Genomic DNA, 144179 nt, shown 5'->3' with positions numbered 1-144179 from the left:
GATAAAACAGAACAAACAGGAAAAGAGCCTAAATCAATAGAGACGTGGATGTGAAGTTATGAGAGAAAGATGCCAGAACAGAGCTGTAGCCTGAACACCCCTTCTGACCTGTTTCCAAATAATTATGCGTAGAAGAAAAAAAAAAATGAAGTCCCAGAGAACAAGAGCAATTTTCCCACTCTTGCTCACAAAAAGTAGGGCCAGCTGAGAGATGAGAGGGTTGGCCGCATTGTGTTGCCCTACTTAAATCTATCTTTCAATTCACTAAATGTGTTATTTGATTTGGCAACGAGACTCGTCTGTCCCACTGAGAAGCATGCAGTGTTGGCTGCCTTTGCCAAGTTTGCTGCACTTCGGTAAACTGCCTTTGCCTTGAAGAGTGACCTTAGGCTTAGTGGGTGGTTCTGCTCTGTGTGAAATGAGTGTGTAGGAGATGTAAAAATATATCTACATATATAAACTAAACAAATACAGAATGAGCACTATATCTAATAAGTGAAGTTCAGTCCTTTGTTTTAAAATTGACATTGTGCGCACTCACAATTCAAAGAAATTATATTAATAAAGATTCTGGATTTTTTCAAGTTGTTCCATAGCCAAGAGGTTTGGTCTTCATGACAAATATATATATTCAACATTTTAATTGCTTGTGAACTAGTATTTTAATATCTTAATATATAAAAGATGACTTTCTAGACAAAAAACACACACACATAAAAAAAACGGTTGCTCATCAAATTGCAGTTGATGATTACTTGCAATTTTCTACATGCAACCACCTCTTGTGGGTACAGAGAATAACTCTCTTATTGATTTCAAAGGTATGATGTTAGTGGATAAACTAGTATGAGAAGACAAACAAGGTAAAAGCCACTTAAAGAGCCACTTGTTTCAACCTGCAAAATAACACATAAAATCTTGAAGCAGACAGGTTAAAAACGTTGTAAAATCAGACAGAGGCTACAAGTCACACAGACTCACCTAAACTGAAAAGTAACAAATTGCAAAGTTCTATCTGGTTTTATGAGCCTCAATTTCAGCTACAGCATTCAGGATTTGGAGTCGGTAGGCCACTTGGTACCAAAAGAGCATTGCTTAAGTCACACAGTCTTCCTGGGTAATTTTGTTAACTATAACATTTCCTTTATCACCACGCTGCTGATGAGTAAATCCAGCACGGCATTGCACAGTTTTACGTTCAGATTATCCCAAACTAGCTTCTTGACAATGACAATGTGACTGTGCTTCAAAGGCCTTCCCAGTAACCAGATCTCAGATCAATACAGCACATTTGAGAAATGGCAAAATGGGAGATTTGTGTCATTGATGTGCAGTCGACATATTTTCTGCATGCATGATGTCATCATACCAAAATATACATTTTCAACACCTAGTTGAATGTATTCCAAAACAATATAAAGGCAGTTCTGACAGCAACGTGAGGTCGGACTAGGTACTCGGGAAGGCATCTAATAAAGAGGCTGGTGAGTGCATGTCTTTTTGTTTTCATCATTACTAATGGAAAATGAGACAGAGAAGAACAACTGTGCAGTATAAGCAGTGCTTTAAACTGTAAGACTGCTTATTGGTTTTCAGAGGAGTGGGAAAAGCCAATAAAACCTCTCACTGATTGGCCTAACACACAAAACCTATTATTTCACATTTCAGAGACAATAAATCAGCATTTATTATGGGGATGTGTTAACTGAAATGACTCGAAACTCATAAGCTATATAAGTTGGACACAGCTGATCCCTCATTTGGCTTTGGGATGCACAAATAATGAACTGCTTCAGCTTTACATTTTTTAAACATGCTCTAACTGAGCTTTGTTTTATACAGTGCAGCTTTACTCCAAACTGAAATGTCATCATAGCTTTCCCCTCAAAAGAAAGAAAAAAAAAAGGTGATCATGTGTTTCATTTACAGCAGAGTTCAGCATGAGGTCAGCAGTATCATAAGCTCCACAATTAAACTTGATGTTCTATGTTGATGGGGCTATTTGTGTGCAGGGTTTGCCAAGGATTCAGGCTGTTATATTTGAGAGGCCCAGACACAGGGGAGGACATCTCATGACAAACCCCCGAAAAGGAATCCACGGCTGCCAACATGATAAACCTGTAGGGAGGAGCCCAAGAAGTGCAGCTCCATGGAATTCATCCTCAGCAACCGGCCTTAACCTTGTGAACTTTTAGAAAACTTAAAAGACCGGGGTTCCTGGGATCCCACATTAAGAAAAAACTACTCAGAAAGAAATACAGCAAGATAAACAGGAAGAAAATGTTTTCTTACAGAGCATGCAAAGGGTTGTACCCTGAAGCTCAAACAACAGTCTTGACAAGATGCGTTTTGGTGTGTTAAACACCCCTTCCAAAGTCCATCAATCTGCTGAAAACCAGGTTTTCCCCTTTCGCACTGTTGTGATTCAGCAACTTCTATTCAATTTTTTTCCCCTTCAAGAGTATATTCCTCAGCTGACAAGGTCTGTAAACGTCCCTATAACTTGGAACAGTAATCATTACTTCCTGTGGTTATTTTTGTGGTTCTATCAAGATGATGTTACTATAAGAAGGGGATTGGTAATCAAGGAATCTAATGCTGCAGGCCCTCCCACTACAGGGAATGGATTTTCTATCCTCCATTCTGTGAGGATTCAGTCATTTTCTCCTTAAAAGGAAAACACAGACAAGGCATGAAAGGTCTATGATGTTGATCCAGACGATAAGCTGACAAAATGGCTTTATTTAACAAAAAGCTTTGGTCATATGTGTGTAATGTAAAGATGTCTGATCACTGTTTCCCATCCACATGGGTGTGGTTACTGATGTGGTTTATTTGCACTAACCCTGATAGCGTGGCATACTTACAGGCACTAGCTAAAACAAATATTTAAATCTGGGTGAGAGAGTCTCAGATGAGTACGTTTGACTGATGCCTGCCAAATTAAACTACATTATGTCCAGGCAGGACAGAAGAATGAAATATGTTGAAACTCCAGTTTGATGTGAGACATTGGGAAAAACTGAAGGCCAATCAGAAAGACAGGCTGAGACAGTAAGGAAAATCCCATCTGGAATAGCTTTCTGCCTCCCCTCCTGAAACCCAATAGCCGTATCAGATCTGAATACTGCACTGCAATAATAGATGAATATTCATTTTTAGTGCAAGCGGAAGACAAACATTCTCGTCCTTAATGACATCTCCAGGGAGGAAGTTCATTACACCGGGTTCTTACGCAACAAAACTCTCATTTTGTGAGGTCAGATGAGGTTCACGTTGCTAACATTAGTGCAACTAGGTCAGTGACACTTCTTGCATTAAGCAGGAACTCTAAAACAACTCTGACACAAGTAACATCAGTTCTCCAGGTAGACATGGTTCGGCTGCTCTGACCTATTTAGCAAAACAGAAGTAGTTTTTGTGCAGGTTCAAGCATAAAAACTTCATCTATAGATCAGAAATACAAACTAATTATGAAATCAGACACTATGTATTTACTACTATTACTGGGAGATTTCATCTGATAGGGGTACAATATATAAAAAAAAAAAAAAATAAAAATAACTTGACCCAAAAAATATGGATCTTTAGATTGTTAGACAGAATCAGTTTTTTGTACATTTCTCATTTTCTATCTTGCTTCATGTGTTACATATCAACTTACTGCTGCTTTACACTCATCAACCAAATGAACATTACACTGGCATACTGCTTTTAGTGATTTATTTGTTTTCTTTTAAGTGGAAATTAACATACAACAAACAAGCCTAACAACTGTGGAAACATAAAAACAAGAGTTTGCCGCACTAGTTTGCATTTCCTTCAAATTTGGTTTCAAATTTGCTCTTTCTACCAATCTGGACAGATCATCACTTTCATGTCTGCAGGCAGGTTAGAAAGCAGCAGCCAGACATCTTACTAAATCTACACACTTAAATTGACCCTGTTCTACACCGTCTTCTCGTTGACTCCCAAAAGATTTTAGAACTATATATAAAGTAATTGTTCTCACTTTTATTTTAAGGTTATCATCTGAAAGGCTCTAAATAGGCAGTCTACCAAATATTTATGTCAGGGTTTGGGTTTCCATCCCAAACCCAGAATCCGTGAGAACCAGTCTAAACACTAAGAGGGACAGGTCCTTGCAGTCTGTGGCTTCTTAACTAGTGAACCTTTTGCCCCTTCAACTTTGCTTTGATGATTTTGTTGACACTTTAAGAACCAAGTAGAAAAATTTACGTACAGTTACTTAACAAAATTGGGCAATTTTCTATTCATGTACCAATAAGACATGCATATATTTCTGCAATCAGATTCCAAGCTATATCTGTTGAAAATCAAAACCAGGGCTCTGGGAGTCTCAAGTGGATTGTTGCAAGGAAGCAAATAGACAGAAAATTCAGCTTTCCATCAAACGATCTCACAAAGTAACAGACAGGTGTACAGTAGGTATGTATTCCTGATGGAAAGTGGGCGTGTGTGTGTAGGGGTGTGTTCGTGTGTGTATCTGGGAAAACAGTACAGATGTAGTTACACACTGTTCTGTACATTGATTGATGGTTGCTGTCCACACAGGCCTACATTTCTGAGTGGATTGGAGTCACAGCACATCAGCAAACACAGACTGGAAGACTGTGGTACTCTACACTACAAAGAATAGCAAGACTCCATGCGCCACACACACACACCATGCAGAAACTCAGTCAAGTCATACACCACACCCACAGATCCACCTCCCCGCCTCCACTGCTTGAAGATTTACCTGCCAGCTGCTGCCAGTCGCAGCGAAAGATGGGCTTTGTTGGTTTTGTGAAGCCCACCGACAAGACCCCCCTGGAGACTTCAGGTCTCCAGCAGCACAAGCCTCAGCCTTATCCACTCTGCCGCACAGGCAATCTGTTTTCTATATTACCAGGCTGTATCACTGTACTATGCACTATAGAACAGCAATTGAGCAGGAAATTAAGTTAGGGGATCGGTATTTGGCGGAGGAGAACGAGCTGGTGTGGTCTACTCTCTCCACATACAAGGATCATTAAATATCACATGAGTTTTTTGATAAATTTCCTTTTCTCCTCTATCTGCTGTTCCCATCAACTCACTGCCCTCTTTCCTGCTCTCAGTTTTTCTTGGTCGGCCTCCTTCTCTTTTCCTCTTCAATTTTCCTATCGTCATCTGGTCGTTTCTCTCTTGTCTCGCCGTATTTCTGGGCTGATAGAACCAAAACATCCTAATGGATGTTTAAACAGCTTGAGATGCGTCTGCCTGGGAACTACCTCCCTGTGACACAAGATCTCTGGAAAGGAATTGAAACCATTACAGGCTTTGTCCTTCTCGATCTTTTCTTTACTGTCCTCCGCGATTTGCTTTCCTCTATGTGGGTTTGTTTTGTAATTCCTTTTGTCTTTTTTCATCTTACGTTTTTGGGTAAACACAACTCAATATTAAAAAAGAATTAGCAAGGGTGAATGTCAGACTTTCTTCCACCTCTCCAGCTGTCGCCTCCTCTTCCTTTTCTTTCTTCATTGATTAATTGTTTCCATTAAATGACTAAGAGAACATGAGTGCAACAAAGAGGGAAAATTGGCAGGGAGAACAAGATAGGTCAGGGTGATACAAGTGAAGCCTGGAACAGTCGACTTTTACAAGGGTGTACACACAAACACTTAAACCCACACATACCAGATCTGTACTCCTGTGTGAATCCCTAACTTATTAATCATAAACCTCATTACCAAACTAATAATTAACTTGCATTTCAGACTTTTAGGTTAATTTTGGGGATTTAAATGACCCAGATCTAGAATTAATAATGGAATGTCCTGTATATTCATAGAAAGAAACTGATATGTACAGCCTCGACAAAGTTTTTATAACTAAAATATAATATGCAGATCAAATGTTTCAGGCAATCTGATGGCTATATTAAAAGTTTTTGTTACAGTGTGCATTTGATCAGAAAAGACAAAGAATTCTTTAAAGTAATATTCCTTATACTAGTAACATTTAATTCAGAATTTATACTATTTATACTAGTATAAATATATTTTATACTATATAAGTATATATATAAGTATATATTTTATACTATAGTATAAAACTATTAGTTTCATACTTTATTAGTTTTTTATAGTATAAAACTAATAGTAGCTAATTTTTTCACATGTATTCTCCTGGATTTTTTGCTATAGAGTAACACAAAGTAATAAGTAAACATAAATGGCAAGGAAAAGCATACATGGTTTCCAAATTTCTTGCAAATACAAATCTGAGGTTTGCATACCTAATTGCTAAAAACAACAACAACAAAAAAAAGAGTTAAACTGTTTGTTGTTTAAAATACAGAAATGAGGCAGAGGGTCAACTTACATTGGACATGTGAGAATGGCTCAAAGTCTAGACCTAATTACAGCTGTTAATCTAGGATTTGAAATTTGCTTTTCACAGATGCTTCCATCTGTGAACGACTGAAAAGACTGATCTTGGGTCGTTTTGCTAAACTGATTGGGTGAAGACTTCTAGCTCTTCTTGCAGCAAAACTTTGCTCTATGAAGTATTAACTTTGTTTTTCCATGACAAAATGTGACAAAGTTCACGTCTGTAAAAGCACTTTTACAGAGCTGTATACTAAAATGTGACCGGTGACTGGTTTCCTCCTTTTTTTGGGTTACTCACACCAAAACCAAAGCTGAATGCTGGCGGTGACTTGCTTCCAAAAAGCCAGCAGCTTAAACAAAGGATTCAAAAGGACAACACGCTCCCATGTTCTGCAATCTGAGGTAAATAAGGAGCGCTGACAGCTAAATTAACAAGCACTACAAGTGCCATTAAACTGGGCCCCTGCTTTTTTGCTCCTTTTTTAAAATCATCAAATACACCAATGGATGCACTGAAAATCAGACTCATTAATATCTATAAATAACTGGATGAAAAGAAGAATATTACTTACTCAGGGTGTAAATTTACAGCAGGGCTGGTTGCATAGAACACACACATGGCACAAGAGCCCAGTGCATTGGTCAGGTTATAGTGAGACAGTCAGAGAGATAAGGCACCAAACAAGTCTAAATCCCCTCTGAAGCTAAGGTGATGGACAGACAGGCTACCATTAACAATGCTGAGGCTTGTGAGAGCAGCAGATGATGGAAAGATACCCTGGCATTTGCCGTGTTAAGAAGTGGCCCTTAAAGATTTCACACTTCCAATTTCTTTGAATTATCTGCCATCTCCAGCTTGTCACTCAGCCTGACAATATGTGATTCTTGCTCACTGAAGAACCATGGCTGAGTATTGACAAAGCAATCCACAACGATACAGCGTGGTCCGATAAAACATTAGTCAAACTACATCAGTGTATCCACAATCATTGTGTCCACAATCACTGCCCACAGCCGTGACTGGAGGCTGGAGCCTGCTTTTCCATGAAATGGGAGGAAACAACACCGCTATTTCAAAAGCAAAAAATTTTATTTATAAGAACCACACATGAGAGTGTGTCATTTCCAGTGCAAGAACAAAGTTTAAGGGAATAGTTGTACATTAGCAGTTAAAGCTGTAACCTGTAAAAGTGGCTCTGTTGGAGTAATCATTTAGTGTAAATCCTGATTAGTTAGGTCAAATGGCAAAAGCTAAATGATGGTACATGAGTGATTTCTAAAATCTTAATTACATACTGGCTTAGTGTGGTTCTTGTGTGGCTGATAAATCCATATCTATTTACACAAAAACCGATGATAGGAGGCGGTGTGTCACCTAATATCTTCCTACATGAAACATGACTGTGAAAGAAACATGGAAAGCATTCCACTCAAAGTAGCAAAGTAACACAAAAATAAATCAGAGTCAAGTTAATAAAATAATATTCCTGTAACAGAATATAACATTTCTACTTTTTAACAACACTACTCCCATATATTTATCTGTTACTGGAAAAGCTCTTAGTTGAGAAACAACCTCCTACCCATTTTTACCATCAACTTTTGTGAAAACATTCAAATGTAGAAGTCCTGATTCTTCAAAGATTTATGAAATAGCCTTCTGTATGACATTTTTGAAATCTGACTTCTTTAAAATAGTAAAAGTCCACTCTAGAGTCTGTTATGACTAGCTATTGGTCTGTTTTGCCATGGGTTCATGGGACACTAAATATTTTTGATAGATTTTTTTTTTTAACAATTATTTGAAGTCTCAGGTTTATTTATTTTAAAAAGCCAAAATAACAGAGCATAGATAAACATACTAACAGCTCTGTTTTCACAAATAAAAACAAGAGCTTGAGCAGATGGTCTTTCAACATTCAAGAGAAATAAAATTCACGTTGCACCATTCCACACTCAGATCTTCAACATAAGCAAAGCTGCTCCTACTTGATGTTTGTTTGTCTTTTTAAACATACGCTAAGTTTAAAACCGAAAAGCTTCAAGTGTCACTAAACCAGATACTGATTAAAGCGTGCATGTCTTTGCATAACATCGCATATCTGTGTTGTCTTGTGGTGTGGTGTGTATTGACATTTTCTCAATCTCCTCTCACAGTTTGCTCCAATGTGCTTCGCAGAGCGGAAAACATTTGTTCAGGTCCACTTACGGAGCAGCGACAACCACCAAATGTTGTTACGAGACAGAACAGACTCCTTATCAGATCTTTGGCTTGATTCTTTTTCTTGCTGCAGCAGACAGGCCATGATAGAAATATTATAACATCACCATTACCCTCAGTGTTCAGAGAACAGTGCACAGCCGGTGCTTTCCATGAATTATTAAAAGCAGACAGATTACGCTGCAAGGCTGCAGCACGCTACAGATGCTGCTGAGCAATACAATACAAGAAATGTGGGTATGTGTGTGGGTTTGTGTTTTTCCTCCTATTTTAGAGGAAGAGGTTTTATAAGAATCCTACATTTTAGCGAGGGTAATGGGAGACACAATTAGTTTAAAAGTACCAAGCTGGGTTTCGACATGAATAGAGGTCATTTTACCAGCAGGCACGTGAACACATGTCCATTTATGTGTGTCAGAGGATGATGGGGGTGAAGGGCATGGTGTCAGGGCTTGTCTGACATGTGGCCTGGTGGGTTGGCTGGCTGGTTGGTTCGTTTGCTGAGTCGATGACTGCTTGGGTGCAGCCCAGCTCCAACCTGGCAACTCTCTCCTCCTCTCCCTCTCCCTCTCAGTGTCTCTTTCTTTCCCTGGAGTGACGGGCTGAGACATTAAGACAGGCGTTTTAATTAACTGTGCCACTCTTCCACCTGCTGCCCTCAATATGTTCTGGCCCTGGCAAGCTGTCTCTCAAACCACTGACTCTCTTGCTCTCTTTTTGTTCTATATACCCCCTCTCTGTATCATTTTCCACTCATTCACTTCTTTATCTCACTTGCTTTCCAATTTGGAAATCTGACCCTTCATCACTTCCACTTTCGCTCCCTTAACCCCACCCCTCCTTTATCCGCTGTGTATCCTTCCACAGTTTGACCCTAATAAATGAACACTCATAGGACCAGATAAGGTAATTCCATCACGCTTAAATGACAGAATTAGCCAATTTTTCTTTTTGAACTCGGGAGGGGATCCACTCCTGTGTGTCCTGTTTCACTTGTTCCCTACCTTGCACTCATGCATATCCGCCAATTTGGTGCACACAAACTCCCACGCTCTTCAAATCTATCTTGTAATTCAGTTCTGCCCAGCACTCATCAGGCTGTTCATTAAAGCCTGATTGGAGATGGATATTTCTGTTCCCTCATGACAGAATGAAACCAGGGATCAAACTGAGGACATTACAGGATTTAGAGGAACTGCAGCAAACAGGAGAGAGCAGCGTGTCTCTGTAAACTTAGACATGTCTGCTAATAAATATGTGCACTAATTTGTATAAATGTATAGCCAAAGCATTAAGCATCTCCTACAGTTTAATCATTTAGATCATAAATTGAGAATTAGTTTAAACAGGACAGAGAAACTAATGATGGACTTTTAGCACTCTACTTAATTTGTATTACTCCTTTAATAGGGTTAATAATAGACGGCATTAGCGTTGCAGGAAAACGATCCCACAAAGTGTTGTATTAAAAGGATTAATGTTCTCCTTTTAGAATTAAAACCAGGCCTATGAGACACAGCTAAAACTAACAAATGGCCCGGTTCCGGCTCCGTGATGGGGCCTCAAGTCACAGGCACAGTACAGTAAGAAGACAGCAACCCAGGACAATATATCAACCCTGCAGACGGGGAGCATTCATCTGCCGTGTGAAGGAGGAGTGACTTTGAAGTCCTCTGCGGTGAGGTGAAAGAGCAGCCCTGGCCTCAACCTTCGTGTTTATGTAGCCGCTCTAGCCTTGGGAGAGCTCTTAATGAATGATGTGGATGGATGGAAACTGCAGATAAAAGGACACACTCACACATCTGTCTGAAGGCCAAAATACACAGCAAGGATTTAAACGTACTTTGTGATGGGGCCATGTAGGGTGTGTGTGGCGTTAGTGCAGGCATGAGCTAAATTCTGTGTCAATTAACATAAAAAAATGTCATTATTGTTTTAAAAACAACACATTACATTAACATGGAAAGTCCCAGCTAGTGAAGGTATTGTTCAGGATTTTTTTTTTTAAGTGAGGTTCTTCTAATAGGGTGAGGAGGAGTTAATGGAACGCAGACTGAATTTATGTAGCACACCTTTCCAGGAGGGGTTCACTGGTTGCAGTTTTCTGGCCAATGGCCGATTAACAATCTTTAAAAAGCCTGACTTACCAATGCTGATATTGGCCAACTGACTTAATGTCTGGAATGTTGCTAAATATATTGGAAGAAGCTGACTTGGCAAGCCTGTTAACTACAAATGTGCAGATATGATCTGGTGCACTGGTCTTTCAGTCAAACCTCTTTGACAGCAAAGCAAAACAGAACAGTGGCTGATTTTTAGACCTCAGTTTCCTTTGAAACGTTCATCACCATGTTTGCATTAGGCAGTGGTTTTGCATAAAATTCAACAATTGTTTAGACTGGGAAGAGAATTAGAAGGCAATGCAGAATATGTAACGCATTTCCAGTCAGAGCTACTGCCTAAAAAGTAAGGCACTGTAAAATCTGACAAAGTTAACATCACCTTAAACTACTTAACATTTTTTTTTTTTTTGTTTACTTTTTAGACTGCATTACTTTTATATCAGACAGTTACTCTAAACAAACCCACTATATGTTCTGTACTCAGATCACACCGAGTGGAGGCTCACTGGTGGTTCACCACCAACCTGCATTTTTCACTTTTTTGTGTAAACAAAGTTCCACTGCAAACATGAAAATGGTCTGGATGCACAGTGTTTGCATATACCAATGTGATGTTTTTGAGATTGGTGTAGTTGTAAGGTGGTAGAAGTCCCATTTAGATTTGGACTAGACATTAACTTTAGCCCTCAGGAACCACTAAACTGCATTTATACTAAATGAAGAGGGAGTTATGTATTGCAGCAACTTCACATAACCTTTTAATAGAGGTTTACATTGAAAATCCACAACTATCCATTTAAAATATGCTGATTACTACAAGCAAGTGACGAAGTGTCACCTTTGTTGCGCTCAAATAAAGCTGTCCCTTTCAAATCATTACTTATTGCCATATTGTAAGATAGACATTTTTAAACTATCTTACAAAAGCAGAAAATTAACATTCACAGTTCCAATTTTAATTTACATCTGAATATTTAAATTTAAAGGCATAACAGTGTTTCTATTTGATATGACAGTTTTTAAACCATGTAAAGTTCTCTCCTTTAATTACAAAGCACTAAAAAGACGTGATGCCCTGCAGCCTCTCTTCACTCTCATCCCTCTTGCAGCACATCTACATGAGCATGTTGTCCTTGTTGTGCTGCTGCTGCTGCTGCTTGCGCTGCTAGCGCCTCTGGAGATAAATTATGAATGCAATGCAAAAGCTGTAAAATTTGTTGTATCTTCTATTATCTTCATGTTAAAGGCCACAAAAGCTCTTCAGTGAAGTCAGCCATTAAGAAATGACAGGTATTGCTATCAGGCTTCTTTATAGGCTATTACCTGCGATGACAGCAGCTGCTGCTGCACCACTGTACGGCCTATCACATTATTTGCAGCTAAAGTCAGCTACTGTGTCATTTTGCCTCATTTTCTTGACAGTGCTATCATAAATCCATTGGGCTGCAGGGGAAACTGTCGACTACCTCGATTATCTTCATAGCCTGAATGAATTCTGAAATGTATGTAACAGGCAATGACTGTTATGGATCAGGAGGCAGGGCCATTCTCATGCTCTCTCTATTCCCTCTCTCTCTGTCTCTCCTTTCTTGTATCTCTCTCAGGTGATGTGCTGATCGGGTGCTCGAGGGCTCTGATATGAACATAAAACCGAGCAGGAGGAGGTGAACTTTGAAGCACACGGTGACAATTCATGGTCACTGACGTCACCTCCAGTTCTTGAAGTTATTCCCCAAAATGATTTCACTAAATTCGCATTTCAGTGAATTTGAATATAATCCAAAAAATAATAGTAATAATCTATTTTTGGAATTTCATCAAAGAATTACAAGTATATATTCGTACAGATTTAATACACAGAGTGATATATTTAAATTTTTGTGTTGACATTTAGGGGTTACAGATAATAAAAACTCGACATTCACGACATCTTTTGATTATGTAGGACCAATTAATGTATCACCGTGTTAACAAGAAAGTCACTGACACCTGCCATACAAAGTGGGGACATTCACAAAAAGTTTAGGCTAAAAAAAGTTAGCTGTGTCCAAGCATACTGAAAGTTAATGAAAAGTCCTTTTGTCAGTTTCCTTTTCTGGCTGACGACAAGAGGCATACAATTTCTCTCACTGGTTAAAAGTCCTCTTTTCAGATTGTAGCAAATTCTGCATTGTAAGCATGAATGAGAAGTGGAGTGGAATAAAATCCAACTATTTTAAGCTCCTTTTTGAGATGACAAACTCCAGATCCAACAGTCTAAACAAGCTGAAAGCCAATGTTGAAGTAACCTGCCCTTTCTTAAGAGCCCTGACCAAATGGTGAGTGAATATACAGTACATTACAATGACATATTTTTCAATAGACTGCCCTTCTGTATTAAAAATAATTTCTTATATTCTAAATAAATCAGAAACTGAATTTTGGTTTTTGTTAGCACTAAGCCATAATCAGTGTTAAAAGAAATAAACACATGAAATACACCACTGTTAGCAATTAATCCAAAAATATACCCATATAATTTCATTTAAAATCAAATATCTAAAATCAATTAACCTTTTCTTAATACTGCACATATTAAGTTGATAAAATGCAGGTGGATTGAGTATTCCAACAAACATCTTTTATAAAACACAATATTAAAGAAAAGAGAGATAATTGTTTCATTGCAGGAATTATTTCACTTTGCTGTTCCAGTACCTGTCAGTACTTGACTGTGGTTTGATCCACACATGACCTTTGCCTTGTGATTCAATCACTTCACAAAACAAGAGACTGCCACGTTTTTATTAGAACCACAGCCAATTTGTTCATAATTATTATGCCTACGGGGAAGAGAGCATAAACACATAATTAAAAACATAATTAATAACCTGCGGGCATCATCTTCCCACTCTTGTTGCATCTTAAACACTATGTGATACCAACTTAAAGCTTGAACACAGTGAACACATTTGCCTTTCTATAGGGTAAAAAAAGGAGAGAGATTAATGAAATTTATTGAAGTATTAATCTATACCTTGATCAGAAACACATGTTTCCTCCTATTTTTGGGAATCCTCTGCACAACAATAACGAGACAAGGCCCCATCAGAAGTGAAACACCTCCCTGACTAATTAGACTCTCAGGCTGCAGTTCTGGCAAAATAAGAAGAGAAAAGTGCTTGAAGAGAGACTTGCTCTCCCGCAATTTGCATCTGCCACTTTTGAATGCATCTGTTCCAAGTGCCATTCAACGTTCCCGTTCTCCTTTTGTCAGGGAGTGTTGGGGCCCAACTATTTAAGCTCACCTCCTACCTACCCGGAGCTTTGTTTCAGCTCCTCTGCAGACCAGTAATGAGCCAACCGCCACAAAACTGCGAGGAAATTAATGACTCATTACGAACGGGGGCCTGGGCCGCTCCTGCGGCCGCGCCTCCTCCTCTTTCCCTGCCCCACCCACATGCCTACATGTAATCCTCTCTCGCTCTCACCCCCTTTCTCTCACTTACCCTCATCCCGTCAGCCCATACAGAAAGACCTCAACACCTCCCTATCAATTAGAGCCTATTACAGGGCTCCCATGCTAGCCGGGCAAAGAAAGAGGGCCTTCACAGCTCAAGAGTGTGTGCAGCAGAGATTGCGAGAGCTGAATGAGGAGCCTTAAGGTGCTCCTTTCACACCCTTGCCCTTATCCATTATGCCAGTGTGTAAAGCCTCACAGGAGAAATGTGCGGCCCCAAAGAGACACGAGGATGAAAATAAGTCAAGGGAGGGATCTGTGGTCACACCTTTTCCCTTCTCCTCCTACTTTAGTGTCAAATTATATCATAACTAGGCCCTAAGCTGAGCAACATGGTCACTGTGCTCCTCGTTTACATGGGGTGGCAGAGCAGGGGAAAAAGATGTCAAGCTCTAAATGTCATGTATTGTTGTAAATGATGTGGTCTGAATTAACAGGGAGACAGGGGCCGATATGACCAAACAGTGAATGATTTATTGAGCAATTTTAAAGAGGAATGCAAATTAACTACTTTCACACAAAAAAAGTAAAAAACGTGGTTTGTATTTGTGTTGAACCCCTTTTAATCTACTACCCTTAAATAAAACTTGGGCACCCTTCAGAAATAATCTAACTAGCAATCAAATATCAGCAGTTAATAATCTTACATTTCCTATAAAAATTGAGGCCATTACGGATTTCTTATAGTCTAACTGCGTGTTACCCTTTATTTCTTTCCCGGTGGTAAAACCCCCTTATTTGCAGGCTTGTTGCTCTTTGTTCAGAGGGCTGAAAAATGCCGCGCTACATTGCCACAATTTTAGAATATCTTCTCTCTTTCTTTTTCCTGATATCAGCTTTCCATTCAAGCATTCCATGTTCATTGGCTTTTTGAAGCTATACGCCACATTTCATGGCAATCCCGCCGAGAGTGAATGGGTGAGATCACATGGGTTTGAGGTGGTTTAGAATAGCAAATCTTGCTGAAAGTGCCATTTCCAGTTGGAGGCATCAATTTGGTGTGTGAAACAGAGGGACACAGGAGACCCTGATAGCCTTAGAGATTCCTTACAAGAGCAAGAGGGTCTGGGGGATTGGCTCACATTCACGTTGGATAAAACAGAGAATTCCGTAAAGTGCTTCAAATTCATGAAGCAAAGTATAAAAGGAGCAGGAAAGGAGGAACGTAAAGTCGAGTGCACATACAACGTAAAGGAATAGGAACCCTAGCATATCATTACTAAGCTGAGCCTTTGTATTACTTGAAGTTATTAAATCATGAGATTTGTCTTGCTGAGATGACAAAATAGAAAGGAAAGCATTTTGTTTTGTTGTTTTATATTCACAGGTCTTGCAAAAGTACGGTATTCATGCTCATTAAACTTTTTCATGTTTTCAACATTACAGCCACAAACTTGAATGTATCCTACTGAAATTTTCCTAGATAGACCTTCTACTTCATAATTATAAACCGCTTTGTGTTTGTCTATCACATTGAATCACAATGAAATATACTGCTGCTTTTGTTTGTTTTATATATAATTGTGTATCAATACGTTATAAGACTCTCTACAGCAAATAAAAGACAAAGCAGCCAAAGCTTTGTGACAAGCTAACCGGGTTAGTGCAAAAACATAAAAACAAACAATTCATTTTTGACCTTCGACAGTAAAAGGCAGTCAAAGACCATAAATATGGTTAATAGGAATGCAATAAAACGCTGGCACCCACGAAGTAAAAATCTAAATTATTGGGACTTTTAATTTATTTATTTATTTTTTTTTTTGCCGAGCATTTTGGTAACTATAAAATCATACACGCAGGCAGCGGTATTAACTCAAATATAAAGCCTCAATTAGTTTCAGTAAGAGCAAAATGGCTGATAATTATTGCATCAGCTCATTAGACTTGTTTTGACACTAAGCCCACTTAAATCACCGTGCATGCATAAACACAAGCAGAGATGTAAATACATGCATGCAGATGGTTAGAGTTTATACCCACCATAATTAGGCAGATAAAGTACAGGTTTACTGTTAAAAGGGCTGAAAATCCAAGGTCTTATTTGAATGTCTGTCACTCTAAAGTTATATGTGAAGGAAAGGATTCCTAACCTTAGACAAAAATCACTCAAATTTAGACATTGTAGTACAAGTTAAAAAGTCAGATCTAGTTTGTTGATTCCATTAATTTCCATTAGAATATTAGCCAAGAGTGGAAAGAAAGACCGTCGTATTGCTTGCCCAACAACAGACTCATAATCAGATGCTGCCACTGAATAATATCTTTGGGGGTCGGCCATGAAACTTTGAGCTTCAACACATTAAAGCACAACGCGCTATAAAATAATAATGCATGCGGTAAAATTATGCTGCTAGTAATATTTTAAATTGCTGCTGTCTGTTAAAGAGACATATCTGTATTTATTTACAAGCAGGGGCGGGAGATGTGGGGGGAACTTTGTCTGAAGGCATGTTTATGAAAGTCGACTCCAGCTCTGAGGTAAGTGGCTATAAATCTGCGAGTGGATCTTTGCAAAGTTCCCATGGAGGACATAACTTCAGGCCTAACCATCTCCTTCTTTCACTTGACTTTTAAACATTTAGATATTGCCAGGCCAACTTTGTTTAATGCAGCTTCTAAATTATGCAGCTTCCACTTTGATTGCACAAGCGTCAGCTAATCAGAGTTGATAAAGCGTTGCAATAAATTCACATAGGTTCAGTGTGTTTGGCCTTGATCTGAAGTGTTTATCGTTTTAGAAATAATAAAATGGATCTTTGACAACAGGCTACAGCGCCTTCCAAAATTGTTCGTGCCCCGTGAACTTTTTCACAGTTTGTCATTTTGCAGGACAAACTTCACTGCATTTTATTGGGATGTTATGATGATAGATGAATGTAGAGTGAAGTATAATTGTGAAAAGAAAGGTGCAAATTAAAGTCTGAAAAGTGTGGCATCTATTTGTGTTCAATGCTTTTTAATACTTTGTCAAATCAAGTTAGCGGAAGACTGTGCGGAAGTACAGCACAAAGACTTTTGAGGGGGAGCGTCTCTACCACTTCTCAACATCTAGAAACTATCATCATGTCCAGACTATAAGCAACTACTTTTTTCCACACTCTTTGAAAACTTCAATGCAGCCAATATCCAGATTTTTACCAACTCAATTTAAGAGGCTATACCTTTGAAGTAAACTGTCCTACTACTGATTCCCAGGTCACGTCCTGCTGCTGTGATATCCATAGAAGTAGCATTTGTTTAATTTCTACACTTTTTGACATTTCTTGACATGATTTAACTAAAGTTTTCTCATATTTAGTTTAGCTTCATCACACAGTGACATTTTGCTTATAGAAAAAGCGTCAGACGGTAAATAGACAAAAGTAAACTAATCAATAACATTTTTGTTTAGGATGTGCGTGAGCCCAGCCTCCCAGATCCACACAGATGTACAAAACATTTTTACCAAAAAGACCATTTATAATTATTTTTCCAAACATTTTGTAAATCATATATGTAACCCAGGGTAAAAGATTGCCCCTAATCCCGCCTTTCCTGCTCCATTGGTTAGAGTGACAGTCAGTCACACAGTGCATTCAGCCAATCACTGCATTTTGAGTGGTTAATCAGGCCTGCTCCAGCTTTCCCTGTCAGGTGTGTGGGGGAGAGCTGGAGACAAAGGAGCTACAGGTTTGTTCTTCCAAACAATTAGGTTATCTCTTTGTTTATTATGCACTTTTAATACTCACAATATAAAAAATCATGTAGATCTGAACATCCAGTGAGCTTGGAGCCGTGAAGTTGTCATGCACTGAACTATATATGGAATTGGTGAGTAATGAACACAAATGTTGTTTGTTTGGTTGGCATGTTGGTGGTGGTAGCCAATGCTAATTGTTTGATCATCAATTTTAACTTCTTAAATTCAATATGTGTTTAAGATAATGAGGTAAATGCTAATATCTTTATTTTGTCTTAACGATTAGCTTGTGGATATAAATGCATTTATTTCTGTGTATAATATCTGAAAAAGTCTAGTTAACTAGCAGGCTGGTAATTTTCTGGTCCTGTTTATTTTAATACAGGCCAGGTGATCCCTTGGTAGGGTCAAAGGATGGCGAGCTTCTGACAACTGGCTGGAGCCAGGAGAACCTTAAAACTCACTCTATACTGCTCCATTGGTCTGGTAGGAGTCTGATGGTCCACAACATTTCCCCCTCCATCTCATTATAAAGACACACAATTCATCCCTTCTCTGGTGGAAACAAATTGCACTTGGACATTTTCATCTCAAACAATTGGACAATTAAATTATGGACTTTTAAATGTGTGTCAGTCAGACAATGTGCTGACTACTGGGGAAAGATAGGACTCTTTGTGCACATTTATATACAAGATTTACTGCAGTATTGTGTATGTATATATTTATTGTCTTTATTTTTTTGGTTTTTCATATATGTTTGTGTCTTGTGGTGTTCACTTATTTTTCCTTCTTTAAAATACATAATATTGAAAGCAGTTATTCTTTTGTATTGTTTTTATTGATTACTGACAACAGCTCCAGTAGATGAACCTAACCTTCTGGTACTATATGCCATCTAGTCCTTTACTGCATTAAATAACTGCTACATATAGGGAAAAGAAATTAAAGTCAAATACGTATAAGACATTTTTTTTTTTTAAATCAAAGGAAAAACTTAAGATACACACAATGTGGACACCTTCGGCTTATAGACAAGTACAACAAATACATGCATGTCTTCTTCTTTTCAAATTATACTGTTTGCATGATAGTATGCTGTCACATTGAATGAAGATATTTTGAAGTCTTGCGACAGATTCTCAGTTGGATCTAGACATGGGCTTTAACTGGGCCATTGTAACACCTGGGTTTGCTTTAATCTCAGCCACTCCATTATAGTGATGGTTGTATGTCAGGTGTTTTATCCTGTGTTTAGCTCTATCCATCTTCCCATTCATTTTGATCAGCCTCTCTATAACCCCACAGCACAATGCTGCCAACACCACACTTCCCAGTGAGATTGTGTGTGTGTTCAAGGCGAACACACACCTTGAAGGCACACACATTGCTAGATTCACATTACACAATCTGTTTTGCTTCTTCATGATTCACTGGTGTTCTCTAACAAACCTCTGAGATGTGCAGGAGAACATCAGTACTTACACTGAAATTAAATTGCACACCAATTCACCGATTCAATCTACAAATTCAGTGATTTTTGAAGGATGTTTTTTGCACTGGATTTTATTTAGGATGTCAGATTGAAGAGTGCTGAAGAAAAAGAGCTCTTCTGATTCCTGTTTGTTCACATCTTAAAAACCAAAACATTTCATATTGAAGTTTTGGCAAAATGTGAAACAGTTCAAAGTGTGTGAAATAATTTTGTGATGCGATTATGTTCCAGATATTAGCATGTTTGGTTTTTTTTTGTTTGGTTTTTTTTAAAGTGACCTTCATCTGTTAAGATCAGTATGTGCCCCTCAGATATACTTCCATTTGTAGCAGGTTGTTTAACTTTTCAGCCTGCTCTTTCAGTACTTGACCCTTATGGTAAAATGATGAAAAGTGTGAACTACATGAAGTTGAGAACGTGACTTGTGCTAATGAGAGAAGCCTTACTTCTATGATCAAAAAGATCTCCTATCATGTAGTTCATATCCCCTGTGGCTATTAAAACCAGATGGAAATGTTCTTTATAACCCCCACTGGATCAACATTTTGCAGATAACTCATTTACACCTTCTATTTTTTCTTATTTTTCCTCTTCCCCATATCCCTGGCGTGTTTATGTTTATATTTTGGATTCAGGTCCTGAGGTTCAGATCATGGCAGCGATGGTGTTGTAACAGCGCTGCACTTGGCTGACCCACAGATGATGGACGCAGAGGTCTGTTTCCTACGGCTAGGATGATTTAATAGGAGTGAGGATTAAGAGAACTGATTTCTTTCCCACTTGGGTTCAAAGGGCTTAATCAAAGTGTTTCACTGCTGAACTCTTGCCCCTCACTTTCAGTGCATAATTAACTGGCAGGTGGTGATTGAATCTTGTGAATAGACTATTTGAGTTAGTTTTTTTTTTTTTCTTGTGCAGCAGTGAACCTATCAACAGGTGATGTCACTGTGGACTAATTATTGGCTGAAAAGCTTCATTGATCCGACAGTTTAACTCTGGGAAAATTGTTTCTCCTTCAGCTAAACTGGGGGAAATTGACAACTGCCCGTTAAAGTCTGAGCACTCTGATTTCTTCTACTTTGCTCCCTTCCTCCTTTCTAATATTTGTACCTTTCTAGTCTCAGATAATCCTGGGGGCCTGAGCATTTATGCACAAGCTCAACCATTTCTGTCTGTCCATTGCATTGGTGATGTGAGCTGACACTAGCTATCAGTTCACACCTTGGGCACACAAGGAAAGGTGCTAAACAAGGACTTCAGGACATGTCAGTGTAGAGCGAACAGACAAGACAAGGCACAGAGGTAAGAACACGTTCACTCTTAAATGAACACTGAGGAAGATTTACTGTGCAAAAACAAGTATACGGTGTGTTGATCACAGTTGGTTGATTGCTACATAGTTTAACAAGCTTCAGCTCTGGGTCTGTTCTGTTTCAGCAAAATACAAGCTCTGTTAATTTGCTTATGATTCTGGGAATGCCCGAGCCCCCTGCCAGCGGCTCATATGGCGCCCGACCGTAAAGACCGTCTCCACATGTGGTGGGTCCATGCCTGACTTTGTAGGGCTAACCCCGGCAAAGCAACAGATGCCAAAACACGGGCGGATGTCTCCTATCTCGGCAAGGCTCGCCAAGATCTGCAGTCTTCGAATCGCATTTTAGTAAGTTAAGGTGGCTGGACACAACTGAGTGAGGGCGACCATCATCCCTGGGAACTCGGAGTACACACCTCTACTTTTCAACTTTGAAAGGAATCAGTTGAGGTCTTTTGGCCATCTGGATCCATCCTAGGTGATATACTTTTTTTTTTTTTGGTACATCTTCCTTTTGCCTGGCAAGTTGCTAAACAAATCCATAACTTGCCAACGGAGCATGTTTGGGAAATTGTATTATTATGCTAACAAGAAAAAAAAAAAAAAAGATTTAGTAAGAGGTGGAATTACTTTATAACCGATTCCACAATAGTCACCATGCATATTAAGCACAAAATTAGGATGTTACAGCATCACAGTTGGGCTTCACTGACGGTAAGAATCCAAATCATATGCCACTGTTTAATTCAACATCTTTTATCCTCATTTGACTTTTACTGTGAGACTGTCTGTTCAGTGTTATGCTGTGCAGTGTGTATATGTAATGTAATTAAATAACATTCAGAGCTTAATAGGTCTTAATGACCTGTTGAATGTTACCGCAGCGTGGCAAGGATGGAAAGCTGAATTAAACACGAAGGCTGAGTTGAACCAAGACTGATATAAATAAGAATAATAAACATCTAACTGTTTGTTTTTAAGACACTTACACATAGCCAAGCTGTCAAAAAATGTAATTAATTTCCCTTGAACTTTGCTTAAACTAAAAGCTAACTCCTGAGGAACTTACAGTAGTGATTTTCAATATTTATTTTCAAGATCTCACTGAACATAATGCTACATTCGCCAAGAGAGTTTCTGAGGTAATTTAAACAAAACTTGGAAAGAATGGCTACAAAACTCTTATTTAGAACATTTTAAACTTACAGTATTTGGATAAATCAACCATCTTCACTTGAAATGTAATTCTCTTTCTCCTCCTCTCACTTCCTGTTTTGTCACTAAAAATCATGTGGAACCTACATCACTTTATGTGAGTATTTACAATTTTGATCTGGCTGTTGTTTCCCAATGAGCTGATCTGCTTTCTCTCCCCCCTCCCCCCCTTTTTTTCTTTCTTTTTTTTTTTTTATTCATTTAGCTGTAAGGCAGAGTGCGATAAGACAGAACGAAGTCTTCCCTCATAACGAGGCACATGCCAAGTCTGACATAATCCAATCTGGTCCATTTTCATCAGCTTTTGTCTTGTGTTTTTTGCCTCTCTTTTGGACTTTCCTTTGGTTCCAGCGAAGGCTCAAAAACCTGAAATGACACAATTCGGTCGCACTTGTATGGCATAGAGGCTCCAATCCAAAATGGCTTTTTTTTTCTGCGGGGAAAAAAAAAAATCCTTACAGACCCACACACGTTTAAATCTGGCCCTGGGGGCAACAGGATCTAAACCATGGAGATAAAAAAACATCCAGGCCAAAAGCAGAAATATATATTTAAAGGAGAGGGCTTACCATAGCAAGGAAAAGGCATGTCAAACTTGTGGAAAAGAGGCATTCTGAGTGAGTGGTAAACACAGACCAGTGTGCCCGTAGGAAAGCCTCAGAAAAGCTCTCCACACATAAAAAGGGTCCCAGCCTCACACACACAAACAACTGAGAGAGAGACAATGGCGGTAATAACAAGCGCGGCGTCAGGGTGCGGAAAGACGGTTAAACGGTCATTTGTGACAGGGCCTAATAGAATCTCCAACGTGGAAGGAGGCTTGCACAAAAAAGGACAAATGGATGCCTAAACAGTGTTCTCTCCAACCAGAAAACATTCTGCTGGTATCTAATAGTTTAGAGACCTTTCATATTGTTTAAGGATCACTGATACAGAATCCGGCAAGATGGTCTGGGGTAGGAGAAAAAAATTATTACATCTGAAACTGACATCTACAGTGAGATAAAAAATAAAAAAGCAAGGCTAAATTAACAGAGGTAAAAGAAAAAGGATAAAAAGTAATATACCAGTTTGTTTCTAAAAAATAAAACCTTGCCATATCCTCTTTTTCAATTCACACTCGTGCCATGAATGCCTACATTTCAAGTGTAAACAAAATCCAGCACCACGCAGGAATGATGAAAAGCCACTGCTCTTATTATAGGAGCAAAATAACAAGCTCTTATGAAGAGATTGATTGTTTTCAAATTGTAGATCTTTGTAAGAGGAGTGTAAAGTAGAGCTAAGTCTCCATTATGGGATGCTGTTGCTACATTGCTTTTGATTTTCTGTCAACATCCCTCTTACCAACAAGGCAGTGTATTTACTGAATACATCAGGGCCAAGAAATGGATTGAAAACACAACGCTTGTCTTCTCCAATCCAAATCGTGTCACCAGCAGGAGGAATTGCAGGTTTTGCATCCCGCGTGTCTCACTCTGCCAGTAAATTTACCGATTCCATAGAACTCTTCTGAATAGTTGACAGCACAGTATGAAGGGAGTCCCTACATAAAAAAAAAAAAAAAAATGAACATAGATTAAGCAGGAGCCACAAGAGCGGCCAAGTTAGTCCTACAAAGCTTTCCTCCTCCGATTCAGGGATTATATACAGAGAAGTAAGTAGAGACTGTTCACCAGACGTGTTCTTACACAAATCTGTGAATGCTTAATAAAGGTGCGTTTTTTTGGGGGGGGGGGGTTTTATACCGATTTACTGGTTTTATGCCCAAAGTGTATTTTGTGGAGCTAATGAGTACTGAAATGTTTTAATCAATTCAGTACAAAAACTAACAAACAGGGTGCTGAAAAAAAATGTTCAAAACTTGAACAAAGTGGCATTGCGCTGTATGCCACGTCGCTGTAAACATTTATATGAGGTCTTTAAACATTAGCTTATCGAAATGTTGTAATTTAAATGAAATATATATGTTTTCAAAAGTGTTTTTCAAGCATAACTAATAATAACTATTTTGGAAACATGTTTCAAAAAATATTTCCATTAGGATATGACTGCACTTCAATTATCTGTTTTTTTGTTTAGGGGAGCCCAGCAGTGAACAGTAAGTGTTATATATACATATATTAAGAATGGTTATAAAATGTTTATAAAGTGTTAGGGAGTCAATGCCAATGCCTTTCAAATCCTAGGAATTGTTTACAGATATAAATTGTGAATATCCCACAGTTTATTAATATATTAAGAAGCATTTATGCATTTAAATAACATTTTATGCCTTAATGGGTTTAGTGACACCACTAACGCCAACATAAAACTTGCTATAAAGCTTTTCAAATAGAAATCATTAAAATGCCTTTGACTGTTCTCTGATCCAAGTTGAAACTGAGATTGAGAATTTTTCTTGTTCAGTCCTCTCACAATATACATCAAAAATCCTATGGATTTGAGTTTGCAAAGCAATCATTTGAGAAAAATAATTTAAAAAATTTTCTACTTTGCATTTTTTTTTTGTTATGTAGATCCAATTAAAATTTGTATTTAATTTAATTAATCTAGCTGTTAAATTTATAAAACCCAGCAGTAGTCATCAAAAACTACTAAATAGTACATATTCAAATTGTTTCAATTGATCGGTAAATTCTAAAAGTTGGTTTTACTCATATGAAGACATTCACACACAAGACTGTAATTACTATCCTAAATCACCGTACGATGAGCAGGTTTCCATGTCTCCCTGGCTTAAGTAGCATACTCCCAAATATAAACCGATATGAACATCTGTAAAGTAGACTTACCTGTCTCTAACCCACCATCACACTAAGTCCTGTCGCTATATGTGAACTCGTCACCCCTTTCCTCTCGTTCAGAGTCATGGCCTTTCTGTCCCCTCTAAGTACCCCAATAAATTCAAACGTAATGCTGCTAAATGAGATCACTTACATGTGCCATTTCTCTTCTACTATATTTATCATCTAACACTTTGGCCTTCATTAACAAATAGCACTCAAGACAGCGAGCGGTGAGTGATTTCCTCACCACTGTTGCTGGGGAAGAGAAAAGGACGCTTGTTGAACTCTGGTTAAGCTTGTGATGTAAGTCCAAGAACAGACACATCAGTGGGGTCAGCCAACTTTATTTACTGGTAAGTAAATAAAAAGTAAATACTGTAATCAATAGAAAGAATGATTCAAAAGCAAAATTTACATCTTATATTATGTTTCATCCGAAGCATTTGTTTGCACATTTTACAGATAATAACGAAACATTTGTGCAGCCACCAAGGATGCCGGGGATAAAGAGATGACTCATTCCTGCCGACTGAAAAAGCTGAAAGTCATAATTTCAACCTGAACACATTCTGTGTCACACTCTCTCAGGCACATGCGCACCAAGAGAATCGCTCCTTCACGCCACTATAACACAGTGTCCAATGAGCATCAACCAACTAGTATGGCTATTAACACCGATGGTTTTAATTGGCTGCCGTCTCCAGCATTGTGTACCACAGTGGGGCGCATTAGTACAGCACTACCTCTGTAAGATTACAGACTGTTCAGCACTAATTTATAGTGCAACTATTCTTTGTAACTCTGGCGCTGTCTCCTCATCTGCGCTGGCAAAGGAAACCTTCAGTTTGGCTATTAATTATTGTGACAGCGGAAAGATGCACAAAGCAAGGGTAACCCCCTTTTTATTTCCTTTAATAAACATTTGAAAACAGCTTCATTATAATAATGTATTTTGATTAACGATGTTTACCACGGTGTTGGTAGTGAAAATTGCTCTCCCATAAATTAAACCAATAAAAGTTAGCTGATGAATTATTGTCTGAACACAAAATGTTACAGTCAAATTCACTCACTGTAGCACCACTCTGTAAAGTATCAACAAAATCTACATATTCAAGGGATAATTAACATAATTAATTTAATTTTCAACAACTAAAACCATAATGGGTTTTTGTAGAAATGTATACGTGTGCTTTCTTGCTTTTTTTTTCTTTTTCACATTTTTATTAAGAAGAAATACAACTATGAGAGTCATAACTGTAACTCTAAAATCTAAAACAATATATTAAGGGAGAAAAAATATATTCTGAGGTACAATGCAGCATGACAAATTACCAAGTATCTGACGTTTCCATATATAGAGTCATATTTGCTAAATAAAAACATATGATTTGAAAATTCTCATTTGTCAGATTAAAAGTACCTTTTTAGAATAACAACCTTTAAGCAGGTATTAAACATACTTTTCATTAAGCGCACGTTTTTCCTTTTAAAAATAGTTTTAAATTGGTCTGGTGTGATATTCTGATTTCAAATGCTATGTTTATATTAGCTGTAAGTAAAACAATCTCAATAATTGACAAAAAATAGGCTTTCAAAAATACATTTGCTTATAACTAATCTACATAATGTGCTTCACTTAATAAAGTTCTTAAAGACAAATGTGTTCTTCAATAATATTCTTACTTATTGAATAGGAAATTCTCAAGCTTGTGTGAAAAGCCATTAACCTGTTGTATTACTTGTTTGATAACGACATAACAAAACACGGATGCATTTTTATCACATTCACTGTTTCAGTTCTTTGTCTGATAGCTGCATGTTCATGCTGATTTCAAACAGCGCTTCCTGGAGCCTCTTGTATTTAACAGTAAAAAAGCCTGTGTTAGCCTCCAGGTAAAATTTTGTATCTCTCTCAAAAAAAAAAAAAAAATACAAAAAAAAGAGGTGGGGAGCTTTTGAGGGGCAAGTCAAACAATTTTACCATGTCTGTGTTTCATCTAAATCACTGACAACAAAATAGCCTCTAGCGTGAGTCTCAAAGTTAACTATGACATCTGGCATGGGCTCTGAACACCATGACAACAGACACCACACAGCAGCACACAACTGCAGTACACAAGGCAGCAAGGAAGAGCGAGGGGGCTGAAACACAGCTTGTTATTGGGGGATGAATGCAATATAAAAAGATCTGTAATTATGGCTTTTTAAACAACACCTTATAACACGGGGATTATAACACAACCCTCGTTTGTTATGGTAAAGACAAGCGTTGTGGGGTACATGACAAAGTATTCCATTTTTATTTTTGGGAGTAGGCAAAAACTTACAGGAAAATAGATACATTTTGCCATGATGCACATGTAGCTAATTTACAGTGACCGTTTTTATGCATTATACATTTAAACAAAAAGGTTTCAGACGAAATGGTACATCAGCCCTCCTGGGGGCCCTGAGGCTATCGTCAGGGTTGGCATAATGGGAGGGGACTTTAGTGCAAATGTTGCCATCCAAGTGTCCTAACTCGGTATTTCCGAACAGAAATCCAGCAGCAATCACACAGTTCTGAAATTATGCAGCAATAAAATCGAGCACTGATCAACTGGGAGACCAGGATAATTGGGACAAGGAACACCTTGTCTTTGCATAAGTGACGGGAACCTATCCAGTTACTGTTGCTCGGTTTTCCAATTGATATTCACTTAGCTCAATTTAGTTCACTTCTTCTTGTTGACGATTAACACACAATTCTCATACAGATACATCTGAAATATTTAAATTGTTCATAAAAAAATAATGGGTGTTTGCAACACCGTAGAAGAGTTCAGCCAATTTTAAGTAACATCACAGACAGCTTTGTTTTTTAATTATTTTATATATACAATAGCAGTAGTAAAAAAAAAAAAAATGCAAGTACAATTCAGCCATTAGCTTTGCAGTATAGGTTTAAGTAAACAAATTTTATATATTTATAACACCTTGGGTCTTCTGAGTTTTTATTCTTTCCTGTAGGTTATGAATACCTGGGATGGATTGTCCAGCATCACCCTCTTGTGGAGCAAAAGCAAAATGCAAACCCTTTTTGCTCTCATCCTGCTGCAGTGCTCTTCACCCGTCTACATCTTCCTGCTCCAGAAGCATCGCCACTTCCTCTTTTCCCACTCTGACATTGTGTCTGTGAATTTTTTACTCTTTGCGCAGTCTCGCTGACCTCTTAGTCAAATATTTAGATGTTCGATTTAGCCTCTTTAAGGAACTGCCTCACAACCTCTCACCATGCGGAAATCAATGGGATGAGTTCACATGGCAGTGAAAATGTTCAAACATAAACAAGTTCATTGGGAGGCTACGTACGGGGAGGGGTATTGGCAGAGGTAGAGGTGCCGGTGGGAGAGACGGTGGGGTGGCGGCAAAGGGCGGGTGTGTGATACTAATGTATGCATAGCCATAGAGTTGCTATGCATATGCATATGGGTAGAGGGGGATTACACACAGGGATGAGAAGAGATGCAGAGAGGGTTTAAAAAGAGGGTGAACGCACAGGACACAATGAGGTAAGGAAGGGCATGCTGTGTATATTTACTGGGAGAGGAGAGAAGCAGAGAGAAGACGGGGAGATTTGGTACATCTTGGCAAAAATGGGCTTTGCCTTGTGCTAAACAGAGTGACCTCTAGTCAGGGCCTTGGGGGGGACTAGGTGCGGAGGGGGTAGAGTAGTTAGAGCAGCCGACTCTTGCTGTTCCCTTCAGGGAGCAACACTGCACCAAAAAGCATGGACAAACCAGGGCATTAATATCCTCACTCTAACCCCTTGACAATACCCCATTATGTATGTACGCCTCTGTGCATTACACACCTTGAACTAGAAACAATTGCGCCCTTTTTCTTTCGTTCCCTTCAGCGCTTGAACCAAAGCCAAGAAATGCAATGAGCGCATTTTATTATATATTTCTAAGGCGGAGACCCATCCGCACACAAACACACACACACACACCCAGCCGAACACCTTCGCTGTGTTCTTTTACATAATCAGTTACCTTGTGACACCTACCTTTGCTGCAAATGACTGTTTGCCTTTTATTCTGCTCAGTGTTTTCTCTCTATCTTTCCCTTCCAGCCATGTGTATCATCTCTAATTACCATTCGCACAGATTCCAGCCTGCCATGCTAAAATCAAGCCTAGTGTAAAATTTTAAAGAAAAAAAAAGGGAAGAAAAAAAACTGCTTGTACGGTGCAAAGGGGCACATGACAACCAAATAACACGGGAGGGAGGGGGAAATGGGAAAAAAAAAGTCTAAAACACAAGCTCTGGCTGTAGGGTAACAGCATCAGCACAGCATTATGATGTTTCTAAATGGGGAGTGTGTCTCCTGACACAAGTTCCTGTCCAGATATCGATTGCTCTTGCGGCCGCAACACTAACAGCAATGGAGAGCCATTGAACTTTAAAGCAAATAGTCCTTCTCCCCCGCTCAGCATCCTCTCGCAGACGATCAATACAGGTCGGCCAGGCACGGCTAACACCTCTATCTGGAATAATGGCCTTCCTTTCAAAGTTACAAGCCAGGAAGAAATACAGACAGACCGGGACAGGTTAGGGTGATGTGTGGGGAAGGGAGTGATGAAAGAAAAGTAAAACGCATAACATTACACAAGTCCTTAATTTTTTTGCTTACTTTTGTTGCATATTAAAATGTTAGTTTGGTGCAGAATGAAGCTGATTGTTCACTGTAAAAGGATGTTTTTAATGCATTCACAACATTGCAATCATTTAAATTTTAACCACGCTGTTAAATGTAAAATTTATTCACCAGTTTAATCCATTCACCGCTTTTGCAAAAAAAAATAATAATAATAAGTTGTTGGTTCAGTCATATGACTGGTTGGTGGAATTTTTTGTTCCAGCTCTAATGTTAATAAAACCTCCTGGCAACTTGGCAGTGGCTGTCAAAAAAGGTTTAACAATTTCTTGAGATATTTTGATCCACCCCAATATGTTTTATACAAATTGGACAATTTTTTGATGAGTAAAATATGAGCATTTTGATTTATCGATGTAAACTGGAATGGAGGCCACTGACTGAACGTTGAAGATTGAAAAAAGCAAGACCAATCTGACTAAATAACAAAATATCCAGATGTCGTAATGCAATGTTTAACAAGCACTGCCAAGACATCAGGAAAACTAGTGCTTGCACTCTCCCTTCCCCGTTGTCCTCTAGCAGTCAGCCATTTGTCTACATGCTTAATAGGTAGAAGTGGGCGTGGCGTCAGTTTGATCACCATTAAGCACTGTGACCCTAATGTTGCCCACTCCATTACACCGCTGCTGAGAATGGAGATGGAGATGATGACCCTGAGAAGAGAGGAAGGCTGAAGGGTTCAGCTTGGCTGGGCAGAGATCAAGTGTGAACGACGAGAAACGCCCATTAGGCATTCTTGATCACCCAGGAACCTCTGGGGACCGAGAAGAGATACACCCAGTATTCACACCAGTCTTGTCCAAAAAATACAATTATAAACATAATGCGGTCAGCTCAACACGTACAACACATGTCATTATAATAGATCTTGAACAGGTTTCAGACTTTTTCTCAATAAAAATACTTGAAATGTGCACATAAAGCAATCTGCTGAAAATCTGATTTAATGTCTTTTTGCCTCTTAGTAAAACAGTTAAAGTAAAGATCGTTGCCAGGTCACGCGGAGACAATGCCAATGTTTCTCAGAGATGATCTTATGGTTTAAAGGTATAAATTTCCAACAGCCAGCTGTATGGGAGCAGGGTTCAAAGCCATATGCAGAAAAGAAAGCAGTTTTTCCAGCACAAATCTCTAAGCCGTTCCATGCCTGAATCAGCTTCAGCTATGAGCCATCTATGAAATACAATAGAGAGATGCAAAAGAAAGAAAGAGAGCAAAAAAAGACAGGAAGCAAAAAGGCAGCATAGTGAAGCACGTTTTATGATAAAAGATGTCTGGATTAAGACGGTTCTTGGCATCAGGAGATGAATCATGTGGCCAAAGCAGAGGCCATCTGAACATGGAATGTCAGTGGAGGCTCAAAAATGGCAGCACTGCAACTCAAAATCTCTTGGCTTGCAAAATTCTGCAGCGAGCTACTGTGTAGCATAAGTGCTCACTGCTGACTGAAAGAATTTCCTTTCAGAGGATCAGAGAGATCCATGGTGACAAAATGTACCTCATGAAAGGCTCAAGCAGGCTGTGACTAAGATTACAGTAAACATGCTTGTTAACAAGTGTGCATTGTTATCATACCAGATGAAATTCGAAATGCCTATAAAGGGTTACGTTTACGATATTATTAAAATCCCATGAATATATGACAAACATTTCAACGTCCAAAATTGCAACTTTTTTTGTCCAACCATTCCAGATCTGAGCTGTATCAGATTTCTTCAAATACTACGTTAACTCAGCATTAATCATTGTGGGCCTGTGGGAGAGACAAGAGGATGGCCAAGAGAAGAGATGAAGGCTGGGATGTTCAGCATGGCTGGGCAGAGCTCAAGTGTGAACAAAGGAAACGCCTCTTTGCCCATTTTAAAAGTCCTAAATTCCCTTTGAGACCTAAGCACGAGTACGAGGATGCATTCCCACTCAGACACAGATGCATGCCTCACACAAAAAAAGATTAGTAGCTTTGAATAACTCGTGGTGTTGTGAATGTCAACCACATCACGCATGTGAACAATTAGGAAGACGAAAAGAAACAATTTTTATATACTTTTTTTTAAGTTAGGTGACTGTGAAGTTACGCTCTTCCCTTTGGTAGATAGATGTCTTAATTGGGTATGTTTTTAGGCAAGTGAAGAAATGTTGTAATTCATTTTAGCCGATTTTAGTCATTTAAAAAAAAAACACGCTTTTATTAGCGGGATACAGTCCTATATTAGTGGATACTAACTACACTTTCACAAGAGACCATTTTAAGTTTGTTCCAGCTTTCTCAGTCGAGCAACATCTGTTATTACACTAAGGTTTCACTGGCAAAGGCTGCCAGATATTTCAATCCGCCCAATCATTAGTAGATACATCTGCAGAAAAAACAGCCTGTTGAAAAATCCAGAAGTTTACTCCATTAATCTTTACTCTTGGTGGAGTTGATCTCATCTGATAAGATAGACTGATAAATTCAGATGCCACAGCAACAAAACTCTACACACTAATACTGACATTTGTCAGTATTAGTGTGTAATTGTTTCTGGAAACAATTATTTTCCAGAAAACTAATTGTTTCCTGGAAATTGTACATGGTTATTACCTGCTAATATAATACCCTACACACATATCTATCTATAGTTCCCATGTATTTTATTTGATTAAATTAGCTACAACAGGCTTTTCACTTTTTAACAAACTCACCAAGATATAAAATGTATTCACTAGAAGAAAGGGGCCCATTACTCATAATATCATTTCAATTTGAAATGTCACTCAACAAATATTCCAAAAGATAGACCTTACATCAGGGGCCTCAAACTCTAGTCCTTGAGGGCCGCTGTCCTGCAGTTTTAGATGTGCCACAGGTACAAAACACAGAAATGAAATGACTTAATTACCTCCTCCTTGAGTACATCAGTTCTCCAGAGTCTTGCTAATGACCTAATTATTCTATTCAGGTGTGGTGCAGCAGAGGCACATCTAAAAGTTGCAGGACAGCGGCCCTCGAGGACTGGAGTTTGAGACCCCTGCCTTACATTATTATTAAATCTTAAAGTTTGTGCACCACATTACTCTCTATCCTTTAGGCTCAGCTTTGCTGATTTCTTTCTCTCTCTTGCTTAATAACTCCAAAAGTTATTAGGTCCAATTGCACTAACTACAGCAAAGGCTGACTAATGGGCCTTTACAATAAGCTACTTTTGACAGCAGTGTGTTATGTGTGTGGGTGTGTGTGTGTGTGTGCCTAGATGTTCGAAACAAGTGGTACTGGCCTACTGTTGAACCCAAGAAACTATTCTTACACATGCCTCACCTTTCATCCCATGACCCCATTATTTCTCCTTCCATAGAAAACTCACCAAACAGAACATGTTTGATTGCCCCAGCCCTCCAATTGCTCTCCCTCTCATAATGTTGTCTTAAGAAATGTGGAAACAATTGAACCTCCATTTGATTTTGGCGCTCAAAATGACTACCACATTGGCGTCCTCCAACAACCGTGTATGTGTGTGCCCGAGTTACACTCTCTCCCAACCCCCTCCTGGGATTGTGCCGAGAGATTCCAGGGGCTGTGTGATCCAGCTCCTCTCATCATGGCAAATTGAGCATGTGCGCTTGACGACCAGCTGAGTAATCTCCCAACACGTCGGATTTAACACACCACTCTGCAATCACAGAAAGAAAAATAACTTTGGGGAAGAAAAGTCATAAATAATCTGGTGGAGAGGGACCCTCACTCTGTTGCCCTTTTAACCTGGTTGAGAAAACAGTCAATAATAGAGGATTCACATGATTTTCTCTGGAGTTACATGGTTTCCATCATTAGGAGAACCAATTTATGACCGGAGGACTATAATACCAACACTGAAAACCGAAATTTGTTGATAGAAATAAAGACTACTCATATTCCATAATAGGGGCTACAGGGAGCATTACCTGAATTGATCAATACTTTGACGAAAGCAGCAAAGAAATTGTATTCTGGTAAATTCAGTTCATTTCATAGCAATAATTTAGAACAGGTATCTCAAGGCACTTCACAAGACAAACATACAATCCACATCTAATTCTATATAAATACATAATCAAGCGAATCTAATCCACACAATTATACTGTCACTGTATACATGTCGATACAGATTATAAAACGCCAGTGTGTTCAAATTTGTCATCTACATATATAAAATGTAGTAATACATACAACAAAGATTGTTTCTAATTTGTGATGCAAGGTGGAGTTATTTCAGTTATAATGGTGGAGTTATAATTTTGTTTATGCATCAGTTTGTCACTGTCCTAAATACGACATTCACTAGCAAAAAAAACTCCCTCTGTTACAGGAGTGCAAAGGGTAAAATATAAATGTGTATGCGTGTGCACAATTACTGAGTCACAGACTTGTCTGGAAGTCCATATGTTTCTCTGTGTGTAACAGAAGAGAAGATGGGAGGGACAAAGTGAAGAGGAGGGGGGAAAAGACAGTGAGGAAGAAAGGGAGGGCAGTTGTGGGGTTTTGAGGGGGAAAATGTGGTCATCAATTGCTGGCAGCAGATCGAGGGAGAAGATTATTGGACGGTAACTCGGCGGCAGATGTCTGATGAGTGTCTATTAACCTGCTTCCTACATCTCGTAGGCTGTGTCGCTGATGAATTCAGACCAGGAGGCCTTGTCCCGCCCAATAGGAGGGGTCGGTAATCCCTCTCCAGGAAATAGCTGCCAGATATCTCAAGCTCTGACTGGCTGAATTTGGCAAAGCTAGCAGAATTGGGAGACTATAGAGAAGATGTGAGTTAACCTCTACAACCCTTCCTGTCAATTGCTGCTCTATAAACATATCTCCAGACTCTTATTCCTTCTTTTTGTTTCTCTCCTCCTTTCATCATATCCGTTTGCGCTAAGACCCATCCGTACTCTGACCTGCTCATTTGTCTGTCTGATTACATTTTTCAATGTCCATTTCTTAACTGCTATTTCCCTTTTTTGTCCATTGCATGATTAAACCACAGCTGTGACCTAACCACACAGAGGATTTAAAAGCATGCAGTGTACTAGCACATCGCAAAAAAATTAGAATATTGTGTTAAAGTGCAATATTTCTTGCTAGTCCTCCCAGAAAGTGAAATAGTTATTTAATAGAGATTCATAACACACTAAAATATTTCATGCAAAAATGTTTGTTTTAGGTGCCAAATCCTGCTGGAAAGGAAAATCAGCATCCCCAAAGCATCATGGATTCTGTGCCTCTCCCTTCTTCCTCCAAACTCTGGGACCCTGGTTTCCAAGTGAAATGCAGAATTTATTTTAATCTAAAAACAGGATTCTGGACGACTGTGCAACAATCCAGCTTCTTTTCTCCTTGGCCTTGGTAAGATGACTCTGAACTTGTTCTCTGGATCTGGAGTAGCCTGTGTCTAGCATTCGTCTGTGTGTGGCATCTCTTTTTGAATGGATTCCACTTGACAACCCTCTCGAGTCTACTGTTATCCCTGTTGCTGGCACACCTTTATCTACGACACTTCTTCCTTCCACTCAACTTTCCAGATGCAGAACTCTGAACAACCAGCTTCTTCAACAAGACATTTTTTTTAACTCTAATTCAATTTTCTAATATTTTTTAGATGTACAGAACAATCCTGTGACAAATCACAGTCACAGGGGTCTGGATTCTACCACAACTAATTTTCATGGATGTTATCTGACCTAGATTATGGTACAGTCCTACTCCCTGTTAAAACTAGTTCAGGTCTGTTATATTACCACCCAACAGAGCATTTCAGACTTGACTGCCCTTCTTTCTACACCCATATCAGAACATGGAGGACTGTAAAATCTTTAAAGTTATGCCATATCTCATGATTTTTCCAGAGTGATTTAAACTAGCACCATATTTAAAAACCGCTAGGCTTTCATGTATTTTCACCATGGAAATCTCTAACGCCACAACTTGACTGTTTGAATGTTATCCACCAACCATTATCATCAATTATCAGGATATCCTTCATAGTGATTGCTCAATGTGGAATATTCAATTAAAATTCCAAAATACTTTATTGATGAACAGTTTGTGATTAGCTAAGAATTTAAGAAATCCTTCTGTGGAAAAAAAATATGGGAATTTTTAGTTTTTCCAATATAATGTTAAAATTGTGTATCGTTTCATGAGCAGATTGTATCATTACACCGTATTAGTCTTCGCTCAAAGAAACAGAAAGTATGAGACTGAGCCTTTTTTTTTGTTTAACCTGTTTTGCCTGCAGTAACCCATATCCCGAAAGGCTTATTGATATATGAGGTTTGCATCAACTGCCAACTGTTCATGTCAGTGCCTTACCTTTAGGTCTACATCCAAATCTTTTTGTTCAACATAAAAAAAAAAACAAACAAACAAACACAAATTCTAAAGGGGGAACTGCTTAATGCAAGTAATAAACTCGACCCTGTCGTCCCTTCATGCCAGTTATACCCATTAAACCTGTTTGAGCAGCGGCCTGCCAAGCAATGCGCAGAGCAACATGGCTGGCTTGAGGCAGTGTGGAGGGCAGAAGGAAGGAATATGTGGTGTGAGAGCTCAGGGTCTGTGCTCCACATCTGTTCCTATATTAAAGGCATATGGGCCAGGCCGGGCCAAGCGCTCATGAGCATGCACGGGCCGACGTCCTGAGCCCAATCAGTCTTGATGGGGCTGATGTAATGGACCTACCCTGGCCTCCCCTGTCCTCTCCAACACAGTGCAACCACACTGCAATCCCGCATAGGAGGGTTGATAGCATGCCAACATGCTGTCAACACCTGCCCCTCAAGAACTGGTGGGATAAAAGGACACATGCAGAGGGAGAGACAGGATGGGGAAAGACTCGGGCAGAAAGAGAAAAGAACTGGGAAACAAAAAAACGGTGGGAGCACATGAAGAAGAAATGTCTTTATAGGAAGGCAAACGAGGAAAAACTATCATATGAACTTAACGGACTGATTCATTTTGAAAAACACAGCAATTATAAAAGATTTTGATTTGCTTTGGATAATAACTTTATTATCCAAATGCAATTTCAAATTTATGGTAGACTCTGGACTAAGTATAGCTGATAATCACTTCCTTCTTTGGGAATCATGTCGATTTTCATTTGCGCTGCAGAATGATGACATGCCCATATTGCACCAATAGGTGGTGATAACATTAATCATAAGCATGGCTAAACTTTACAAGAAAAAAAAAAATATCCTGTTTGGTTTGACACTGCTTACCGTTTCCTCCAATTTGGTTTTTCCTCCACACTGGTTCTCAAGCCAGTTCTCAACAGGTTCTATAGAAGAACTGGCCTGGTTTTCCACAGGCTAGGAACCAGCCACCCAACATGTCATGTTGTCATAACAGTCAACTCCAGTAAATGTTTGATCTCCCTTTTGAGTATCAAACCTCACAATTTCTGAGGTAGTTTTATAGACAGTTTAACAACACAAAATGTTATATTTTTCTCAGTGTCCCTGAAAACAGATGCTCTAATCTTACCTTCAACAATGTTTCAAATGTGGGAAAATATTGACTTTAAGTGCAACTCATTGCCTGTGCTCTACTTAAATTTTGTGATTAGCAACCAATGGGAAAGGGAGATTTAATTCAAAGACCTTCCACTACTAATCAGACTTTGTTTTTATGTTATATTAGGCAGATCAAATACCAAACTGACACTGTAGTTAAAATATGGGACTAAAAACATTTTGGTCGATCAGTGGTCTCCATAATCTGAGCTCCAGCTCTAAACAAAAATTCTTTCCTCTGGCCCAGCACCTATGTTGTTTCTATGAAAGAAACAGTTTACTGGTTTGATTCATCTGGTTTGGCAGATTTCAGCCCAGCCAGGATGCTTTGTAAGAAAGCAAAGGACTTATGTTTTCACCAATTTTCAGTAGCTTTTTTTTGTTTAAACTTTGTTTCAGGTTCAACAGATATAAACGGATAGCATGTGTGAACTTTTGAAGAGTAAAAACTGAAATTAAATCAAGACATTGTTCAACAAAGTTTTAGTTTAAGAATCATACACCACCAGAGTATTGCAGTTTTTAGACTTGTGTTATTTGTCGCTAGATTTTCACTTGGACTGTATAAAATGTCACATTACAGATGGAAAACTGTGGAAATGATTTATCATAGTTTCTGTTCTTTCAAGTCTAAAAAATATATATTTCAATAGGGTTGTGTATACTTTTGAGTGCCACTGTAAGTCGTATTTTATATTGCTGCAACCTTTTTTCATCATATATATATGTAATGTACATATAAAAGTGTAATAAAATAAAGTCTAACTCAACCTATCACGTTATGAGTTTTTCCTAGCAGCAGATTTCTGCAGCTTGTTTTTGTCTTTTAAAATAAAAGGTCAAGCAGAGGAGAGACTGTACAGAGTGTGTGTAGAAGAGTGCATGTGGTTGTGGAGCAATCCTGAGGAGCCTCCATGCTCTGTTCCAAGCATGTCAGAAAATTAGGAGTCTGTGGAACAACATGTCCCCCTCCACATTTATCAGTGACACCGCCGCGCCTGGACCCGCACAATTGTGTTTTCATCTGCTCCCACAAACGACCATTCATCTTGGCTGTGGTGTAATAGAGAAGAAGTAAAAGGAAGGAAACAGGATCAAGGGGATCCTACGCTTTGGTGGACAGGTATGGTGGTGAGGAAAGGGTGGCCTGGCTGGATGCCTGACTTGGATGATTGAGAGCCATCTAAGGGTGACGAGGGGCTTGTGTTCGACTTGGGTTCTCAAAAGGATAAGGTGTAGTCAGTCTGTGGTGACCTGGGAGCTTGTCACAGGGGATGTAATGAGGTCAGATTACAGGCTGGTCCACAAACTGGCTGCAAAAGGTTGGCCCATAATCCCACAGCCATTAAAGCAATGCTTTGTTAAAAGTGGATAGAAGAGAGAAGGGGAAAAAAAAGAGATGGAAAGAATGAAGAAGACGGGGGTGGTATATAAGAGGTGTGTGGGGGGGGGAACTCAATAACACTTGATTCGATATGAAAAGCCTCTTGTTGCCACCCAGGAGAAGCCAGGCTGGGAAGGATGTGAGAGAAGCCAGCCGAGAAACTCCTACAACCAGGAACAAGACATGCCTTGTTCCGGGTTTAAGGAGCAAACAGATTAAGATGAATTGATGCAAGCTCAGTGACTTTGGAGAATAGCAAAAAGAAAGAAGAAAAAAAAAACACACCCACGGATCAATAAAGCTTAGAGAGCAAGCGACTAAAGACAGAATCTCTGCTCACATTCACATTCAGTAGATAAAACTCAATGAAGTAAACTGTCTCCGATTTCATACATCCCTATTTTGTAGGGCTTATATAAAAAAATAGGTTTTTATGTACAAACACGTACCAAAAACGATGAAACAATAAGGTTTGGAGGAAATAGATAGTTTGCAGTCAAAGTTAAATATATATATAAAAAAAAAAAAAAAAAAACATGTTTCAATGTCAAGGAAAGGAAGCACATGTGAGTACATTTAAAAGCTGTTTTTGGACAGTTATTGATGTTTGTTTTTTTCTTTTTTTAAATTTACAGTTTGGTTTGAAAATAATATATGCTCGCGCACACTGAGTGCACAGCAGGTCACAAGGGCTTTAAAATGAAACATGTGTGGATCAGAAAATAACGCCTAATGCTAGCAAGCTAGCACACATCCATGTCCCACAGTGCAGCGTGACAGATCAGTGCCTAAGCCGGCCTGGCGGGACCCGCGCCCTGATGTTTGCAGAGATCAGAGAGAATCATCTGGGTTAACATGGTAATTATACTGCAAAGCCCCGCTATCTCGTTCTGGATCTGAAACTGTTTTTCTCTTCTGTACTCGGTGATCTTGGGCCTCCAGTCAGAAGGAGCAGCAGTGGTTTCCAGAACTAATCTCCCAACAATCGGTCCATTGGTATCAACCTAATGAAAGACAGCATGCTGTGAGAGCATATGTTTGACTACATAAACAAATATGGATGTAAACCTTGGTTATAAAAGTGTTGCAAACCAAGTATAAACAAACGGAGCCTACTTAAATTTGAGCTTTGAGACACAGCTGAAATTTATGAACATTCTTAATTATAAAAGCTTTATAAAGAAATATGGTTATAACAAAATGAAGTGATCTAAAACTTAAACATTTTTGCAGGAAACTATTTGGCAAGTGACAAGTGAATAAGGTCGGCCGACACAGATGTTTGCCGATACATTGTGCGTCCCTACTTTACACTCCAAAGTTGGATGAAGCTAAAAAGAAAGCCCAATATAAGACTTAGACTTTTGAACAATACAAGGATGTCTAATAAAGGGCTGCGCAACCTAGCATCATCACAACATGAGAACACGTATTAAAATACTGCAACGGACTGTTTAGAGTCCAACATTTCTGACATGGTATTTAGGAGCATCATGAATGCACACTTTGCATACTAAAAAGATATTCAGCCAATTGGACAGAGTTTCTCTGCAGTAGATGCTCACAAATGAAAGGGGCTTAAAAGTCAGAGAATGTTTGAAACAATACTTTTAATGCTTTCAAATTGTCTCACACAGACCTGTTATGTGTCACAATTTGAACTAAGTGCCCCGTTTTTTTTCTTTTCTTTTTGCTTAGTGCATTGAGTCGGTGGCTCTAAATGACAACTTACTCATGTTGCCCTTTTTCAAAATCGATTGAAGAAGAGAGTCATCAATGTAGGCAGTAAAATGAAAGAGAACTACAGGTTGGGCCGACTGGTCTCAAATGACAGAATCCCTGTGGCCGTTGTGCTATAAATGGGCTTTAACTGCCTTTTATTGGTTTACAAACTGAATTGACAAGCAGAATATTGAATATTTATTAATCTATTGTTAGAATATTCTTGCTCTGGGCTGCCATCTCTTTTTTTTCCTCTCCCGCTTGTTAGACAATTTCTGAGGGAATAGTGTGAGACAATATCTAAAACACAAGTTAGAAAGTTTTAAGCAGGTCATTCTGACTCACCAGCAGGGTTAAAAAAATAAACTGGAGATAAGGTTGACATGAAAATTAAATGTCAACACAAACAAAGAAATAAATTCACTTTGCTTAGACTGACCAGTAGAAAGGCTAAAATTATTTCAAAAATTGAGATGAGCTAATGTAGAAAAAATATGCACAAATAAATAAATAAATCAATAACTAAACATTTTACTCTGACTTTTAGAAACACTACTGATTTTAAAAACATTTGATCAAAAGAAGAAAATTAAAATAATCAATGAGTCAGTCATTTAATGTTCTGCTTGTGCAGAAATTTTACTTTTATTTTTTCAACAGAATGAGGGGAAAACGAGAAGTGTTTAGCAAAAACAATTCAATAAATTCAATATACAATCAGACAGAACAATGTCCTTCAATTAAACTGTTTCATTACAGCAGAAACTCATTGATTTTGGTGGGTGTGCCGCCATGACGGCTATTTCCCAGTTTGTTTGTTTGTGTTTTTCTATATTTATTGTAATGTCTATTGCCTCCATGACCGCAGGTGTGCCCTTTCACCCCGCAGTCATTAGCCTTTGCAGAATGGGTCTCCGAACTGCAGTACGCTGGCGCGAAACACGTGCAGACAAAAAGAGAGACAGAGCAACAGAGAGAGCGGGAAGAGGAGGACGGCTCCAGGGCCAATTACAGCCCCAAGAAAACAAAGGGCCATATTTCAATGATTCCTCCAGCTGTGCTGTTTATGAGCTGTGTGCTTAGTCTCTGTGACCTTCACCTCCACACTTGCCCTCTCTGAGGAAAAACAAGCTAAAATTGCCTGATGCTCAATCTCTCATTTCCACTTATTTTTTATTTTTTGTATTTCCACTTTTTATTTACTGTGTTGGTTATTTGCTTCAGGGCTCAAGTAATATGTGTTATTTCACTTTTTAAGGTAAAGCCCTTTTCACTGCCATATTTGAAAAAAGGCTTCCATGTTAAAACAGAGGAAAATATGGGCTAATCTAAGGCTTAATGGCGAGGTGTGTGCCATATGTAACCTTTATAACTTTGCTTGTCAGTCAGACCTCCAGCTCAGCCACACATACACACTAGTGTACAGTCATTACAGACCTTATAAGCAGGGTCTGGGTATCAGTCACTGTGGCCCTTTGACAGGTCTAACCTTCCCAAGCGGCAGGATACACCATCTTCACTGCACTCCTATTGACCAAAGCAATAAGCCATTCTATATGGTGTATTAAAGTAATTTTCCACATGCTACCTCAGCACGATCCATTGTTCATGCACGCTCTTGCTGACCATGAAGAGAGACTGAAGGGGAAAACACGTCTTTGTTGCCAGACTGAGATAGAACACCTTTCACAGTTTAACTAATTTAAGAAATAAACACGGATATCTGTCCTAATAAGAGGAGGTATAAGTATGCATTAAAAATGTTGTTATTTTGGACTCTCATGAATCTAAACTTTAGAAAACGGATTAAATGGGGAAAAAGTCAGAGCCCCGCAAGTTTTTCTTTTTTTTTTTATGAATTTCTTTCTAACTAATAAAAGTTTTGCAAATATTTTATTTTCATTTTGAGAGAACATGCATTATAAATCCATGTCACTATTTGTTGGATGTTTTATTTCTTTTGTGAAATAAAAGAAATAAACACTGAAACACAGGAGGTCACAAGACAAAGAGATCTGAAGCACAGCAGGCCTCCAATGCTTCAGATGAGGTCAGTTTTCATGAAGCAAAAATAAAAAAAAAAACTCTTTCTGGAGAGTTCCAAGGTGAAAATCACTGTTAATCAAAAAGACCAAAAAGGCTTACTTCACTCTTACCAAAGAAAAAAAAAAAAAACATTAATATTTTCCAAGACCTGTGGGAAATATATTCTGTGGACATTTTTTAATGTTGTTTGTCCAGTTACATGTGCCGTAAAACTAAAACAGCTTATAATGATGAAACCCGGACCTCTGCTCTATATCAGAAGTCCTGAAAGAGATTACCCAGACATCAGTTCACTTCATAAATGCTTGCAGAATCCAAGTTCAATTGATTTTACTGCTGCAGGACAGTGATCTCAGACACCCCACAAGTCCACCTCACAATGGTTAAAAATATAAATAAAACAGTTTTGGAGAGGCCTAGTCAAAGTTCTGACTTAAACCCAATCAAGATGCTGGGACGTGACTTGACACAAGCTGTCCATCACAATATTCTGGCGGAATAAAAATGATACTGAAAAGAGAAGTGGGCCAAACTTCCTCCAATGTAGTTGCAGTTCTTGTCACCATTTTTCTAATAGAACCATGTTCGTTTGAATGACTCTTTTCCCTTTGTTTTTAAAATGATCATATGCTTAACAGGCTTTTAGATGCCTGGAACTATAACTCTGTGATCTTGTTTCATTTCAAAGTTTTAAATTCCATCGCCTATTTCAATCTGTTTGAATTTCTTGACGAGAAAAGGAAAAGGAAGGCATTTTTTTGCTGGGAAACATTGCGTGTGTAATATGCTGAGGTCATCTGCGTAGCACGGTGTCTGCCCTTCCCTGTTCCTCGTGTCAGAGGTGGTGTTGGAACCGCTGTGTACCTCACCCTGGCCTCTGCTGAAATCAGCGCTGGTTCGGGACCATGTGACAAATGATTCCAATCTAGACTGAGCGCCCTTGACTTGACCCTGACCAGTGTAGACAATAAGGGCAAGCTCAGTCACTGGAAAAGATGTTCTGCGCTAATAAACCCGAGCGCAGACCAGGGCAACCAGCGAGCAGCGGCACAGCTTGGTTGGAGGTGGTGATGGAGGGATGAGGGGTTATGGAGGGCGGGGGGGTGTTCAGGGAGAGACGGAGGGAGGAGGATGGGCTGGGGAGTTCAGGTTCTGACCTCTCAGGTGCAGGTTGATAATGAGTCTCCCTGTTTGCTCTGTGAAAATGACCTCAGAGAGATGAAAGGAACCAGAGCACAACAAAGAGCTCCATTCTTTGCTCTTCTGAAATGGGATCAGTCTTGAGGATCGCCTTATGAATGCACTTTTTTTTTCATTGCTTTTAAGGGGCACTTAAGCCAAAATACAAACATGTAAAAGTAGTTGGGCTGGATGCTGCCACACAAGCCACTAACAAACCACGCACGCCGCCCGTCAGACCCCACACATGCAGGCGAACTAGCCAAGACCGCAGATAAAAGCAAACACACACATTCGGCCGGAAACATATGCATACACACCAATGATATTACAAATCCTGCTTGTGCCTCCCCTTGTCTCCCTAATAAACCCTATAAAATGAGTGTGCTCCTGCCAAGCATGGTGCCGTAAACATGCTACTCCAGAAAAGGTTCTGGGCATCCTGCTAGTTATGCTAATGAAACCCCCACCCTCTACTGTTTTTTCACTCTCTCCTTATCCTGCTGGCACAGCCTTCAGTCTTCCACTGCATACCACCCGATTGTCATCCCATGCCCCTGTTCTGCTGGCATCAGACAAGATAATACAGAGCAAAACGAAGATCCAAGAACTCTTGTATAGAAATATGGCAAGAGAATAATATGGTTATTATTTCTTTGAACTCAAAACCAGGCCATTGTTTTTTTAAGTTTTGTGTTCCAATTTGTAGCAAAATATGGTACAAAAATGGTTATGCAAAAAATATGTGCATGTGTGGATGGCCAATCATATAAAAAAAAAACTGCATTTTTTTTAACATAATCTAAAAGTTAATTAATTTCTTTTGTTTTAATTCGAAAAGGGAAAATTATACATTATGCGGATTTATTACATACAGTCATATCATTTATTCACCATCATTTATTCCTGGTAATTTGAACAAAAATTACTAATTAAAACAGCTAATCAAGATGCAAGACTCAGTTTCTTAGAATTTCTTTTTATCAAAAAAAAAAGAAAAAAACTGTAAAAATATATGTTTTTAATACAGAACAATTGCCCTGCTGTAAAAAGTATGTCCAAGTACAGCAAAGCATGTGGACTCTCTATTTGATGGATCTTCTGAGATGTTCTCCTATCGGCTCCGGCTCATCTGCATTATTGGCTCTGGTATCTTTAGTCTTCGTCTTGATAGTATCCCATACTTCCTCTTTGTTATAGTATCATTTGTTTTTGCCATGTGGGCAGGTGGCAAGTCCTACTGGAAAATTAAATCAATAATTTAATTAAGTTTGTCAGCAGAGGAAAGCAGGAAGTGCTTTTAAATTTCCCTGTAGAAGGCTGCGCTCTCTTAAATTTTGAAAGACATTGAACCAACATCAGGAGATGGCTTAGGACCTCAAATTATTCCTGACCATGGAAACTTTTCATTGGACCTCAGGTAGTTTTAATTATGTGCCTCTCCACCTTTTTAATCAGAATTTGGGACTTTGATCTCCAAATAAAATACAAAGTTTCATCTGTAAAGACGACTTCGGACCAGACCAGTTCCTTTTTACCCCAGGTAAGATTATAAGAGGCTTCAGACATTGACTCTGGTACAGGAATGGCTTAATACAAGGAATACAACTGGAGATGTCTCTGTATGATAGCCTTTGAAGCACTGTTTGCATGTACAGTCAACACCTTCTGAGTCTACCCAAAACCCTTGAGTATCCTTGATATAACTTTAAATTTTACAAAAAAACTGAATATGGGCTTTTTCATCAGCTGTAAGCAACGATCATTAAAATTGAACATAGATAAAAGCTTGGCATATGTTAATGTCAGTAACGAGAGTATAAATAATGAGTTTTACTCACTTTTTATTGGTATTGGAACTTATTACGATGTATCTATGTTTAACTGAATTGCACCTTGTGGGTTTTGAGAGTAATTTGTGGTCTAAAAGTAAACACCAGACTTGGTGTAGCCCCAGTGCTGGTTCAAAAGAGCCTATCAGCAGGTTCTTTGTCATGGGGACTTTAGGGAACTTAGTGGAACTTCGAACTGAGAGGTGGAAATGCTGGGCACAACAGGAATCACTGAATTCTGCTGAACTCTGCTGAGAGTCAATCTGGAAACTAGGATTATGTCCTCCATCCTTTGGCTCCTAAATACAAAAGCCACTTGCAACTGCTGCCCAGAGTTTTGTTTGTGTGAATCCATGTGTGAGTAGGTGGGTGAGGAGGCACATTTGTGCTTCTCAACAAATGCGTACGTGTGTTTGTGTCTTCATGCATCTTCAAGGTCTTCTGTGCATGTTGCCTCAGTAAGTCGGGCCTCCGACATGTGGATTTGCGGCTTGACTGCAGAGGAGTTTATCACAGATAGTTACGCAAGAATGTGCTGGAGAAGGAACAAACCACGGACAGTCTAGGCTGGCAGATGCTGAGCTTCAGCCTACACAAGTGCCCCCGCACTCCAGACTCGCACACTTCAGCCCCCACCTGGCCTCTCTAAGCTTATAAAGGGCAGCAGGGAAACACTGAAACACTGGAGAGCTCAAATGAGCTTTCCTCACCCTTCAGCCCCCTTAGCTCACTTTCATCTGCCAAACTTTTTACACAGAAAACACTCTGAGACTTACAGCAAGCACAAATAAAAATGTTTTACATATCATGTTACAAAATAAAATTCAAAATATTAATTCTGTCTGACTAGCAGTGAACACATGTGGACAAGGCATACACTTATCGGTGCAAAAAAATCAAAATATATATGTTTTTCCAACAGGGTTTTCATGAATAAAATACATTTACCATTTCCTCTAGATATGGCCATACAGGTGAGCCATGTTATTCTCAAATTAGATCTGCAAAAGCAGTGCAATTTGAGAACAAAATACATACAAGCCATGGAGCTTTATACTAAAATACTGTTGGGGACAAGAACCTGATACTGAAAACCTAGCTACTGCTGCAAAACAAATACTAATACCTTAAGATAAACTGAGCAAAACACAGCTTTGCTGGACTAATTTGTAGAAAGCATAAATAAACCTAAATGAAATAATGCTCCACTAAATTTACTGAATATCTAAATATCTGCAGAATGTTGCAAGCAGCTTGTATTAGAGAGTTAAAATAAAGGGAAATGTCTAAGACTTGGTTTCTATGCCAGCTGTGAATAAAAAGCAGCCCTTTATGCAAACAAGTGAACCTCAAGGTGAATGTGGATGGTGTAAACCTGTCCAGCGCTTCATCGACTGTAGACACCACCGTTACCTCCGTTTTCCATTGTCCACAGCGACATCTCTGCATAAGTCCAACAATCAAGAAACGTTACTATAGCATACTAAAACAAAGTATGAAGTTTGAATAAAGTGTGAACTCAATGACTTTACAGGTATTAATCAAAGACTCTAAACGAACGACCTCATATTTGGTCTTCTTAAACATGCTTGCTCTGTTTCTTACACAGCTGGCTCCAAACTTTAAATAGTATCGCTGTCTCGCTACAGTTTTCCTCTTGCCAGTTTTACATGGAATCAAAATCTGTCCTGCTTATAACTTATGTGTGTCCCGGTTATAGATTCTTTCACCTGACATTTTGACATTTCCGTTTTTCCATCTACATCTGTTTTCAACTTTAATGTGTTCTTGTATTGTTTTTTTCTTGTGGTGTGCTAAAAGGTGCTAACAAATAAAACAAATTATTATTATTATGAAAGCTGTGCCAGGCTTCTTAAGAGTCCTGGTTTTCTAATATACAAAACGTTCACTTTCTGAACATGTTGTGAATCTGTTGGCATGAATCTGCTGATGTTCAGGAAAAGGGGGCATGTCTCAGGCAGACCGTCTGCTTAAGAGCTCGGGGTGAATCTCTGCATTGGTGTAGTGAATTGGAAATCAAGGTTTATAAGGGCACCGGCAAAAGGCTCTCCTCTGCCCTTTCAAGATAATGAAAAAATTGAAGCGGGAATTAAAATCTGACCACTGCAAAACTGAAAGTGCATGGAGGTAGGAAGATGAATAACCTTGTCCACCGGTTTGCTGAATTCGGGGTATCAATGCCTCCTCAATTCACTTACTTTTCGTAATCATCAAGGTCAAAAGGCAATTTCTGCAACGGCAGAAATAAATAAAACAGGTTGAGAGCAAATTAAATCGAAAGGGGAACAAAGTCATGCCTCTGGCTAGTAACAGAAAAACAAGGGGTAGAAAATCTCACATGAAAGCTAATTTCAGATAACATCAAGCTTTGCTATTTGACTAATTAGAATACACTTTACTCCTTATACAAAAAATGCCTTTAGCAATTTAAACATTTTGTGTAAAGGATTTTTGTTATGCAAAGCATTATTTTCCACATCCGTGACGGCATCCAAAAGCTGTTGATAGCAAATGTGGTGGGTTAATCCAATTGTTTGTAATTATTGCATTCCATTAAAAGAGACCTGATAAAGGCTGTTTTATTTTTCAGCAGAGGTTTAACTATGTCAAATAAAGGCCACAATGCAACCCTTTTAGTGAGACGTAAAATGTTTTTCTTGTTTGTACCAAGGGTCTATCAATGTCTGTGTGAGCACCAGAAGAGATCAACAGAGTGCAGTCCGACTGCGGCTCCCGCTCTTCCGTGCAGTGGCTCCATAGCATCCTTACACACCATCCAAGCCTCTTTCACATGACTACATAAAGCACTAACTCTGTGGAGACTTCTGCCTAGAGACCTTCACAACAAAAGTCTCTCAAAGCAACCTTATTCAACAACCAGTCTCTCAGCAACAAAAGTTAAATACTAGAGGGATTTATTACCAACAATAAACATTTTTTGTTCCATCTCACTGAAATCAGGTTTAAAGCCCTGGACTCGTGTGCACTGAACTATTCTACACCTTCTAGATACTTTTACATGGACAATCCCTTCTCAGAAGACCAGGGTGAAGGCACTGCTGTCATCTATTGCAACAACCTTGTGCCCCGTCTCCACATTCGGTGTTCCGTCTTTCGAACCCTTATTTTACAGGCTCCCCAGAGCACAGTCACTGACAAGTGAAATAATCTGCAAAACAGAACTGCTCACCACTGGTCTCGAATCCCATCTATCCTCTGCCCAGAACATCTCCCTCCTCATCAACAGCCAGTCAGTCCGTTTCCTACAGTGTGACACCTTGGAGTCATCTTTGACTCCTCCCTCTCCTTCCAATCTCAGATCAATACTATTGCCAGGGCATTATTCCTCCACCTGTTCCCATCCTCCTCTCTCCCACTCCTCTCTTCAAATACTTACACCATCATAACTTCAATTCTCCTTCATGATGAAATAGATCACAAACTTTCAAGCTTCCTTTTTCCTCCCTATTAGGTAAAAAGTTTGTATTTTTTCCTCATAAAACTGTATTTGTTTTCTGTTCATTGCTAACAAGAATGGTACTTTTTAGAAAAGTATCTTTTTCTACAACATGGCCTGTCCCTGCCTCCAGTATCCCTGAATCTGCTCTCTTAGAGAACGACAGAATAATAATAATCATATAATATATTTATTCCTCAAAAAAAGAAACAAAAATCCCTGAACAGGTGAGAATAGTTTATTAATGTTTAGTTCTTCTGAGAAAACACAAGTACACAAGCGAAAGAGTGATGATATGGTTTAGGTCAATATTTTTCACAATGATACATTTTGGGAGGCGCACCTCTACAAGGCGTGTGTGAAACAATGGGTGTCATAACTGTCCTGTGCAGCATATTCATCATCGCTCCCCCTGTAATCAATCTGCTTCTCCCCTTGCAAACATCTCTTCCAAACCTGCGTTAAACGAGAGACCATCTTTCACCGTGGCACCAAAGGTTGGCTTCCAGGATGGTGATGTCTCCCTCATCTGTGCAGCAGTGTGGAGGAAGCAGTGCAAAACAACTTCCTCTGGATGTTTCCATTGACAGCCTGATTAAGTGGGTAGATGCTAGCGAGTTTTATTCAGTGGTGGGAAGCACGTGTCTGCTTTTACATTTAAATGTAAAGTTAAAATGAAAATGTCTAAAATGACAGTATGTGTATGTAAAATAGCATTTGATTCAAAAACACGAGGCTTGTGCTTCTTGGTGTATTTCATCATTGTGGAATTTTGACAGGGTGTGTCAGGATGACAAGTGGGAAACAAGCATAGAACCCTGCATACGTCTTCAAGATGCTTACATTTCTTCATATTTACAGAAAGAAACAGAAATGTATCTTTGTGGGATTTATGTGGTAAACACAAAGTAGCGCATAACTGGGAAGTGGGAGCAAAAAGTCCATGCGATTTGTAAAATCTTTACTAAAATCTGTATGAAAAGAAAAATTGGAGAAGTCTGGTGTCCATTTATATCGAGCTTCTATTTAATCAGCCCTTCATAGAACCTACTTTTGCTGCTGTTGCAGCCACAAGTCATAAGTAATATGTCTCCATCAGTTTTCTGATACAAAATCTCAATAAAACACTGACATTTCTAGCTGTGATGTGACAAAGTGAAAAATTGTAAGAAGTATGGATACTTTTTCAAGGCAATGTGGAGAAGTCGTCCATGTGCTTCGCCAAAATTATTTTATAGATAAGAACGGGGAGAAGTCAACAGTATTTCTGTTATTTTACTTTGTATTATCATACTGCAGCAATTATTCAAATCTATGATTGTCCTTAGAGAAGCGGTGCAATAATGGCTGAAAATCAATTTCAGGGACATCAGGAAAAATCAAAAAAGCTTTCTCAGTGCCAACAGGGCCAAGGGCTTGTACAAGAGAAGAGAGACTGTTTTTTTTTTCATCATCGTTTCGCTTTTTCTTCTTGCTGAGGGTAATCAGCCAACAACAGCAGAGACCGCGCTGCTAGTCAGAGCCAGATCCTCATCCTGTTTAGAGCTGCAAGTGATGTGGAGCCAGGTAGCATCCAATTAGTGCTTAGAGCAACTTAATGCGAAGTGCTGGCACTCAGCTCGCTGAATCCAACTAGTTGTCATAGAATTTCCATGCTCCCTCCGTCAAATTCCTGAACATTTGCTGATTTGCTTTGCCTTCTCACAGCACCATGAAGTTGAAATGAGACGTTTCCATCGATGCTGCGCCTCGAACGGCCATTTTCTGCTAAAGCAGATTGGCCTGATTGCTGATGAGACAGCAGGCATGTCAGAGAAGGCTGCTTGATGCTTACTTATTGCCTAAGAACTGCATTTACTCATTTGACACGGAGCAATTTGTCATGGCACGGATTCTGGTGCTTTTTAACGGATCTAAATATGCTGGGGAAACAGTGTTAAGATAAATTAATCTTTAAGGGTCTTCTATTATCTTTTCGAATTGAACGTTGTGTTTCAATGTTGAAAGGAGTGTCGGCTACATAAGGTAGTCTTTTTTTCTGTCAAATGAGTTCTCATTCAATGTTTTATTCTTCTTAGAAAGCTGTGTTGGTCGGCAAAACACACTGAAATGCTTGAAATCTTACAAATAAAGTCATGGTGGATACTTGTACCTGTATTTCAGCACTGTCTTCTGCTTTTTGCCCTACTCCTTGAGACAGTATGCGGCTGTGATGAGGCTGTTCAAAGGCTACTAAATCAGACAATTGTGCTTTGTCATGGAACGTCTGTTTAAACAGTGGCTTCCTTCTTACTTTTCTCCCAGCGTCAGGGTTCAGTGGGAGCTCAGCCCACTTTTTTGGGGGGTAAGAGTATTTACAGAGACTTCACAGTAAAAAGGTGGAAAAGCCATTCCTTTGTGTTTTTCTTCAGCGATATCCTTTCTTTGAGCATTGCTTCAGTTTTAGTGACCCACATGAATATGGAAGATAAATAGGAGCCATCATCTGAGCTCATGCCAAACTCTACAGGGGCGTTCTTTCAACCATGAAATCGTCTTTGCAGGGAGAACATAGACAAATTTGGATGAGTTAGCAGCACTTTTATGTTTAGGAAATTTTCCTGACCTTTGTTTTATGTTCTTGGCCATAAAGATCAGGTGAAATGCTATCATAACAGAAAAAAAAAATGGTGGTCTATTATCTCCCATAATTCGTCAGGACATCTATCATCATTCATCCACTGCTCAGGCTACCTGGCACTGATCTCAGATCTCCCACACAGACCTGAGATCTGGAGCTTTTTTTTTATTGCCTTTTCTTGGTTATTTGTCCTTCTGATTATTTGGCTTCAGAACCGTTGCACAGACCACTTATGCACACAAAATAGAGATGTGTGCACAAACAATGACTAAAGCTGCTGCTCCCAAAACTTCTTATGCATAAGGTACAGCTCAGACACAGCTTGATTTGTGTAATGGTTACTCTTGCTCAACTCAAACAATTGCTTTTATAGTTTGTGTTCAGTATAAAGAGTTAAATACATTCCATCCACAAATGACGTGTTCATGATGAATTTAGCTTGACAAAATAACACCATAGATGGAAATTCTGTGAAAAGACTGATGACAGAAAGTAAATCTGAGAACGAAAGCTGAAATCCTTTGGAAGAGTTTTGGCAGCATCCCTGTGTGTACTCATATGTGATATAAATTTTGCAGGTCATGGCTTGCCTGAACATTTTCCACTGTAGAGTCAGTGTCTCACAACAGTCTTACATACCCCTCCAGGTTGTTTTGTTTTTTGTATTGTTTTTTTATTCAGTTTAGTCATTTTAAGAAAGTTGTTCTCTCCAGACGAGCCAGTTAGTATTCAGATAGATTACTATGATTTCTGTTCATTAAGATATTAATGTAGTTTGAAATATTATCAACATACATGGAAATTGTTCTCTTTTGGAACTGTGAACTATAGCAAAAAAAATCAATATGTACATGTGAATTCTGAGAATTTTTATTTTGCAACTCTTGCTTGTTCTGCAATTGACTTCACGTTTGGTGCAATAATTCACTTTTATGTTGAAAATAAAAGCGCAGTGCAGAAGAGAGAATATTAGTCAACACTCTGAAGGCGACCCTCTGAGAAATATCTCTTTTCTGCAGTGACTATGTGTGATGATCTGCTGTAGTAATCTGCTGGTTTCAGAGTCATGCCCTTTACTGTCCCTCTGCTATTTAACCACCAGACATACACCGTTTGATAAATGCTTGGTCTGACCTTCTAAATTTGTTTTTCTTCCTCTTTACTGAGATTTTATTTCCCTTGGACAGACCAGACAAATTTTGTGTGTGTTGTTACTATGTGTGTAAGAATATCTCTGTCTATACATGCCTGCTTGTGTATCTGCTGGCAAAAAAAGAAGAAGAAAAAAAAAAACAGTCCATAAACAGTAACATAAAATCTAGCCTTGCTTTATTGGAAATTACTTAAAGCTTTGGTTATATATATATAAACAACTGAGAGAGGAAAAGAAAACTCAAACAATACTTGAACCAGGATTCCAACCGTCCCCTGACCATCCATCTCACAGGCTACAACCTGGAAAGAGTTAAAGTCGCCATAGGCCAGAGCAGAGTCAACATCTTGCACGGCTTGCTGGCCGACTGAGCCAGATCGATATCTGCAAATAATAAATTGGCTCCCCAGAGGGGCCGCACTAAACCTTCAGCAATGCTGCCCTGGAAAAGTCCACAATTGGTGTGTGTGAGACTCAATAAGCCAGGTGAATGACTGTGCCGGGGCACATCTTTAGCACTCCATAATAGAAAATTAATGGTGCTCAAATCTGTGCTGAGGGCACCCTGAGGGTTACCTAATAGGCCTTGTTAGGTCTGTCATCTCTCCCAGAGTGCCCTAAAATATTGCATGCAAACACAAGTAGCCAAGAAGAAAGGGAACCTTGGATGTTCATCTGTGAAAGGAGTTATATTGTTCACAGCAAAAACAATATAAAGAACAACAAGGAGAGGTAAAGACAGCTGTCTTTAGTTCTGCATGCATTGTAGAGGCCAGAGCTTGAGTTAATCTTAAATATAAAGCATTAACATGTTTAGGTTACTGCTTAAACAACTTGCAATTTAATTTAGTTGCCCCCTTTTATAAATTAGCAGAATGTTTTTTTGGTTCTAACACTAAATCAGAGGCATTTGTTTAGAATTGATCTTCCCTATATATTTTAATACAGATGGGTAGGTATTACATATTGTTAATTACAACTTATTTTAAAATGTAATTTACATTCCTAAATAGTACACAAAATTTATTAATTGGTGCAACAAAGTATTCCGATGTATGAATCCAAATTATTATTATTATTATTATTATTATTATTATTATTATTATTATCATTATAGCAGGTATATCTATAGATGGAAGGTTAATCATACAAGCAAAGGGTTGCAGAGGTTGTCATATTAAGAAACTGTCCAATGAATCAATCTTTCACATGAACTTAAATGCAACCACATCATCTCATATGTTTAACTCCTAGTATTAAACTAAATAAACACAAATCATATTAACCCTCAGTCACATGGCAGCTTATTCACCTCTTCTTACAAGATTAATTACAAAAGTTGGGCATGCATAAAAAAGCAAATATGAGCCAATGCTTGGGCTCATATTTCAACACCTCATAAGAGCTTAACTAATCAGTAATTTGTCACCACTTTGCCATTCCACACACAGTCGTGGTCATTCAAGGTTTCCCCATCCTCATTTGCCTATGCAAACAGACCAAAGGCAGTGCGATTTCTGGGGAGGAGTTTCTTGCTGCATCCCTCCTCCCATAACGCTCAAATCCGGACTCTTACAAACTATACGCTGCACTGACTCCAAACTTACCCACATCCTGCCACGATGCCATCCTGCAATGCAAACGGAGTTTGTCATTCTCCATGGGCCATTAGAGCTGTTTTCAGAGACGATGGAAGATTCTGGAGCACAGAGCCAGCTATAGAAAACATAAAGTTCCCATTGAGGTGAAGAAAACACAGTATCTTTGAATTGTTCAGCTGTTAAGTTAGTATACTCCATCAGTCTGGCAAAAATCCCACAGACAGGTACAACTCTAGCAGCTCCGCTCAGCGCAGATGGAAACAGAACAACGCAAACAACACAGGGAACAAGAAAGAAAACAGCTTTATGGTGCTGAGCTATGTTGATCTGATGTTTTAAACTCCCTGTGTGGATGTCTATCTGTCTCTGTGTGTTCATGCCAGTGCCACAAAGGGGAAAAAAAATTCGAAACAGCCTATGAGAAGAAAAGAAAGCCTGGTTCCTCATCATGCGCTTGTTAGCTTGTCCAATCTATGGCAATCAGCACAGTCCCAAGGGTTGAAAGACACGAGAAGCTGGGGAAAGGGAAGCAGGGGCTGAGGAAAAGATCAATACTCCACTGTGAAACAAGAAGTGTGGGCTATTTACTCTCCATTGATCTGATGATGCTGAAGAAACACCTTACTCTGCTATTAAATTGAGGGTATAAGTCTACTGTGGAGGGTTCTTTTTCTTCCGCTCTGTCCCTGTCTATCTCTTTTTCTTCACCTCAGGGTCACGAATGTACCATAAACATCCACAAACGAACAAAAACGGATTGTTTTGGCCAGAGAAAGTAATTAATCTACTTTCAAATGTCGAGGGAACAGGCGCCAATGGCCTGTCCTCAGTTTACCTTAGAACAACAAGAGAATCACAGCACAGGACAGACTACAAAGAGAGGCATTGAAAAACAAAACTAATCAACAATGAGGTAGAGTTTGAAAGACCTGTACAAGAGAGCAGAGAGCATTATCAGTAGTAAAAATGAATACTCAATATTTAATTTTCTGTGAGTTCTGCAATGATTAACAGACATGTCACCAGAAAAAGGAGAATTTTTTTTTTCCTTGAAATTTTAATATTTTATTAAATTAGAAAATTGAGCAAATGCTGAGTAGTTAGTTGAAGTGGACAACTGGGTCTGTGCTTTTGCATTTTGGATGGAGGAAGTATGTTTTTTTTGCAATTATTTTTTTTATTTGCCATTTGGATTCTATATGCTATAATGCTAAACATGATTAATGTCACATCACATGAACACAGCTAATGGAAGTTGTTGGACTCTGCCATCATCAATACAATTTCTTCATGAAAAATTTATGCAACACTCGATGTAAATAAATCTTGTGACATAATAGAAGTTTACTGAAACAATGCCACAGGAAACGTGCGTCTAAAAAATATTAGGCCTAGAATGCGGCCATTTTTTTTTTGGTGGTGACTTATTTTGGGCCAGGCAGTGTATATTTGTGCATAATAGGCCCCACAATCTGTCCACAGTTCTCCAACGTGAACTCAGTGACAGAAGTGCTAAGTTTTGGTGTGAAAATCTTTTTCCCTCCATTTCTTTGTTTGCTTTTTTTTTTTTTTTCCTCCTGCTCAGAGAAGAAGCCATATTGACTGTGTGGCTGTATTACAACAAGCAGTCTCTAATGACTCCCTGAAGACCTCTCTATCCCTACTGCCCGCCCTCTGTCTCTCCCACTCTCTGTGTCCCACTCCGTACATCTCTTCTTCTCTGCCTGCTCTTCAGGCTCCAGTTCAGCAGCTAATTAACCCTCTCTAATAGCGTAGATTACATTAGCTTTGAGCGGCTCGCACCCTCCACCGGACTCACACTGCCACACAATGAACCCAGCCTTGCTTTACAAATCTCCCTCCTTCACTAGAGCACAATTATGAATTCAAACAACTTCTTATCCACACTCACTCATCCAGGGACAGAGGCCCTCCTCTGCAACCGCCCATTCCTCCCCTGCCACCCATCTCCAAGGCCTTCATACTAAAAGTAATGAGCGAGCTGAAGAGAGGAGACCACACAACAAGATGGGCATGAAGGGGGAGAGGGATATTGAGAGGAAGGGGCACTCCTACTGGGTAAATCAGCGGTCACTAAAAGTGTTCATTGGGTGAGCCCACAGAAGCCCTGTGATAACCCTTCATTTCAATGTTCCCATTCAGAGCAAAATGGAATCTTAATTACCATGAACAGAAAGAGGAAGAAGAGGAATACCAGGACCAAATGGAGCCTCACACCTCAAGTGGTCAAAGAGAGGAATTAGTCACCAAGAATGAATGACTTATGCCAATGGGAGCTTTTTGCAACTCTACAATAAAATTTATAGAAAATTTAAAAAGTTTTATGAAGAATTAGGAAAACATCTACCATGCCAAAACACTTCATTTTGTTTTATTGCACCTTGCATGTTAAAGAGTTTCTGTTGTGCTGCAAGGCAAGCTGCCACCCAAGGTCTGTCTGTCTAGATAAACTTCACTGTTGCTGCTAAATTAAAGCATCGCATCATCATCATGCTGCCACCACCACGTCTCACCATTGGGACAGTATCTATTTTATTTTTATCCAACATGAGCACCTTTGTAGACATGACTTGTCGCACACAGGACTTCTTATGACTTTCTTTTAAAAACAGCTTTCTTATTGCCTCCTGCCATAAAAGCCACATTTGTAAAGTCCAGGACCAATGCAGGTGAGATGTTTGCTCACATGATCTGTGGACTTCCACAGCTTACCATTAACCTTTTGGCTGAAGTTCCCCAGTCTTCTTTTCATTCTCGGATCATGGCTTAAACACTGTGCTGTGGGATGTGTGTGCAGGTGTGCACACATGCATCAGCTAAACAGTTACACCGTCACATGCCCAACCAAATAACAAATCCTTTTTGTAAAACTGTTTTGATAACCATGTTTATCGTAGCCTTCCTAACACTTCACACATATGTCGCTTTATCCCCTTAAAATCCAAACATATCAATCTATCTGGTTGTGACGTGGTAAAATGTAAAATTTATATATATATATATATATATATATATATATATATATATATATATATATATATAGTTTAGTTTGTCCACTATATATATATATGGAAGACAAGACAAGACAGGTAAGGTTGAATCTGTCCAAAAGTATTTTGTGGTAATTTATGATAATGAGATGAGATCAACAAGTGGATCAAATAGGAATATAAAAAAATAAAAAAATAAAACTATTCTATCCAACAATAAGTTGGTACATTTGTAGTAAAAGAACATTCTCTTGTTTCTTTGTCCGAGCAAGTAATTTTCCGTCTGTCCCTCTTCTGTAAGGCTTGCCATAGCAGGATTTTCTACAGCGCAGAGCACTCTTCTTTCTATTTCAATAGGACAGCTCATTTGCTAGACTCCCAGCTTAAACTGCTGACTGGGGTTTTCAAGGCTGTGTACTTTGTGAACGTGTGTGTTAGTGTTTAAAACCATGCATGTGTATGTGTGTGCTGAGAAAGAGAAAACACAGCGCTTCATAAAAGAAAGGTAGAAAAATGGAAGGGACGAGTGAGAGAGAGAGAGAGAGAAAGAGAACACACTGTATCATTAAAGTACTCAGAGATCATTAGATATATAAGGGCTCTGCTATGCAAGGTCAGGGCTGCTGTGTTTTTCTAGGTCATCAGAGAAACAGTAAAACCAGTTTAATCAGCCTCTTCTCTTCCCCCCACTTTCTCTCTCTTCCTTTTGAGGGGAGGAGGTAGTGTGGATTACAGCCCAGGTTAGCCACCTCCCGTATGGATTTACTAACTTTATCAAGGCGCATGAGCCAAGGACATGTTGAGCCACATAAAAGCCATTTAACACTGTGGTTTAATTACAGGATGAAGTTCTTGGCTCCCTCCTACCATCAAGGATGAACAGTGTTGCTTTAACAAGTTCCCTCACAATCTTGTATTCTTAGATGTTGTCTCTTAAAACTGAGTTTAGGATCTGGCACTCTGCCTGTAATAATGTTCCTGTGTCAAGATATTTAAGTATTAAAGGCCACCGCATGAAAATAAATATAGTAAAGCTGTGGTGGCGAGGACATTGGTTTTTATGTAACAAACATATTCATTTCACAAGTCAAGTCTCGTTATGAACTATTTCTCACTTTACGCAGTCACCACTGAGCCACTGGCCATGTGTTCAGCTGACTCCAGCTTCCATTAGCAGCTTGTTAGTTGACTTGGGCTGCAGGAGCATTCGGTTTACACCAACCAATAAGTTTTAGGTTACGGATGTGTTGAGGAAAGACCGGCCCGCGGATTTTTTGTGGCTCTAGTAGCCTTTATATGTTGCACCTGTTGTACCACTGAGCTGTGTGTCGCCTCCTGCTTCTGTTATTCTACACCTTTATGCTTTAATTTGACCTAAAGTGACTACTGAGAAATGCGCCTATATTTTGTACAGTTCTAGTCATCTGTACTGGGAGGAAATGTGTAAAGATGAAAGTGTTTAACCGGGTTACTCTTGTCATCAAGTGCAGTCTTGTTTCATTTTCTTTCTATGATTATCTAAAAATGAAATCAAAAGTTTTATACACAAGTATGTCAGATGTAGCTGCCCATGCAGCATCCCAGGTATATCAGTGCAGATTGAGAGACTGCATATCATAACAATTATTATCATTATTATTATTATTATTATTAACTCATTGTTATGACTTTGAGATCTGCAGCAGTCTGAGTTGAGGGATTTATGCCGCATAACTTTTTAACAAAGATCAAAAACTGACAACCTTAGTTGGACTTTCTCTGTAAGTTTAACTGTGCCAAGCTGCTATTCCAATTAGTTTAGTTTTTTTGGGGTTTTTTAATTATTGTTCGCCATGGTACAAACTGAGATTAGATTATTATAGAAAGTGAAGAGCCAAGATAAAAATACACCTTGAAAAGACGCAAGATATTCATCCACTAAGGGTATCAGTACAAAACCCTAACAGTTTCCTTTCTGAGATGAGATTAGAAGATGAAAAAAAGAGAAGCAGTAGCTAGAAGTGTGTATGCCAAAATGTTTTGTGCCTCTGTTGCTCTTGACCGACTCATTAGGCTAATGTTTCTATATAAGGCACTTGAAATGCCAAAGCACTGGCGGATTTAGTGTAAACTTAAATTCCATTACCTGGCAGGCATTAATTGCTCGCTGAGCCCAGAGATTTCCCCCATGGGGCCCCTATGTTTCCTCTCTGTCATCTGGTTAACTATTCTGTCTAGACTAACTTAGAGCTCCATAATCCACCATGGGGATCAATAAACTGCACATAATTCAGCTCCAATAATGAGCTTTCACTTCAACACAACCGCCAGCCCACTTCCCAAGGAACCGACAGGGGCGTAAAATGATAATGTAATTATTAAAAGGACAGGCAAAATGAGTAAGCACTTTCACTAAGGGAGGAAGGGTGAGCTCGGCCTCAATTAGGCACACTTAAAGCTATCATTGTTATTCGAGACAAAGCTAATCAAGGAGGAGATACAGGGGGATCCATTTCAGCAGGTAATGGAATGACGCTCGCTGAATCTCCCATTTTCCAAGGCTCATGATGTTATAAAGGCCGCCCTGTAGTCACACATGGGTGGGCACTCTTTAATGGAGTGCAATGGATGTGGTTTCCAATCAGTGAAACAGAGGAATGGACCAGTGATGGATAGGTTTAAGATATCCATCTTAATAGTAATACATAAAACCATATGCATAGGAGATCATTTTACACCTGCAGGTTAGAGTAGTGGTCCAGGGAAAGATCTAAAATGAAAGATTAACATTTTGAAAAGTGTAAATCTCCGTAATGTGATGGGAACCTATTTACGGAAAGATAAAACAAGAAGCTGCCATCGGAGACCAGCATTTGAGATTTTGTGTGACAAAATAAGGTGAACCTGGGGCCTTATCTGTTAACTACTGTTTCTCCAATTATCTGCATCCTTGAGTTCCAGTGAAATCAAGAGAAGCTAGTTTGCTTTTACACCCAACTGCTCCTAATTCCTCTGCGGGCTGCAGGAGGTCCGGGGTGAATAAATCAGGCTTTTACGGAAGAGTTGCTCCTACTGTTTATCTGCTGGTGACATTTGCTGCATGGCTCCAGCCGCACCATAATTACCCCACTTATTCACTAAACAGGAATCATGCCTGGCAGGAACCCCCCTGCCACAAAGGTTGCACGACTTAGGGCTATATTCAGCTTCCAGAGTTCAATGGCCATGGCTTCATGAAAGAACTCCATTCATCTGAACACCAGCATGGGTTCACTTCAGCATGCTCTAAAAGGAGATAGGGGGCTAAACTGACTCGCCTCAATGGCCATGACAAAGAGCATCATGGTTGATGTTGATGATCAATTTACATGAGAGTGCACATGCTTCCCTAACATCCAGCACACCTTGGCACACTCTGAATGTCACAGTTCCCATAGTGGAATGGCATTTGGAGTAAATCCTCCTGCCCCGGGAACCGGCACAATGGGAGGGGAAAGTTCTGCATATCTGTAGAGGGAAAAAAGAAAAATCACACCTGAAAAAAAAAAAAAAAAGGCGAAAAGCAGACATCTCAATCACTACACTGTAACCATCATTCCAAACCCACAAGAAATTTGCAACGCGATAAACTTTTTACCCTGGATTAGCATCATTTTCTTCCATCTTTCCACCCACAATTGCTATTTTAGATGAGTTACAGCGCTCAGTGTTTTGAGAATGCATCTAAATACAGCTCAACAGGGAAAATCCAATTAAAACTAGGGACTGCAGTTCTCTGTTGCTTATTGTGCAACTCTACAGCTGCTTGCACACTACTGCACAGTCTTATCAGTGAAATGTAGTAAGAACAGATGGATGACAAGTGACAAAGGGATATGTGGTTGAGGTTTGAGCGGTAATGAGTGTCATGTGAGTGCCACGTTCAAATTTCAGATGGCCTCTCCTGATCCTGAAGCTGCAATCAACACTGGGCCATCTGCAACGCTACAAATTAGCATAATTGGTGTACATTACATGCTTATGGGGAATACATTTTTTTCCACAATTGTTCCCCCTTAACAAGATGAGCATTGGAGATACAGGAAAGAAAGACGCTGGTGATTAGTTGTAAACAAGGAGGACCTGTCTTGGCGGAAACGAATAAACTGACAACAAGAGTTTTGTGAACAGCCAGGTGCTAGGGCCAGAGTGCGGGCAGGCCAGTATGAATCTAACATGAGCACTTTCTACACCTGGAACTGGATGCTGAAAAGACAGACAGCCTGGCAATCCGGTTAGACAACTCACAGACAGAATGCAGTCAACACTTATGCTTCTTCCAGCTGCTCTTCCAGAATAAATTGATCTTGATTAGAATTAATCACTCTCAACCTCATGCAATTTGCAAATATCAGGGAAACTATTCAAACAAGACTGCTTAGAACATTATGAGCGGGACCCAAAGAGAAACAGCTGACTAAATCAGTCTAATTCAGTTTTGATATTGTGCCTTCTTCTGTGTTTTTTTTAATTTATTTATTAAGATAGATATGTAGATGTGTGCCCGTCTAATCATAAGGGCAATCTTTTGAAGCAATGGACTTTATTACTTCTATTTTATTGCCTCTACAGACAGCCTCCTCAGTTGACAACGAGTATGTTCCAGTACTGTCTATGTGGTGACGTCAGAATGTCCTGTGTAGTTACAAAATGGAGGCTGACAGCCAGCGGATTTGTTTTATTTTTTGTATCGTGTTCTATACATTTTAAATCGATTCTGAATCGTAGTAAATGAGAATCACGGTTTTTGTGCAAATCAAACTTTTTGGCACATCCCAATGATTAACATTTTTCTATTGCCTTTCAGGAAAATAGGTAATAAAAAGCCTAAAATAATACCAGCTGAGTGGAATAAAATCTTGTTGAAAGGTGATGTGTTTAATTACAATCTAAAGATAGCGTTGCTAGCATTAACAAATAATTCTTTAAGTGAAGTCTTGAAACGTTTTGATTAGGACCTTAGTAGTTATGTTTTTAAGAAAATATAGCTTTTGCTATATACACACAGCGTTGTGTGTATACAGGAAAGTAATGTTGCTGTTGCAAAATTTCAGAAGAAAGAAAAGAGGATTTGTTCAAAAAAGTTCTTCACCATATGCAACACGAATAACTGAAAAATGCAAAGTGCCTGATTGTAACCATGTATCTAATTGTCTCACGTCATGGGTCTAGGCCGAGGCATTGTTGCTTGAAGAATAAATTGGGTAATTCAATTAAAGTGCTTTCCAAAGACACATCGTAAGTGATGGAAAATGACTCTAACCCAGGCCTGAACCCTGTGCCCCCTTTCCATCGCTCTGCCTGCCTGACAAATGGATGGCAGTGTATAATTGAAACACATTGCTGCCAGCGTAGGTCAATAACATCACTCTCTCTGCTCACCAGCACCAGATTAACAGACTATTTTATCTTCTCCCGGCCTGTCCCAGCTTGACAGAGTCGGCGCATCAGCTGCTTATCCACAAAAGAGGGCCCCTTATCTTGAAAATAAACAAATACATAAGGTGCAACAGCCTGAAGTCTGCCTGAAGCCCGAATAAGTTTGAGACAAACATGGTATGTGACAAAGAAAAGCTGTCACCTTCAAATAAATATTTTTAGAGAGAAGAAAAATCGCTAACGGAAGGTCTTCTGTGCCGTGTGTACATTTGTGGAACTTGGAAGGTGAGCTATGATTAATATATTACAAAAATTTAAGCAATATTCAGCATTCCTAGCAGATCTTAAGCCTTTTAATTTGTAAAGGATGGAAAGGAGGAAGGAAGGAAAGAAGGAGAAATGGCAGATGGAGCGGATGCTTATCCACATCCTGAAAACAGAAGCACCAAGTTCCATACAGATTGCATATGAACCTGCAAAGATCTGAGAAATGCAATGGTACATTTTGTATACAGGCTTTGTAAGTAAAACACACTTAATGCATCATTTCAATAATTCAGAATTACATGAGCATATAGCTTGGTTTTCATCAAGTTATATGCCCAGATAGCAGTAGTGTCACAACAGGAAGTATTTGTAGATTTTCTGAATATTTTTTCTGCAGTTTGTGAACAATATGAATTTAATCTTTGACATATTTTAAGTAAGAGGTTGCTTTTGAACAAAATCAATTGCTAATAAATACATTTCGAGTGTTTGATACTGTACTGAACATAAAAAGGACATTTAGATGAATTGGACAGTGGCGCAGTTGGTAGCACTTGCTGCAAGAAGCTCCTAATTCAGATTCTCGGTGGGGTTCTTTGTGCATGTTTGCATGTTTTCCCTACGCATGCATGGATCTCAGTGATCCATCTCCCTTTATTTCCAAATTCCAAAGAGCAACTCATTTGTTCTACATTTCAGGTTGACTGAAGAACAAAAGTTGTGAGGATAGGTACAGTTGTTCAGAGTTACAGTTGACTGAATTTAAAAAATGGCTGACAGTGGCTGATCTGGATAGTCTTCTTACAGACAGAACTTCTCTGGACACCCCGTGTGAAAAATTGGAGAAGGAAAACGAAGAACTCGGCCAGGTAGTTGAAAATCTCCGTAGGACAATCGAGTGCTCCACAACTGGCAGGAGTTCCAGGCAACAACACAAGCAAACACAATATGACATGCTTGCAGGTGAAAATGACGCACTTCATGCTCAGATCATGTCTTTTTGTGCAGAGCAAGAGAGGTCAAAGTTTGAACACGAGGACATGAGAGCTGAAGTGCACTGCCTGGAAATGGAAATGTAAATAGCAATAACTATATATTTTAGGACAGAAAATAAAATCATACATGCAATATTCAAACACCAACAGAGATAAGAATTGAAACATTACTTTGTATCAAAAATTAAAACATACCTTAAGAAAGGAAAAAAACAAGTTGGCGGTTATCGGCAGTTTAGGAGCTTCTGCATTAAGCTTTATACATTAAATAAAATTCAATAAATAACCCTCAACTAACTAGATGTACTGTATGAGCCACTCAAGTATTTAACACCTGCAATTTTGATAACAACTCCTGCAGAAGTATAATACAAAGCCATCACTGTGTATGCATGATAAACACCAAGGCTTAATTAGCTTAAGCATGAATGTAATATGAGGCTAAAACGGGTGATTATATGTATTTAAGCATAGGCATAACAAATCTACTGGCTTAATTTAATTTGATAAACAAATGGGTAATGTGAGGTTAAAGTTCAAGGTTAAAAAAAAACTCCATTATCTCCCACTCCTCACTCTGTGCCTTCATATAATTATATGTAAGGTTAGACAGTGTTAATTGAATCCAGTCCATTACATTTGTTTACAGCTTAGCCATAAGGACCAGGAGCCATAATTCTTGACTTTCAACATCAGACTAAATGAACAAATCGCCTCAAACTAAGTTCCTACATCCCGGCATGTGCATGCAGCTCTGTGTTTGTTTGTTTTACTATTTATGTGCCACCGAATTAAAGCTTGTGTTGTTGCGTGTGCCCACATGGAACACACACAAATTAGCCACGGACGGATATTCAATTAAGTCCTTTGTCAGGAGTCTCTGTAGGGGCGGGACAGGATGAACGGTACAGTAATCCGTGATGCACAACAAGGTGGCAGCTCCATTGTCTGTGTGACAGACAGAAATTATTTGCAGGCATACTCGACCAACAGATTAGACCACTGTTGGGGAGTGAGATAAGATGGCAGCCAGCAGTGGGGAAGGTACCTCCTCTTCCAGTTTAAACAATGCCCTTAATCCATCCCTGTCTCATAATCAGGTTGTTTGACATTACTTTTTTTTTTTTTTTTTTTTTTTGCTATCCCACACACTGATTTCCTCGCTTCTTCTGCTCACTGATTCTCCCCTTTCATTAGGAGAACGGCTTATAGCTGAAGACGCATCATCATGTAAATTAATTTGTGCTTTGTACGAAAGAACCCCAAAGCTGAAGTCAAAGGCATTCACAGCCTTATAACGTAAACCAGTGTAACCTCTTTTCTTCTTCACTTTCCTTTGTGTCCCATTTTACTGCGTGGCCAAGAAGCTTTCCGGGCAGACAAGTCATATAGGCGAACACCACTAAATTTACTCCTAACACTGCTTGTCAGTCAACCACAAGGCATCATCTTTTCAATTCTTTTTCTACTTTTTCCCTATTTATTATTAAAAGGTAACCTTGGGGAGAGCACGCTGGACTAAATGAACACATAACTCTACAGATGTAAACTGAAAGATACATGAACACGCACACACACCTTTCTAAGCTCTTGATATTTTGGTATTAGGTATCAGTCACTCACTGGTACATTGATATACTAAGGCTTTTTTTAAACGCTAAAGTTGCTCAACCTTTTCTACCATAGCCTGACAAAGAGATAAAGTGACTGGGGCTTTCTCTGGATATTTGACCCATAAACTAACACATTGGTGTTTCTTCCCTACCAGTTCCCGTGCACTGCCAGTCAGCAGGCTGAAGGAAAGTTACAAAAGATTTCCTTCACTTACAAGAAAGACAAATTTGGCTGCTTGAAAAAATTTTCCTGGACACCAAAACTAAAGACAGTCCTTATTTGGAAACCACAAAAAGACACCAATTAAACTTTTTAAGGTGACAACATTTAAAAATGAAAAGCACCAAGTACTCTAAGAAGCTGCCTTATCATAGTGTTTGAGTTAAACAGTATTATGTATGTAAAACCGAAAGGTCAAAAAGTTTATCTTGTCAGATTATTTGTGCTCAAGTCCATTTAACTAAACAACATTAACCATTAATAAATGTTATGGATAACTTTAGAAATACACCGTGTTCCAAATTATTATGCAAGTGATATTTTCTCTGACTTTCTTAAATGGTCAATGCAAATGATGGTCAGTATAATTTTCAAGTCATGAACTAATACAGTATAAATCAAATTTTACTGAACAAAGCTCCCCATGAGAACAGTATTTCTTTCAAAAATAAAAAATTCAAAATGCACTTATCCACATTATTATGCACAGCAGATTTTCTAAACATTTTATGGATTATAAAGAACTGCAAACGGTCATTCTTTGAATGTGCAGCATTAGGTGGTCATATGTACTAAAATCAAAAGCTGTTTGAATCAAAAACATCTTAACAGACAGAGTTACATGTTAACATAGGACCCCTTTGATATCACCTGCACAATTCTTGCATCCATTGAACCTGTGAGTTTGTGGAAAGTTTCTGCGTGAATTTCTTTGCAGGATGTCAGAAAACCTTCCTAGAGCTGCTGGTTTGATACGAAATGCATCCCACCCTCAGATCTTCTGCTTGAAGAAACTCCGAGGGTTCTCAGTAGGGTTTCTCTTTCCCATATTACTTGAAACCTGTGGCCTGCTTAATAATGTGGAACATTTCCTTTAATTGAGCTCACCAGACAAACTAATCAACCAGCTCTCTGAAGTTAATTATAGCGATTCAAAAAGCCCTGACACACACAATACCATCTATAAATTTCATAGCACAACAAAAACTAAATCTTTATGACACTTTAGTCCAATTTGCATAATAATTTGGAACACGGTGTAAGTAAATAATTGTAGCAATAGAAGAAACAACTGTTCTAAATAATTACCACCAGCAACTAATTTACATAATGTAGCTTAATACATATATATTACACATTTAAGAATCAGATTGTACCACAAACTAAAGTAAAAATGCAGGCCAAAATATGAAAAGTATATTCTTACAGTAGTTTATGTACCATCTACCTCTATAGAGGTTCACTGTACTGTATGCAGACTTTACAAGTGATAAGCCACATCCTTAAACACTGGAGCTCTGATGGCAGCAGGTTCTATCAACAGCTGTCTGTTCCAGGGGCAACAGCGTATTTTATATTTCCTTAAGTGAAAATGATTATGGCCAATTAGATGCCCATTAATTGTGAAAGCATGGGATGCTGCCAGCTGTTTACGTGGAAGAAGAAAATAGCCCCTCACACTCAAGTTTTCTCTCAGAGCGCTCACTGGCGACATGTTACATTTAAACACATGCAGTGGCAGAGAGGAGAGGGCTTAAAGTATTTTAGAAAATTTAAAAAATGGGTGTTAATGAATTTTATTCATGAATGGAATTTTGTACAAAATGTTGTGCTTAATAAGAAATGCATTGTTTTGCATATATTTTAAGTTAAGATGGTCCTATACCTTCCTTCAAGTTTACTGGCACCCTTGCTAAAAGTGAATAAAAGGTTTAAAATAAAACAATATTTTAATGCAATAGGAATCCCTCTAACAAATTTAGAAAAAGTAAACTTTTTGTTTGAAGATATTTTCACTGGGAAAAATGCCCGACTAAAAAAATATTGTTACCCCTCATATAAACCTTTATTATCTTTAGTACAGCACTGTTGTTATGATGGACACACGTTACTGTTATTAAGTAGAAATAGTTACCAAAATACAACAGTAGTCTTTGGATGTTTGTTTCACCTGCTTTTCTTCTCAAAATTCAACACACCATGAAAAACAACGTTTTCATTCAGCATTTTTCATCAGACTTTAAGTTGGAACAATTTGCAGTGAGTAACTATTTCTATTTTCTTAAGCGTTTCCTGTTTTATGAAGACAAGAAGCCTTTGGCCTTCTGTTCGAACAACATGTTCACTTATCTGTCATTTTTTGATGATTAACTAAGAGAAATAACCCTCTATGTTATACATAGGTTTCATTTATTTTATGGAAATTATTTGTGCCAATTGTACCAAAGGAGATACTGTATGTACATATATAAATATATTTCAAGACTTTTTCCTCCCTGTATAACCATTTTCAAACTAAATGTTTGTTTTTAACAATTATGAGATAAATTGGCATCCATTAAAGATAAGACATGTTCTAAAAATACAAACCATTTTAAATCCAAATAAAAATATGTGAACCAACAAGGAGAAAAAAATAAAAAGAGTTATCAATTCTTCGTGTAAACCCTTTAGCCTACATAAGAAGAACTTTACAGCCATGCGGTGCTGAATTTTTGATGAATGTATGTTAGCTGCTCAGGCAATCTGTACAGCTTCAACTTGACCCCATAACAATAGCCCAGGACCATTGGCTTGAGCCCCAAACAGGCAGAAAGAGCTGAATTTAGTCTTTTCTGGGGTTAGCAGCTGACCCGAGCCCCACCACCTGGGTCTTAAAACAGCATGCAGTTATTCCCCCAAGCACTGCCTTTGCTAAGCATAAGCACAGGCTTCAAGGAAGAAGCATCTGTTGCAGGTGTCATTAGTTTACCTCTGACCCGTTTCTGAGCCGACCCTATTAGAAGAATAGAGAGTGGATGTAACCTGTCTCACCTCTAAACATGGGAGCTGAGCTCACTGAAGCTGCAGAAAAGCAGAGCCTACAACCATTTGAAATGCCAAGTATAGCTCTGCAAAGCAGTGCAGGAAAGATAAATGAACGTCGAAATCGAGGATTATTATTCAGCTATTTACAACCTCTTGCTAGCACATCACCGATATTCTATTTGTCTTTCACCACTTAAACTGTAAAATCATACAGAGAGGCGCAAGCATTTTTCTCCCCGATTTGTTGCCTCCCTTCCACAAAATAACACCATCATTGGACAGATAGCATCAATTCTGCCCACGGTTATCCCAGCACCTCAGGTTGTATCACTCATTCAATTTCAGCCACCGGCTACAGCAAACATTACACATTGCATTACATTACCAGAGAGGAGCAAAATGGTAGAGAGACAGAGAAGAAAAAAGGCTGCAGCCACCATGTCATGATACCCCTGTTATTGTGACAGATCAAACTTTGGTGTGAGTGTGTGTGTGTGTGAGTGTTGTTGCAATATACTGTATGTTTTTAACTTGCTTGTTTCACCCATTCACAGTTAAGTATTCTATCTTCCAGCTACTGCATTAAATATGAAAGACGGCAAACGTGAAGTAAAGGCAAAAGATTTAAAAAAATGCATATGCACATCAATAAATCAGAAAACCCTGAAAACCTTAATTTTCCTTTTGTTATAAACTGAATTTCATGTATAATATAGATCTTACACAGATACTGTAAGTATTCTTGGGTCTAATGTTTAATTTTTCCCTTGACGAGACACCAATGAATCTCTATGGGTAATGGTCATGTCCGTTTTCTGGCCATAGTCAGTAACACCATGATCATTAAGCCAGGTATTGTAACTTTTGGCAGTGTGGGAAGGTGTCAAGACCTGCTATAAATTTAAATCAACATCTTAATAAGGCTTCTCAGCAGAGGGAACCATAAAGTTCCCAGAAATATCCTGGAAAACGACCGCAATGGCTTTGGAATTGATAAAATACAGTCGACCAGCACTTAAGGAGGACAAAGTTCTCTAAATCATCATCATCAGACACTGGGACCTTGAAATGAGATACAAAATGTACTGTCATCTGAAAGGAGGAGATTTGAGCAACAGTCTGATCCTTTTTTCTCTTTTTGGAGGTCAGAGGCTTCAGACTTTGACTCCCTTTCAGGAATATGACAGTTGTGGTCCACGTCCTGTGTGCGGTTGCTCTTCTGCCTCCAGCTGCAGTCCATGAGTTTGAGTGGAAGCACCTTCAAACTCTTGAAAGTGCTTCCATTCACAACACTCTCTATCCTGCGATTATTCCTGTTATTGGAGCACTGTTTTCTATGAAACATTTTCCTTCACATCACCTTTCTTCAAATAATGCTTCAGTCCAGCTTTCTCTGAATAGCCAGCTCCTTTAGCAAATGTCTTCTGTGACTTACCCTCTTCCTGGAGGGTGTCAGTGACTCTGAAGTCAGTACCCTGCCTTGTGCTAGCGTTGGCCATAGGGATGGAAGACGTAATGATGTTAGATTGTGAGGAATCAGAATGTGTTGATTAGCCAAATTAGAAATGTTATGGGATAGTCTAAATAGCTGGATAAGTAGAATCAAACATAGCCTTGATTCTATGTTTTTCTCTGATGCATCAGTTTTGTTTTCCTCTTTTTTCTCTTATTTCATTGACTTCAATAGGGGAGGAATTAAACGGCTAATAAATGACATGGTTAAATTTAGGATTTGTAGTTTGTATTATTGAAATTAGCATTAAACATGCAATCTTTCACTGTGTTGTTCAAAATGTTTTCTAAATTGTCCATCAAACAAAGCATTGCGTAAGTGATGACAGATGTAAGCCACCTGCTCCTACTAGAGGTAATGCTAGATTACACAGAGGATTTGATCTTCAGCATAGTAAAATAATAATCATGATTCCAGTGTAAAAAAAAAATTTTTCGTTTTTTTTCTCAATATCACCCTGCCCCAGAAAGCTATAACATGGACATAATATGTCGGTTTAAATAATCTCTGTTTAAAGAATCTATATTAGCTTTACTTTTGAGCTGAGTTAATTAAATTAATTTGTCTTTTTGTTGCTGTTCTAATTTACTGAGATGTACGTAGCTAGAAATAGTTATTTTAACGCAAGAAACCATATTTTTGTAGAAATGTTCTTGCATCAGCAAAGGGGTATGATGGTATTATGGCTGTTAAGCAGACATTTCGACAGAAAAGGTGGTCGGTTACCTGGCTCTTTGGTCGGACTGCTACACTTTGTCTTAGCTTGGGGACACGGGGTTTGCACTGCTGGCCTTTTCGAGCAGGCAGGAGATGAAGAGGTGGTGTCAGGCTGCCTTTTAATGGTCAGGAGTGTAGTTAGTTCCACTGACTAAAGCCTGTCCCCCGTGATGCTGGGTCCACTCCACATAACTGGCCATAATTCAACTCATTTGGCAGTTTGAGGTCTCAAAGGTCTGGGGATAAAAAAAAAAAAAGGAAAGATGGTCTTAATGGCAGACAGAGGGACCAGCTGAATGTAGTTCTTACAAGATCTCCACAGGAGAACATTTTTGTTGCAGACCTTGGAAACCACACACACAAGAAAAAAATCCATTTGCTCCTGAAGGCAGATTGAGTAGAGGGGGAAAGAAAGATGTACAGTACAGTACACTTTATGACAGACACACACAGCTATGATGTGCAATAAAATGCTTCAGTTATTACCCTTGTAGTGCACAGGTCCTGGGTTTGAATCCCAGCCTGGTCTGCCTGGAGTTTGCATGTTTTTCCCTGTGCATCCTAGGGTTCTCTCCAGATATTCCAACTTACTCCAATTGTTCTTTTAGGGTCGTTGGTTCTTATTAATCACCTTTTAGTATGAAAGCGTGTGCGTGCGGTTTTCTGGTATTAAACTGGTCACCAGTCCAGGGTGGAAATGGGCACCAGACTACCCCCCCCCCATCTTGCAACACTGCAAGGGCAAGCAGGGATAGACAATGGATGAATGGAAACTCCAACTAAAAATTACTTTATTGTAACATGCACAAATGTTAATGGTAAAAATATTTGCATATCTTAAAGAATTAAGAAAAAACCCTATGCCAGATTCAAGTTTAAAAATCATCCTAAACCACAAAAACTGTGTGACCCAACTTTAAAATGGAGTCACAAACGCACAGACTTGTCTGACAACTAATCGTACACCTCCGTGTTTCATCTCCAAGGGTGTTGATTAAGACCAAGACAGAAAGTTAAGTGATAGATTAATGACGTGGGTTTCAAAATAAAGAATGTGTGGCAAATATTTGCCAGGGTAATCTACTACCACAGTGAGCCTCCAAGGCTCCGTGGGGCACTGTGCCTCCAGAAGGGTTTTAATTGAGATGCTGGTGAAAGAAAAAAAAACAAAAAAACAAAAAAAAAAGGTGAATTGAGACTGAAATAGGGCACAGTGTGTGTCTGAATGGAGAGAAGATATTTTGGCAAATTCCAGTCTGGGCATGTTTCGGGGGCCCCTTTAAGGGAAGGGAAGAAAAAAAAGAGATTTTTTTCTGTCTTGTGTGTGTGTGTGTGTGTGTGTGTGTGTGTGTGTGTGTGTGTGTGTGTGGCTTGGTGTAAATGAGGTAGAATCCCCATGACCTACGAGTCGGAGAAATCTGACGACACAATTAAATGGTGTTGAAGCATGACGATGAGAAATGCATTCAGTTCATCATTGCTGATGTGAGAATAATCTTATGGGTGAAAATGGCTTACCAAATGTCCTTTATGTACAATATGAATTCTAGGCCAAATTAATGATGGTATTTGTATGTGTTAATGGTAAAAAAAAAAAAAGATTTTATACGTCCTTGTAGCTGTAAAAATAGACAAAGTGCTAGAACTGGAACTTAAAAACCGATGAAATCTGAAAATATTCCTCTCCCTCTCGGATTTAGGTTTAAAATTACTTTCATTCAACCAAAAAGTACGTTTTTGATATGAAATGAGACAGGCATTTCCAAAAGGATAATAAAACTAAGTGAAAGGAGTACAAGTTTTGGGAAAAACTTTTAGTGACATTATATTATTTCTTTAAACCTACGTCTGACAGGGGTATAAATAATTTCGGTCTTCACTGTAGCTCTAGTGATATTTACTACTCTGTAAGGACCTCTACTGCATGATGATAAAAGCTGATGGTAATTTTGGTGCAGAACAGAAAAATGATAAAAAAGCCATCTGTGTTGAGCAAGCACGCAGCCAGGACACCTTGATAGAAGACAGACACGTTTTTTATTAAACAGATGAAATCAACAGAATGAAATCACACATGGGTTTCTCTTTATATATATAAAAATATATATATATATATATATATATATATAAAAATATATATATATATTGTTAAAGATTAGCACATTATTTTTGTATTGGCTTCAGGTAATTTTATGGATGAATGGTTTTTCTTGTCATTACAGTGTCTTTTTTAATCTACAGCATAGTTTTTCAATTCTGAAATGCCATTCCTGGAGGATAACTCCATTCAGATGGGTTTCCTAAATTTCGAAGAATACTCTATTAAGTCAGGAAATTCAGTTTTTTCTTAAAGTCATAAGAAAAAAAGGCAAAGCACTTCCCCCTGTTAGTTGTATCACTTTACAACTGTTGCATTTGTGGGCGAGAAAGACAACCAAACCAGATGCAAATTGCTCTCATCTGCTTGACTTTTTGTGAGTTTGCATAGCCCTGTTGTTGGTGCAATCTGCTTAGTAAACCACATGCAGAAATAGCAAGTGCAAAACTGAAGAAAATGGAGGAGGTTACACTGCTTGGTGAATTATTGCTTTGCGTTGTATTTGCAAAATAATATGTACGTTCCAATCCTGAAAAATAAGCAGTTCTCAGGTCAATTTATTTATGAGTTTATCACAATCAAGTCCGAGCATTTTTGCTAAGATGCAGAAAGAAGGACACTTATAAAGACGGGTACATGTTCCAGTTTGACAATGTTTTCACATCCAATTGAGCCTAATTTGAAAAATTAAGATTCACTTTAGTCTAGTTACACTTACATGTATATGCTGTGAAGCTTAATTACATGTTGCAGATTTTATAGCTAGCTGTCACTGCACTGCAGCTCAATCAGCACTGTGGGAAAATAACTGGGTCACAATGCAGGACCATGATTAAAATTGGTTTGATTATTGCTAAGCTTCATTTGTGATTTTGAGGGTCCCCCCCCCAACATCTGTACTAGAGAGGTGGGACCCATTATGAATAGAAAATAAACAAATAGTATTAAATGCTTGCCTGCAGACATGTTAAATAGGTACACATAGTCACATTAGGCTTCTAGAAATAGGAAAGTTTCCTGAAATAAATGAAAGAAAAATTCCAATTTGTAAAACTTTATTGTGGTACATAAAACCTTTTCAATTATTAGTTATTTAGGAAGGTCTGAAAAATCCTACTGTTAATATTACACTAAACATTCCATCTTTTCTCATCTTGATCACTTTATGCAAAGCTAGGTACGATCCGTTTTATCGAAGGCTTTTGGTTTTTATTTGCTGTCTGAGAGGATAAGCTCTGGGGACTTGAGTGGTAAAATGAAAAAAGAAATAAGCACTGCGGCAGGCTCAGTCTACCTGAAATTTAACAGGTAGTTTTATCATAAGATTGCTTATGATAGAGAATGAAATGATATACTAAAAATGGGCAAAGATTATGTTAGATATTGCAATTTCCGTTCCATTTCTTGACCTGCATTGTCACTCTGATGAGAATAGGTGCCAGCCCTTCACACAAACCATGTCAACAGTAAAGCCAAAGTGACAGAGAGCAATTGTGCAAGTCTTACACTATATTCAGTCTTTTTTTTTTTTTTTTTCCCGCATGCGAGTGTTTGACTGCTCTATAGTGATGTAGCTGTCAAAACTTTACTGTGAGGACAACTTCCCTCACGCCAAACTCCATAAGTGCATGTGCAGTTAGTTTTCTCACAGAAACATCTTGACCAGAAAAAAGGCCCTTTGGGCTAAATATAAGTAGTGTTTAGTACTGAAGTTAAAAAATTTAGCAGTCTACTTCATTTAACTTGTGCAAAATGATGCTGCCACAGCCCTTCTTTACGTAATAAAATTAATGTTCATAAGCAGCAGCTGGGGTTCATTTTGATTTGTAGCTGGATCCTTTTATTCAAAGAAGAAATGCATTTGGCAGCGTTTATTTTATTTTAGTAGGCATGGTTCAAACGGTTCTTTTTGTTTCAGAAAGGTGTGTTAAACTTATTTATTACTTATTGTTTCATACTTTCATGATTTTTGGGTTATTCTGGCTGCAATATATGATGATAAATGCACTTTAATATTTAAAGTAATGGCTTTCAAATTTAACACAGCAGTTAAGATTCCACAGCTCAGTATTTAAACACTCAAACAAAAAATGGCATTATAAGAATTTGATTAATTTAAGCATCTTAGACATGAGCTCCTACAAACAGTGCAAGCTCAGATTAACTGCATGATTGATGCAATTCTATTTTTTTTTTTTTCCTGCAGGGGTTTGCTCAGCTTTGTCTGACTATATGTCTTGCAAAAAGTATAGCTTTAGGAAACAATGCTTGAGCCATTTAACAGCAATGTAAAATCAATATATGTTCTGGAATGGCAGGAAAAAAAAACATCATTGTAAACTAGTTATTGACGTGTTAAAGTAATTTACACTTGCTTGTACAAGACAGATAGTGGCAATATTTATTTAGCCGGCAAGCTGGCGGTGGGAAAACGATACGGCAGCTGCAGCTATCACCAGATGCTGGTGTTACGATGTCCGTCCATCAAACTGTCCCCTTCTACCCCCTCCCTCCTCCTCCTTCCTACTCAGTACCCTCCTCCTTTACTTTCCCAAATGACTGGCTCCCTTTCTGCTGCAACCAGACAGTCTTAAAACAACTGTATAATTAGAGCTGCATCTGCCAAACCAGCTTACCCGTTGCTTTCTGACCCGGAGTTCCAACTTGTAGCGCACTGGAACAAACAGTGAACTTTTGAAGATAAATAACGCTTTGTGTACGCAGCTACAGCCTCACCCAATGCATTTTAATATAACTGAAAAGTTAACTTTTGACAGGACCTGTTCACTAACATTATTAAAACTTATTCCTGTTAGATGTTTTTCCCACCACTTAGAGCCAATGAAAATACATCACATCAGATCAATAAAAATATATTTTAATGGACAAATTTGGCCTTCCTTAAAATATATTTAATACCTGCTTAAGGGTTGTTATTTTCAAAAATTTTAACCTGCATGCATATTGTATTTATCGAATAAGATCGGGGTTTTTTTTTACAAATTGCGGCAATTTTAAATGAATTACATTCTGGCTGCAGATTGAACCGTAAAGCTCAGAGAAACACTTAATTGCATGCCATCTGACGGCACGTGAGCAAGGCAATTAGTCCGTACTGTACCACACACTGTACTAACCACCCAACAAAAGAAGGGAGGGAAAAAAAAAAAGGCCAAAGGGTGGTAGAAAAAAAAGACGAAGCTCTATGGTGAGCCATCTCACTATCAGTTGCAGCAATTAGGGAGCACAATGTAAAATGTCACAGCGGATCTGTATCATTGGCAGCCCTGTCACTGGAAAAGGCCAGGGGGAGTGGAGAAGCGCAGAGTATGGCGAATCCCATCGGCTAAGCCTGTTTTAGTAATGCGAGGGAGAAGATCGTGAAAAATTATGACAGGACAATTCTGGGACTCCGATTCAGATACAGTCATATCACTCATCTTCTGTTAGAGGCTTTCAGAGCCAAAAACAATAAGATTAACCGGTAATATGGATTCTTTTTGTACAGATTGATGAAAAGCATTCATTTTTGTGAGCTAGCAACTAATTATAACATATGAAAGCATGCTGCGTCATCTAATTGTCCAATAATCAGCAATTTTGACATAAAGTATAAGCAAAAAAAAAAAAAAAAAAAACTCGATACATGAAATGGAGATAAAAAGAGACCTCACAAACCAACTGGACTGATTTCACAAACTCACTTTCCATCTATTTAGAGAAAATAATAAAAGGAAGAGATGTATTTTAATTTTCAGCTCACCACTACTTTCACATGTCTAACAGGGAAAGCTCCATGGGTTCTAATAAATTATTTGCAGATTTCCTCCTGCTTTTGATCAAGTCGGGGTGACCAGACTTTTTGTCTGGACTCATTACATTTGGGGAGAACTGATTAAAAACACGCCCAGGCTTGCTCTCTGTTATTGCCATCATGCACCCCGCTCAAGCTGCTGAACAGCAACAGAATTATCACCTCTGCAAGACTCACACCAGCAGATAGCTGCTCCCACAAACACACACGCAGGTATTGTTATATGTACACAAAAGAAAGCAAGCCCCTAACATGTATTTATCTGTTTTCTTTTTTAAAGTTGGATGCCATTATCTCCGCAACGAGAGAATCGTATAACTGGTTGATAGTTGATGATATCCAGGGAGAGGATGTTAATATTTGGAAGATTATGCCTCTTCGCTGTAAAAACAGTTCTACAAAATAGAGGAAAGTACTTATGTTAAGCTCCCTCTAGTGGCTTTAGGATCAATTGCAATAGAGACTAGACCACAGTTGAGCTAAAAAATTTTAACTCTTGTAAATTGTTTATGTACTCGTCAACATGACAACAGTTAAACGTGTGTAAATGTGACTGAAGAGTAATAGAGAAGTACCAGAAAAGATGTTCAGTGGCTCAAAGTTTGCAAATGTATATGTTGGTGTGTGCGCGGGTGTGAGCGCGGGTGTGTGGGCGTGTGTTTCTGGGTGTTGTGAATCTGTGGAGGTTCACTTGCAGTAGCACCGGACCCCCGGAGCTGGGTTTTTCCACTAAGGAACTGAGATGCCCAGGGAGAAAGATAAAGCGAGGGAGATGTGGAGAGCATGGGAAAGAGGGAGCAAAAGAAAAAGAGAGGAGGCACAGGAATTGTAGGGAAAGTGGGTGTTAGCGTGTAGTCATATTTTTCCTATTTTGCCACGAGCTCTTCAAAGGCTACGTCTTGCCTACAACACATCTGGGAATGTGAGTGAAAGTTGAAGAGTTCCTCCTGCTCTTTTCTCTCAAGCCCCCCAAACCCATTTTGCTGATTCTACTTTTTTTCTTTTTCCCCCACTTCCATTTTTTTAGCCCCTCATCTTTCTCTCTCCTCTCCTGTCTATCTTTTCCCACCCTTGATGTTCTCGCACAGAATTTCCTTTTGTCCACCTCACACCAATCCAGAATTCAGTTTTCACCCGATACTTGAAGAGCATCTGAGAATATATTTATCATCTAAAGGAAGAAGAATTTAGCTTTAGTCTTTAAATTCATTTAGGAATTAATTTGCACCACTTGATCAAGAAGCACCAGCAGATCTGGTGACGAAGTGTAAAAAATGAATCTATGGAGTGCTGAGAAGGAGCGCTGTGATTGCTCTGCAGAAGCGTCGGCAGGTTAAGCGGATTGCTATTTTTTTTTTTAGGATATTTCTTCTGCTATATTCACGGCTGTGTCTTCTTTGCAATTTCACTTTTCTTTCCTTCTATCTTCCTTTCTTGCCAAGGTTTATCCCTGAGGTGTCCTCTGGGGCTACCTACCGGGTAAGCCATTTGAAATGTGTTTTCTAAAGAACCTTCCGTTCTATTTTTTGAACTGCTGCTATCTCTCTAAATGTCTTTAAGAAAAAGTGCTAGCTAAAAAAAAATGGCAGCAAATGTTTCAAAGTACTCTTAGCTGTACTTTCCTGTGTAGTTTGCTCATGCAAAAAAAAAAAAAAAAAAAAAAAAAAGGGAGTCGCAGTTTCCCTGCAGCTGTTTGATACAGACTTCTGGGATTTTGATCCATGCTGGTGCGTTCGGCAGTATGGGACCCACACAAAGGAAAAACTGGAAAGGGACGGATGGAAAGGCTAAGCAGAAAGAGCAGGGAAGAATTTAGTTCAAACCATATATCGGCAACATGCAATGAGCTCTATTAACCCCTTACAAAGAATGCTGGACAGAATCAAACAGAAGGAAAATGATTCAGGTCTGAATGAAGGTCTCTACAATATGGCATTATGACCTGAGGTCGGCTCATACTGGAGACCAGCCATTCAAAATCATACATTATTTAACACTCTTCACCTTAGATGATGTTACTGAGTGAAGAAAAGTTCAACGCTGGCGATTATCAATGAGTTTGAAAATGAAGTCTGAGACGCAAGAAAATATTTGAAAGGAAAATGTATTTTCTTCTTGAGAGTTCTATTTCCAATAGATTGAACACACAAACCTTCTAGTCATGCTGTCTTTATATTCTCTTCAAAATAAAAGTCAAGACTATGTTACAGCCACTCTCGCCTCTGCCACTAAAATTAACAACAACTGCTGATGGCAGAATGAGTGGGTGTCAGCAGGTCAGAGCTTTACAAAACCCAGAGATTGGAACCGGCCACACATTTATAACTGGTGCATCTCTACCAATCAAGTCTTACAGTGTCTGTAAATATCCCACAGGCTAATCTGGGGTCCTAAAGCAGGGATCAGTCACTTCCTGTAAGGTGCATCCCAGTGTCACATCATGGACCGCAGCCTGCTCTGTAGACCAATTATGCCAATTATAGCCAGAACCCCCTGTGGTGTTTTGATAAGACCCTCCACAATTTCTTCCAATGAAGCAATTAGTTCCAGCATTTGTTTACAGCAGCTGAACGTGACTTCAAGCTAAAATAATATTTTGTATCTCTGTTTGCCATCAGAGCAGAATAAATCTACCACCGGCTAATATTAACCTGGCTTTTTCATTGAGGTTTAATCTCGTCATGGCAACTTAGCATCTGGTGTGGAAAGTGCATGTACTGTATTTATGACAGTGGGTGTACATGCCCTGAGTAAGGGTGCATATGTGTGTGTTTGCACTTAAGGAGGGTGCGGTGAGGAGAAAGAGAGATGCTGCAGACAAGCTAGTCATTCTCCTTCTGCCCCCTCTTCTCCCCCCCACCAGCCATGTCAAGAACCAATCACGTGTGAAAACTTGCCTTAACTTCCCTTGCCTGTGTGACTACGGCGTCAGAGAGTTTGACAGATCTGTGCGCCACGGAGGCGTCTCCCAGCCATTTGGCATGCCATGCGCGTCTGGTGCGCTGGAGACTGCCTGTCAAACGGCTCTGAGTCGGTGGCGCAGCCAGGGACCCTACGGAGCGCCAGATGGGCCATTAAGGTAGTATTAATGTAGATGCCATCGCTTTTCTCCTCTGACTGGGACATGCTCTCTCGAACTGCGAGCAGCTGCTGCCATTTACTAGGACAGCTTCCTGCTAACTTTGGCCAACTGGCATCACCACTGACTGGCTCTCAGTGTAATGATACACTTTTTATTTTCTTCTTACTATACCTGTGACTTTTCCTCCTTTTTTTTTTTCTTCTCCCCCTGCCCTCAGTTTTCCAGATGTTTTAACAGGGCAGAGCTGAAAACTTCCAGCTTTTCCTGCTGCCAGAGTGTTTTACAGAAACACTCCTGCACACGGGCCGATCCTCTCTCTTTTTCCTCTCCCAGACACATATGCATATAAACACAAGCTCTCTAATAGGAGTATGGAAACTGGAGCCATCTATACACCCACTCTTAAGCTCATAAACAAGGCGTGATATTCAGTAGTGTACGGTTATTTCTGTTTATGCCCTACTGAGTGCTAATATCATGCTTTAATTGAGAGAAAATTGGCTGCTGGCAAGAAACAGAAAAGAAGGTTACCAAAACCCCTACCATGGATAAGTGTTGCAATCAGTAATATTCTATTTAGTTAAGTAGCCTAAAATGGGATGTTTTGAGATCATTATTCAAATCACATTGACAAAATCCTATTACGAGAATTAGTTTTTCCAGAAGGAAATGTACAGAATTATTGATGTGTAATAAATGTGCTTTCAGCTTTACATACACCAGGGGCGTATTAGGAAACAGTGGGGCACATGATTCACACTGAAACAAGGTCACAAACACTACATTTTCCTCCCCTCGCCCATACGGAGAGAATGCAGCACATTTCAATTGCAAACTTTGAAACGCGACTAATAGTTTCAGAGTGCAACAGAAGTCAGTGTGCAACACCATTCCTGCACTGAATAAAGTGCCAGATAGGTGGGTAGTTTTAAAAAGATGCAGGATCTCCACAGGCAGAAGCTGACCTTCCTGTAGCACGCAGACTAACTCCCTCTGTTCGTCTCTTTCCTGTCTCTCATTTTGCAGCAGAGCCCAGAGCCTGTAAGGAGGAGCTGTAAGTGTCCTTTGAGGTGCCCCCAGGGGGGAGATGGGTAAGGTAGTTAAGGTTGCGGTACACCCACACTGACTTCCCGTGTTTGTGAGCAGTTAAAAACAAGCAGGCGAAAAATTATATAAAAATAAATAAATAAAAAAAATGAATAAAAACTCCACAACGACTTCATTGTCTGTCAGCTTCAATCGGATGGCGAGAACGGAAAAGGAGTGAGGAGGGGCGGACAGGGAGAAGGGGGTTGAATCTGTCTGTGTTTGTGTCTCGAGAGGCAGCCGAGACGAGGACTACAGGGTTGCCATCACCGGTGGTCAGCGTTGAAATCAAACGCACCACCACTGAAGCGCAGCAAACGCTTATGCTCCCACACAGCCGTTAGTGTACTCGCGGTATCAAACTGACACCTTCTCCCTTGGCTGCTCCTGACAAGGAATTTCCTCGTCTAAAAATTAGTTATACCTCGCCAACAGCGCAGTGGCAATTTGTACAGTTGTGAATAGATTTAATTCTGGCTTGATGAGATAAACCTTTTTATTGTGATGAATACCAATGTGTGGGCCCCAGTGGATGCCTGGAGTACTCTATAAGCAATGATTTAAAAAAAAAACAAAAAACAGAAGAAGAAGAAATAATAATAATAACAATAACATTTCTCATTGTTGACCACACACAGTAGATTGAATACTCAACCAGCTGTCTGCCAACTCACTGATTTGAAAGTAATTTCAAGAGCCTCTTGAAAAAGTCACTAATCAATCTCTTGCAACAATGCAAACCAATTTCTTCGTAGTTGATTAAAAAGAGCAAGTGCTATTTTGGTGCTTATTCCCAGCGAATTGTTACAGCTTTCTGTCTGAGTATCTAAACACATAAAAGGAGGCAAACTGACACTAATCAGCTGTCTGCAAAGTAACCAGTACAGCAGCGGGAAATGCAGACATTTTTTTGTGTGCGTCTATGTGTGTGTTTGCCTCACAGCCTGACAGAAAAGATTAAGCACACATCGATTGCAAAATAAACTTGAGCGAGAGGAAGCGGCGCCCGTATATTGATGCGTGGCGGCTACGGGATTCCTTCCCCACAGCTTTATCCAGGAAATCCAACCTGCAATGAACAGGATCAGCTCCTTTATTTACAAAGGTGTGTGTTATTGCTTTGCCATGCAAATGCTTTCAAAAGCACAGTAATGCTATCGCCACCATTGTGTGGGAATGATCGCTGCACCGGGACAAGCAAGCCGGGCTTTGATAGGTGAAGAATAACGGTGTTACCGAGCCGAGCGTTGAGTGTGTGGGCGTGTTTCAAATAGGTTATTTTGGATGTTTGTGTTTTTTTTGTTTTTTTTGCTAAGAAGAAAGGAGGCATTACTGAGGCCTATTGGTGTGACGAGGTGTACTTCCAACCAATATGATTAGCATAAAAAAAGATATTTAATGTTATTTTCCAGTAAAGTGAACGCAAAAAGAGAGAAAAGCCTGTAATCTCGTTATTATTTGGGTTGGAGATCAAGATCAATCAGGGTTAAAGCATGTCACAATGTTTTGGAATGACAATGGATTGCTGTTTGTGTAGGAGATGCATACAACACAACTGGGTGTGAAATATTGAGCATGGTGAGGGCTTAGGAAGACCTTAATTCCTATTTTTGATACATTCCTCTTTGAGGCATTTTTTTTGGATTTCGTCTGCGTTTGGATTCCAGATTCAGTACTGAAACGTATTGGAAGAGATAGGATGTGGTGGAACAAGATTTACGCAAGAATCTCTGACAAAGTGTTATCAAGTTGATGTGAGAATGTGATTTAATAAGGGGAAGTTCTTGCATAATCTGAAGGCGAGTGCTTTTAGGGTTAACTCTTTGTGTGTGGGCGTGGGTGTTCTTAAGAGACCAGTGTAATGAAATCATAAAAAGATGAGGTGTAAAGACCTATATGTTTCTCGTATCTTCAATTTCTCAGGTTTTCTTTGACAGTATTGGAAAAATGAAAGGCAGCCATTCCCTCACTAGTTGCTGTAAACTTGCGATCAGCTGACTAGTAGAAGGCTCACTTTTCTCTTCTTTACAAAACGTACAAATTTGGTTGATCCCACTAGGGACAAAGGTATTTGATAATGGATGGATGGATGGATGATGTAGACAGAAAGTAACAGTTAACTGAATGTGGCATGAAATAGCGCTATGTAACTGGAAAATATATAATAATCCCCCTTTAAATTAGTGCTATAAAGAAACTGCTACTTTACAGGCCTTTAAGGGCTCTGACTTTTGAATCATAGCAATATACACAGGAAATGTGAACATTCCCACTACTTCATTTTCACATACAGAAAGTGGAGAAAGGCAGTTTTATGTATTTTCTAGGGATAGTGTGCTATAAAATAGCACTATCAAGTAACTATGCTACTTTCAGTCCTTATAAAAATGCTACACATATCAAGTCTGACCTCATCACCACTTCGCTCCTCTATTAACACTTCATCAATGTTTTTATCAACATTGCACAGAGGAATGTATCGTATGATGAGCTCAGCAGATGAACAGTTCCACCAGGTGTTTGCCAATTGCTGCCAGCTAGTCTGTAGGAGCTGAGTGGGCGTTCCCAAAGGGGACGGGTGCTCTGTTAGGCAGAAGCTTGGAAACTGCGACTCTGAGGAGGCAGCACTTGGTTCATCCAGGCGTTTTGCACAGCTGAATGGTTGCCAGGAAATTTCTCAAACTTGTATGAAAGAATCAAAGCAACAGTCCAGGTTTTTGATGCTTTTTCATGTTCACATTATAAGATGATGTGAAGCTCAAATAAGTTTTTACATCATACTGACCCTTTGAATGCAGCAAAAGACTTTCTCTTATCATAAATTACTAATAGCTTAAGTACTTGATACACTCTTGGAAAATAAATTATACCAGCTTTGACTGTTGTTTGCAGTCAGATGTTTGTGAACAAATGATTTAATTAGGACCACAAAACATTTATGTTTTTATTATTATTTCCAGGATGTCACAACTGAGATTAACAATGTTGTTTTTTTTTTTGTTGTTTTTTTTTCAGGGAGACCCGGCAATGACAGGAAGCAGAAGATCTCGTATACAACCCTTAGAATTTATTATTAGAATAAAATAATCTCAGCCAGTTTACATATATCTGTGGTATGCTTCAATGTTACATATATATCATATTGGAACAGCACCACAGAGGTGCAAAGGCAATTTCTACATTATAAAAATACAACCAACATAGAGTGGTGTCCAATCCAGCAAAAGTTTGTGGTGACCTTCTGATGGACTGTGTGACATTAAAAAAGCGGTAACCTTTGAAAAGTCATATCAATAAATAAATGAACAAGTCAATGGTGAAATCTGTCCCCTTCATACAGATTATATCTCCATCTGCAGTTTGTCAAAAAACTTTAAAATCTGAAATGAATCTAACCTAAACATTCAATGTTTAAAACATTTTGAAATCTATATTGAGAAAAAAAATCCTTTACATGTGAAACGTTGAGAGAATTTATATGGACTTTCCTGACATCAGAAAAAAATTGACATGGGCAAAAGAACTGCCGTATATAATACTCCTAAACTTAGAAGGGTGTAAAATACAGTTCTTGATCCATGAGACTTTTATATAAAAAGAAAAAGGCTTAGTAATTTCTCAAAAACATTATATAGTCAAAATCTGGTCTAGTTTTATGAACCTATATTGTCTCATTTTAAACTTTTTGGTTTTTATATATAACGTTAACAGTTGTACAGTAGTCCAACAGCCAACATGAAATGGTAGCCCTCGGATTTCCTGCACCAAACAGGTGCAGAATTGTTGACAGGTATAATTCAGTCACTAAACACACCGAGCCGGTGAGCACGAGAGCAGTACGACGGAGATTCGAACTTAATGAGAGCTTTGGCAGCTTGTGTGGAAAAGGCAGGGAGGCAGGCAGTGATTAACGGAACACTTCAGAGTACAAGGCACAGCGGTGCTCAAAGAAAACAGTGATGATCTCCACTTAATCGCAGAGAAGCCCGGAGCATCTGCCGCCAGAGCAGGGCAGCGGCACCGGCGAGCTCCCGCTCCGCTAGGCTGTCATCTCCAGAGAGCTGTGGCCATATGCTCGCCTCTGCCGCAAACTCGCAGGAAGTTAATTTTCTGACAAAACACTGGGATAAATATGACATTCAAACAAGTTGTGTGCAGCCAGGCTGAACACGAATGCTGTGCCAAGCTCAACCTGCACGTGTCATGTGAAGAGAGCTTTTTTTGTATTTTTTTTTTATTTCTTGCTACTGTGGTCATGTTTGGTTGGTTTTTGCAGAAATAAACAGAATATGTGAAACATTTTCTGAAAGTCTGTTAACCTACTTAAACCAAGCCACGCCATCCACAAATGAAGACAAAATACTGCAAAAAAACAAAAACAAACCAAAAAAAAAGACAAAACAAAAACAGCACAGTACAATAAAAATCAAATCATGATGCATATCTTTAAGGGAATAAATAGATAAATAAAATATGAGGGGAACTTGTCTGTTGCAGGTAAAATGCCATCAGTTTTAAAATAAATGGTTCACAAGAGTGAGGAGAATCCCAGCCTCTTATCACTGGACCAAATATACAGTATCGTTTCTAACATGTCAGCATAATCACTCCATTCCAGACACAAGGGGGAAGCTGAGCCTTGGGGGTGAAGCCAGCAGTTCAACCCTACAGATTCTCCACAACAATAGCTGGTATCGTATGGTGCAGAGACCGAAGAATAGCCAAAAGTGGAGCCAAAGCTCTGATCCCCAGAAAAAAAGGAAGAAAAAGTGCACACAAGCAGAAAACAATGACAAAGAATATGGAAACTGTTACACAAAGGAGAGGTCAGGTTAGGGTCTCTTGGGGCCATCAGAGGTCATTGGTGTGATTTGAGAGTAGGCTTGGTGACCATTTGAAACTCAGAGCAGAAATATTGTTATTTCTGCTACATCTGTAGTCCACCTTTGAAAATCCAGTCACAGGTCACTTTATTAGGTACACTTGCTCAGTTGCTTCTACAGTATGTGACTTCAACATAGCCAACCACATGGCAAGAATTAAATCTATTGAAGCATTTAGCCATGGAAAATATGGCATGCTGAAGTTCAAAGACGAAAAACTCAAATAACCACTTGGTACCACGAACTTATGTGGAATATCTTACACATTAGAGAAACTACTTTGTTTCATGAATCTCGATTAAGAAACTGCAAGTGCAACATTGAAATGGTAGAGTCAAAATTTGGTCTACACAACACAGACTGGATTTACCCTACTTTGTGTACACGGTTTAGGCTAGTGGTGATGTTATTGTCTGGGAAATATTTTAGCAACACTTAGGGACCAATTAGAATTATGCAACATGTAACAATTCAGACGTTAAAAAAGTAAAGTCTGAAATAATCTCTGAGTCGCATAGTATTTTGTTCATTTTAATCCTTTGATTGTAAAATAAAAGTGCAAAAATCCCAACAATTGAATCCATTATAGCACAATAATGTTAGTCCTGGAAACTGGTTAAATCCACTGAAAATATATCCACACACAAAAAATGCACAGAACCATAAATCAAGAGTTGAGTGGCAATCATTCTCCAGGATACTGTCACACTGCAGTAAATGGGCTTATTTTGCATGAGAAGGAAGAGAGAGCGATGGGCTGCAGCGAGCAAAAGAGGGACTGGGGGACTGAATCGAATGATATGAGTAGGCAAAATTAAGCTCCAATGCAAGTGGAACACTTCACAAGAGAGCCAATTTCAACTCCACGGTACTTAATTTAGGATTTGTGTTGTTCGCCAGGATGCTGCTGTACAGTAAGTCATGTAAGGACAGAGATTGAGGGAGGCAACGGAGAAAATGCCATCCAGACCCTCGAGGTATCCAGCACATGGGCCGCCCTAGATCAGAATCCCATGTCCCCTTTAGAAACAATGAGTGAGAAACTGAAATAATGCTATAGACTGTGTGTGGATGATTGAATAGAACACAAGTGTTGTTTGTGTTTTATAATCATGTCTTTATGGGGGGGGGGGGTTAGGGGGAGGGGGGTTCCAAAAATGTAACAACAGAGCTTTCTTCTACCTACACTCTTCAAAAGTCAACCTCCTCAAAACCATGACCTAGCTAAGTATAAAGGTTGTTCCTAATTTTACTTTGCTTGGCTTACTTGTATAGACCCAACTTTAAGGCACTGCTAACAAATGTTCAAAAGAGTTTAAGACAGGTCCATTTAGGTAGTTTAATGTTAGCCTGATTGGTATTGTTATTCCTGTGAAGTACCCAACATTGTTAAGCTTTTCTTTGCTATTAAGTCCAGGTTATCAGTATGTAATTGGCACCTGCTGCAGCTGCTATATAGGATGATGTGTGTTTTCTGATGTGGTTGCTCTAACAGACATACGTCTAAGAGTTTGGAGTTTATACCAAAGAAAAACATATATTAAATAAACCTAACTCAATTTATGGTTGAACAGGGACTTTCCAAAGGCTTCAGCTGACAGGTCCCAAGTGTGAGTAAACAAAGAAGATCCAAGACCCTGCTTCAAGAATGAGCTGGTCAAGCACAGCCTCAGCACCCCTATGACCTGTGAGCTCCCCGCAGCTTCAAACAGAGCTCGGTTGTTTGCTTCTTGATAAAATGTCCCTCTTTGAATTTGTCTCCCAGAGCCGACACCATAACCTGCAATACCCCGGCCATATCTGCGAGTTTGCGGCATGTCTGGGCAAAATAACAAACAGTCTTCTCCGTTATTTCCACAAACGGGGAACAAAAGGTCCTTGACCGCCATCCCCGTGAGAGCCTGTATTGATTACAACAATGCTTCAACTCAAGACAAGACCACTCTGGGGTCACAGCTATTTCCATCAGAAAGTTTGCTGGTTTAAATTTACACAGCAACCCTGTACACTTGTGTTCTCTCGCCTCCAGTGAGATGGCAGAGAGGAGAAATTTTCAGATATCAGAGTGCCAGTTGTGTAACAGAAAAGCTCACCCTTTGCTCTGCTAGTGGGAGTAGAGGAGCCTCCAACTATAGGCTTTTTCCAACTAGAAGCTCTGCCACTCAAGAGCGATGACCTGCTTAGACAGGTCAATGCATCACGAGGAGACAAAACGAGAACGAGACACAAAGAGATGGAGATTGAGAGAAGACGACTAGGGGACAATAGGAAATGATGAGAGCGAGAAGTGATGTGTTTCTCTTCCATTTCTCCGAGGTCTGTCATGCAATTGTTTGAGTACTTGAGGGCCACTGAGTCACTGTAGCCCTTTGGGCCCTTGGACGTCATTACAGCCAAACTAGATCCTAGTTTGAGAAGTCTTAACAAGGAAGCTCATCATAAGAAAAAACAAACTAAGTTTTTACATAACTGGCTGTGTTTTCTCATATGTTTGTTTTCTTTTAGCAGTTTAATGTGAAACTGTCATACACACACTCAGAAAGAAAGAAAACATCATATTGTATGACAAAAGGTATAAAGTATGGTTCAAGAACATTTAACATTCAAACCAAACAGAACAGATTCAGATCCAAACAAGCTTTCCTTTACCTATAGTATCTTTGCTTAATACAATGTAATATAATACAATATAAACATAGGAATGATATTGCAACCCTAAAAAAACTCCCTATAGAAAGCATTCAAAATGATGACAGACTTTAATGTGGACCTTTGCTTGTTGTACAGAGTTACTTTTATGTTTTATACATTAGACTATTTTCATCCAGCACCTATTAGATAGTAGATTTTTAGATACGCATATAGACATCACGGATGTTTGAAAAGTTGTATAAGGAATTAATTTACCATTCCAGGAGGACAATCTCAAGATTAAAATTTTAGAAAAGTTCAATATTTTATTTGAATATATTTAATGGGAGCTGAAAAATCATTTTCCCAAGAAAAAAATCAAGTTAACCAAAAATATTACAAAGGAAGAAATCACATTAACAATAAACGTGACGGACCACCTATGAAGTTTTGTCAACTTGCATAGATTACTTTTTTAACAACAACCCAAAAGATTAATCTACAAAAACTTTAAGCGTTTCTCTACAAAAAAAACCTATGTTGTGTGTTTTCCCTTTAGTCCTGAAGTGTGGAGTGAGGAGTGCCCTGTCAGCGGGTGGACCTTTTCCCACTGTGTGAAGTTTGATTAATACAGCCTCAACAGAGGGTTCAGAGACTGGGGCCGCCTCTCAAACACCAAGCTGTAAAATAATGAGCCTTCAGCGGGAAGAAATAATATACATGGGAACAGAGAGACACATCCCCATTCTGAGTCCAAGCTGAATATATTCAAATGAAATGAGTAGAGGAAGCAATCCTAAATGATTAGACTTGTCCAAAGAAAGGTAGAAGTCTATATATTTTTTCTTTCTTCTACATACATGTATTTAAGTGTCACCTCCGTGCACTAACAATCCAACATGGCACTCGGCCATTTGCATACATCTTCTATAAATACTTGGACCTTTACCTGTTCCTGTGGTAATTCCAGTCGTGTTACAATGCAGACAAGCCTTATTGGTCTTATGGGAACTAAAACACCACAGGAGTAACAGCCAATAGCAACAGACTTTACTCATCAAGCTGGCATGAGTGCTCATACATTATGGCAAAGGCTATATGATTTACCTAAGCTTGTCAGCGGAGAAAAATTATCAGGCAAATGTAGGGTAATAAATTGTGATGTGTGCTGCATATGTTTGACTCACAACCCTTGGCATTTTAAAGGTTGGCTGCCATGAAAGCATCACAGCAAAATAAGTAAACCAAAAAGAAAGAACACAGAATACAACTTTGAAAACTTGAGAAAAAGATGTATGCGGTAATTTTTGTTGTGAAAAGTATTAAAGATTAAATTTGCCATGTCAAATTGTTCTTGGTTTGTAAAGTCTCATACATTGACAGACTTGTACTTTTCAAGGATTACTTTAACATTTCAAATTACTTAATTTTATAATTTAATAACTTATCTCATTACAAAATGTTAGAGGTTATTTTATGTTAAAACTACCTGGGATAAATTCCTTTAGCTAGCTGTAAAGCCTTTAAAGTTTTATGTACAAACAATTTAAATGCATACACTTGGATTTATTGCAAACATTGCATGCAATATTTCCAGTTAAATATGTCACAGACATTTTAAACCAAGGTAACCAATGCTTTGCGAATATTGGTAAAATAAGGTAATGTAATGTAAAGATTTCAGCAATTTGTACATGATGTTATTATATAGAAATATGTAAAACTGTGGCAGTATTTATGAGATTTGTCTTCGGCACACAGTACCACATTTGGATTTTATTTTCAAGATTAAGCAGTACAGTGGGTTATGATTTTCTTAAATATAGATAAAGAAGAACAAATACTAAAACAAACTTTTACTTCAAGTTTTAGCTGTAGAGACAGGGTGTTAATGGTGATATTAACTTATATTTTCATTATGGTTCACTTAGAAACATTTGGCTGACTGAAAGCTGCTCTCATTTAATCTGCTTGCTACCAGTGGACCAGTGTCTGTCGCAGGTCACAAGAATGACAACATTAGAAAATGCAGTCGAAGACCGTAACTTAAAAAAAATTATCTGCTTTAAGGGAACAATGTACTGTTAAAAAAAAACAAAGCTCTGTGGGTGGCTGCTGGAAAGCTGCAATGGTTAGGGATAAAAACACACAGGCTAAAAAAAAATAGCAGGTTTGGGATTTAGGAATACTTTTACAAGCACGTTTGTGTTTACTGGAATAATTAAATAAAGATGAGTGAAAATGGAAGGGGGGGAAAAAAAGTCAGTTTCAGATTTTTACTGTTTTTGTTTTCTGTTGTTTGTGCACATTTTTTTGTTTTTCCAGTGTTGTTTTGCCCTGGACTCCAGAGAATTGCTCTTGGTTTTCAATACATAACAGTGGCTTTATTTTGAATCCAAAACACAAAATGTTTTTGCAGGCAAGTATACCATTCTGTGCACCGGGTTCAACTCAATACATACGACTGTATGGTACTTGCCATGAGGAATGTCTTGATTTGACCCCAGGCACAGTATGCGATTATGTTACAATTCAGCAGTAAGCCACACAAAATGCAGCCAATTTTTAACATTCAGCCTGTTTTCTTGCAGTTACAGTTTGCACACATTAGTAAGTATCCTAAATATTGCTGAGCTGCTCATAATGAACCCTATTCACCCTTAACCAAACTACGTACGCTGCAGCAGCTCTCGCTGAGCTCAGGTATACAACACGTACAATACTAGTCACTGAGTTAGATGGCTTTAAAGAAAAAGCCACTACATTTTGGGGGCCAAGAGAGCAACTTTATTTCTGCGAGTTTTGTCATGTCATTAACTGCCACTGCACTGAAAAATGTTGCAAGCCAAATTATCACAGATTCATACCAGAAGAGGGAGGAAATGGAAATTTCAACAAATATCTCCGAGTGTAAAAAGCAGCAGCAGAAGCACAATGTATATTTATTGATGACTGTAGCTGTATGCGCCAAGTCCCAAAAGAAATATTTATATGTCAATATCTGATTTAATTGCACGTAAACACCCAAAACTGAGTGTGTATTCTAACTGAGGCAAAAGTTACGACACTTTACTCCCCAATACTCATTTTGGTTGAAATAAGGTCCCTAAGACAGCTCTTATTCCCGGCAGACGGGAATAAGAATAAGATCTTATCTTATAAGAATAAGATCTTTCTGGTTTTTTTTGTTGTTTTTTTTAACCAGTGATCTCATGATCTCTAAAAGCACTTTGTAATGCAGCTGGTCAGGCCATGACACTTTCAGCTCCTTAGCTGGTATCCTGGTATTTTACTATAATGATTTAAATATAGTTTATTTCTGAGGCTTAAGTAGAGTACACCTCCATCACAATGCTGACTAATGATGTTCACGCCAAATACTCCTAATGTGATGTGTCTGCCTAATTTGAGCCATATTATAATTTTGGCCACCATATTCTCTATGTTAAATATAAGCTATCGTAGATTATTTTCAAATGAAAACAAAACTATGGTCTTTTACAGTGATTTATTGTCAAAACATTGTGGTAGTCGTCTTGACTGAACTAACCTCAAGTTACAGGGAGTGTATCATGGCTGACCAGCTAAAACTCTGTTTGGATCCAAACACGTTGGTGCCGGGTAAAAGAAAAAAGAAAAAAAAATAACACTTTCCACAACACCATTGAGTTGTAAAACTGAGGAAATGTGATGCGTTATTTTCAAGTGTATCCATATGACCCTCTTCATCACTTTCAAATAGGTATCAAACAGACATTGGTACGTCTGTATTTACCCTTGGAGACTATAGTTTCATTGAATAAAAATAGAAAACCGGTTATGTCTGAAAACTAACTGGCTCCTGCACACTCGAGACGGTCAAATTTGAGTACTGCGACTTCTTATTCCAAGACTCTTCGAGATTTATTAGAACTGTAACAAACGCAAACCGTTTCATCCAGTAAAACATCTTTAATTTTCACAAACATGTTTATAATTCATTTATGTGGCTATTAATGTATATTCATTACCTCACTTTTTCCTCCCTTCACCTTTTGTCTTTGAGCCCTATGTTCTCCTCTCAGTGGCAGATGTTTTTCCTTCACCCCACCCCTCATATCCACCCACACATACACGTCTCTCTCTCCCTCTCTCTCTCCCTCTCTCTTTCTCCATCTTCTCCCGTCTCTCTGCTGCATGGGAAGCGGCTGGCGTGGGGGCAAACAGGCCGACAGTGGTGCATCAGGCTGACAAACACAACTGATGTGCAGGGCTAAGAGTCTGCAATCTGGCAGGTTGAGTATTCACTCTCCTTTGCCCCCTGCTAGCCCCCGCTGCCCGGTGCCGTACCCACGCACCACCATCCCAGCGGCTGGTGGCCCATTGCTTTGCATCCCCATAAAAATAGACTGTCCCATTATTCATCTACCTCCCTAGGGGCCACAAGGTCTCCAGCATCATTACCAGGACTAAGGATCTGACTCTGCTGCCACCACTTCGCACCCCTGTTCCCACCTCCTTCCCCCCCCCTCACTCCTCTTCTCTAATTATAGGTCAAGCACTCTTTTTGTAAATTATAAAACCTTTGTTCTTATCAGAGCGGCCAAACAAAACGGAAATATTTCACGTAGTGAAGGACAGCAAAGAAAGCAAGAACACGTATGTCGAAATAAGGTAGGAGGCTGGCATAAAAATAAGAAAAAAAGGGGTAAAAAATTTTCAATTATAAAACCAAGCTAATTTGGTATGACCAGCGACTGTCATGCATGGTGACGGAGCTCCATTATGCAGTCATTTGAGCTCTTTCAAATTAGTTATGTTAATGTCCTCCGTGTGAATGTAACACTTGGATGGGACAAGATTTCAGCAATTAATTTCTACAGTCAGCGGAGAGACAAGCAAATTTATTTTCCCCCTCTCAGGGAATTGGTGGTGGAGGGAGAGGGGAGGGGAGAGAGCATTCTGGAGCAGAGAACAAGCTAAACACAAGACCTAAATAAAGCCTGAACAATGGGAGCCAATGCCTCCTCATTCATTCAATTGACAATGTTTTGCAGCTTAAACCTGTTTTATTAATTATGTTTGACATTTCCTTAATTAGTTTCATTTACACCAAATCAATCCCTGCTGCTGAACAGCGTCATTTATCATTTTAAAAAATTTGCATAGCCAGTGCTGACTTTTTCTACTTAATTATACATTAAAAGTGTCAGCCGTGCTTGCTGCCTGGCATTATCTGAGGCAGAAAGGTTTGTGGCTGGACGGGGGTGGCATTAATCATCAGGGCGGGAGCGGGCAAGGGGTGCTCCCGGTCGCCAGCGGGAGAGCCAAGCGGGGCTTCTCATTTTCTTTGCTTTGATGCTTCCGGGGCAACTGTGACCTCAGTGACCAGCGGGGAGAGGCAGACAAATCAACGACCTCCAGCTGCAAAAAAAAAAGGAAAAAAAAAAAAAAAAAAAAAAAAAAAGAGCAACATCTTGTTTACAAATCATAGCGATGGGAAGTAGGGAGTAGAACCAGTAAAAGAAAAACTGAAAAGATGTGCAGCCAAACAGAAAACACAGGTTGAGCTACTAAGTGTAGTTAGTAGGCAGTAAAGTGCAAAAGCAATCCTACCCCTTAAACCTTTTTTATTATTATTATTTATTTACTTTGTTACATAAATACCCATTAATTTAGTATAACTTATGAGTTTTTCGTAATAGACAAACACAAAGTAATTTGGTTATACTAATGATTTCAAAAGATTTTATTATTAAAAATCTGAAAAGTGTGGCACGCCTATGTACAGAGAGCAATAATCAGAGGCTAGCCATGCTAATAGCAGAGAAACAACTTAACATTACAGGAAAACTGTTTATCCAGCGTCATCGGTGGCCATGGTAACTGGTCTGTGCATTCATAACAGGCTCTACTTGGAGAGCAACACGTACAAAAGGGTGATTGACAGTGCTAAGACCTTCCACCTTATTCTAGTTGTTCCTGACTGGGAGTGGTGTATTCCTGCAGATGGCAGTAGGAATACAGAGAGATTTTTTTCACATATTATTAATCTCACATTCTACTGTCAGGACATAGTGACTGCTTTATCAAACATGTAGAAAATAAAAGTACCCAAACCAGAAGTACTCTTCCAACAATTTTCAGTATGAATTTGTGTACCATTTCACTACTTAGATATCAATATGACTACAAGAAAAGTTAGATGCAAAACACTTCTGGAGAAAATAAAGTACAACATACTTTAGATTGCAGCCTGTCAGAATGGCCCAATCAATGTCCATAAATAAAATAAAAAGTGGCAAAACCTGAACCTTCTGTTCAAGTCTAAAAGTTGAAATGTTCACACATAATAATGTGTGAAATTGACTTTGTTACTCATCTTTCTGTGAAACATTCTGAAAGCCATATATAATTTGACTTCCACTTCACAATTATGCACCTGTTTGTCTTGGATTACCAGATAAAATTCTAATATTATACAATGAAGTTTGATTGTTGTAAGGTGACAAAATGTGAAGTTCAAGATGTATGTAAACGTTTCCAATGCCCTCTAAATGTCTTTAGATTACTCAGGTTGTCATCATGCACACATTTAAATACATTAGTAGTTTTAAATGTGTCCAAGTTTGTCTGCGTTTGAACGTGTTGTTTTTCAAAGTGAGAAAACATCAGCTCCCAAAATACTTGAGTCGAAACAATGAAATTTTGCCAGTTTTCATCGGTAAAGCTCATGGATCAGCACTAACAACCATATGTATTCCACTGCAAGTCCAACAGCAACTCAGCTGGCTGAGCAAACGGGCTGAGTATAGCTATTACTTTCCCTTCAGCAAGTTTGCGAACACAAAGCAAACTGACAGCTCAAATACCTGGCAAGCTCACTCCTGAGTAAATCTTCCGAGTGTTGAGGTGAACATGGCTTTACAAATCACCCATTCAGGAGCTGAGACCGAAATTGGCAGGTAGGCAGACCCGTGGTGTCGGGAGCGAAAATTACTCTGAAATGCGAAGCAAAGTGAGAGGCTGAGTGAGTGAGTCTCTGACTGGTGAAAGCTATGGGTGTCTCTGTGCAATGTGCTCACATGGCAAATCAAACAAGTGGTTTTCTGGAGGTGAGTCAACACTTTTGTATTTCGGGAAATGGAAATATGTTATGTCAGGTTAGATTCTGAAATGCATGCAGGCTGCAGAGCGTGCTCACACATGTCAGTTAGCAGCTGCATTTATGTTTTAAGTATTAGAATGCAAAGTAAACAATTGATTGCATTATGAGAGGAGGCGATAAGGTCAATAGGAAGAGAGCTGATTTTGGGTCCAAAGCCTGAAAAAGTCCCAATTCCTCCAAGTCGACTTGAATTAGTTGTATCAAGATGTCCAGGGGACTGTGTCCGTGGCTTTGCTTGAAGCAGCCTCAAGGGCAACACAAAAGAGAGGCAAACAACAAAGAACCTGATGAAGTGGCTAATGCTCTGGCGTGTCCCAGCAGAAGAAGCAGAGGGGCGGCCAGAGGCGGCAACATCTGCATGCCTCGCTGCTCCTTTCAACCCCTGCTGAAGTGCTCCCTGGGTCATTAGATTAAGAAATGCAAAACAAGGGGCTGCAGCTGTGATTGCAACAAGCTAGGTCAATATTGGAAGAGACAAAGAGATAAAAATCGGGAAAAAGTAAGGCTATCTAATCGACTGGGGACTGCTCAAGAACGAATTCTTAAAATGTGGTGGGTGAAGCATCAGAGTACAGCATCATCATTATTCAAGGAAGCTCCTAATCAGCATATTAATGTTGGAACACTGAGTGCAAAAGTTTCTATTATTTCATTGTGGTTGAAATAAGACTTTTTCTTCCACAGATAAAAATATTCTAATTTATATAAGTGATCACTGAAAAATAGAACTTCTCAAGCTCTACAGCTCCCTCTCCAATTCCCCGGCCGGAACCCCTTAAAATGCAAAACATTTTGACTATCAAGGATTATCATTCTTTTCTCGATATAAGAAACGCTCTTTAAGAAAGCGTAATGATGAATTCATGGACCTAAAACTCCAGGGTAGTTTTTACCCTGGCACAAAAAGAATCACAAGTAGAAGAGGGTGGGGGGGGAAAAGTGCCTGTTTGGATGGCATACATTGCCATTACTCTTGTATTGTGTCTCCACTTTTCATAATGACGGGGATAAGTGTCCTGCTCCGAATGCGTATCCGCTGACAATAGAGGCAGACATTACTTGGTTAAAAGCTCAGGGTCCTGTGGGTAAAGAGACCCAGAGAATAAAGAATATCCGTCATGGCTAACGAGCTATAAGGATAGCACATTGCCTTTATAAATCACAAGATCTTGCTGTTTATTTAAATTCATTGGTGCCTCATTATAACTGAGCTATGCACCTTTAGGTCCGAGTTGATTAGGAGTGCCATAGCTCAAAATGGCTTTTAATTCAGTGAAACGTAGCTCTGACCTTGGTGCCGTAACCCTGACTAAAACACGCCACGGCTCCCACATTAATAATGATGCTACCTTTACTGGGCCGAAGAGCTGTGCCGCTGCTACTTAAAATATGTATTATTAGTTACCAGCGACGGCACATTTATCACACCAAATTACCCTTCGATGTAAAACTGCTTAATTCTGGGTCCCTGTACCCCTCTGCACTATTACCTGCTCTTTAGAAAGGCCTGGAATTAAATGTAGGGATGAAATGTCAGGGTAATGGGGAAGAGGATGCGGGTCGATGGGATGCACACTTGATCATTCCCTGGTGGCCTTCTCCACATCCAAAGCGATAGACTGAACGTGTCTTCCTCATAAACGAAGTTTCACTGTGTGCCTTGCTTTGCAGAACTTTGAGAATGTAAATGAGGGATATTACTTTGAAATACACTTTATGCTGTTCATTAAAAGTGCATGCAAAAATAAAGGGAATCACCAAACCTGTGGGTGCCTAAAGAGAGCTTTTTGGTTATGTTTCAAGATGTGGTTCATCCTACGATCTAAAAAGTAAAAAAGTCTTATTTAGCTAATGTTTAAATCATAGGCAAAGGCAATTGTATAATTTGAGACTAATGATCAGCTGACTTAACAGCACATAGAGTGTTTTGGAAATATTTTCACACCTCTTGAACCTTTGCAGATTTTTTCCATATTGATGAAGTGCACTTCAATTTATTGTAATATAATAATTGTGAACTACCAAAACAAATTACTGTGTAATTTTTGAAATGTTAGAAAAATCTTTTGTTTTCCAGTTTTTTTTCTCCTTTTAATCAAATATTTCTAATTAAAATTCAGTGAAATCAATTGTCTTCGGATTGACAAAATACAATGTCAATTGCATGTTTCGCAATTGGTGACTGTATTATGTTTGTATTGTGTAAAATGCCTTGTTGCTGATATGTGCTTTAAAAATAAACTTGATTTGAAACTTAAATTCAGATGTCAACTAATTAGTAATTAGTCGCTTAAAATCTCTTGACTGACTCCCTGTAGAATATCACAAACTATAAAATCGAGGTTTTCACATTCAGAGCCTGCAAATAAAGTAGTCGGACTTGTCATTGGAGAGTTTAAAAGGTTGCACAGGTCTGCCTTATTAAAATATATTTTGCAAAGTTTCTAGGTATCAATTGAAAAAAGATAGAATAAGATATAGTCATTTCTGTGCAACAATCAGGATTTAGGTCACTCTTTCATTTGTTGTATTTACATGTAATAAATTAGTTAAAAGCAGATTTGGGTGGAGCAAAGTCAACTTTTGATCAAAAGTAATTTTGTCCCAAATAAAAATTTAAGATCTTTACATCAAAAGCCTGCGCTTAGGGGTTAAATTTGTACCACTCTTGAAATGAGGTCAGGGTCACACACAATCAGCCTAGGGGCAGCACTTTGCACACCCTTACTATCCGAGTATGGCACAAATGAAAACATAACAGGTGGCACTGGAGAACTCATACGTCCAGAGTGGCCCATTTTCCCATGTGAAAGAATGTCCCAGCAGAAGAACCTGCTGGGACCGTGTACTGAACAAATCATTGTACTGAACGAATCATTCCCTTAGATAAACATGGTGATGGCAGCATTATGCTGTGATGATGTTATGGATGAAGAGCATGAATGGAGAAAGTTCAATGAGCAAATTTTATAGAATATTAATGCACAGCACAGTTTGACTTTAAATAAAACATTTTATGTATCAGTTTGCTTATATTTCAAAATTATATTGTACTTTGTGTTGGGCCACCGAATAAAAATCTTTGAGAGACACAAACGTTTGTGGTTTAATGTGACAAAAAGTAAAAAATAAAAATTAAAAATAAAAAACAGCTGAAGAAAAAAAAACATGAATACTTTGTCAAAGTAATGCAAAGAAAATCTTTTTTTGGCATGATACCTCCTTTACCATTCTATGACACATCCAGAGGGGAAACCAGCCTGCAGCAACTCACCACATGTCATTGTTTATCCCATGTGTGTCCAACGGAGACTGATAACTCTGACCAATCGGCTAAATGATTAGATCAATTAAGTACTTGGGAGTGGGCATCAACATTAGCCCGCCACAGCTTCAAGACCTGTGGGAGTTAGCCCATCAGAACTGCTTCATTAGCTCTCTGGACTCTACCCAAAACTAACCCACAAAGACAAAAACAGAGGGCTGTTTGGTATGGCAGCAGAAGACAATGCCAGAAAGATAAAACTAAACTTTAAGAAGTGAATTATATTCATTTCTACAGCAGTTCACCTCTGGGATCAATTGTGTTTATGTGGTGCAACAACTTGAGAACACGTAAAAACAATACAAAGCGATCTAACAGATACATAAGTGAGAGTGTTTTGAGTGTTAGCCATATTATCTATTGTTTTAGGACCAGTGGGATTGCACTGGTAAACAGAGTTTAGTCTCTCTGAGGAAGACATCAAACAGTCCAGTAATAATTCAGATTGCCAGGGACAACACTACATGGGGTTCATAGATGAACACAGACAGTGCTGGCATAAACAAATTTTTTGTATCAAACGTAGCAGCACAGTACATAAATATACAACGTGCACAATGCATTCATAGTTCCTGCTCATCTGAGCAAGTGGCGCGGCTCGAGCAGCCGGGGAAAAGAGATGTTACGCGTATTCTATCAGATGTCGAATCAATTAGTCACAACCATCTTTCCAGAGTCAGAAATAACCACTCGTCCTCCTGTCTCCAGGGAGTCAGGGATAGGCCTGGGCAAGGGAGAAGAGATGGGAAGAGATCCAGAAAGTCCCAAAGGAGAGTAAAAAGGAGGAAAATGGGAGAAAAAAAAAAGGATAAATAATGCCGTCTGTTTTAGACAGCGCATTACTTCCTGAGAGTTCTGTGCAAATACACAATTGCTCATCCACATGCTTTGCATATCAGAGGACACTGTTCCTACACAGAGGAAACTCTCCGGTCATTAATGTGTGATGGCATTATCTCTCTAATAGCGCAACATAAGATCCTCCTTTATAATCCTACAGCATCAACTATAACACAGCCTCAAACCCATTTTGACACTATCATGGCATTCAATGGAGGCCTGTTTGTGTTGTCTTCCTCGCGACAAAGCTTTTAATCTTTTAATCTGAACCATAAACCGCGTACATGCAACACAGACTACTTTGCTAAAAGGTAAAGAGACACGATTAGTCTGCATAAAGGAGGACACAATAGAGATCGTTTCCCTGCAGGCTAAAAATAATTTAATCTGTCATGTAGATGCACAAATAGCGCTCTTACACCTGAATAGCATTTATTATTACCAGGCTAGAAAAGTCATAGCAGACAAATCGGTTTCTGCCGCTCTGTAGTGGTGCAGAGAAGAAAAGCTATTGTGTGTGCTCAGATTTTCCTCCTCTGGTAATCTCTGAAAGGCACCAGATTTGAGCAATTTGCGTTAAAGACAATCATTTATCGACAATTCTTGTACTAATTTCTGCAGTGTAAAGAGATGTGTAAAATGGATCATCTGTCGCGTTTACAGCTAAATTGTATTCTTCAATATTTTCTTTTTATAATTATACAAGCTGGACAAACAATACAGTTCCACTGTATAGTACAAATATACTACAAATTGTCACAGTGGATAAATTCAGAGTCACACAGAGGCTTTATGAGGCCCCAAGCATCATTAAATGTGTGATCCCACTTCCAGTTAAGCCAAACCAAAGCATCTCTGATCTCCATTTTATATTTTCCATGTTTGATCTTTTATTTTTAGCTATTTATCCATTTGTCTAGCTTTACTATCCCCCCTCCCCGGACCTGTAAACCACTGAGCCAATTGTTAAACTGACAATATTACAGAATACGCAAAGTTTGGCAAAATGCTACTTATTAAATTGAGACCCCTTAAAGTGCTATTTCAGAATTTCATTCCACAGAAATATCAGTCATTTACAGTGAACAGAAAATACGAGAAAAGTGCTGCATCAAAAAGGTTACTCTTTCATTTATTTACATACAGGCATGGTGTGTTTAAAATGATTTATTAACTCAAACAATTTGGAGAAATTATTCAATTTTCTTTACATTATGATTCTATCACAACTTTCAAGCTATGAAGGTCCTTTAGAGATACACCTCAATATATTAGAATATAACTGAAAATACACTATTCACTTTAGATTCCTTACTCAGTGATATAGTTCAACTGTTATTTCTAATATTTATGATGTCTTGCAAATAATGATTATCTAAATAAACTTATTTTGAAAATTATAATATTACGCAAGACCACAAAAAGAAAGGTTTAAGACAGTTACCGGCAGCAGACAGTCCATGACACCCTCCACAAGACACCTAGACCACATAGAGACATTGCTAAAGAAGCTGTCTGTTCAAAGAGTGTTGCATCCAAACCTACTAATGGGAAGTTGGGTGGGAGGAAAAATTGTGGTTGAAGAAAAACCAAAAAGGTTTACAAGCATATATATATATATATATATATATATATATATATCATATATACTAAAATATATATATATATATATATATATATATATATATATATATATATATATATATATATATATATATATATATATATATATATATTGCTTTTTGAACAGAATGACTGGAAATTTGATCTGGCGCAACCTCCAAAAATGGAGGGGGTCATAAACAATTGCAATGTTCAATTGGACCTCAGGCCCACCCAAGATAAATACCATCCTTATTTACATTTATCCAAAGTTCTGATTACACTGACTGTGCTTGCTGAAGAGAATAGTGATCCTATTCAAGAGTTGGCAAAAAACAAACAGCAGATAAATGACATCAGCAATCACGAATAACAAACAACAATGAGACAGCACAGTGTGGAAAGATGCACAGTTTAGATCATTTATCTCTCAAGAACCAGAGGAACAAAGAGCTGGATTTGTTTCATACTTTTTTCCTTTCTGTGTAGAAGCTACTGCATCGTCAACCCCCATGAGGCTGCAGTGAAAACTGTATATCTTTGACTATAGTACTTTGGTTCAACCAACCTAAAGATAGCATGAATACCTGCATGTTAGTGTCAGCATGAAAGGAGCTAACATGCAGATGCCGAGAGATCTGTTCAGGTCTTAACACTGTTCAGTTTTTTTCATGGTGAAACTGGTTTAATAAGGCAAAGACAGAAGACTCCCCCCTGAACACAACAAGCCAAGCCTCTGGGTATAAGCGTTGTTGGCTGAACATGGCCTAAAACCCTAGAAACTGTAAGGAAAATGAGGTAGGAAAAGCTCTGAAAATCACCTCCAAAGAGGCCACAGACACACCTCCATCCCCTCTGATGTCGTTATTCGTCTTAGTTTGTGGAAAGCGCTTCTTGTTGCAGGGGGCTGGCGGTGGCGAGTGGTATCAGAAAAGCCCCGGTCCCCTGTTCTGTATCCACCACATTATATGGTGTGTTTGTGCCCTAGGGATTGTGGCGCCTCAGCCTCTGTTTGGGGTACTTTGTCAGATGACTCGGTGTGTGTGATTTATGGGCTCAGGAAAGGTTGCATTTCCAGCACGCATGGACGTCCGCATGGTAAATGGAGAAATTCTGAATTTATTAACATACAATGAATGATGATTAATGTTTTTTGTATAGATCATGCTCTCTTTTCAAATGTCTCAGTGTGGGGGTGATAGATGCTGTAATAAAGTGTACATGTTGCATGAGCGTTAGGCTCGTGACTGTTGTACACATGTACAGTGGACTCATTTAGTAACAGTATCGCAGCATTTCACAACTAACGCGCATGAAGAACAGCAGCACTCCTTGGGCATTTACCATCTTCTTCGAACGGTAAAGTTTTCTTTTCTACGGCAAAAGCACCTGCGCGTAATCAATGAGAAAACGTATAAATTAAAAACACACACAAGCAAAAAAAACTGCGAGAAAAAGAATGCAATTTAGACCCGTATCAGGGTACATTTAGAAAGCCATTCATCAAAATCCCCTCCATTATTAACTTTTGTATTCTACAACACATCTTGTGTCCCCCTCATCAGCTTTTTCAATATCTTCTCAAATACATTACTGCCAGTGTTGAGTGGGTATCTTCACCCAAGGCCAATTACTGCAGTGAACCATAAAGGTAAGCAGTGCTGAGGACGGCTCTGTCACATATTTGCCTTTGTGTCCCAGCCAGACCCCCACAACGGCAGATGGGAAGAAATACGGCCAATGTCAGACATCTTTTTAATCACGATGACAACTGAAGAATCAATATGCAGAGGCATGTTTCTGACAGGTTTTGGGAAATAGGCGAATGTGACTCAACCCACATGTTTGCATCTCAAAATGGTGAAGCAAGGTTGACTTCTGCTTATACAGTGACCTTATCATTTCACCCCTAGAAAAAGGTTGAATACCGCCCTATGCCTGCGTGTGAGGAAAGTCTAAAAAAAGATGACAGGAGAGATGAGCAAATAGTTGCAGGGAGCATTTTGTTTGAGAGCTTGAAGTGTGTGTGTGCATGCATACCTTCATACGGTTGCAAATAGATAGGTTGCAAATGTGCGGCATGCATGTGGGACTTGTGTTTACCGTGCAAGTGTGACTTGCAAGAATAGACCGTGCGAGCGTGTGCACGTGCCTGTGAGCTAACTTTACATGTATATGGTTGCTGTCAGAAGAAGCTGACTGGTGATGAGGGATGGAGAGAATCAGAAACACATTGGGCTGGGAATGGGGTGTGAGCCGCAGGGTCGCCCTGGCACCAAACACAACTGCCTCTCACATCATTACCCTCATTCCCCTAATGCGCACAACACTTAGAGCTACAAACAGGCTTGACTCCAGAGCACACATATAGGCACACAGATCTACAGAGCTGCACACTCACACAGCATCCCAGACTCAAACGTACATATTTTCAAGCACACGCACAAAGACTTTTGCAACAACCAGCTTCTTGCTGTGAGATGCTTAGAAACAACTTTCCTTCATGTATAAGAGAATCACAAACTCTAAATTTGACCCAAAATCTGGATAACTGATTCCTGTACCTCACGGACACGTAGTTGATGCAATTACCAAATGCAAAGACTTCACCTTCCTCCAATTTGAATGTGTTTCACTTTTTGTCTCTTAACAACTTCTAACTTCAGTTCAGTTTGTTTGGATTTAATGTGAAAGACCATCATAATGAGTTGAAAGGAATATGATTCATTGTTTTTAACTTTTTTTGTAGCTTAAAATCGCTTAACTGTCACCCAAAAAACATTTGCGGTACATGTAAGTCAATGAGACCATGAGGACACCAATGACATCATGGTTTTAAAAGTCTGGCAAACATTTGTATTAAATCCTCTTTATCCTGACACCCCATAAAATTCAGTGCAAAATCCAGACTTTCAGAACTCATACAATTTCCAAAAATTGTATGAGTTCTAAAAATTGGTCGTTAAGTGTGTGGTATAGAGCCAGGTGGGAGGAGCAACACACCACACATGAACTGATTTTACTCGTTCGCATTCAGATGTCTGATGGGAAATCTTGCAAAACTTCTCAAGACCAACAAGTTCATATTGAGCAAAATGGCCGACTGAAAAGAAGCAGCAGCGATAGTCTGTGAACGATATTACACAGAAAAAAGACATTCCCAACATACTGGTGTGCCATAGCAGTTGTTTTGTTTTCTTTATTTCGAATTCCCCACCATGTTTCCGTCATTTCGCTTTTTGATTGGCCAAGCATCACATTCGACTCTACGTTCTCGTTTGTCCCTGGTGGAAACATCACACAAGACAATCCAACACATTAAATATTCACAATTTTATCTCGGATTGGTCTCGATGTAGTTTTGAGCAGACCAGATCAAGCATGAATACTTTTGCAAGGTACGGTCTTTCTTCTTTTACACACTTAAATACATTAATTACAAAATGCCTTTGTAGCATTTTAGACAAGTACAATATAACTCAGAACTACAAGGAAACAAATCCCTATTCAAGTACAAGACTCCCATAAAATCACAACAATTTCACAGTGCCTTCTTCCTTTCTTGCTGCATGAGAGGTTTTAAGAATAGTGGGATCAGGGAGCAGTTGAGCAAAAAAAAAAGGTAAAGAGAGGAGAGCGGAAGATGCGATGCAGAAGAGTGGAGGTAGGAGGTAACCCAAGCATAAAATAACTTCAATCTAACATCCTTTCAAAGTGGCTGAAGGAGGCAAATAGCAATCCGACCAATGCCACGCACTCAAGGGGGCTTCCCCCCACCCATCACTGACCCATGGAGGAGAGGATCATGGGAGTGAGGGGATGAGACAAACCCACTTCAATTAAGCCACGACGACGTCTCGTCAGCACAGCAGATGAGGTGTCAGAGAGTTCAGCTGTGGATGGATCACACAAAAAAAAACAAAAAAAAACACTTTCTTGGCTCAGCAGAGTCACAGTCTTGAACCTTTCCTTCCATTACCCTATTGTCTCCTTCGCCTCCGTTTCACCTTTATTTTATCCAGATTTCTTCCTGCTTTCAGAGCGGATCGGGTTTAGCGTGGATGTTAGAAGCCTCTCCTCGCAGGCCACTAGGATAGCAGGCCTGATAAACCTGTGATCACATATTTGTGTATTAGTCGCCTTCTGTCTGATCACACCTGGAGATGGGATTTAAAAGGTCAAAACAACATGCGCATCATTGCTTGGGGAAGAAAACTAAATCTAATTCTCTTTTTTTTTAAGAAATACAGAGATGAGTACAATAAAAACAAAGCCAAGTTGCCAAGTAACCGTACTACGCATAATGGATCAAACATTTGGAGATCCACAGCTGTGGAGGGAGAATTTCAGCCCTTAGATTCACAGAGGCTGGAAAGGGGGGCGGGTGCATGAAAGGAGAGCACATTCTGGGAGACCCGAAGATAGTTGCAGGGAGGGTGCTCTTGTCCGGGCTTTCTAGAAGATATCTCTTTCTGTGATTAGAACATTACCATAATATCGGCTTTGTCACCTCGCGGAAAAAAATTTTTTTTAAGAAAAGCACCATCCATTCCTCGATTTTACACGGAGGCGTCAAGAAGGCAAAAAGGCATCCTGAGGTACAGAAGCAGCTTTCTGCTCTCTCCTCACCCCCAATCCAATGAATATCTGCTTGGGCGATACAAGCTGGATTTGGCTCACATTCTTGCCTCTTCCCCTAACGCCGCATGGCTGCCGGGTGTCGGAGCGCCAACTCTTCCAGCCCAGCTGCACTGATTAGCACAGGCAGATTATTAGCCGTGCGTCTCCTGGAAGTGCTGCATGGTTCTTTTCTTTTTAGCCCCTTTTTTTGTTTCACTTTCAAAGAAAAATGTCCCACCCAGTGTTCCTAATTCGCCTAATCGAAGCATACAAAAGACAAAAGTGAAGGACACATAGAAACACACAAAAAAAAGCAGGCAATTAGTCCCACACGTATGCAAGCGAAGTAGGAAGAGTGAGGTGACACTAATTTGTTTTTCGCTGCTTGTGGATACACGAGCAAAAAGTGATTCATCAGCATTGTGAAAAGAGCTCTCTCATCTTTCATTCCTCGTCTTTCTTTCGTCCTCCCTCCCTTCCTCCACCCTCTCCCACTCCTCCATTCTCTAGAACCTGTCCTGCTGCCAAAATTTCACCTCCCAAAACCCGGGACATGGACATCCCGCTCTCGAACTTGTGCTGTGCCTTATCTGTACTACACACACCAACATCCAGCATCTGAGGCATCCTTCTCCCCGTGCCAGAAATATGTCGGCATCTCCCTCCCTCTCTCGCGCTCTCTCTTTCACCCAATTCTCCGTCATGTTCTTTTCTCTCTTTCGCTCTCTTCCTCCCTCTCCAGAGCTTTGCATTTGAAATTGAACAGACACACAGCCAATTTATCATAGGCTGACACGTGTCATGTCCAAGGCCTAACCACAGGGACTTACAGTAGGCATTGCATTTATCCCCTTTGTTGTCAGCAAGGACCAAGACAATACCAGCAGCTATTAAAAAAGGGATAGGGAAAGAGTAAGGTAGAATGAAAGTGATGAAAATGTATCGTTAAATGTGAAGCTGAAAGGTTACAGACCCCTGCAAGGTTGAACCCAGCACGTTCCATCCTAAACCAGCAGTCAAAAGTACGGTGATGCAAGGCATCTGTGCATAACCCCCCGATACAAAGCCAGACAGGCTTCAGATGGATTAGATGGAGAGTTAGCACAATATGGAATCCAACCTTTGTGCTGCCATTCGCAGTGCAGTTTAATCCCGAGTAAAGATGGCTGATCAAAAAGGACCGCTGGGAAAAACGTTTCGAAATAATCTTCAACCAAGAATGTCCGCACCTGGTCTCCACTCTCCAATTATAAGCTACAATAAAGAAAAGGAGAGATACTGGTAGCTAATAGTTCTGAAGACGAAAAAGCAACAAAACTGCCACTGTGCATCATATAAAACCTTTTTTTTTTCTTCTTCAGTTTAATCACATTATCGCTGTGTTATCATTCCCTTCTTTGAATGGGTTCTTTAAAATAACACACGTCTTTATCGTGGGACTGCGAGGAGAAGGCGAGAAAGATGACCCTGGCTGATAACAGCCACGCAACAAAGAATGTGTATTCTCTAGGTTTTAAAAGATCAGGAGAATTTGGATGGAGGCTAATGACTTGAGGGTGGAGTATGTCTTTTAAAGTTAGAAACTACAAGGTTTTAATAAGCATCTCACACACCGACTTCAATTTCTTTCACTTTGACAATTTTATCAGAATGCATGTTAAATAGGCAACCTAAAGGGAAAGTATTCTTCTAAACAATACCTGAAAGAAAATCTTCACTATGGCCACAGTAAGTACTTTTTTAAAAAAGATCTTTTGGGGTCCTAGGTGGATCAGTTTTTTAAACAGGGGTACTATGTGCAGAGGTTGCAGTCTTCAACACAGTTGTCCCGGGTTCGATTCCCATATGCTGTGTGTCTTCCTCCTCAACGCTATTTTCTGTCTACTAGCAATTTGATAAAAGTTACTGGGATCCTCTTCTTTCAGCTATCATTAGGGGTGGGACTTGATTAAAAAGTTTTAATCATGTCCCACCACTAATGATAACTAGGTCTGTAATTAATCACATTTTGAAAACAAAAACTATATATATATATATATATATAGACAAAATTAGCAACATTTAATAAACCTTTTTTTTTTTGCTAAATTATTGAATAAATGGTTGAGCTCAACAAGTCAGAAATGGAGCAGACAAATGGAAATCAATATATTTTTACATAGAACAGCATACACATGGTACATAATCATTCAGTCCTAAATGCTCTAAAACCCCAAAACAAAATTCAATGCAAGCAGGTGATTTGATCTAATTAAAAATGTAATATCTCTATGAATAAAGTTCTGTGAAGACGTCTGAGGATGTTACGGATCAAACAGCCTCATGGAGATCAAAGAACACAGCAGATAGGTCAGAGAAAGGGTTGGCTCGGAAATTTAAACTCATGGCTAGGTTGTAAAATTAAATCCCAGGCTTTGAACATCCCTCTGACTACTGTTGAATCCATTGTCTGAGAGTGGAACAACTCTAAATGTACGAAGACATGACCTTTGACCTAAGCTGAGAGGCAATTCAAACAAAGAAAGCATTAATCATAAAAGCAGGCCCTCGGTAACTTGGAAAGAGTTGCAGGAGAACGACTCCTCACATTGCTCAACCACATTACGCCACAGCTGAAACATGGCGTTGGCAGTGTCATCCTCTGGGGATACCTTCCTTAAACCACAACAGAAATGAGGGGATGGTGAATGGAGCTGCATACACAACATTCTTGGAAGAAATCCTGCAACAGACGGAGGGAGACGAGCACGCTGCAGCAGAACAGCAGCCTTAAAAATGGCCAGACATACAATTAAATGACTCACATCAAAGCATAGTCATGCATGCTTGTGAAATCGAGCGAAAAGATATCAAAATCTGCAGCTATAATAAGACAAAATGTACATAAAAATAAGCGAGATGATAACTTCTTCAAAGTACTGGAAGTATGATTCTAATATTGCTTCTGCCTAAATGTGCAATTTTTAACTTGACATATTAAGAGAATAAGAGGAAAGATTTAGAAAAAATAAAATAAAAACTAGGGATCTGTGGCTTAATGACAAATCTTTTCACTATAAAAGCACCGAGGCTTTCCCATCAGCTCCATGTTGAATCATGATTCAAATAAAGTCACCAACAGCCGGGTCATATTGGTTTAAGAGAGCAGGCGAGACTTGATTACACATTGGCCAATACACTACTGAATTATTCCACTATCATAACGCTGTATATTTACCCTATTTTTTACTTTCATAGCACAAAGTCTGATGTTGACTGCTATTAAATTTCCCCCGAGGGCACACTCCTTCACTCATATGCTCCCATCAAATGAGCCAACAAAGCATATCAGGGTGTCGTGTCTGTGAAACACTGCATCACCTTTGTTCACTCCTCATCAACCCTCCGCCCCCATGCTATTACCTCAGAACTATTCCCTATTCCCTGCTTAACCCTTGTCTACAGGGCTGGTGTCACACGGAGCGCCACTCCGCTGCTCTCCATATTCCACAGTTTCTCACCTCTGCTGACATCTAACACTCGCCTGTCGCCTCTGACATGAGCGCATGCATACAAACGCGCTCTAAAGCACAAACCACACACACTAATTGCATTAAAACACACACAGGCACACTGCAAATTAGCAACACACAGTGGTAACTTTACACATGGGCAATGAGCCTGTGGAGGGTTTGATGTCTCCAGATCTTTGCCCTTCATAACAGCAGCAGCACTTGTCAGTCGCAATGAACTCTGGCCCTCGTGCTCCTCCCAACACACACACACACACACACACACCCACCCGCACATGCCCACGCAAACACACCCTCGTTCTACAAACACAGAGAGATGAGCGAGCGAATTGAAACTGCTGTGAGTTAACTCTAGAGGTGGCAGGAGAAAGTGGCACGGAAAATGTCTGTGCCAGTTGCCTGCTAAAAGCACCTTTGGGACTGGTAAAGTTTGATTTGATGGCTTTGCTTGTTAATTAGGGTTTGGAGGTGACTCCTGAAATAAAAATGGGCAAAACGCTCCCAAAAAAAAAAAAAAAATAGAAGAAAAAAAAATGAAAGTGCCAATTCCCACATCTCTTCCAACTCCACCTTCCAAAACATGCGACCCATATACAGGAGAACCAGATGAAGAAAGTAGAACAATCAAGTCATTTGAAGTTATAGGCCACTTCGTGTGTGTGCGTGTGTGTGTTGGTGTGCGCGTTCTTGTGTGTGTGTGTGTGTGTCTGTATGGAGACAGTGCCAATGAAGGCAGGGCACTTGAGTCAAAATAACAACATGAAATGAACTGAAACTTGCATGTGAACAAAGTCAACAACAAATAAGAGAACAAAGACGAGGATGCTTTCTCCTTAATTAATCACAGATTTGTGATTTGTTCAAGCACATCAGTTTGCAGGTCATCTAGCAATGCCCCCTGCTGGCCTGGAGAAATGTTGCACATGGTCATTTCTACCTATTTAATACTGATTGGCTTAAATCGGGGCTGGACAAGGGGTTAAAAAAGGCTAAATGCAATAATGACCCAATTTTTGGAAAGGGAAATTAAATGTAAGGCATGGAGTATTTAATTTCCAAGTTGTCAATTTTGCTATTTGATCTCAGTTAGAAAATGCCCGGTTTCTCTCTGAGAAATCATTCTACTTCAGGCTGCAGGTTGCAAGCGCCTTTTTATGACAGAGAGAGACTCTTAAAGCACATCCAGAGCTCAGCGGTCCAGCTATTTCTGATTTACTGTGTGCGTGCCGTCCTCCATTTTATTTTACAGCCGGCTGGCATGCTGCTGGAGAAGCATTCTGCAAGGGAGAAAAAAAAAACCACCAAGGTCAGGTCCCACCACCACTAAGCTGAGACGCACTCATAATAACAGATACACATGTTCTCTCTTTATTGTGCCCATCCAACCTCGGTGCTTATTTTGCTCTGCCTTCCTTCCCTCTCAGGTTGATTTCAATTCAGTTCAGTTTATTTATGTGGCACCAATGCCGAGGAAAAAAAAAAAAAAAAGCCATCTCATACATTCCTTCATAAACAAGTTCAATTTATATTCAGAAATGTATAATTAAATCACCACAATACAAATCAAGATTATAGCTTTATGCAAATTCAGCTGCATTCTTTCCAGTTAGATGCTAGTTACAATACAATGCAATCAATTTCAGTTTATATTGGGAAAAAAAGGTATCTATGCAAAGAGACTTCACCGATTGCATTGAGAGACTGATTTGAGGCCTTTTCAGCAAAGTTTAATTTAGTTAAGTTGTAATGCACTTTAATTTTCAGATAGTTCACAACAGTTGGACACATCATTCAAAAACTAATGGCAACACAGAGCAAAAAGTGCAATTAGCTCCTCTCTTTCATGTTCATTTATTTGTTCTTTTTTAAATGTTAAGTTTTTTACCAAATTTTAGAAAGTTTACTAAGCCTCAATTTTTAATTTGAATTAATTTATTGTCGGTACACAGTGATAGTAAGTTTACTAGTATCAATCATATTTTTTTATAAACTTTGGAATTCTGTTTGCATTGAAATACTGAAATTACATCCTGCAGAGTTAGGAGAGGGTCGAATCAGTAGAAAATGCACAATCCAGAAGATGCTATACATAAGGTACAGTTATGATGGGGGCGGACGGGAACTAACATTGTGCTGACAGCATGTAGAGCAGTCACTAGATATCTTTAATCAGTGAAATGTATTTCCCTCCTGCTCTGCCGGGGAATTGTTCGGCGGTCAGACCTGCCGGGGCGACACAAATGAATCTTGGCGGAGGTGAGGACAAAAGGCGGCCGTAAGGTTATGGCATGTAGATGATTGGAGCTCGGCCGGGCTTGTGAGGGAGCTGCCATGTCCCATGGAGCAGGTGTCAGTGCCAGATGATAGGGAGATGGCACTTCTCTGCATCAATGTGGATTTGTCTCTGCAGTTATACATCTCCCTATGTTCATGTCTACTTATTAAAATATTTTTATATGCAAAAGGAATAACAAAATCTAAAGATATAAAATAAAATCATGATTTTTATGTCTCAACTGTTCCTGGAGTTAGAATTTGCAATCCTAAAATGTGAAAAATTAGTCCCATGTAAGAGCACAATAGGGGAAATTATCCTCACTTGTTCATTAATGCAACAACAGATTATTAATGGGTGAATTTACAGCAGTGCGTTTAGTCTTAGCTGGAAGCAGTGTATTACTGTCATCTCATTCTGATTATTTAGGTGAAGGCACATTGTGCTTCTCTTTGCTGCTCACTTAACCAATCAGAATCCAAGGGGGAGTGGGCACCAGCGCTAGAGGGGTGTGGCTTCGAATGCCCCATGACCCAAGCCCCTCAAGGCTCCCTGCTCCAGCAAACGTCTGCTCCACTAGCCTCCTCAGCCCATTTCTATTTGATTTACCATAAGTGAGGGGGGGGGGAATTGTTTATCAGGCAAAAAAATGCAGAGCGGCCCAGAAAGGTTTTATCAAGCGGTGATTCACAAGGTCTCCCTATTCAAAGCAAAAGATTGGTAGCGCAAAATTTACAGGTCAAGAAAAAGGCCAATGCACCAGGTGTGGTAAAAAACCGTGGCTGAGCACAGGAGGATGGCAGAGACGGAGATGAGGATAAATAGTGTGTGTGCGCGTGTGGGTGTGTGTGTGTGTGTGCCCGTGTGTGGAGGTGCGTGTGTGTGTGACTGAGAGAAAGACAGAAAGGGAAACTTGGTGATTGTGTGCTGAGGCAAGAATGTTCTTAATGGGATACAGGTGACAACATGCTGACCAGAGCCACTGAACAATGATTACTCAGGGAGCTGGAGGTCCATGTGTGAATGTGTTAGAAGGTGGAGGCGTGAGTGCCAGGGAAAGAACGTTGAGGCTCGAAAAACAAACCGGCCGAGCTTACAAACCGAACGCTGCCAAGACTGCGAGGAAGAAAAATCATCAGAAACAAAAAGGAGAATCTCTGTTATAAATCAGCGAGGAACTAGTCACCATTAACAATTCTGTTAAAAAATAAAAAATATGTGTGCAGTTTTAGGCCGCAAACAGACATCCAACATCACAAGAATCTGAACTTAGAAAGAAAAGGAGCTCTACGACACGTAGAGCTCCTTAAAAGTTCTTGCAGAAACGCACAAGTGAACTCAAGTTCAGCCAAATTATTTGCAATCTGTGGAAAATGTAGTTTTACAAAAAAAAAAAAAAAAAAATTACCGGTGTCTTAAAGACTGCTATCAATTTTGTGAGACATTCATTATATATATACATAATTTTTTTTATCGTATTGATTTATAGTACATTTATGTGGATGTGTATGCTTACTATGTATTTTGCAAAATTGCAACAGATGTGATTGTCAATAATCCGACAAGAAAACATTAAGTAAATAGTTGATATAATTAATGTTAATACTTATGGTGAATTGCAAAATGTGATATTTGAGGTAGAAGTTAGAGTATTAAATTAATGACAAAGGTCTGTTGACAATGTGGAAGTTTTTTTCTCTCTCTCTTACTTTAACGTTAAAGTAATTTCCCTGTGTAGGAAAAAAGTAATTTCCAACCTCTTCAATCATTCTGCAGTCCAAAAAAACTACTTGGAAAAAATACACGCTGTAATATAGTTTCCATAAATTTTAAAATCAATTCAAAATTGCTAAAAATGTACATTGTAAAGAACTGACATAAAATATAATTATCACCTAAACTAATTTTGAGGGGACACATTTGTAAAATAGCTTGTGCTCTTTCTGACTTTTAAATAATCCATTTTGACATTCAATCTGATTGGTTAATTGTTTAGTTTTTTTTTTTTCTTCAGCTGATGAGAACAAGAACTGTAATGAGTAGATAAAACACGCGCTCGTTTCCATTAGGCTTTCCTTTGTGAGTACCTTGACCTCTGTTTCTCCAGCAGTCATTTCTCCTGAAAGGAAAATAATTCAGCTGATCTACTAGCATAATAAATTCTTGTATCATCTCTCATTGTGTGTTTTATTGTTATTGAAGACTTGTCAAAATGAATTAAAATATTTTTCTGTAACTTTTTTTATTCTACCAAGTTGTGAAAAAACGTGTTGTGGGGTTAAAAGCATATCATTTATCAGAAGTCTATATTCTGTAAGTGGGCTCGCTAAAATTGAAACAGCATTACATGGAACACTGGTGCCCCCTAGTGTTAATTATAATGGCCTTTGATTGGTGCAACTGATTGCTAAATTATCTCCAATCAATAGCAGCAGCCAGCAGATGTAGACTCCATTCTTTCTGTTTTAGATTTTCCATCACTTTTTTACATTTACAATAAAATTATCAAGCAGTTTTCAACTTATTTGTTTTACTATTTTTTTCTATAAGTTTCAGCCAGTTTTAAATTTCCTGACTTTGAAATTTGTTGGGGGATTCTACTATCTCTAATATCTTAGGAGGATTAAAAAAAAAACATTTTACATTAATGTTTATAAAGGTGATGGGAAAAGAGTTATTACTTTTCTTTTTAAATAAAAGCTCATATATGTGCAACTTTCACAAATATACAATTTCATATGGGGCATACGTTTAAAAATGTCAAATTTAAAAACAAATTTGAATTTAATTGATAGCTGATTCTCTGTTCCTTTTTTCTTTTATCCTGTTAATATTGCTTTTCATACAAGTGTATATATGTTTGCTAATGTGCTGCTGGATGAGGCTTTCTCCCATTTTTCTGCTGTTATTAACTTTTATCAGTGCTATTTATACAGTTATCAAAATTTGTCAGCAAAACAAAATGTGATTGCAAACTGAAATAAGATGAACAAAACATACAATGGTGTTTATCTCTTTGTGCCCTGATAAATGGCACATTTTAACCCAGTATACTTAGAAAAAAAAAAGAAAAAAAAAAAACTAAATATGGTCACCAAATAGACTTTTTGATGTGCATGAGGTAATTTTTCATATGGACACACTCTGCCTGAGTGGGACTGCATCTTGAACTTGTACCCTCAGCTTGAAGCTGTGGAAATTAAGTTATTTTCATCTTGCAGCCCTCTCTCCCCTCCCTCATCGCCCTCCTTGATCACAAAGAAGCCGTCGAGCTAAAGATGTTAAAGCACCCCAAAACCACCCCCACGCCCCCCCTCTGCAACGCATGCCATGTTTCTTATGCAAATGTCAAAGTGAAGCACTTTACAAGAGGACTTTTAAAAAAGTATGGAGACCCCGTCAGAGCAGCTGGGCTTTCTAACACTTACTCGCTAATTTCTCTGGGTCAGCTGTGGAGGAATGGAGCTGCCAATCATTTTCACATGTAGCAAAAAAATTTTGCCCGTCAAGCAACAGGCTTCACTTTGCCGTCGCTATGGAGACTAATCCGAGTCCACAACTACCGTTCCCCCTGGCACTTTCTGTCTGTATTCTGTGTGTTGACACCATCGGTTGGTTGCTGAAACCAACTGATGGTTTTTGGGAGGGTTTTTTTATTCTGGGGCTTACTGAGAAGTTCTCCAATAGAGTTCACTGTAAGAGTTCACCTAGAGGGCTTCGGTAGGCTTTCTAACTTTTTTCTAATAATTTATACTTTTACAACCATTAGTGCATAACCTAATCTTTTATAGAAAAAAATGTGTTAGTGTCTGTAACTTGGAAACATTGGAAATACTCAAAAGGAAGCATTTTCATCCTTTTTCAACATCTAATTGTCACTGCTTTCTAAATAACCTTTGAAAAATAGAAACAAAAAAAAATACCTGAGCATGCCAGTCAGAAGTACACAAAGAATTTGCTCCAACTTTTAAAACAAGTCCTTTCTACCCACCTCATTTTGATTCGGCCTAGCGGACATTTCATACCTGCATTTAATATACCAGTCTGTCTGCCTAAATCTTTATTTAGCATACTATTTGCAATAAAAACACACGGTTTTAAACTTTTGACATTTTTAATGCTCCAATAATGCTTCCAGAATGATTTATTATTGCTTCTTCTTCTTCAGTTAAGAGACTTTATTATGACATATGGCCTACAATTTTTACATTTTTGCTACTTTGAATTGGAATTGAAGTTGTCCACCATATGTTCTGTATCATCTGTGCATCAATTTCACACCCTTTTTCGACAACCCCAGATTTTAGAATGAAAATTGTAGTCTTCTGTAAGAAAACGTCTCATTTCTCATAGTTATTTTGTTTGCATAACGGGCCATGGTTTCAACTGGAATAATCATGGATCACAACTAAAGTAAATTAAAACATGAATGTATATTGAGATTTTTTTGTAGGACATCTTATCTGTAAAATAAATCAAATACAACCAAACAAATAAAACTTCTGTAATTTGTTAGTTACACGAGTGTAAATTTTTTTCCCCTAGAAGCAGGAGCACATGAAATGAAAACTCCATGGTACAAACTCCAGAAGGGTTGAAATTCACTGTGAGCCAATAAAAACACACTATTAACTCAACTAACTTACACAACGTTAGGCACGCCTGTCCCAAAAGGCTTAAGTAGAAGTGTGACAGGAAGGGACGAAATGGCAGACCGTGTTTTCAGAATAGCCAAGTTTCCATTCATATTTCATAAACTCACAAATTCCACACAAGCAGAATTATCCTGTCATATGCAAAACATGCATTGAAGAGAGCTACAGATCAGGGGGAAGGACAATTAAAAACCAACCAATTTACATACAAGCAAGTGTTGATTTCTAACAGAAGTATTCTGCGGTCATCTGATTAAAATGCTGTGCATAGATCCTATAGCTTCTCTCCGGCAAATCAAATATTCATGCACTACCTTGTTGTCTCTCATCCTCGGGGTAGAGATGGAATTACATATGCCCCACACGCATCTTCATGAATCATATATTCCTGTATACCTAGACATGCTTATAGAGGCCATTATAGAGTTCATACGCAAACACACGTACACAACAAGATGGAGATGTGTGCAGATATAGATCTACATGTGAATACAACAGTCCAGCTTTCGAGTTTAACGCGGAGCCTCTGGAAAAGTAGTTGGGATTTAAAAGAATGGGGGAAAAGTGGCTAAAGGGAAGCAGGATTTATTTCAGGGCAATGTGAATAAGTATGGAGGAGTGTTTGCCACATTTCCGAGACGATGGCCTTTTCTTGGTGATATCGCTGCAGCCCCCTTCAATTAAGCAGGAAAATTGATGTGTATCATTAATTATGTCAGTAATATCATAAATCATCACTGGGTGCAGTAATTAATTATTTTCTAGTCGTGTGAAGAACATGACAGAGTAGAGATAAATAAGGGGCCAAGAAAGCTAAGGAATTGAAGGGGAAGGAGGATGGAGGAGGGAAAGGGGAGGGATGGTAGGCCATTCGTCCGTCAGTAACTTAGAAGGAGGGGAGAGAAGGGGGGGGGCGCTCTCACACGCTCTATTTACCGGACCATTGGGATGTGACGGGAACGTGACAGCCCCCACCACCACCCCACCATCCTGCTCTCACTTACCAGCCTTCTCATGGAGGAACGACAATTAGGCCTGAACGAGACGGGCACTTCCTGGAACAGATGCTGGCGTTCCCCGTGAAAAGCGACCCTCGTCCTGCCTGCGAGGTTAAGGTGTGTGGAGCACAGTTACCGTCGCCTTTAAACGAACTAACAGCCTCGTGATGGACCATTTATAATCAAAGGGCAGCCTTACTGAGAAAAGTACGCCTGTAAGGCCAGTGGAGCTTGTCAGAGAAGCTGAATGCATTTTATTGTTCAAGTCCTGCTCACCATTATAGAATGGAAACGTTTTTGTTTTTTTTTCTTTTTGTGGCTTGTATGTGACAGCGGTTTACAAAGCATGTTTCGCAATGAAGTTTATGTACAGTTTGATGTGGTCTTTCAGGTGATCAAGTCAACACGAGCAAATATATGCAGAATCTTTAACATTTTATTTAGAATATTTGATCAACTCTAAATCCCAGCACTATGACAAGAATAAAAGTTAAAGTATATCATTAAAGTACAGGAACTAGAAAGTTCATTAATAGTCTAATTTAACTTTTTCAACATATCTGTCACAGCTTTCTAAATAACAGTTATGGAATAGAAACAACAAAAACACATAAGAATGCCAGTCAGAAGTAGACAAAGAAAAATAAAGAGCAAAAATGTAATTATTAAAGTAGAGGAACAGTATTTTAACAGCAAGATAACATTGACAAATTACTAAACATGAAAGAAAACGATTCAAAAACTTGGTGTATTTATTCGATTTAAACACCCACTAGTAAATAAAAAGTCTAAGTTACCTTGGATCTCAGATTTTGTTGGTAAAATATTACAACAATCTGTAAAATCCATTATTCTGACTTGTTTTCTATAGCAGCAGAATTTTAACTAATTGTGGGAGGTTTTACACAACTTTCAACTGAGTTCCCTCCAAATGTAATTCTACTCATTGTTCTCTTAATTTTTTTCTGAATAAGAACTGTGGTGTGTATTTGTTCTTAGCTCCCCTGACTCAGTACTTTGTAAAATTTGCATTTGCAGCAAGTCTTTTGGAGGTACACATCTAGAGACTGAAAACTTTAACCAGAAGTCTTTGCAAAATAGCTTAAGTGTCTGCAAATCTGAATTGTCATTCCACTAATTCTCTTTAGATGTTGGTCTGGACATTGACTAGGACTTCTTAAATATAAATTTGTTTTGATTTTGATGATTCTAAGCTGTATGTTTAGGCTAAATGTTCTGCTGGAAATTGAATGCCCAAGTCTCTGGCCTTTTGCTGCACCCAACAGGTTTTCCACCAGGATTGTCACTCATTTAGCTCCATCTATCTTCCCACTAACTCTGACCATCATGGATGCCGCCTCCCCCCCAGGTCTTCCTGTTGGGATGGTGAGGTCAAATTCTTTTGACTTCAAATAAATTTTTAAAACACACAGAAGTTTATGATGAAAAATGTGAAAGTACAAGGGGTGTGAATACTTTGCTAAGGCAGTCTCTCTGCCTTCCACCTACATTATATAAACTCTGCATCTCACACCGCACAGACTCGCTAAAGTGGGAGGAAAGGTGATGGAACACGAACTTGTACCCTGGGAGATTTCAGCCTCCACTGCCTTTAGCTCAGTAAGTGTTGACTGACTCACATGCTCGCATGCCTTCTCGCAGACCTTTGTGGATGCAGAGTATTGATCCAGAGGATGGGGAGGAGATGAAGGGAGGAGAACCTGTGCTGAGAAAAAGTAAACATCGCTCCAGATGACAAAACACTGATCACCCCGGAGACCCAGACCTTCCCTGCTCTCTCTTTCTCTATCATTTATAGCGACCCTAAGCTAAAGAAACGATCCGCCTTGCTCTTGTGCCATCTGAGTCGATAGCCTGGTGCGTTTGTGCCCATATGCGTCCGGTCAGGGATGCTGGCAGCAGAAAAGCACATCCTGTGACTTGTGAGGGAAGGTAGTAGCTGCGTTGAGTTAAGAGTTGTTTGGGGAACATAGGCGTCTAAGCTAGTGTTTAATACAAAAGTGTGTGCCACAGATTTTAATCAATACCAGGCCTCTTTTGTTCATAGCCTGCTGAGGAGAGAGCGGCGGCCCTTCTCTCTCAGAAAGGTTAATGCTGGGGGTCAAGTGATTTCACACCCACAGCAGAATCCTCCGTGTCACAGCAGCTACCACGCCTCCAGCCGCCATGACACCCAAGCATCGTGATTTATATGTTGTGAGAGAGAGCAGTGGGCTTGGAGGTTAGGGTGGGCTGTGTTATCGTATGATAATGCTGTCCCTCTGCACTCCAGAGAGAGGAGGGAAGCAAATGAGAAAACACAGTAGTCTCAACCATACTGGAACACACGTGGGTGTTGTTTTTCCTCGTCTTTCCTTCGTCAAGAATCTTTTGTCTTTGTCAACACAAACTGTCACAGAACTGGAATTTCTGAAATGACTGCTGTGCATCTGCATCTCCATCTGAGTAAAGGCACGGATGTTTAGCAAAAAGATCTTTAAATTACAAGTAGAATCAAATTAATTACACTGCAAGTAATACACAATTAACAACTCGCAGAACTTTTACATATTTTATTTTAACCACCGCTAACTGTATTGTATTTTCTTGAGATTTTATTAGGCTGACCAACGACCTGCAATGAATAAAATGTATTATAAAATAAAAATGTCTTTAAAATGTTTTGCAAATAAAAATCTTAAGTCATACCTGCATTCTTGGTCGGACTGTGTGTTTACTCCCTCTCAGTCACATAATTTTTACACAGCAAGTGTCTATGTGCACATTTATATGCAAATGTGCATATTCTTCATAATAAAATAGCTAAAGTTTTGTCAGAATAGATTGAAATAGTTTGTAAACAACTATTGTCTTCTTTTTCTTTTGGATTTAGGTCTGAACTTTGACTGGGCCATAAACATGATTTCTTCTGAACATTAAAGGCACATTTAGTGTTGAAGTTTTACTAAAAGATTATCTTTACCCCTTAAGTGTTTTTGCAGCCTCTAATAGCTTTGCCCTATATTTACCTTCATTCCATCAATTCAAAAAGCTCACTTTTTGTCCTATCCAAGAGGAGAAGCTTCTTTTTGAAAGAAATGTGTAAATGGACATTTTTAATTCTTTGATTTTATCAGAATTTTACCCAAACATACTTTTCACATCCAAAGTACCTTTAAGCAGGTTTGAAATATATGTTTCAGTAAGCCCACATTTCAGCATTAAAATGCTTCAGTCTGATCCAATATTCTTAATATTACATGTGTTTTCATTTGCTGTAAGAGGAAAATCTCGATAAATTAAAAGAGCCACAGGCTTAAAACATCAGTCTGAGTATTTCATTCATATGTGTTTTACATAGCTAAGTGAGTAACTGAAATTAACTTTTCCAAAATATTCTAAATTACAGAAAATCATTGTGTTGATCTGTTACAATTCAACAACAATTCAAAGTCTGAAAAGGTATGGTGGATAAACTTATACATTTGTTTGAAGCTATGTCAGAAGTATTCATGATGACCAATATTTTATTTGTTTCTTTTCACAGCCAGTAGTGAAAAGGCTAACATCTGCATAATGTGAAAGGGTTGCTTCATGAGGTGCCACAGAAAGAAGAAGCACCAGAGGAATTAACGCGAGGACTTATCTCACACAGGCCATTATTTAAATCCTCACTTTCCTAAACACACCACTCCTCCAATGAAGACAACAATAAATAATCCTTCAAAATAAAATCTATTTCCTGCAAATTCTCCAGGATGCAGCCCATCATTATCAGTAGGAGTGGACAGACAGCAATTAATAACACAGCCAACAATCTTTCCAAAAGCATCCATCTTACTTTCATTAGGTCTATTGCTGTGTGCATGTGTGTGAGGCACTCTGTAAGAGTATGTGAGAGAGTGTGTCTCTGTAAACCTCAATGCATATAGATGTGTTGCTGAGGGATTCTGCTCAGTCAGACAGACCCCCAGCATTTACTCTGTGGGGCCAGGACGTATGCCGTTTCAGATTCACTTTTCTTCTGATCCCTCCTTTAATTTTTGCGACACTTTATTAATCCTCTACCAGACCCACCTTTGATTATCCTCTCTGGATGTCCTGCATCTCCTTTATACTTACATTTGGAAACCGTGTTGTCAGTCCAAAAGGGCAATTGCACTTGCAATGGCATCCTGTGGGTCTCCTGGGGTGACAATAGCAATTAGCTTCAATGACGAAGCGATATAAGGGGCTGCTGATTGACAGTTGCCCCCAGAGAAGGGGCTGACTGAGGTGACAGCTGGGCTCTCCACTCTCCCTGGTCGCCCCAGGCTCTGGCCCCATGTTATCCCGAACGCCAGCCAAACTCTTCCCCCAGCACGCAGTCACGTGTCTGATTCGGTCCTGCTCGTTGGCCGATGCCTTCCCCATCAGTCAGGCTTATGTCTTGTTATATCCGTTAAACCCACCTTTTCACCTTGCTCCATGTCTGTTTCTTGTTATTATAATACAGCACAATGTGACTCAACACTGACCTTTCTTTTTCCCCTTTTCCCCTCATCACACTGTGTGCGTACTCCCATCCGAAGCATGCGTGTGTGCATCTGTGTGTGTCTCCATCTCTATCCTCAAACGGTGTGGCGCGGTGGTTTGTATCTCGTCGGTGTCAAAGCAACAGCTGCGGCAGCCCTGACACATCAGTGAGTGTTTCTTCAGTGGAAGCCCGAGGAAATGAAGCGCTCCCCATCTATTGATCCCTCTACACTCCACTGTGCATCAGGGAGACTTTGTTTTCACTGCCTAACCGAAACATAGCTCCATCAATACTGTACAGTACTCCTGCTCAACACCAGCTTTTCTCTCTGCGCTCGGCAGCATCCCAGGAGGCATGTGATAGACTCCACTAAATGTACACAAACTGTACAGAGAGAGAATACAATATGTTTGTGTGTATTGTGATGCATTTGTCAAAGCACAGAGGGAGCCTTGTGATGGCAAGAGCAATTTAAGGAGTATAAAAGACATATTGGCAACAATGGTTTGTGAATGATGTATTATGTAATCTGCCCCGGGAGTATATCTCTTCTACTCCATCTCCTATAGTTTTTCTTCCCTTCTCTTTCATCTTTTTAGTGTTTTTTTTTTTTTCCCCTCCATCTTTATCTTCCTCGATGTGTGTATGCGTGAGCATGTTTGTGTGAATGATTGTGTTTGTCTCTGGCTTTTAAGGCTCGCTTCCACACGCATCAAAATAAGTGCCAATAAACAAATCACTGCACTAAATGGCATCAAGGTCACATCAATCTCAAAATAACAATGCTGACTGGGTTCACTAGAGTCTATTACTTGAGGAGGCACTGGGCCAGGCTTCATGCTTGTGTATGTGTGTGTGCAAGGAAACAGACCTCTGTCAGCAATGATGGTGGTCCACCACCCTTATTTATGGCATACCACACTCCACATTCAGCATGCAGGCCCTGGCTTTAATGAAGAGATTGGTTCTTTGAACCAATGGATCTTTTGTTTTTCATCATGTCATTATGACAATTTTGCAAAGCCATTATGTCATAACTTTTCAAATTTCTGATTGGCTAATTAACTATATTTGAGATAACTGTGTGCCTGTAAAATCTGCAGGGACAGCGTGCCTGTAGATTTTAAGGCACCTTTCTGTTTTCAGTCTCATTGGGTAAGGAAAACTAATCAGGAAAGATCAGCGCCGACACAAGTTTCCAGATTCATGAACATGCCATTTTTATCTGTACAGACAATACGCTTGAATAAACACATACAATTCATAGAAATTCAATTCACTTTGGTTATTGTGTGGATTAAGTCCATAACAAAACCAAAACCCCCTTTGAAGACAGAAATATATTGTCATTATTCACTGTCAAACAACTACTGACATAAGATGAAAATCCACTATGCCAGCAGAAAGACATTGCTCCAAAAGCAATACCATTCCAAAGTTTGGTAGAAAAAAGTGGGAATGTTTCAAAGCTTGAATTTAACTTAATCGTGGCTCAATGTTAACAAAGTCAGGGGTTTCCCGCCCGCCATGCTTTACTAGCCCCCTTGCCAGGCTAAGCGTTGCTTGTTTTTAGGGAGATAATAATAAAAATAAAATAAAAAGTTGTTGTTTTTTTCTTTTAAGCTTGTCTTGCAAGCTTGTCTGTTGCTCTGACCGTTTCACTGGCGGAGCATATTCATTCCTAAAATATAGGTTTACATAAGACAGGTTTATACTTTAATCATTTAAAGCCAGCAGAGCGGACCAATCACACAGCTGAAGCCTCTGTGAGTTACCTTGTGCGCTGTCACTGCTTTCTTTTTTTAGTTTACCTCAGCAGGGATAGCGTGCCTCCTTTCACTCAAACTGGACACAGGGTGACGTGTATATTTACATCAATTCCCTGTGATGAATTACGTCTCTTTGCAGAACTCTGCATCAAGGTAAGAGTTTAAAACCCACCGCGTTAGGTCTGGTCGTGCAGCTCTATGTGAACTGCAGGAATAACTTGTAGTCACACTTTCTGAGGTGCGCATTGAACAAGTGGTGACATTGATTAATCTTTGAGAACTAAGAATGATGTGGGTTGTTTACATCTCAACACGATGCCCAGCGTGTTGCTTTCTGTCTTCCCTGTAAAGTTTATGTATGTGGTACTGGTTGGCTGGTGCGTTAGTAGTTAATGAACCAGCGCTAAGCTCATCGTGCAGGTTCAGCCCAGTGAGGGGCTTTCATGCGCTCCTCGTAGTTACGCATTACGCTGGGTTTATATTCTTTTATAATTATTTCTAGTATTATTTTTCCGGTTACACGATGCATCAAACCATATCAAATGCTTTGTCTACTTAGTCAGCCAGAGTTAATGAGAACGGCCGTACGGAGATCTGAGAAATTTGTCCCTTAATACTCAAGCAACCAAAACAGTGTCTGTGGCGCTTATTAAAAACTCAACACGCACAGAATGGAAGAGCTACAAAGTTAATTATTTCTCTATCTATTCATCCACCTATAATTGTTCTGCTGTTGGAAAAAAAAATTCTATTGGGTTTTGTGGAAAATTAACACTATGTACAAGCATTTACTCTTTCATGCTAAAGAAAATGTGATCGTTTGAATCAAATCAAGTTCCCTGTCTTTGTTAAACCAGGCCAAGTGTGTATACCAGCACATTTAGAGCAAATTTGGGGGGGAATTCTTTCCCACCCCATTTTAAAAAATAAATAGCAAATATTAGTTTCTCCTTTGCAAATGAACAGAGAAGCGATAAGCAAAACTGTGCTCAGTCAAAGATAATTTACTACACTTTATCAAGTTAGGCTCAGTGTGTATTTTTAGCTCAAATACAAATTATTTTACTTAAGATACTGCTGTTGTGCATCGACAAGTTTCAGGTATCAGTTTATGTCAAGGCTGTAAAATTTTACATATGCCAGACCAATGAGTTTTTCCTTTGTTTTCATGGAGATTCCAAAGACAGTGGAGGAATGATCAGTTTTCACTGGCAGTATGGAACAAAGCCTAGCAACAATTCCCCTCCCCCTCTTGTTGCTGTCCACCTCCAATCGTTTGGCTGAAAGATGGCTACTGCACTTGCCCTTTGCTTACTAGAAAGTCAGACTTGGCTCTAAGGAATCGTATGGGAGCAGAAGAGGTAGACAGCCATGATAAGGAAGGTAATAGTAAACTATCCATTACTTATATAAAGTTACCAATGGTTTAAAACCCTTTGGGCAAGCCTGGAGTCAGCTGACTGTAGAGTCTACAAGAGCAAATACCATGACTAATCAACATGCCAAAATCAATGCTAGTTTTGAACTTCATAGGGTATCATAAGTATAAAATCTAACTTTGCTCAAGTCTACAAATCAAGATAAGATGGCCACAAAAACATGACTACATCATAAGTAAATGAATCAGTATGATTAATGTCAGAATTTTAGCAGAAGTTGGAATCACAATTTGTGCACTGACAAAATCATACCCTGACTTCTTTAATTTTGGGAGATCGGTGACCGGCCGAAACTCACATCTGAAGCCGATCTTATCCACCAATCATATCTACCTGAAAGACTGAAATCAGCCACTTTCCTCTATTGCTCTGCTGTGAAAGAGTCACACCAACAGACCCACCAATCAGGTCATGTCTGCATGTTTGCAGTTAACAATAATTACCCCATTGTTGCCAACTCAGCAACTTTCTTGCTATAATTTGCGAATTTTAAGACAAAAAGAATTGGTATCAGTAAAAATCAGAAATGGCAATTCAGACTTTTTTTAAAGCTTGGTGATCGGTCCAAAATCTACAATCCGTGCACCTCTACTTGTTGCTTTTCTGTGCAAAATGAAGGAAGTTATATCATACTTTTGTTTAACTGTTTATTGTATAAATGCTATGCCTAGCAGAACTTTCTATACTGTATTTCGAAGTCTAATAATTCTCAAAGAACATTGTAATGAAATCTATACCATAAATCACAAATTGTTTGTGGCTCCATTTAAAAATCTACATAAAAACCAAACATATGCACAATTTATGACTTGTGTTATAAATCTCATTAAAATGCACTTTTGCTTAGAATTATTGGACTAAATGATATAGAAAGTTTTTATGGACATAGCAATGTAGCAAAATACCTTTTTAAAACTGAGTCATACTGTACCCATCAATGAGTGACGGTGGCAGTGGTGGTAGGAGTTTGTCCTGTAACAGTGTGTAGCCAATTCGGACCCTAACTCTGTCTGTTGCAACAACTTCTATTAACTCAGAAATAACATGGCTTTAATGATGAAACCTTTTATGAACCCATTCCTTCTACTTTTCTACAGTGAAAAAAGGAAGTCAGGAGAAGAGAGAATAAAACAGAGGGGAAAAAACAGGAGACAGCTTTTAAGGGCGAGAATAAGGTATGGTAAGACGGGGAGTGATATTTCTGTGTGTGGGAGAGGTGTAAGTGAGAAAAAAAGCACCTTATTAAAGGACAAGCTTTTCCTGGTTTGCACTAATTAATTGCGCAGCACCAGTGACTGCTAATTTGTTGGGAAAAATGCTTCCCAAAAGCAAAGAGGGCTCCAGCTTGAACTTTGCTTCAGAAGCACCTAATTCACCAGTGACTGCAGCTGTGTCCCTCTCCCGGACTGCAACACTATTAAATTAGAGCGCCTGGACCATCAATTTAATAAGAGCTGGAGCAGATCATTTGAATAAGGACAGTATTAGTATTCTAGTTGAGCACAACTAAGAGCAGCTGACCTTTTTCCACCACGGAGAAGATCCTTGAACACATCCAGCTAAATCAGAGAACACAGTAATAAGCCCATCGATGCTTAACATTGTCAAAAGGAAGGATGATTTTTTTTTTCTTCTTTGCTCCTTGCTTCTTTGGCCATTCGCCTTTATCCCTATAGAATGGCAAGTTACTGTGGTCTATCAAGGCAGCCAGGGCCTCTGCAATTTAAAACAGAGGGATAAACGGGAGAGAAAATTTAATAAGCGAAGACGAGGCGATAAAAACATGCTCACACAGTGCCAAAAGAGATTTATGATTAATTATGCTATCGCCTCCGCGAGTCCAGCCGTGCGTGTGCGTTCGCACGTTCCGGCACGCCACGAACACAGACGCATTCCTCTCTCTCTCCAGATGCCGAAATTGATTTATGTGCACATTGGTTGTGTGGAATTGATCAGTTCACTTTAAAATTCCCCGTGAAGTCCCACATAACAAATCAGATCCCGACCTTTAGCCCTGACATCTTTAGCTCCTGATGCACACCTGGGGGATGGCCTATTACGTAGAGCCTTGACACATGCTGTTGCTGTTTTTGAACAGTAGCTGGGGTAAAACATTAGCAGTGGTAATGCATCGGGCTGCCAAATAGATCAGATGCAGTGACAGTTATGGTGACTGTCAGACAGTGGAGAAAGTGATTTAACTAGCTTTTTGTCTGCATGAAATAAACATCGCATGAGAGGTTAAATGCTCCATCATATGACTGCTTAGAGATGATTCTAGCTCTTCCTAAATAGCCACAGTGCTAGTAAGCACTTGCTAAATGATTTGAAGATACAGAAAGAAGGAAGAAATGCACATTTCACACAAGGTGATATTATTATGACAGACAATGAAGCGAGCACAACTGCTCAAGGAAGGAAAGCAATCCGTAGCTGGAGATATGACGGCTACGTGTTATTTATTCCAGGGATATAATAAATAAACAAAATGGCTTCTCATTCACTCACCGTGCAGCACTTAAAATGCTGCGGACAAGAAAAATCCATAAATAATGGGGGAGTTAGATGGTAGATATATATTAGGTCTGGGAAACCGTTGGGCTCTGTGTTTTATGGGGCTAGTTGCAATGTTGATGAATATTTGCCGGTTCGGAATCATAGCTTAATGTCAGGCCACAATTTGTTGCAATTAGCGGGATGATTTATAGGAACAGTGAGGCCGAGTGCATGGTAACAATTAGCGGAGCTTTTTCGGGGGGCTTTTTATTAATGGCGTGTCACACCAGAAGAAGGTTTCACCCAGAGCGAGTGCATCTTGTGGGCCTCTTGATGTGTGGCGCGGTTCGGCCACAAAAACGGAGCGCAAACAAGTCAAGTCGTCCTTTTCGCTTTCTTTTCCAGCCTTGTTGTGTGCGTTTTTATTTGACCGTGAACACAAAAAGAAAAAACAGATTTTTTTTAATAAACATATTTCTACATATTTTATTTTATTTTTACCTCTCCTTCTCTATTATATCTAAATGTGAATACACATTCTACATTTAACTATTTAAAAAAAAAAAAAAAAAAACTATGCTATGAGACAAAAGCAACCAAACAGCTGTTCTGTCTGGCAATAACAGGGTTCAAGTGGAGCGATATGCCCCTAAACGGCTAATAAACGGCACAAAATGAGCCTGCAATTAAATTTATACACTTGATTGCACTGCTGTCATGTCCACTACAGGCTTATCGAACACCTGGGATCTATTTCCTAATAGAACCTTGGGGAGAGTAGGAAAGAGAGAAAGCAAGGGGAAGAAATGAACAAAGCAATAGTTTCTTTTTCTCCCTTGTATTTTTCACAGGCTTTCAAAGAAATTCTTGGGCATTTTTAAAGAAACACACAAAAATGTAGCTTTAATTGCCAACGCAGCTCTTGCTGTTTTATTGCACATCCTGAAGTCTGTATTTTGAACGACTGACCGGAAAAAGTACAGATGAGCACAAAGAGTTATTTGTGAAATAACAGATTTTCTTCTGATTCCATAAGTGCTGACGCAGCACTGCAACATCACGTACTTCGAGCGATATCTTGAGTTTTCATACTGAAAAAAGATGTCAGCACGGCAGATTATGGTAATAAAACTTCATTTGATTATATTTGACAAAATTGCTACATTATTGTGAATAACTATCTTTTTTTCTTTTTTGTCGTTCTATGGACAAGGCTCAAAACCAAGATTTTTATATTGTCATAACGTATAGTAAACTAAATACATGCAGGGCTTTTTTGATTTTATTTTGACAGCATGTATTTAAATCTAAACTCATGTGATAATTCAAGATAAAAGACAAAAGATAAAATATAATATGATCTACAATACTTAACATGGAGAGTATTGTAAATTACTTCAATTTGAATAGCAAAAATCAAGAATAATCCTATGCAGTTTTTTAAAGCTTTGCAGGGATGGACATATTTAAAGTCACACTTAACAGAAAAAAAGTTAATATAAGCTATGCTACAGTAATATCTGTAGTAGCTAATATTCCCTCAAAATAAACCTTTTAAGTTCTTGTCAAAAATGTAATAATCCAATGCAAATATTTTTTAAAGGTTTAGAGGTAGACATTTTTAAAGAGATCTTTTAAGATATTTTCAAGTAAACAAATTTTAGTACACTTAAATTTAAACACACATCTAACAGGCTTACTTCAGTTTAAACATGTTCGGCTAGCAGAAATGAGGTAAGATGAGATGACTATATTTACCCAGTCAGGATAAATTGACTTGTCCCAGCAGAAAACTGTTAAATACGTACAAAAACAAAGTATGATGAAAAGTGAGTCCAAAATCTATAGTCTGGCCAATAAGTAAAAAAAATTATATATAACAAGGTTGACTTACTTATTATGTACAATTGTAATTTTAATGACAAATAGTGAAAATGAAGGTTTACTTTTATTTTTTTTTCCTTCTTCTTTCGTCTGGGTGCAAATTCTCTCTTTGACCATCACTACTTCAGAAACCGCATGGCGGTAAGCCAGTTAAAATTTGGCCAACTCTTTTTAATTGTGGGGTCGTTCATAATACCCAGCAAAAAAAACATTAGGCACTGAACTGAAACTGACAGGGGCGGGATTTTCACCAGAAAGAGGTGCCTTTCAGGGATACAAAAGAAATGACAAAGCAAGTGGAAGAAAAATTGTAGATATTACGAAGCCAAGTTAACAGGCAAATGTTAATCAAGAAAGAGTGTTTAATATTTTTTCTAATTTTCCTCGTACTGAATAAAATTTTGATTGAGTCTTAAAAAAGGAAAGAGACTGATCGCAATCAAAACCATAAATAAGTCAGTCGTGTGCTTATTTAATTATGTTCTGTGACCTTGTCACACAATTACACTGCAAACTCTGCTTTTTTTTTCTCTATTTGTCTGGTTCACTGAGTAGCTAATGGAGTGTTAATTTCGCCAAGTTTTCAGAGCTTTTGCATAGCATCAGAAGGTAACCAGATTAGATGAATATGCTTTCACTATTTATTTGTTACAGCTAATTTTCTATAAGTCGATGCATTTTTACAGGGATGTTTATTAGGAATGTGCAATATTCAAACGATTATCTTACGATTTTCTTTTTTTTTAATGACAACTGACTAACAACTATCATGATAGCTTAAATAGTCACCTGTGAGAATGGCCATAAATCTTGCTAAAATAACCAAAGCCATCGACTGTGCTTTTCTTTATTTCCCCCCACCAGGAGCAACCTGTCTGTTTGCCCCCACCATCTGTACGTAGTTAGATCCATGCACTACACAGATGGCTGCCAAACACTCCTGAAGTTGCTCTGTCCGCACGTCTAACCTTACAAAGCAAACTAATTAACAGTAAAATGCAGAGAGAAGGAAGAAGCAGTTTAAAACAGAGTGCAGTGACTATAATGAGGAGAGAGAGAGAGAAGAGCCATCTATGTAGCAATGCCGGAGGGATACGAGGGGGAAGCGCCTTCACTGAGGCTTTAGCTTTACAGCCCTCTTAAAGATCCATATTAAATGAAGGCTACTTATCGCCAAGCCTCTGTCCCAGCACACAAGCTTTTAACTGCATGGCATGGGGCAGAGGGCACGCATCTCAAGGCCGTAAGGGGAGTCAGGGCTAGGAAGGGAGAAAACCTTGATTTGCTAAATTAGACATCGCCAAAAGCACTTCCTCCTTCACTTTATTGCCACACTCTCTGGACTTCAGCCTTAATTAATGAGTATCGGGTACATACGACACCTTAAACATGTCCTTACCGTTGTTAAGCTATAATTTCTTGAAATGGTTCAAGGAAAATATTTAAGCGTGCCAACTTGTCTTAGTACTCATATCACTGTAACTTTTTTTTTACATTTTGTCACATTGCAACCACAGATTCCAATGTATCTATTATTTTTTGTGAAAAACCAACACTATAACTGAAGTGGAAGAAATAGAATATGCTTTTTTTTTTTCCTTTTGTTAATATTTTATGTAAGATGTGGCATAAATTTGTATTTAACACTGTTGCAAAATCAGTTGCAAGAACTCATGTTTCCAAAAATTTGAAATTCAGATAACAGAACATAAATTTTCAAGCCTCCACAAAAAAATTGCATTATTCTGACATTCGAGTATAGATTTTCTAAAAGTATTTTCATTGTAGTACCGACAGAGTCACCTTGTCCTGCTGCAAGGCGACTCTGACCCAACCTCAAGTCTTTTGCAGCCTCTGACAGGTTTTGTTCAAGGATTTCCCTGTTGTTGGCTACAGCCATATTCCCATCAGTTGTGGTCTTTTCTGTCTGTGTTAAAGAATAGCATTTCCACAGCATGATGCTACCACTACAACTTACCACATTGGATATATGTTCAGTGTTTCCTGCCACATATATCTCCTAGCATCTAGACTTGATTTCATCTGACCAGAACACTATAAGCTTGCCAAGTTCCCATCCTACTCACACTCTGCCAAGAGGAATTTCTTTGGCTTCTTTTAAACAATTATACTATTGCATTTTTTTATACTGTCAGGCTCTGCAGAGTGTACAATTACTATTTTCTGTTTGCCATCCAGTCCTTTTTGAAATATTCTGTCACCTCAGCTGGATGACTTCCTCAGCTCTTTTAGAGTCAGTGAAGGTCTCCCGACTGCTTTTCTGATTAACGCTCTGTTAAACATCTCCACAACTTTATCCTTGACGTTTCTGTTGTGTCCATTGGTCTCCGTGATGCTGTTTGTTCTCGTTACAGCACCGTTGGATTTATTTATTTATTTATTTAAGACTTTTGTATGTAATGGAGATCAAGATTTTATTTGCAGGAAATTGATAAAATGTGTTCATTCCATATGCAAACCACATTTTTTAGAATTCCATTTTGAGAAAAAAAAAAAAAAGAAGCCCATGTTTCTTTCCACTTTTCGTAGTCTCTAGTTTTCGTTGGTCGAGAACAGCATTCCCAGATAATAGGCTGAACTTTAAGGGCTTTTTGAGGACAAAATCTGGAAAGGTTCAAGGGGAATTAATACTTTTGCCAGTCACGCTATGTTCATATTTTTTTTATTTGCCTTGACCAGAGAAGGTTTTTGTGTATTGTTCTGGATGTTTTCTTTTCCCACCACCAAGATGATATGTATAATTTTTTTTTTTTTTACCAAAAAGGAGGACAACTCCTTGGAAAATTAATTAGTAAGGAAGCAAGCGATGGAAAAAGCAGGAAAACGAGAAATGACCCAGCCGCCAAAAGTAATAACATTTTCATTATTTATTCCATTATTCATTTATGGATGTGTTCACAGAGAATTAATAATAGAAGTCCCTTGGAGAAAATGTTTGTGCTGGAACCCCATTACATGCAGGCCAAGTCCGGTGGCACAGTTAGTTAACATGCACAAACGCACTGCCCCTGACAAATAACACATCAAGTGGAGCCCTGGATTATTTTGTTCACAAACTTCTCTTTCAATTTTCTGTTTTTAGCTAAGAGGATTCAGCCGAGGTTAAGGTTGCATTCTGTATCTTGGTGCAACCTCCACAGAAAAAAATAAAAAATTAAAAAATCTAACATTTTAAAAGGAAAATAAACAGAAATAGGGCAATCAGCAAGATGCTGTGAGAATTGCACCACAGCAACCGCCACATACTGAAGTGAGATGTCCATATCTTTCTGTGAAAACTAGTAATGTAGCACAGAATCAATTAGATGTCCCTTCGGAGAAGAGAATTTGCCCTGTTCTGTTACACGCCTCAGCTTTTTTCGGTCCAAACGTCACGCTGAATGATATTCCCTGATCTGGGCAGTGTTTGCTTTTCTCACTGTTTTCTGCAACACTTCCAGGCCAGCTTAACATTTAATTTCCCCCTGCTGAGATTCCGAGCCCACTTCCAATACACACCCTGGAGAAAATGAGTCCGGAAAAGAACTCTAGTGGCAAATCATTCAAGGCTGTCCAAAGATCCGTTACAAAAGCATATTTTATTCTCTCTTCCAAGGCAGACATCTCTCTCAGAAAAAAAAAAAAAAAAAAAAAGCGGGACAATGGCAACTGGGATTGCTGGTTTTTCTCTTGCCATGCTATTTTTCACTTATCAGATACATTTTTCTCACTAAACTCCCAAATACCCACCCACCCATTACCTGGCTTTACTATACGAAGGGAAATTAGGAACGGATGGCGAAGGACAGAGTGTCTTCGTGAATATAGGTATGCATCTGGGAGTAAACGGACGAGTAAAAATAAAAAATAAAAAGAAATAAGAAAATCAATAATAATAACAATAAAAAGAGGAAAAAGAAGAAGAAGAAGAAAGCCTTGACGAAGTGTCAGTTGAAGCGTTTTTACATTATCCATACACGAGGCCTTTTCTCTCTCTCTCGTTCTTTTTCTCGGGCTGCTCTCAAAAGCGCCAGGGCCACAGCCATGTGTGAATAATCACACAGAGGGCCTCAGCGGTGCCCTCGCCATTTTACAAAAGGCTGGGTCCAAGGGCAGATGGGGGAGGCAGAGGTTCAGGGAGTAAAAAGATGGGGAGGGTTTTTTTTTTTTTTTAAACGTTAACACGTTGAGGATTTGGATATCCTCTCAAGCTTGTCTCATTAGCAGCTAACTGGCAAGACTTTCCCCTGTCTTTTGTTCACCTTGTGTTAGTTTTTTAAGAGGGAACCCAAAGAGAAGTGGGGAAAAAACAAAATGGAGGCAGCAGAAGGTCTGACAAAATTTCTAGTCTTTCAAAATCCGACAAGGGAATTTATCTGCATTAGAGCGACATTGACAACTTTGTTTTTATGCTAATATGTCGTAAATGTAATTGCAACTGTGTTCTGCAGTAAACCAGATCCAAAACCTCTAAACTTCTAGGAATTAGAAAGGATCTAGGATGACAATTTTAAAAAATACAGACAGTTTTCACACCTTTTCTACCCACTCATGTTATCTAAAATGACAACAGAGAATGTCCAATACTTGTCAACAACTGCTTTCAGTATTGTAGATTGTTGACAAGGGTTAAACAAAACCACATGAAAACATGAACAAAGAGCTGCGGAGGAACACAGAGAATAAGACAACGGGAAAATAGACTTTCAAGTGACGGAGAGCCAAACATGCACTTTAAGGTAGTGAGATTTACACCTTTAAAAAAAATTAAACAATATTTCAAGGAGGGTATAGTTGGTTTTATGCAAAACGAAAAGCATAAATTACTCCTACTGCTACTGAAATAGAAAATCAATAACACGTATGTAATATTTCTCTATTGTTGATATTTTTTTTTATACACAGACTTCAGGAAACATTTACAGTAAACACCTGCTATATTTATTAGCAGTGCTTTAAGTGCTTATTTTACATAATAGTTTTTTTGCTTTCTGCTCGGTGCAAAGCAACACGAGTGTAAAGAGCAGAAATCGTCCGGTTAATCAGCTGGGCCATCTGCTTGACTGCTGTCTGTTTGACAGACATGCTCGCAGCTTGCCAACTTTAGCTTTGAAATAATGTTACCTTAATAGAGTGACGGGTGTGCTCCTTTATATTCCACACCTTGAATGTGTTTCATGGCCAAAACTGCTTTCACACGGTCCAATTTGCGTTACTTGTTAGCAAGAGATAAAAGTAGAAGCCTTCTTTCAGCCAGCTGACTGGCAGAGCACAGCAAAGAATGATTGTTTTCTTAAATTATTTGGTTTCAGAGCCAAATAATCCAGCACCAAGTGCCCCAGCTGTACCCAGCATGTACTGGACATGACTAAAATGATGAAACAGTACAACTGGAATATTGGTTTCTCTTTGTGATGCATAAATTTCCAGGATATTTTAGGAAGCATTAAGTTGTACTTTAAAGTGCTCTATAAAAACGTCTTTATAACCACTATCCACATGATCACGTAGCGGTGCGTTTTTCTTTTTAAGTTGGGTTGAAAGAGAATGTACACGATGAGTTGAGCAATGAGGAGCGCATCTGAGGAGTGCATAAAATTGGTTTGATGCTCATAAACATCACACAGAGGAAACATGCTGGAAAAATCTGCAAACGTTGTATGAAAGAGATGGTTCTGTTTTATGTCAGGAGCGATGTCAGAGAGGGTTACGAAGCTGATTCACAGCCTCCATATGCTGTTTTACACCCGTGTGTTTATCCAAAAAAAACTGCATTAACAAGCTTGACTCATGAAAAAAGGCTTTTTTTAAAAAATAAATAAATAATCACTTTAATTTTTTTTAACTCTCAGTCATCAATGTAATAACTTTAAAGCATCTCATTTGCTACATTTTCACATTTTCTGTGGAAAAAATTTATATCAAAATAATCAGTCATGTATTCTGATCAGGCAGATGTCTTCAATAAGCAAATGCCGTAGGAGCAATGACCCAAATGAAAAAAAAAAGAAAAGAATACTACAGGGAATCGACAGCAGGCACACTGGTATTTGCCTTCATCCAACATGCAGCAGATCAAGGGCCTTGAACTAAAGCGGTATTGACAGTGACCCCACCAAGACCCAGCGACTGAAATAGCTCTAAAAAGGTATTAGCAGGGACCTCTGTATACCCTCCACCTCTCAGTTTGGGTCTAAAGAAGCACAGCTGCTTACAGAGGTTTTCAGGGTGGAGGGCAAACCCGCGCGCCAAGGAGGGCCACCGGTTAAGCTAAAGGATGAAGCAGGGTCACCAGCTCTAAGAAAAGCAGAGGAGCATTTTTAGTGGCATTCTTTCATTGCAATGGCACCTAATAGTTTCCTGCTGACAGATTAAATCTTAAATGTTAATAGTTTTTCTATGTATACAAACCTAGGTTTCTTTAGAGAAGAATCTTTGAATCTGCTGTAGTGGGGGAACTGATAAGATTGCCTGGATATGAATTTCTAGATAAAACACAAACAATATTGCAAACTAACAATTAAAATCTACTTAGAATAAAATTAAAAGGGCAACAGAATTAAGAACAAAGAAAGGAAATGGAGGTTACTTGTATCATCAGCTGCAGGAAAAAATTCTTGACCTTTGATTATTTAATAACATATTATTTGCTGTAATTTCCCCGCATTACTGATCCTGTGAACACAAATGGGAGCACTGCAAAAATATTTACCATTAAAGGACACTGAAAAAGATCAAAAAGGGGTTTTGGACCATGGCATGTACCAGAAACAATGATCAATTGTTGGGATAATGATGTTGTCCTTGCGTTTTTCACGTTATATGACTTTAACTATATACACACACGCACATGTCATTCCTTTATGTTCTTTTTGAATGTGAAATGAATACATCGAGGCCCACTTTCAAAATGATCACTATCGCTTTCTTGGTTAGAAACCACTTCAGTGGAGTCGTACTCGCGTTGGGTATTTTCTTTTTCCCCCACATTTTACTAGTTCCAGTCTTTCTGCCAATTAAACATTAAACACGAGCTAAATGAGTTCACTACCGAGAAGGAAAGCTAAATGATGTCAAACATTTTTGGGGGGAATGTTTTAAATCTATACGACTGCTGGCACTGCTTTAGGCATGCTTAGCTTCCTCGTTTGAATTTTCATGTAATGTTGAAGTTGTCACCACCTGCTGATGCACAACAGGTATTACAGGGTGCTAAATTAGAGCGTGAGGATGCAGATTTCTTATTCTGTATAAAAAAAAAAATCTAAAATTGTGTATCTGGAGCATAACCTATAAACTAAAATTGGCTGAACTATAAACATAATTTGAATAGCAGTCAGACTATTTGATTCTTGATGTAAAATGGATTGTCTAGTACAAGATGTTTGTTAACAGGTGCAGCATAAATAACGTTAACTGAATAGCAAACATTTTTCTGAGGTAAAATAAGCAATATGAACAAAAAGTAATAAGCTTTTCAATGTTCTTAAACTAACAATGCTCAAAATTCTAATTCTGTAACAAGGGATTTGCTAAGTTGTAGAGACTCTGGTGGGCAAAACGTTCAATGTGGTCAAAGTCTGAAGAAACAATTTTAAGAGCTTTAAAATATTACAATAAAGTCAGGCATTTTAGAGTAAAATGGACATATAATCATTAACCAACAGGAAATTATGCAATTTTGCAATCAATCACTTTCTCACTTCTTAAATCATAAATTTATAACATTAGGGCATTATACACTTGTCAAACCACTTCATCACAGTTAGTTTTTCAAACAAATCATTGTGGTATATGTCAGCTGAGATGTCCCTTGAAATGAATCCTTTACCTTTCCATCACGCCTCAACTAGTTACTTAGCTTTCAAAGCAGCCCATCTGTCAGTCACGTTAAAGGAGAGTGTGAAACCATGAATTTGTAATATTTGAACTTCAGTTTTTTCTAGTTAGAAAAGTGGAAATGAGTTCATTCTTATGTACAGTCTATATCCCATAATGAGGTGAATCCAGTCTACCATCACTCAAAATGTCTGGCCAGGTATTCCTTAGCCTCAACTCCATGTCAACCGATCTTATCCAGGGAAACTAGTCAATTTCAAATCTGGCAAGTCGAATACCAATTGAATTAGTACAAAAGCATATATATAAAAAGTACAAATAATGCTTCTAAATAAATACCGCCGGACTTCATAAATGAGATCCTTTGGTGTGAAAATTGGCAGAAAAACAAACTTCATTAAAAAAATATATAAATACCTCTGGTTAAACTATGTATGAGTTTTATTTGTCCTCCAAGAGTCATATGCAGCTAGCTAGGTGTTTGGTTGTGTGAGTGGAAGTGCGAGCAAGCGTGGTGGTTGTCTCTGTGTGACTGTGGGCGTCTGGAGGAGAGAGAAGCCTCATCTGTTACCAACCCAACCCGGCCGGCCCGCCGCTTGAAGTAGAACGACAGGGTGTCACCACCGACGACAGTGATGGATGCCCTGAATCCTGTAGGCAACTTGGGCAATTGGACGCATTAACAACAGGCACCTGCTTTCTGCCATACAAATCTATTAAAAGATAACAGCGGCAGCGGCTCCCACACTATTAGTAAATTATAGCGCTGTCTGAATGTGAGGTAAGTGTGGGCCTCCCTTTCCCCACCTTTACCCCCTTAGCAGGCTCTCCAGTCTCCTACTTTGCCTCATTGGCAGTCTTAGAGCACCACCCAGTGGAAATGATTGAATGTTTTTATTTTAGAGAAGGAGGTATCTTTGAACCAAGTAAATAAAATACATAATGAGTCAATGTCTTGGCTTTGAAACTTCATGGTTACTGGGCAAGAAGCTACAATAAAACAACCATTACTTTTTAAAACCTGCACTGGATTTACATGAATCTATTATCTTTGCAACATTCATCCAACATCAAAACATGTCAGAAAGTCAAGTAAATAATGGTCATACAAGTAACAAATAACAAAGTGCAATAAATCTACTTACAAAATGTCAGCATCTTTTAATGAAATAACCATTAACTTGTGGTTTCAAGACCTGTCTCGTAGTGCCTTGCAAAAGGACAAAATTCAGTTGGAGTATTGGAGTATACTTTGTATGTTTACCACATACAAAGTATTTTACTTTTCACTAAAGTAAAATAGTAATGAAGTTCAAACAAAATGATATGTGGTTTAGAAAATTTTTAACAAATAAAAGATCTGAGTATGTATGTGTAAACTTGTGTTCAGCTCTCCCGATACTTTGTAGACAGGTTTTCGCTGCTATAAAGGATTCAACATTTTTGGCTAGACTCTTGCTGCTTTGCGTATCAGCGACAGAAAATATTGCTAGTTCTTCTTGGCAATGTAGCTCAAGCTCAATCATTTTGCAAAGCGAGAATCTGAACAGCTATGTGCAAGTTTTGCTACAGATTCTCAAGTATTCCAACACAATATTATTTGATAAAAGAAGCAAGTTTTGCCCCAAGATTCCCGTGTCTTTGGCTTCACATATCTTCCCATGAACTCTGTTCAGTTTCCCTGTGCTGCTGAAAGAAAGCAGTCCCAAAGCAATATGCTACCATCGCCACATATCATAGTGGGGATGATGTTTTCTAAGTGATTTAACTATTTTGCATGTTGGCAGAAAGTTTGAAAGCCTCAATATGTGAATTATTTCCATGTTGCAAGGGACTTCTTAAGGCTTTCTTTCAGCAATTTATTAATGCCACCACTCAAAGGCAGAATTTGTTGTGTGCACAATTCATTGTTTTGTGAAGAAATTCTTCTACTCAAGTTGTGGATCTCTGCAGCTTATCTGTAGTCACCATGGACCTCCAGGCTGATTGTTTTACTAACCCCCTTCTGCTAGTCCTCTTACTAGAGATAAAGCTATTTCTCAGTATTTTTACAGTTGTCCCAGACTCTTTCCATTTTCAGATACTGACCTGAATATCCCTCTGTGAGAAGTCTAAAATAAGGGTTTATAACCTAATCCAGGTCTACACTTCTCTGCAACTTTCCTCCTGACCTGTCTGGTATACTTCTTTGTTTTTATAATAGCTTGATTTATGAAAAGATTATACAGGTGGTTTTACAAATTTTGATTGGCTGCACTTTAAATCAGAAATGTTCCTATAGTGGGACAAAAAAGAATATTTATATTTTCAGTTGTTTAGGGGTATAAAAGTAAAGGGGTTTCAGATAAAAGCAACTTTAAATCTAAATACAATGTTGACTGACAAAATACAAAAACTTCTATGAAGCATTAATACTTTAGCTAGATATATTGATAGCCCCTAAGGTGACATGGTGTACGTTTTAGCAGCATGTCTTGTAGTGATGAGAGCTAGTTTCCTTCACACCTGGGTATACAATTTGATTTGTGACTCTTCTACATTTCTAAGTTAACTTTCTATAAATACTCACCTTTACAAAGCTGAATGAGTTGACTGGCTGGCAGTCTCACACTGCCAGACTAAATCCATTATTGCCAACCAAGACCTCTTCTTAAAGCATTAACACAAAGACCTGCAATACCCCCATAACACTCTCACGACTTATCTAGTGCTGTAGCTCTGCTGAACTGAATAAATGTGCGTTACATAAATGTGCTGTGGATAAATCTATTTATGTGTCTTCAAGGGGTTATGTGTTTGTGAGTTGGCCAAGAATAAAAGGAGGACAAGACCAATAAATACTTTTACAACAGGCCATTTGTCAGCATGTGTAAATGTCTCCAATTCCCAACAGCGCAGGGGTAAAATTTACAGTCTCTCTGGAAGTGACAGTGCACAAAAAAGCACCACTTTTTTACTCCCTCTCATCTCCCTTAGACCACTAAAACCTTCCCATAAATCTCTGCTACCCTCCAGATGACTGCTGTTGTCAGATATCATGCCTTGACAATGCCTTCCACCATCATTGTCTTGACAGAAATATGATATGTGAAACTGCAATGTCACATCACTTAACGTGATTTAGCCTAAGCTAGTCTGCTCCACTTTAATCAATCAAAAATGTCACCTTTTTCCCTGTAATGACGGTCGAGGTATAAGATCCTTGTGTTGGGGTGATCTATAAGACTTATCGGGCCTGCTGACTTATGACTACTGCCAGCTAATGTACTAAAGGAGCTTCCACTCCTCCTGTCATGTGGGTTTCTATCAAATTGGCAAATAAGTAGGCCATACTCTCTCATGGGAAGGCAGGAAAGACCATTTTTGTAATGTGTAAAACCCTAAAACCTATCTTAGTGTGGCACCAGACAAACCTGTTTTCAAAATATTTCATTATTATATTGCTAGATAGTTCATAAATCTCAAATAGCAGCCTTTAAGGTTGCCTGGGCTTTGTAAATTCTGAAAGATGTAGTGTGTCTTAAAAAAAATAATAATAATAAAAACTCAATCCGACTGCTTGAAATTGCACCTTAATGGATTGCTTTGGAATCTCATTGAAAAAATACAATCTGAATATCAACATCGTGGCTAAGATCAAGTTGTGTTAAATTAAGGTAAATGTAATTTCACTTGAATCATACCATTTCCTCTTTACCCCAAGTGGGCTGATACATTTTGCTGTGTTTGACTGAGTACTAATTAACTGGAGTGATAAAAAGTACTTTGTATTTAACACAAAGTTTTCCACCAACCAGTCAAGACATTTTAAAATAGTACAACAGGATTAGACTTTTTGTGTTTTATTGTAATCGGTCATCTGTTGGAGTTTCTGGTGTTGCTGAATTTTTCTCCGTTTAGATGTACAGTAAGGGTCTATCAACTTAAGCTACTCATCTTTTTTGTTATTTGGGTTCATTAAAACTATGTTAACCCTTTTCTTTGAGTACTACTAAAAGTTGTTTTTTTTCTGCAGAAAATAACTGCATGCGCTATTAGTAAGTGCTTGGCAAGAAATATTTGCCCAGTGTTAAAAAAAAAATCAATATTAGCAAGATGAGCACAATTCTGCAGTAGAATAACACACTGCTGTCAAATTTTCTGTGAGGTAAATTTTTATCACTACACTTCAGCTGTTTTGTCAGTGCCGAAAACTGACTATTTTGTGCCGAACGTAAATTCGGCACAAAATCGGCACATGTATTTTGTGCTGAACGTAGCATGGGAAAACCTGTGCTTGAACAGTATTGTCCTATTCTGTTTCGTTTGTACTCGGCTATCAGACTTTCCAAGTTGAAAGTGAGATAATTTAACAGAAGGCTTGTCCAGTAGGCGTCTAATGGATTTTATAAAACATATCCATTATCATCTAATATTACAAATAAACCATTTGTAAAGATTCCCTAAACATGACCTAAATGAATAATCCAAAGCTATTATCTTAATTACACTAAGATGACTTGATCCAGATTTCAGCAGCTTTACATTAATCAACCCAGTCTCTGGAAGCAGTTTCAAATAAAAATCTTGACCAATGTTTTTCAGCTTTTAATGCCCAGCTGAGCCTAAGTTTTTGTAAGACAGGGGTTTTTATCACCCACAATAAACATCTAAACATGTAAATGTACAACGTCAAACTCAAGATTCACCGGGGTGGTTTGCATAGGGATTTATAGTATGACAATAAATAGTGAAAAATCTTTGAGATATTCAATGAAATGGGTCTTCTAGTCAGCATTAAGACTAAATAAAGCCAATCAAACGTTCTTGGCCTTGTTTGCAATAAACTGTGCATCACCAATGTGATGCTAAACATGTTTATTTATTTACACTGCCCTCTGTGCTAATAAGAATGTGACCCTACTCACACATACAAACACACACTGAAAGGAGAGTTTGTGCATACACTCCCAAAAGCAATATTACCAGCACGCTTCCATCCGACAGATATTGGAATTTTCCGAAAGAGCAAACCAATAGATAACCTATTACAAAACTATAAGAAATCAATACCTAATTTCTCTGCATTGATTACCACTTGGGCATTTAACATATACCCTGTGGCCACAGTGTGTGTTCCACAATCTCACATCCCCACTGGCCCTCATGAGTATTAAAATTATTGATTCAAAAAGAGGACTAAAAATGTCAAACTGTTCATTAATCTTAATAAAGACTGGACTTGACTTAACCAAGGCCCCCTTTCTACCAATGCAGGGATACAATCCACACATGTAAGATCACTAATCCCAAATAGATTAATGAGGGATGTGATTCAAGTCTTTGCCATTAACAAATCAATTGCAATAGTAGTATTTTATAAAAGTGCTTCGGTTTTCATCGCTTTCAAAACATTCTAAAATTGCAATTGCTCAAACAGAAAGCGCAGTGTTACCGGAATAACAACGCCTTTGCACAACACACAGTTGAGTGCAGGCTGCATTAAAACAGTCACCAAGTGAGATTACTAAACAAGCCAGTCACTGCACTTAAACCAACTCAGCGTCACAAATAATGATGCAAAACACACGTTATGCAAACAGCATATTAAGAAAGACAAACATTTTATCTGGTCGCAAAAGCACAGCTCATATTATAGCCCACATTATATTAGAAAGCATTTTACCTTTTACTTTCAGAAGTTCCTTACTGATATTTTTCCTCGCAAAGTTTGCGAACAAAGTCCTCAAAGTTCAGCTCCCTCAGCAGCTTGGACTTGATGGCCATCAAAGACACTCCAGAAAGTCTCTTGTGCTTGTCCTGAGTTCATTTTATATTCTTTTCGGTAGTGGGAAAGGTCCTCTCTCCCTCACAATTTGTTAAATCCCTTCGAGTATAATTTCCTCCTCCTTTCTGTAATCAGTCCCCATAATGCAGAGTCTTCTTTCCACTGACAATGAACTTGAATTTGCGGCGTTGTTGTTCTGTTTGCTCACCGGCGTCATCTTTAGCTTTTTTGGTTTCTTGCCTTTTGTTAGCTAACGTTAACTCGGGCCAGCATAGCTTGTAGAGGACGATGCTTGCTAGCCACTTAATGGCGGGACTTTTATTATTATTATTATTATTATTATTATTATTATTATTATTATTATTATTATTATTATTATTATTATTATTATTATTATTATTATTACTATTATTATTATTATTATTATTATTATTATTATTATTATTATTATTATTATTATTATTACTGCAGGGGTTTCATGCTCTTCTTTCTCTATGCAGCCCCGCTGGCTTTCGGTCGCTGTTAGCTTGGCCTTTCTGTCCAACTCCGCTCGAAAAAAAAAAGTATCTTCTTCCTTTCTATAATGGCGGCCATCTCGCTTACAGCACAGACTGCACTTTTTTACGTAGCCCCCTAGCGGACTCCGTAGAAAGTCCTCTAGGCCGTACTTTTTACTTGCTCTTTGCAATGGGGGATGTCTGTTTACATCACAGGTAATTTCCGGTAAGCTTCATAGCAAATTTAAAACAGACAGCAATCATTTCTCAGTAGCCAAGAGCCCAGACAATGTACAAAGCAAATAGGGCAGGGTAAGATAAATTTTTTTAATTATGTTGCTGCATACCATTGTCCATTGTCTGCCAACATGATCGCAATATTTTTTTCTACTGTTCCACTTAACTGACCTTAGATCAGTTCCAAATTTATTACACCAAGGGTGCCAAAGTCTAGTGCTCAAGAACTACCATCCTGAAACTTTTAGATGCATAGATGATCATTTTTGCTAAACAACCTTCATTTCATTGTGATTGGATGGCTATCAAAATTGAGAGCAAAGCCCTGTGTAGAGTATGTATGTATAGCAGCAACAACAACAAAAAATCTGCCAGTAGAAAGGGCTCCTCTCTGCTCAAAATCCCCTAGGCCAAGATTGCACAGTAGATGTGGCTAAGATGAGGGGAAGTAAGGTTCTGTGGTCCTCTGATAGTCTGCTACTTGAAAATGAAGTAATGCAATTCATGCACTAATGTGTATACTAATTTCTAATGGTCTAGTCCTAGTAAATATTCAGAGACACAAAAACACAATTCTCTGGCTTTCTCTCAAAAAATTGAAGGACTAGTGTTGCAGCCATCTTACAAGACCTCACCCATGTGTTTTCTTTTGTCGAATTGATAAATGCAACAGTGC

The 144179-nt window shown here is 38.9% G+C and overlaps 2 long non-coding RNA genes across 2 annotated transcripts; one reads left to right on the top strand and one right to left on the bottom strand.

The window, feature by feature from the left end:
• Window positions 1–17871: 17871 nt before the first annotated feature.
• Window positions 17872–18367, top strand: LOC122828340. The gene is made up of 3 exons (XR_006370208.1): window positions 17872–17892; window positions 17971–18033; window positions 18288–18367. It is a non-coding gene; the product is annotated as an uncharacterized LOC122828340 (long non-coding RNA).
• A 44318-nt stretch (window positions 18368–62685) lies between these two features.
• LOC122828339 lies at window positions 62686–143014 on the bottom strand. Its single transcript, XR_006370207.1, has 3 exons — window positions 142668–143014; window positions 70501–70727; window positions 62686–63686 (listed from the first exon to the last, which is right to left on the bottom strand). It is a non-coding gene; the product is annotated as an uncharacterized LOC122828339 (long non-coding RNA).
• Window positions 143015–144179: the final 1165 nt, after the last annotated feature.

This window comes from Gambusia affinis, linkage group LG03 (assembly GCF_019740435.1).
Source record: "Gambusia affinis linkage group LG03, SWU_Gaff_1.0, whole genome shotgun sequence".
Classification (NCBI taxonomy): Eukaryota; Metazoa; Chordata; class Actinopteri; order Cyprinodontiformes; family Poeciliidae; genus Gambusia; species Gambusia affinis.
Note: the sequence above shows the minus strand (reverse complement) of the source record. Positions and strands in the feature narration are given on the sequence as shown.